This window comes from Petromyzon marinus, unplaced genomic scaffold (assembly GCF_048934315.1).
Source record: "Petromyzon marinus isolate PM22_M1 ecotype Great Lakes invasive population unplaced genomic scaffold, UKy_Petmar_22M1.pri1.0 PM_G_Scaffold_8, whole genome shotgun sequence".
Taxonomy (NCBI): domain Eukaryota; kingdom Metazoa; phylum Chordata; class Hyperoartia; order Petromyzontiformes; family Petromyzontidae; genus Petromyzon; species Petromyzon marinus.
Genome location: NW_027423035.1, coordinates 2,516,804 through 2,660,982, shown reverse-complemented (window position 1 = coordinate 2,660,982; position 144,179 = coordinate 2,516,804).

The window sequence follows — 144,179 nt, the reverse complement described above, 5'->3', positions numbered from 1 at the left end:
GGTTTATTTCAGCAACTTAGGCTTATTAAATAGCATTTTTAAATAGGCTTAGTTCAGAAACTTAGGCTTATTAAATAGGCTTATTTCAGCAACTTAGGCTCATTAAATAGCCTTATTATATAGGCTTTTTTCAGGAACTTAGGCTCATTAAATAGTATTATTAAATAGGCTTATTTCAGCAACTTAGGCTTATTAAATAGCCTTATTAAATAGGCTTATTTTAGCAACTTAGGCTTATTAAATATGCTTATTTAAGCAAATTAGGCGTATTAAATAGCATTATTAAATAGGTTTATTTCTGCAACTTAGACTTATTAAATAGCCTTATTAAATAGGCTTATTTCAGCAACTTAGGCTTATTAAATAGGCTTATTTCAGCAACTTATGCTTATTATTTGCCTTATTAATCAGGTTTATTTCTAGAAATTTAGGCTTATTAAATAGCATTTTTAAATACGTTTTTTTCAGCAACTTAGACTTATTAAATAGACCTTTTTATATAGGTTTAGTTCACCAACGTAGGCTTATTAAATAGGCTTATTTCAGCAACTTAGGCTTATTAAATAGCCTTTTTCAGCAACTTAGACTTATTAAATAGGCTTATTCAGCAACTTTGGCTTATTAAATAGCCTTATTAAATAGGCTTATTTCAGCAAGTTAGGCTTATTAAATAGGCTTATTTCAGCAACTTAGACATATTAAAAATGCTTATTTCAGCAACTTAGGCTTATGAAATAGGCTTATTCAGCAACTTAGGCTTATTAAATAGGCTTATTTCAGCAACTTATGCTTATTAAATAGCCTTATAAAACAGGTTTATTTCAGCAACTTAGGCTTATTAAATAGCATTTTTAAATAGGTTTATTTCAGCAACTTAGACTTATTAAATATACCTTTTTACATAGGCTTAGTTCAGCAACTTAGGCTTATTAAATAGGCTTATTAAATAGGCTTTTTTCAGGAACTTAGGCTTATTAAATAGGCTTATTCAGCAACTTAGGCTTATTAAATAGGCTCATTAAATACTTATTAAATAGGCTTATTAAACAGGCTTATTAAATAGGCGTATTAAATAGACTTATTAAATAGGCTTATTAAATAGGCTCATTAAATAGTCTTATTAAATAGGCTCAATAAATAGGCTCATTAAATAGGCTCAATAAATAGGCTTACTAAATAGGCTCAATAATTAGGCTTATTAAATAGGCTCAATAAATAGGCTTATTAAATAGGCTCATTATATACTTATTAAATAGGCTAATTAAATAGACTTATTAAATAGACGTATTAAATATGCTTATTAAATAGGCTTATTAAATAGGCTTATTAAATAGGCTTATTAAATAGACTTATTAAATAGCCTCATTAAATAGGCTTATTTTAGCAACTTAGGCTTATTAATTAGGCTTTTTTCAGCAACTTAGACTTATTAAATAGCCTTATTACAGCAACTTAGGCTTATTAAATAGGCTTATTTCAGCAACTTAGGCTTATTAAATAGGCTTATTTCAGCAACTTAGGCTTATTAAATAGGCTTATTCAGCAACTTAGGCTTATTTAATAGCCTTATTAAATAGCCTTATTTCAGCAACTTAGACTTATTAAATAGCCTTATTACAGCAACTTAAGCTTATTAAATAGGCTTATTTCAGCAACTTATGCTTATTAAATAGCCTTATTAAATAGGCTTATTTCAGCAACTTAAGATTATCAAATAGGCTTATTTCAGCAACTTAGACTTATTAAATAGGCCTATTAAATAGGCTTATTAAATAGACTTATTAAATAGGCTCATTAAATACTTACTAAATATGCTTATTAAATAGGCTCATTAAATAGACTTATTAAATAGGCTCAATAAATAGGCTTATTAAATAGGCCTATAAAATAGGCTTATTAAATAGACTTATTAAATAGACGTATTCAATATGCTTATTAAATAGGCTTATTAAATAGGCTTATTAAATAGGCTTATTAAATAGACTTATTAAATAGCCTCATTAAATAGGCTTATTTTAGCAACTTAGGCTTATTAATTAGGCTTTTTTCAGCAACTTAGACTTATTAAATAGCCTTATTACAGCAACTTAAGCTTATTAAATAGGCGTATTTCAGCAACTTATGCTTATTAAATAGGTTTATTCAGCAACTTAGGCTTATTAAATAGCCTTATTAAATAGGCTTATTTCAGCAACCAAGGCTTATTAAATAGGCTTATTTTAGCAACTTAGACTTATTAAAAAGACTTATTTCTGCAACTTAGGCTTATGAAATAGGCTTATTCAGCAATTTAGTCTTATTAAATAGGCTTATTTCAGCAAATTAGACTTATTAAATAGGCCTATTAAATAGGCATATTAAATAGACTTATTAAATAGGCTTATTAAATAGGCTCAATAAATAGGCTTATTAAATAGGCTCAATAAATAGGCTTATTAAATAGGCTTATTAAATAGACTTATTAAATAGGCTCAATAAAGAGGCTTATTAAATAGGCTTATTAAATAGGCTTATTAAATAGGCTCAATAAATAGGCTTATTAAATAGGCTCATGAAATAGGCTCAATAAATAGGCTTATTAAATAAGCTCAATAAATAGGCTTATTAAATAGGCTCATTAAATACTTATTAAATAGGCTTATTAAATAGACTTATTAAATAGAGTTATTAAATAGGCTTATTAAATAGACTTATTAAATAGGCTTATTAAATAGGCTTATTAAATAGGCGTATTAAATAGGCTTATTAATAGGCTTATTAAATAGGCTTATTAAATAGGCTTATTAAATAGACTTATTAAATAGCCTTATTAAACAGGTTTATTTCAGCAACTTAGGCTTATTAAATAGCATTTTTAAATAGGCTTAGTTCAGAAACTTAGGCTTATTAAATAGGCTTATTTCAGCACCTTAGGCTCATTAAATAGCCTTATTAAATAGGCTTTTTTCAGGAACTTAGGCTCATTAAATAGTCTTATTAAATAGGCTTATTTCAACAACTTAGGCTTATTAAATAGCCTTATTAAATAGGCTTATTTTAGCAACTTAGGCTTATTAAATATGCTTATTTAAACAAATTAGGCGTATTAAATAGCATTATTAAATAGGTTTATTTCTGCAACTTAGACTTATTAAATAGCCTTATTAAATAGGCTTATTTCAGCAACTTAGGCTTATTAAATAGGCTTATTTCAGCAACTTATGCTTATTAAATAGCCTTATTAATCAGGTTTATTTCTAGAAATTTAGGCTTATTAAATAGCATTTTTAAATACGTTTTTTCAGCAACTTAGACTTATTAAATAGACCTTTTTATATAGGTTTAGTTCACCAACGTAGGCTTATTAAATAGGCTTATTTCAGCAACTTAGGCTTATTAAATAGCCTTATTTCAGCAACTTAGACTTATGAAATAGGCTTATTCAGCAACTTAGGCTTATTAAATAGGCTTATTTCAGCAACTTATGCTTATTAAATAGCCTTATAAAACAGGTTTATTTCAGCAACTTAGGCTTATTAAATAGCATTTTTAAATAGGTTTATTTCAGCAACTTAGACTTATTAAATATACCTTTTTAAATAGGCTTAGTTCAGCAACTTAGGCTTATTAAATAGGCTTATTAAATAGGCTTTTTTCAGGAACTTAGGCTTATTAAATAGGCTCATTAAATACTTATTAAATAGGCTTATTAAACAGGCTTATTAAATAGACTTATTAAACAGGCTCTATAAATAGGCCTATTAAATAGGCTCATTAAATAGGCTTCATAAATAGGCTTATTAAATCGGCTTATTAAATAGGCTTATTAAATAGGCGTATTAAATAGACTTATTAAATAGGCTTATTAAATAGGCTAATTAAATAGTCTTATTAAATAGGCTCAATAAATAGGCTCATTAAATAGGCTCAATAAATAGGCTTATTAAATAGGCTCAATAATTAGGCTTATTAAATAGGCACAATAAATAGGCTTATTAAATAGGCTCATTATATACTTATTAAATAGGCTAATTAAATAGACTTATTAAATAGACGTATTAAATATGCTTATTAAATAGGCTTATTAAATAGGCTTATTAAATCGGCTTATTAAATAGACTTATTAAATAGCCTCATTAAATAGGCTTATTTTAGCAACTTAGGCTTATTAATTAGGCTTTTTTTAGCAACTTAGACTTGTTAAATAGCCTTATTACAGCAACTTAGGCTTATTAAATAGGCTTATTTCAGCAACTTAGGCTTATTAAATAGGCTTATTTCAGCAACTTAGGCTTATTAAATAGGTTTATTTCAGCAACTTATGCTTATTAAATAGCCTTATTAAATAGGCTTATTTCAGCAACTTAGGATTATCAAATAGGCTTATTTCAGCAACTTAGACTTATTAAATAGGCCTATTAAATAGGCTTATTAAATAGACTTATTAAATAGGCTCATTAAATACTTATTAAATATGCTTATTAAATAGGCTCATTAAATAGACTTATTAAATAGGCTCAATAAATAGGCTTATTAAATAGGCCTATAAAATAGGCTTATTAAATAGACTTATTAAATAGACGTATTAAATATGCTTATTAAATAGGCTTATTAAATAGGCTTATTAAATAGGCTTATTAAATAGACTTATTAAATAGCCTCATTAAATAGGCTTATTTTAGCAACTTAGGCTTATTAATTAGGCTTTTTTCAGCAACTTAGACTTATTAAATAGCCTTATTACAGCAACTTAGGCTTATTAAATAGGCTTATTTCAGCAACTTAGGCTTATTAAATAGGCTTATTTCAGCAACTTAGGCTTATTAAATAGGCTTATTCAGCAACTTAGGCTTATTTAATAGCCTTATTAAATAGCCTTATTTCAGCAACTTAGACTTATTAAATAGCCTTATTACAGCAACTTAAGCTTATTAAATAGGCTTATTTCAGCAACTTATGCTTATTAAATAGCCTTATTAAATAGGCTTATTTCAGCAACTTAGGATTATCAAATAGGCTTATTTCAGCAACTTAGACTTATTAAATAGGCTTATTCAGCAACTTAGGCTTATTAAATAGGCTTATTAAATAGGCTCATTAAATACTTACTAAATATGCTTATTAAATAGGCTCATTAAATAGACTTATTAAATAGGCTCAATAAATAGGCTTATTAAATAGGCCTATAAAATAGGCTTATTAAATAGACTTATTAAATAGACGTATTCAATATGCTTATTAAATAGGCTTATTAAATAGGCTTATTAAATAGGCTTATTAAATAGACTTATTAAATAGCCTCATTAAATAGGCTTATTTTAGCAACTTAGGCTTATTAATTAGGCTTTTTTCAGCAACTTAGACTTATTAAATAGCCTTATTACAGCAACTTAAGCTTATTAAATAGGCGTATTTCAGCAACTTATGCTTATTAAATAGGTTTATTCAGCAACTTAGGCTTATTAAATAGCCTTATTAAATAGGCTTATTTCAGCAACCAAGGCTTATTAAATAGGCTTATTTCAGCAACTTAGACTTATTAAAAAGACTTATTTCTGCAACTTAGGCTTATGAAATAGGCTTATTCAGCAATTTAGTCTTATTAAATAGGCTTATTTCAGCAAATTAGACTTATTAAATAGGCCTATTAAATAGGCATATTAAATAGACTTATTAAATAGGCTTATTAAATAGGCTCAATAAATAGGCTTATTAAATAGGCTCAATAAATAGGCTTATTAAATAGGCTTATTAAATAGACTTATTAAATAGGCTCAATAAAGAGGCTTATTAAATAGGCTTATTAAATAGGCTTATTAAATAGGCTCAATAAATAGGCTTATTAAATAGGCTCATGAAATAGGCTCAATAAATAGGCTTATTAAATAAGCTCAATAAATAGGCTTATTAAATAGGCTCATTAAATACTTATTAAATAGGCTTATTAAATAGACTTATTAAATAGACTTATTAAATAGGCTTATTAAATAGACTTATTAAATAGGCTTATTAAATAGGCTTATTAAATAGGCGTATTAAATAGGCTTATTAATAGGCTTATTAAATAGGCTTATTAAATAGGCTTATTAAATAGACTTATTAAATAGCCTTATTAAACAGGTTTATTTCAGCAACTTAGGCTTATTAAATAGCATTTTTAAATAGGCTTAGTTCAGAAACTTAGGCTTATTAAATAGGCTTATTTCAGCACCTTAGGCTCATTAAATAGCCTTATTAAATAGGCTTTTTTCAGGAACTTAGGCTCATTAAATAGTCTTATTAAATAGGCTTATTTCAACAACTTAGGCTTATTAAATAGCCTTATTAAATAGGCTTATTTTAGCAACTTAGGCTTATTAAATATGCTTATTTAAGCAAATTAGGCGTATTAAATAGCATTATTAAATAGGTTTATTTCTGCAACTTAGACTTATTAAATAGCCTTATTAAATAGGCTTATTTCAGCAACTTAGGCTTATTAAATAGGCTTATTTCAGCAACTTATGCTTATTAAATAGCCTTATTAATCAGGTTTATTTCTAGAAATTTAGGCTTATTAAATAGCATTTTTAAATACGTTTTTTCAGCAACTTAGACTTATTAAATAGACCTTTTTATATAGGTTTAGTTCACCAACGTAGGCTTATTAAATAGGCTTATTTCAGCAACTTAGGCTTATTAAATAGCCTTATTTCAGCAACTTAGACTTATGAAATAGGCTTATTCAGCAACTTAGGCTTATTAAATAGGCTTATTTCAGCAACTTATGCTTATTAAATAGCCTTATAAAACAGGTTTATTTCAGCAACTTAGGCTTATTAAATAGCATTTTTAAATAGGTTTATTTCAGCAACTTAGAATTATTAAATATACCTTTTTAAATAGGCTTAGTTCAGCAACTTAGGCTTATTAAATAGGCTTATTAAATAGGCTTTTTTCAGGAACTTAGGCTTATTAAATAGGCTCATTAAATACTTATTAAATAGGCTTATTAAACAGGCTTATTAAATAGACTTATTAAACAGGCTCAATAAATAGGCCTATTAAATAGGCTCATTAAATAGGCTTCATAAATAGGCTTATTAAATCGGCTTATTAAATAGGCTTATTAAATAGGCGTATTAAATAGACTTATTAAATAGGCTTATTAAATAGGCTAATTAAATAGTCTTATTAAATAGGCTCAATAAATAGGCTCATTAAATAGGTTCAATAAATAGGCTTATTAAATAGGCTCAATAATTAGGCTTATTAAATAGGCACAATAAATAGGCTTATTAAATAGGCTCATTATATACTTATTAAATAGGCTAATTAAATAGACTTATTAAATAGACGTATTAAATATGCTTATTAAATCGGCTTATTAAATAGACTTATTAAATAGCCTCATTAAATAGGCTTATTTTAGCAACTTAGGCTTATTAATTAGGCTTTTTTCAGCAACTTAGACTTATTAAATAGCCTTATTACAGCAACTTAGGCTTATTAAATAGGCTTATTTCAGCAGCTTAGGCTTATTAAATAGGCTTATTTCAGCAACTTAGGCTTATTAAATAGGTTTATTTCAGCAACTTATGCTTATTAAATAGCCTTATTAAATAGGCTTATTTCAGCAACTTAGGATTATCAAATAGGCTTATTTCAGCAACTTAGACTTATTAAATAGGCCTATTAAATAGGCTTATTAAATAGACTTATTAAATAGGCTCATTAAATACTTATTAAATATGCTTATTAAATAGGCTCATTAAATAGACTTATTAAATAGGCTCAATAAATAGGCTTATTAAATAGGCCTATAAAATAGGCTTATTAAATAGACGTATTCAATATGCTTATTAAATAGGCTTATTAAATAGGCTTATTAAATAGGCTTATTAAATAGACTTATTAAATAGGCTCATTAAATAGGCTTATTTTAGCAACTTAGGCTTATTAATTAGGCTTTTTTCAGCAACTTAGGCTTATTAAATAGGCTTATTCAGCAATTTAGTCTTATTAAATAGGCTTATTTCAGCAAATTAGACTTTTTAAATAGGCCTATTAAATAGGCTTATTAAATAGACTTATTAAATAGGCTTATTAAATAGGCTCAATAAATAGGCTTATTAAATAGGCTCAATAAATAGGCTTATTAAATAGGCTTATTAAATAGACTTATTAAATAGGCTCAATAAAGAGGCTTATTAAATAGGCTTATTAAATAGGCTTATTAAATAGGCTCAATAAATAGGCTTATTAAATAGGCTCATGAAATAGGCTCAATAAATAGGCTTATTAAATAAGCTCAATAAATAGGCTTATTAAATAGGCTCATTAAATACTTATTAAATAGGCTTATTAAATAGACTTATTAAATAGACTTATTAAATAGGCTTATTAAATAGACTTATTAAATAGGCTTATTAAATAGGCTTATTAAATAGGCTCAATAAATAGGCTTAATAAATAGGCGTATTAAATAGGCTTATTAAATAGGCGTATTAAATAGGCTTATTAATAGGCTTATTAAATAGGCTTATTAAATAGGCTTATTAAATAGACTTATTAAATAGGCTTATTTTAGCAACTTAGGCTTATTAAATAGGTTTATTTCAGCAACTTAGACTTATTAAATAGCCTTATTAAATAGGCTTATTTCAGCAACTTAGGCTTATTAAATAGGCTTATTTCAGCAACTTATGCTTATTAAATAGCCTTATTAAACAGGTTTATTTCAGCAACTTAGGCTTACTAAATAGCATTTTTAAATAGGCTTAGTTCAGAAAGTTAGGCTTATTAAATAGGCTTATTTCAGCAACTTAGGCTCATTAAATAGCCTTATTAAATAGGCTTTTTTCAGGAACTTAGGCTCATTAAATAGTCTTATTAAATAGGCTTATTTCAGCAACTTAGGCTTATTAAATAGCCTTATTAAATAGGCTTATTTTAGCAACTTAGGCTTATTAAATATGCTTATTTAAGCAAATTAGGCGTATTAAATAGCATTATTAAATAGGTTTATTTCTGCAACTCAGACTTATTAAATAGCCTTATTAAATAGGCTTATTTCAGCAACTTAGGCTTATTAAATAGGCTTATTTCAGCAACTTATGCTTATTAAATAGCCTTATTAATCAGGTTTATTTCTAGAAATTTAGGCTTATTAAATAGCATTTTTAAATACGTTTTTTTCAGCAACCTAGACTTATTAAATATACCTTTTTATATAGGTTTAGTTCACCAACGTAGGCTTATTAAATAGGCTTATTTCAGCAACTTAGGCTTATTAAATAGCCTTATTTCAGCAACTTAGACTTATTAAATAGGCTTATTCAGCAACTTAGGCTTATTAAATAGCCTTATTAAATAGGCTTATTTCAGCAACTTAGGCTTATTAAATAGGCTTATTTCAGCAAATTAGACATATTAAAAATGCTTATTTCAGCAACTTAGGCTTATGAAATAGGCTTATTCAGCAACTTAGGCTTATTAAATAGGCTTATTTCAGCAACTTAGACTTATTAAATAGGCCTATTAAATAGGCTTATTAAATAGACTGATTAAATAGGCTCATTAAATACATATTAAATAGGCTTATTAAATAGGCTTATTAAATAGGCTTATTAAATAGACTTATTAAATAGCCTAATTAAATAGGCTTATTTTAGCAACTTAGGCTTATTAAATAGGCTTATTTCAGCAACTTAGACTTATTAAATAGCCTTATTTCAGCAACTTAGGCTTATTAAATAGGCTTATTTCAGCAACTTAGGCTTATTAAATAGCCTTATTTCAGCAACTTAGACTTATTAAATAGGCTTATTCAGCAACTTAGGCTTAAATAGGCTTATTAAATAGGCTTATTAAATAGGCTTATTAAATAGGCTTATTAAATAAACTTATTAAATAGCCTCATTAAATAGGCTTATTTTAGCAACTTATGCTTATTAAATAGCCATATTAAATATGCTTATTTCAGCAACTTAGGCTTATTAAATAGGCTTATTTCAGCAGCTTATGCTTATTAAATAGCCTTATTAAATAGGCTTATTTCAGCAACATTAGGATTATTAAAAAGGATTATTTCAGCAAACTTAGACTTATTAAATAGGCCTATTAAATAGACTTATTAAATAGACTTATTAAATAGGCTTATTAAATAGACTTATTAAATAGGCTTATTAAATAGGCTTATTAAATAGGCTCAATAAATAGGCTTAATAAATAGGCGTATTAAATAGGCTTATTAAATAGGTGTATTAAATAGGCTTATTAATAGGCTTATTAAATAGGCTTATTAAATAGGCTTATTAAATAGACTTATTAAATAGCCTCATTAAATAGGCTTATTTTAGCAACTTAGGCTTATTAAAAAGGTTTATTTCAGCAACTTAGACTTATTAAATAGCCTTATTAAATAGGCTTATTTCAGCAACTTAGGCTTATTAAATAGGCTTATTTCAGCAACTTATGCTTATTAAATAGCCTTATTAAACAGGTTTATTTCAGCAACTTAGGCTTATTAAATAGCATTTTTAAATAGGCTTAGTTCAGAAACTTAGGCTTATTAAATAGGCTTATTTCAGCAACTTAGGCTCATTAAATAGCCTTATTAAATAGGCTTTTTTCAGGAACTTAGGCTCATTAAATAGTCTTATTAAATAGGCTTATTTCAGCAACTTAGGCTTATTAAATAGCCTTATTAAATAGGCTTATTTTAGCAACTTAGGCTTATTAAATATGCTTATTTAAGCAAATTAGGCGTATTAAATAGCATTATTAAATAGGTTTATTTCTGCAACTTAGACTTATTAAATAGCCTTATTAAATAGGCTTATTTCAGCAACTTAGGCTTATTAAATAGGCTTATTTCAGCAACTTATGCTTATTAAATAGCCTTATTAATCAGGTTTATTTCTAGAAATTTAGGCTTATTAAATAGCATTTTTAAATACGTTTTTTCAGCAACTTAGACTTATTAAATAGACCTTTTTATATAGGTTTAGTTCACCAACGTAGGCTTATTAAATAGGCTTATTTCAGCAACTTAGGCTTATTAAATAGCCTTATTTCAGCAACTTAGACTTATTAAATAGGCTTATTCAGCAACTTAGGCTTATTAAATAGCCTTATTAAATAGGCTTATTTCAGCAACTTAGGCTTATTAAATAGGCTTATTTCAGCAACTTAGACATATTAAAAATGCTTATTTCAGCAACTTAGGCTTATGAAATAGGCTTATTCAGCAACTTAGGCTTATTAAATAGGCTTATTTCAGCAACTTATGCTTATTAAATAGCCTTATAAAACAGGTTTATTTCAGCAACTTAGGCTTATTAAATAGCATTTTTAAATAGGTTTATTTCAGCAACTTAGACTTATTAAATATACCTTTTTAAATAGGCTTAGTTCAGCAACTTAGGCTTATTAAATAGGCTTATTAAATAGGCTTTTTTCAGGAACTTAGGCTTATTAAATAGGCTCATTAAATACTTATTAAATAGGCTTATTAAACAGGCTTATTAAATAGACTTATTAAACAGGCTCAATAAATAGGCCTATTAAATAGGCTCATTAAATAGGCTTCATAAATAGGCTTATTAAATCGGCTTATTAAATAGGCTTATTAAATAGGCGTATTAAATAGACTAATTAAATAGGCTTATTAAATAGGCTCATTAAATAGTCTTATTAAATAGGCTCAATAAATAGGCTCATTAAATAGGCTCAATAAATAGGCTTATTAAATAGGCTCATTATATACTTATTAAATAGGCTAATTAAATAGACTTATTAAATAGACGTATTAAATATGCTTATTAAATAGGCTTATTAAATAGGCTTATTAAATAGGCTTATTAAATAGACTTATTAAATAGCCTCATTAAATAGGCTTATTTTAGCAACTTAGGCTTATTAAATAGGCTTATTTCAGCAACTTAGGCTTATTAAATAGGCTTATTTCAGCAACTTAGGCTTATTAAATAGGTTTATTTCAGAAACTTATGCTTATTAAATAGCCTTTTTAAATAGGCTTATTTCAGCAACTTAGGATTATCAAATAGGCTTATTTCAGCAACTTAGACTTATTAAATAGGCCTATTAAATAGGCTTATTAAATAGACTTATTAAATAGGCTCATTAAATACTTATTAAATATGCTTATTAAATAGGCTCATTAAATAGACTTATTAAATAGGCTCAATAAATAGGCTTATTAAATAGGCCTATAAAATAGGCTTATTAAATAGACTTATTAAATAGACGTATTCAATATGCTTATTAAATAGGCTTATTAAATAGGCTTATTAAATAGGCTTATTAAATAGACTTATTAAATAGGCTCATTAAATAGGCTTATTTTAGCAACTTAGGCTTATTAATTAGGCTTTTTTCAGCAACTTAGACTTATTAAATAGCCTTATTACAGCAACTTAAGCTTATTAAATAGGCTTATTTCAGCAACTTAGGCTTATTAAATAGGCTTATTCAGCAACTTAGGCTTATTAAATAGCCTTATTAAATAGGCTTATTTCAGCAACCAAGGCTTATTAAATAGGCTTATTTCAGCAACTTAGACTTATTAAAAATACTTATTTCTGCAACTTAGGCTTATGAAATAGGCTTATTCAGCAATTTAGTCTTATTAAATAGGCTTATTTCAGCAAATTAGACTTATTAAATAGGCCTATTAAATAGGCTTATTAAATAGACTTATTAAATAGGCTTATTAAATAGGCTCAATAAATAGGCTTATTAAATAGGCTCAATAAATAGGCTTATTAAATAGGCTTATTAAATAGACTTATTAAATAGGCTCAATAAAGAGGCGTATTAAATAGGCTTATTAAATAGGCTTATTAAATAGGCTCAATAAATAGGCTTATTAAATAGGCTCATGAAATAGGCTCAATAAATAGGCTTATTAAATAAGCTCAATAAATAGGCTTATTAAATAGGCTCATTAAATACTTATTAAATAGGCTTATTAAATAGACTTATTAAATAGACTTATTAAATAGGCTTATTAAATAGACTTATTAAATAGGCTTATTAAATAGGCTTATTAAATAGGCTCAATAAATAGGCTTAATAAATAGGCGTATTAAATAGGCTTATTAAATAGGCGTATTAAATAGGCTTATTAATAGGCTTATTAAATAGGCTTATTAAATAGGCTTATTAAATAGACTTATTAAATAGGCTTATTTTAGCAACTTAGGCTTATTAAATAGGTTTATTTCAGCAACTTAGACTTATTAAATAGCCTTATTAAATAGGCTTATTTCAGCAACTTAGGCTTATTAAATAGGCTTATTTCAGCAACTTATGCTTATTAAATAGCCTTATTAAACAGGTTTATTTCAGCAACTTAGGCTTATTAAATAGCATTTTTAAATAGGCTTAGTTCAGAAACTTAGGCTTATTAAATAGGCTTATTAAATAGGCTTATTTCAGCAACTTAGGCTCATTAAATAGCCTTATTAAATAGGCTTTTTTCAGGAACTTAGGCTCATTAAATAGTCTTATTAAATAGGCTTATTTCAGCAACTTAGGCTTATTAAATAGCCTTATTAAATAGGCTTATTTTAGCAACTTAGGCTTATTAAATATGCTTATTTAAGCAAATTAGGCGTATTAAATAGCATTATTAAATAGGTTTATTTCTGCAACTTAGACTTATTAAATAGCCTTATTAAATAGGCTTATTTCAGCAACTTAGGCTTATTAAATAGGCTTATTTCAGCAACTTATGCTTATTAAATAGCCTTATTAATCAGGTTTATTTCTAGAAATTTAGGCTTATTAAATAGCATTTTTAAATACGTTTTTTTCAGCAAATTATACTTATTAAATAGACCTTTTTATATAGGTTTAGTTCACCAACGTAGGCTTATTAAATAGGCTTATTTCAGCAACTTAGGCTTATTAAATAGCCTTATTTCAGCAACTTAGACTTATTAAATAGGCTTATTCAGCAACTTAGGCTTATTAAATAGCCTTATTAAATAGGCTTATTTCAGCAACTTAGGCTTATTAAATAGGCTTATTTCAGCAACTTAGACATATTAAAAAAGCTTATTTCAGCAACTTAGGCTTATGAAATAGGCTTATTCAGCAACTTAGGCTTATTAAATAGGCTTATTTCAGCAACTTAGACTTATTAAATAGGCCTATTAAATAGGCTTATTAAATAGACTGATTAAATAGGCTCATTAAATACATATTAAATAGGCTTATTAAATAGGCTTATTAAATAGGCTTATTAAATAGACTTATTAAATAGCCTTATTAAATAGGCTTATTTTAGCAACTTAGGCTTATTAAATAGGCTTATTTCAGCAACTTAGACTTATTAAATAGCCTTATTTCAGCAACTTAGGCTTATTAAATAGGCTTATTTCAGCAACTTAGGCTTATTAAATAGCCTTATTTCAGCAACTTAGACTTATTAAATAGGCTTATTCAGCAACTTAGGCTTAAATAGGCTTATTAAATAGGCTTATTAAATAGGCTTATTAAATAGGCTTATTAAATAAACTTATTAAATAGCCTCATTAAATAGGCTTATTTTAGCAACTTATGCTTATTAAATAGCCATATTAAATATGCTTATTTCAGCAACTTAGGATTATTAAAAATGCTTATTTCAGCAGCTTATGCTTATTAAATAGCCTTATTAAATAGGCTTATTTCAGCAACATTAGGATTATTAAAAAGGCTTATTTCAGCAACTTAGACTTATTAAATAGGCCTATTAAATAGACTTATTAAATAGACTTATTAAAAAGGCTCATTAAATACTTATTAAATAGGCTTATTAAATAGGCTTATTAAATAGACTTATTAAATAGGCTCAATAAATAGGCGTATTAAATAGGCTTATTAAATAGGCTTATTAAATAGGCTTATTAAATAGGCTTATTAAATATGCGTATTAAATAGACTTATTAAATAGGCTTATTAAATAGGCTCAATAAATAGGCTTATTAAATAGGCTCAATAAATAGGCTTATTAAATAGGCTCAATAAATAGGCTTATTAAATACGCTCAATAAATAGGCTTATTGAATAGGCTCATTAAATACTTATTAAATAGGCTTATTAAAGAGACTTATTAAATAGACTTATTAAAAAGGCTTATTAAATAGACTTATTAAACAGGCTCATTAAATACTTATTAAATAGGTTTATTAAATAGGCGTATTAAATAGGCTTATTAAATAGGCTCAATAAATAGGCTTATTAAATGGGCTTATTAAATAGGCTCTTTTAATAGGCTTAATAAATAGGCTTATTAAATAGGTGTATTAAATAGGCTTATTAAATAGGCTTATTAAATAGACTCATTAAATAGTCTTATTAAATAGGCTCAATACATAGGCTCATTAAATAGGCTCAATAAATAGGCTTATTAAATAGACTTATTAAATAGATGTATTAAATATGCTTATTAAATAGGATTTTTAAATAGGCTTATTAAATAGGCTTATTAAATAGACTTATTAAATACTTATTAAATAGGCTTATTAAATAGGCTTATTAAATAGGCTTATTAAATAGGCTTATTAAATAGACTTATTAAATAGGCTTATTAAATAGGCTCAATAAATAGGCTTATTAAATAGGCTTATTAAATAGACTTATTAAATAGGCTCAATAAATAGGCTTATTAAATAGGCTTATTAAATAGGCTCAATAAATAGGCTTATTAAATAGGCTCAATAAATAGGCTTTTTAAATACGCTCAATAAATAGGCTTATTAAATAGGCTCATTAAATACTTATTAAATAGGCTTATTAAATAGACTTATTAAATAGACTTATTAAATAGGCTTATTAAATAGACTTATTAAATAGGCTTATTAAAAAGGTTTATTAAATAGACTTATTAAACAGGCTCATTAAATACTTATTAAATAGGTTTATTAAATAGGCGTATTAAATAGGCTTATTAAATAGGCTCAATAAATAGGCTTATTAAATGGGCTTATTAAAAAGGCTCATTAAATAGGCTTAATAAATAGGCTTATTAAATAGGCATATTAAATAGACTTATTAAATAGACGTATTAAATATGCTTATTAAATAGGCTTATTAAATAGGCTTATTAAATAGGCTTATTAAATAGACTTATTAAATACGTATTAAATAGGCTTATTAAATAGGCTTATTAAATAGACTTATTAAATAGGCTCAAAAAATAGGCTTATTAAATAGGCTTATTAAATAGGCTTATTAAATAGGCTTATTAAATAGACTTATTAAATAGGCTTATTAAATAGGCTCAATAAATAGGCTTATTAAATAGGCTTATTAAATAGGCTCAATAAATAGGCTTATTAAATAGGCTCAATAAATAGGCTTTTTAAATAGGCTCAATAAATAGGCTTATTAAATAGGCTCATTAAATACTTATTAAATAGGCTTATTAAATAGACTTATTAAATAGACTTATTAAATAGGCTTATTAAATAGACTTATTAAATAGGCTTATTAAAAGGCTTATTAAATAGACTTATTAAACAGGCTCATTAAATACTTATTAAATAGGTTTATTAAATAGGTGTATTAAATAGGCTTATTAAATAGGCTCAATAAATAGGCTTATTAAATGGGCTTATTAAATACGCTCATTAAATAGGCTCAATAAATAGGCTTATTAAATAGGCTCAATAAATAGGCTTATTAAATAGGCTCAATAAATAGGCTTATTAAATAGGCTCATTAAATACTTATTAAATAGGCTTATTAAATAGACTTATTAAATAGACTTATTAAATAGGCTTATTAAATAGACTTATTAAATAAGCTTATTAAAAAGGCTTATTAAATAGACTTATTAAACAGGCTCATTAAATACTTATTAAATAGGTTTATTAAATAGGCGTATTTAATAGGCTTATTAAATAGGCTCAATAAAAAGGCTTATCAAATGGGCTTATTAAATAGGCTATTTTAATAGGCTTAATAAATAGGCTTATTAAATAGGTGTATTAAATAGGCTTATTAAATAGGCTTATTAAATAGACTCATTAAATAGTCTTATTAAATAGGCTCAATACATAGGCTCACTAAATAGGCTCAATAAATAGGCTTATTAAATAGGCTCAATAAATAGGCTTTTTAAATAGGCTCAATAAATAGGCTTATTAAATAGGCTCATTAAATTCTTATTAAATAGGCTTATTAAATAGACTTATTAAATAGACTTATTAAATAGGCTTATTAAATAGACTTATTAAATAGGCTTATTAAAAAGGTTTATTAAATAGACTTATTAAACAGGCTCATTAAATACTTATTAAATAGGTTTATTAAATAGGCGTATTAAATAGGCTTATTAAATATAGGCTCAATAAATAGGCTTATTAAATGGGCTTATTAAAAAGGCTCATTAAATAGGCTTAATAAATAGGCTTATTAAATAGGCATATTAAATAGACTTATTAAATAGACGTATTAAATATGCTTATTAAATAGGCTTATTAAATAGGCTTATTAAATAGGCTTATTAAATAGACTTATTAAATAGACTTATTAAATAGGCTCAAAAAATAGGCTTATTAAATAGGCTCAATAAATAGGCTTTTTAAATAGGCTCAATAAATAGGCTTATTAAATAGGCTCATTAAATACTTATTAAATAGGCTTATTAAATAGACTTATTAAATAGACTTATTAAATAGGCTTATTAAATAGACTTATTAAATAGGCTTATTAAAAGGCTTATTAAATAGACTTATTAAACAGGCTCATTAAATACTTATTAAATAGGTTTATTAAATAGGCGTATTAAATAGGCTTATTAAATAGGCTCAATAAATAGGCTTATTAAATGGGCTTATTAAATAGGCTCATTAAATAGGCTCAATAAATAGGCTTATTAAATAGGCTCAATAAATAGGCTTATTAAATAGGCTCAATAAATAGGCTTATTAAATAGGCTCATTAAATACTTATTAAAGTAGCCTTATTAAATAGACTTATTAAATAGACTTATTAAATAGGCTTATTAAATAGACTTATTAAATAAGCTTATTAAAAAGGCTTATTAAATAGACTTATTAAACAGGCTCATTAAATACTTATTAAATAGGTTTATTAAATAGGCGTATTAAATAGGCTTATTAAATAGGCTCAATAAAAAGGCTTATCAAATGGGCTTATTAAATAGGCTATTTTAATAGGCTTAATAAATAGGCTTATTAAATAGGTGTATTAAATAGGCTTATTAAATAGGCTTATTAAATAGACTCATTAAATAGTCTTATTAAATAGGCTCAATACATAGGCTCATTAAATAGGCTCAATAAATAGGCTTATTAAATAGACTTATTAAATAGACGTATTAAATATGCTTATTAAATAGGCTTTTTAAATAGGCTTATTAAATAGGCTTATTAAATAGACTTATTAAATAGGCTCAATAAATAGCCTTATTAAATAGGCTTATCAAATAGGCTTATTAAATAGGCTTATTAAATAGACTTATTAAATAGGCTTATTAAATAGGCTCAATAAATAGGCTTATTAAATAGGCTTATTAAATAGACTTATTAAATAGTCTCAATAAATAGGCTTATTAAATAGGCTTATTAAATAGGCTCAATAAATAGGCTTATTAAATAGGCTCAATAAATAGGCTTTTTAAATAGGCTCAATAAATAGGCTTATTAAATAGGCTCATTAAATACTTATTAAATAGGCTTATTAAATAGACTTATTAAATAGACTTATTAAATAGGCTTATTAAATAGACTTATTAAATAGGCTTATTAAAAGGCTTATTAAATAGACTTATTAAACAGGCTCATTAAATACTTATTAAATAGGTTTATTAAATAGGCGTATTAAATAGGCTTATTAAATAGGCTCAATAAATAGGCTTATTAAATGGGCTTATTAAATAGGCTCATTAAATAGGCTCAATAAATAGGCTTATTAAATAGGCTCAATAAATAGGCTTATTAAATAGGCTCAATAAATAGGCTTATTAAATAGGCTCATTAAATACTTATTAAATAGGCTTATTAAATAGACTTATTAAATAGACTTATTAAATAGGCTTATTAAATAGACTTATTAAGTAAGCTTATTAAAAAGGCTTATTAAATAGACTTATTAAACAGGCTCATTAAATAGACTTATTAAATAGGCTCATTAAATACTTATTAAATAGGCTTATTAAATAGACTTATTAAAAAGACTTATTAAATAGGCGTATTAAATAGGCTTATTAAATAGGCTCAATAAAAAGGCTTATCAAATGGGCTTATTAAATAGGCTATTTTAATAGGCTTAATAAATAGGCTTATTAAATAGGTGTATTAAATAGGCTTATTAAATAGGCTTATTAAATAGACTCATTAAATAGTCTTATTAAATAGGCTCAATACATAGGCTCATTAAATAGGCTCAATAAATAGCCTTATTAAATAGACGTATTAAATATGCTTATTAAATAGGCTTTTTAAATAGGCTTATTAAATAGGCTTATTAAATAGACTTATTAAATAGGCTCAATAAATAGGCTTATTAAATAGGCTTATTAAATAGGCTTATTAAATAGGCTTATTAAATAGACTTATTAAATAGGCTTATTAAATAGGCTCAATAAATAGGCTTATTAAATAGGCTTATTAAATAGACTTATTAAATAGGCTCAATAAATAGGCTTATTAAATAGGCTTATTAAATAGGCTCAATAAATAGGCTTATTAAATAGGCTTATTAAATAGACTTATTAAATAGGCTCAATAAATAGGCTTATTAAATAGGCTTATTAAATAGGCTCAATAAATAGGCTTATTAAATAGGCTCAATAAATAGGCTTTTTAAATAGGCTCAATAAATAGGCTTATTAAATAGGCTCATTAAATACTTATTAAATAGGCTTATTAATTAGACTTATTAAATAGACTTTTTAAATAGGCTTATTAAATAGACTTATTAAATAGGCTTATTAAAAAGGTTTATTAAATAGACTTATTAAACAGGCTCATTAAATACTTATTAAATAGGTTTATTAAATAGGCGTATTAAATAGGCTTATTAAATAGGCTCAATAAATAGGCTTATTAAATGGGCTTATTAAAATGGCTCATTAAATAGGCTTAATAAATAGGCTTATTAAATAGGCATATTAAATAGACTTATTAAATAGACATATTAAATATGCTTATTAAATAGGCTTATTAAATAGGCTTATTTAATAGGCTTATTAAATAGACTTATTAAATACTTATTAAATAGGCTTATTAAATAGGCTTATTAAATAGACTTATTAAATAGGCTCAAAAAATAGGCTTATTAAATAGGCTTATTAAATAGGCTTATTAAATAGACTTATTAAATAGGCTTATTAAATAGGCTCAATAAATAGGCTTATTAAATAGGCTTATTAAATAGACTTATTAAATAGGCTCAATAAATAGGCTTATTAAATAGGCTTATTAAATAGGCTCAATAAATAGGCTTATTAAATAGGCTCAATAAATAGGCTTTTTAAATAGGCTCAATAAATAGGCTTATTAAATAGGCTCATTAAATACTTATTAAATAGGCTTATTAAATAGACTTATTAAATAGACTTATTAAATAGGCTTATTAAATATACTTATTAAATAGGCTTATTAAAAGGCTTATTAAATAGACTTATTAAACAGGCTCATTAAATACTTATTAAATAGGTTTATTAAATAGGCGTATTAAATAGGCCTATTAAATAGGCTCAATAAATAGGCTTATTAAATGGGCTTATTAAATAGGCTCATTAAATAGGCTCAATAAATAGGCTTATTAAATAGGCTCAATAAATAGGCTTATTAAATAGGCTCAATAAATAGGCTTATTAAATAGGCTCATTAAATATTTATTAAATAGGCTTATTAAATAGACTTTTTAAATAGACGTATTAAATAGGCTTATTAAATAGGCTCAATAAATAGGCTTATTAAATAGGCTCATTAAATACTTATTAAATAGGCTTATTAAATAGACTTATTAAATAGACGTATTAAATAGGCTTATTAAATAGACTTATTAAATAAGCTTATTAAAAAGGCTTATTAAATAGACTTATTAAACAGGCTCATTAAATACTTATTAAATAGGTTTATTAAATAGGCGTATTAAATAGGCTTATTAAATAGGCTCAATAAAAAGGCTTATCAAATGGGCTTATTAAATAGGCTATTTTAATAGGCTTAATAAATAGGCTTATAAAATAGGTGTATTAAATAGGCTTATTAAATAGGCTTATTAAATAGACTCATTAAATAGTCTTATTAAATAGGCTCAATACATAGGCTCATTAAATAGGCTCAATAAATAGCCTTATTAAATAGACGTATTAAATATGCTTATTAAATAGGCTTTTTAAATAGGCTTATTAAATAGGCTTATTAAATAGACTTATTAAATAGGCTCAATAAATAGGCTTATTAAATAGGCTTATTAAATAGGCTTATTAAATAGGCTTATTAAATAGACTTATTAAATAGGCTTATTAAATAGGCTCAATAAATAGGCTTATTAAATAGGCTTATTAAATAGACTTATTAAATAGGCTCAATAAATAGGCTTATTAAATAGGCTTATTAAATAGGCTCAATAAATAGGCTTATTAAATAGGCTTATTAAATAGACTTATTAAATAGGCTCAATAAATAGGCTTATTAAATAGGCTTATTAAATAGGCTCAATAAATAGGCTTATTAAATAGGCTCAATAAATAGGCTTTTTAAATAGGCTCAATAAATAGGCTTATTAAATAGGCTCATTAAATAGGCTTATTAAATAGGCTTATTAAATATGCTTATTAAATAGGCTTTTTAAATAGGCTTATTAAATAGGCTTATTAAATAGACTTATTAAATAGGCTTATTAAAAAGGTTTATTAAATAGACTTATTAAACAGGCTCATTAAATACTTATTAAATAGGTTTATTAAATAGGCGTATTAAATAGGCTTATTAAATAGGCTCAATAAATAGGCTTATTAAATGGGCTTATTAAAATGGCTCATTAAATAGGCTTATTAAATAGGCTCAATAAATAGGCTTATTAAATGGGCTTATTAAAATGGCTCATTAAATAGGCTTAATAAATAGGCTTATTAAATAGGCATATTAAATAGACTTATTAAATAGACATATTAAATATGCTTATTAAATAGGCTTATTAAATAGGCTTATTAAATAGACTCATTAAATAGTCTTATTAAATAGGCTCAATACATAGGCTCATTAAATAGGCTCAATAAATAGCCTTATTAAATATACGTATTAAATATGCTTATTAAATAGGCTTTTTAAATAGGCTTATTAAATAGGCTTATTAAATAGACTTATTAAATAGGCTCAATAAATAGGCTTATTAAATAGGCTTATTAAATAGGCTTATTAAATAGGCTTATTAAATATGCTTATTAAATAGGCTTTTTAAATAGGCTTATTAAATAGGCTTATTAAATAGACTTATTAAATAGGCTCAATAAATAGGCTTATTAAATAGGCTTATTAAATAGGCTTATTAAATAGGCTTATTAAATAGACTTATTAAATAGGCTTATTAAATAGGCTCAATAAATAGGCTTATTAAATAGGCTTATTAAATAGACTTATTAAATAGGCTCAATAAATAGGCTTATTAAATAGGCTTATTAAATAGGCTCAATAAATAGGCTTATTAAATAGGCTTATTAAATAGACTTATTAAATAGGCTCAATAAATAAGCTTATTAAATAGGCTTATTAAATAGGCTCAATAAATAGGCTAATTAAATAGGCTCAATAAATAGGCTTTTTAAATAGGCTCAATAAATAGGCTTATTAAATAGGCTCATTAAATACTTATTAAATAGGCTTATTAAATAGACTTATTAAATAGGCTTATTAAAAAGGTTTATTAAATAGACTTATTAAACAGGCTCATTAAATACTTATTAAATAGGTTTATTAAATAGGCGTATTAAATAGGCTTATTAAATAGGCTCAATAAATAGGCTTATTAAATGGGCTTATTAAAATGGCTCATTAAATAGGCTTATTAAATAGGCTTATTAAATAGACTTATTAAATAGGCTCAATAAATAGGCTTATTAAATAGGCTTATTAAATAGGCTCAATAAATAGGCTTATTAAATAGGCTTATTAAATAGACTTATTAAATAGGCTCAATAAATAGGCTTATTAAATAGGCTTATTAAATAGGCTCAATAAATAGGCTAATTAAATAGGCTCAATAAATAGGCTTTTTAAATAGGCTCAATAAATAGGCTTATTAAATAGGCTCATTAAATACTTATTAAATAGGCTTATTAAATAGACTTATTAAATAGGCTTATTAAAAAGGTTTATTAAATATACTTATTAAACAGGCTCATTAAATACTTATTAAATAGGTTTATTAAATAGGCGTATTAAATAGGCTTATTAAATAGGCTCAATAAATAGGCTTATTAAATGGGCTTATTAAAATGGCTCATTAAATAGGCTTATTAAATAGGCTCAATAAATAGGCTTATTAAATGGGCTTATTAAAATGGCTCATTAAATAGGCTTAATAAATAGGCTTATTAAATAGGCATATTAAATAGACTTATTAAATAGACATATTAAATATGCTTATTAAATAGGCTTATTAAATAGGCTTATTTAATAGGCTTATTAAATAGACTTATTAAATACTTATTAAATAGGCTTATTAAATAGGCTTATTAAATAGACTTATTAAATAGGCTCAAAAATAGGCTTATTAAATAGGCTTATTAAATAGGCTTATTAAATAGACTTATTAAATAGGCTTATTAAATAGGCTCAATAAATAGGCTTATTAAATAGGCTTATTAAATAGACTTATTAAATAGGCTCAATAAATAGGCTTATTAAATAGGCTTATTAAATAGGCTCAATAAATAGGCTTATTAAATAGGCTCAATAAATAGGCTTTTTAAATAGGCTCAATAAATAGGCTTATTAAATAGGCTCATTAAATACTTATTAAATAGGCTTATTAAATAGACTTATTAAATAGACTTATTAAATAGGCTTATTAAATAGACTTATTAAATAGGCTTATTAAAAGGCTTATTAAATAGACTTATTAAACAGGCTCATTAAATACTTATTAAATAGGTTTATTAAATAGGCGTATTAAATAGGCCTATTAAATAGGCTCAATAAATAGGCTTATTAAATGGGCTTATTAAATAGGCTCATTAAATAGGCTCAATAAATAGGCTTATTAAATAGGCTCAATAAATAGGCTTATTAAATAGGCTCAATAAATAGGCTTATTAAATAGGCTCATTAAATACTTATTAAATAGGCTTATTAAATAGACTTATTAAATAGACTTATTAAATAGGCTTATTAAATAGACTTATTAAATAAGCTTATTAAAAAGGCTTATTAAATAGACTTATTAAACAGGCTCATTAAATACTTATTAAATAGGTTTATTAAATAGGCGTATTAAATAGGCTCAATAAATAGGCTAATTAAATAGGCTCAATAAATAGGCTTTTTAAATAGGCTCAATAAATAGGCTTATTAAATAGGCTCATTAAATACTTATTAAATAGGCTTATTAAATAGACTTATTAAATAGGCTTATTAAAAAGGTTTATTAAATAGACTTATTAAACAGGCTCATTAAATACTTATTAAATAGGTTTATTAAATAGGCGTATTAAATAGGCTTATTAAATAGGCTCAATAAATAGGCTTATTAAATGGGCTTATTAAAATGGCTCATTAAATAGGCTTATTAAATAGGCTTATTAAATAGACTTATTAAATAGGCTCAATAAATAGGCTTATTAAATAGGCTTATTAAATAGGCTCAATAAATAGGCTTATTAAATAGGCTTATTAAATAGACTTATTAAATAGGCTCAATAAATAGGCTTATTAAATAGGCTTATTAAATAGGCTCAATAAATAGGCTAATTAAATAGGCTCAATAAATAGGCTTTTTAAATAGGCTCAATAAATAGGCTTATTAAATAGGCTCATTAAATACTTATTAAATAGGCTTATTAAATAGACTTATTAAATAGGCTTATTAAAAAGGTTTATTAAATAGACTTATTAAACAGGCTCATTAAATACTTATTAAATAGGTTTATTAAATAGGCGTATTAAATAGGCTTATTAAATAGGCTCAATAAATAGGCTTATTAAATGGGCTTATTAAAATGGCTCATTAAATAGGCTTATTAAATAGGCTCAATAAATAGGCTTATTAAATGGGCTTATTAAAATGGCTCATTAAATAGGCTTAATAAATAGGCTTATTAAATAGGCATATTAAATAGACTTATTAAATAGACATATTAAATATGCTTATTAAATAGGCTTATTAAATAGGCTTATTTAATAGGCTTATTAAATAGACTTATTAAATACTTATTAAATAGGCTTATTAAATAGGCTTATTAAATAGACTTATTAAATAGGCTCAAAAATAGGCTTATTAAATAGGCTTATTAAATAGGCTTATTAAATAGACTTATTAAATAGGCTTATTAAATAGGCTCAATAAATAGGCTTATTAAATAGGCTTATTAAATAGACTTATTAAATAGGCTCAATAAATAGGCTCATTAAATAGGCTTATTAAATAGGCTCAATAAATAGGCTTATTAAATAGGCTCAATAAATAGGCTTTTTAAATAGGCTCAATAAATAGGCTTATTAAATAGGCTCATTAAATACTTATTAAATAGGCTTATTAAATAGACTTATTAAATAGACTTATTAAATAGGCTTATTAAATAGACTTATTAAATAGGCTTATTAAAAGGCTTATTAAATAGACTTATTAAACAGGCTCATTAAATACTTATTAAATAGGTTTATTAAATAGGCGTATTAAATAGGCCTATTAAATAGGCTCAATAAATAGGCTTATTAAATGGGCTTATTAAATAGGCTCATTAAATAGGCTCAATAAATAGGCTTATTAAATAGGCTCAATAAATAGGCTTATTAAATAGGCTCAATAAATAGGCTTATTAAATAGGCTCAATAAATAGGCTTATTAAATAGGCTTATTAAATAGACTTATTAAATAGGCTCAATAAATAGGCTTATTAAATAGGCTTATTAAATAGGCTCAATAAATAGGCTTATTAAATAGGCTCAATAAATAGGCTTTTTAAATAGGCTCAATAAATAGGCTTATTAAATAGGCTCATTAAATACTTATTAAATAGGCTTATTAAATAGACTTATTAAATAGACTTATTAAATAGGCTTATTAAATAGACTTATTAAATAGGCTTATTAAAAGGCTTATTAAATAGACTTATTAAACAGGCTCATTAAATACTTATTAAATAGGTTTATTAAATAGGCGTATTAAATAGGCCTATTAAATAGGCTCAATAAATAGGCTTATTAAATGGGCTTATTAAATAGGCTCATTAAATAGGCTCAATAAATAGGCTTATTAAATAGGCTCAATAAATAGGCTTATTAAATAGGCTCAATAAATAGGCTTATTAAATAGGCTCATTAAATACTTATTAAATAGGCTTATTAAATAGACTTATTAAATAGACTTATTAAATAGGCTTATTAAATAGACTTATTAAATAAGCTTATTAAAAAGGCTTATTAAATAGACTTATTAAACAGGCTCATTAAATACTTATTAAATAGGTTTATTAAATAGGCGTATTAAATAGGCTCAATAAATAGGCTAATTAAATAGGCTCAATAAATAGGCTTTTTAAATAGGCTCAATAAATAGGCTTATTAAATAGGCTCATTAAATACTTATTAAATAGGCTTATTAAATAGACTTATTAAATAGGCTTATTAAAAAGGTTTATTAAATAGACTTATTAAACAGGCTCATTAAATACTTATTAAATAGGTTTATTAAATAGGCGTATTAAATAGGCTTATTAAATAGGCTCAATAAATAGGCTTATTAAATGGGCTTATTAAAATGGCTCATTAAATAGGCTTATTAAATAGGCTTATTAAATAGACTTATTAAATAGGCTCAATAAATAGGCTTATTAAATAGGCTTATTAAATAGGCTCAATAAATAGGCTTATTAAATAGGCTTATTAAATAGACTTATTAAATAGGCTCAATAAATAGGCTTATTAAATAGGCTTATTAAATAGGCTCAATAAATAGGCTAATTAAATAGGCTCAATAAATAGGCTTTTTAAATAGGCTCAATAAATAGGCTTATTAAATAGGCTCATTAAATACTTATTAAATAGGCTTATTAAATAGACTTATTAAATAGGCTTATTAAAAAGGTTTATTAAATAGACTTATTAAACAGGCTCATTAAATACTTATTAAATAGGTTTATTAAATAGGCGTATTAAATAGGCTTATTAAATAGGCTCAATAAATAGGCTTATTAAATGGGCTTATTAAAATGGCTCATTAAATAGGCTTATTAAATAGGCTCAATAAATAGGCTTATTAAATGGGCTTATTAAAATGGCTCATTAAATAGGCTTAATAAATAGGCTTATTAAATAGGCATATTAAATAGACTTATTAAATAGACATATTAAATATGCTTATTAAATAGGCTTATTAAATAGGCTTATTTAATAGGCTTATTAAATAGACTTATTAAATACTTATTAAATAGGCTTATTAAATAGGCTTATTAAATAGACTTATTAAATAGGCTCAAAAATAGGCTTATTAAATAGGCTTATTAAATAGGCTTATTAAATAGACTTATTAAATAGGCTTATTAAATAGGCTCAATAAATAGGCTTATTAAATAGGCTTATTAAATAGACTTATTAAATAGGCTCAATAAATAGGCTTATTAAATAGGCTTATTAAATAGGCTCAATAAATAGGCTTATTAAATAGGCTCAATAAATAGGCTTTTTAAATAGGCTCAATAAATAGGCTTATTAAATAGGCTCATTAAATACTTATTAAATAGGCTTATTAAATAGACTTATTAAATAGACTTATTAAATAGGCTTATTAAATAGACTTATTAAATAGGCTTATTAAAAGGCTTATTAAATAGACTTATTAAACAGGCTCATTAAATACTTATTAAATAGGTTTATTAAATAGGCGTATTAAATAGGCCTATTAAATAGGCTCAATAAATAGGCTTATTAAATGGGCTTATTAAATAGGCTCATTAAATAGGCTCAATAAATAGGCTTATTAAATAGGCTCAATAAATAGGCTTATTAAATAGGCTCAATAAATAGGCTTATTAAATAGGCTCATTAAATACTTATTAAATAGGCTTATTAAATAGACTTATTAAATAGACTTATTAAATAGGCTTATTAAATAGACTTATTAAATAAGCTTATTAAAAAGGCTTATTAAATAGACTTATTAAACAGGCTCATTAAATACTTATTAAATAGGTTTATTAAATAGGCGTATTAAATAGGCTCAATAAATAGGCTAATTAAATAGGCTCAATAAATAGGCTTTTTAAATAGGCTCAATAAATAGGCTTATTAAATAGGCTCATTAAATACTTATTAAATAGGCTTATTAAATAGACTTATTAAATAGGCTTATTAAAAAGGTTTATTAAATAGACTTATTAAACAGGCTCATTAAATACTTATTAAATAGGTTTATTAAATAGGCGTATTAAATAGGCTTATTAAATAGGCTCAATAAATAGGCTTATTAAATGGGCTTATTAAAATGGCTCATTAAATAGGCTTATTAAATAGGCTTATTAAATAGACTTATTAAATAGGCTCAATAAATAGGCTTATTAAATAGGCTTATTAAATAGGCTCAATAAATAGGCTTATTAAATAGGCTTATTAAATAGACTTATTAAATAGGCTCAATAAATAGGCTTATTAAATAGGCTTATTAAATAGGCTCAATAAATAGGCTAATTAAATAGGCTCAATAAATAGGCTTTTTAAATAGGCTCAATAAATAGGCTTATTAAATAGGCTCATTAAATACTTATTAAATAGGCTTATTAAATAGACTTATTAAATAGGCTTATTAAAAAGGTTTATTAAATAGACTTATTAAACAGGCTCATTAAATACTTATTAAATAGGTTTATTAAATAGGCGTATTAAATAGGCTTATTAAATAGGCTCAATAAATAGGCTTATTAAATGGGCTTATTAAAATGGCTCATTAAATAGGCTTATTAAATAGGCTCAATAAATAGGCTTATTAAATGGGCTTATTAAAATGGCTCATTAAATAGGCTTAATAAATAGGCTTATTAAATAGGCATATTAAATAGACTTATTAAATAGACATATTAAATATGCTTATTAAATAGGCTTATTAAATAGGCTTATTTAATAGGCTTATTAAATAGACTTATTAAATACTTATTAAATAGGCTTATTAAATAGGCTTATTAAATAGACTTATTAAATAGGCTCAAAAATAGGCTTATTAAATAGGCTTATTAAATAGGCTTATTAAATAGACTTATTAAATAGGCTTATTAAATAGGCTCAATAAATAGGCTTATTAAATAGGCTTATTAAATAGACTTATTAAATAGGCTCAATAAATAGGCTTATTAAATAGGCTTATTAAATAGGCTCAATAAATAGGCTTATTAAATAGGCTCAATAAATAGGCTTTTTAAATAGGCTCAATAAATAGGCTTATTAAATAGGCTCATTAAATACTTATTAAATAGGCTTATTAAATAGACTTATTAAATAGACTTATTAAATAGGCTTATTAAATAGACTTATTAAATAGGCTTATTAAAAGGCTTATTAAATAGACTTATTAAACAGGCTCATTAAATACTTATTAAATAGGTTTATTAAATAGGCGTATTAAATAGGCCTATTAAATAGGCTCAATAAATAGGCTTATTAAATGGGCTTATTAAATAGGCTCATTAAATAGGCTCAATAAATAGGCTTATTAAATAGGCTCAATAAATAGGCTTATTAAATAGGCTCAATAAATAGGCTTATTAAATAGGCTCATTAAATACTTATTAAATAGGCTTATTAAATAGACTTATTAAATAGACTTATTAAATAGGCTTATTAAATAGACTTATTAAATAAGCTTATTAAAAAGGCTTATTAAATAGACTTATTAAACAGGCTCATTAAATACTTATTAAATAGGTTTATTAAATAGGCGTATTAAATAGGCTTATTAAATAGGCTCAATAAAAAGGCTTATCAAATGGGCTTATTAAATAGGCTATTTTAATAGGCTTAATAAATAGGCTTATTAAATAGGTGTATTAAATAGGCTTATTAAATAGGCTTATTAAATAGACTCATTAAATAGTCTTATTAAATAGGCTCAATACATAGGCTCATTAAATAGGCTCAATAAATAGGCTTATTAAATAGACTTATTAAATAGATGTATTAAATATGCTTATTAAATAGGCTTTTTAAATAGGCTTATTAAATAGGCTTATTAAATAGACTTATTAAATAGGCTCAATAAATAGGCTTATTAAATAGGCTTATTAAATAGGCTTATTAAATAGGCTTATTAAATAGACTTATTAAATAGGCTTATTAAATAGGCTCAATAAATAGGCTTATTAAATAGGCTTATTAAATAGACTTATTAAATAGGCTCAATAAATAGGCTTATTAAATAGGCTTATTAAATAGGCTCAATAAATAGGCTTATTAAATAGGCTCAATAAATAGGCTTTTTAAATAGGCTCAATAAATAGGCTTATTAAATAGGCTCATTAAATACTTATTAAATAGGCTTATTAAATAGACTTATTAAATAGACTTATTAAATAGGCTTATTAAATAGACTTATTAAATAGGCTTATTAAAAGGCTTATTAAATAGACTTATTAAACAGGCTCATTAAATACTTATTAAATAGGTTTATTAAATAGGCGTATTAAATAGGCTTATTAAATAGGCTCAATAAATAGGCTTATTAAATGGGCTTATTAAATAGGCTCATTAAATAGGCTCAATAAATAGGCTTATTAAATAGGCTCAATAAATAGGCTTATTAAATAGGCTCAATAAATAGGCTTATTAAATAGGCTCATTAAATACTTATTAAATAGGCTTATTAAATAGACTTATTAAATAGACTTATTAAATAGGCTTATTAAATAGACTTATTAAATAAGCTTATTAAAAAGGCTTATTAAATAGACTTATTAAACAGGCTCATTAAATACTTATTAAATAGGTTTATTAAATAGGCGTATTAAATAGGCTTATTAAATAGGCTCAATAAAAAGGCTTATCAAATGGGCTTATTAAATAGGCTATTTTAATAGGCTTAATAAATAGGCTTATTAAATAGGTGTATTAAATAGGCTTATTAAATAGGCTTATTAAATAGACTCATTAAATAGTCTTATTAAATAGGCTCAATACATAGGCTCATTAAATAGGCTCAATAAATAGGCTTATTAAATAGACTTATTAAATAGACGTATTAAATATGCTTATTAAATAGGCTTTTTAAATAGGCTTATTAAATAGGCTTATTAAATAGACTTATTAAATAGGCTCAATAAATAGGCTTATTAAATAGGCTTATTAAATAGGCTTATTAAATAGGCTTATTAAATAGACTTATTAAATAGGCTTATTAAATAGGCTCAATAAATAGGCTTATTAAATAGGCTTATTAAATAGACTTATTAAATAGGCTCAATAAATAGGCTTATTAAATAGGCTTATTAAATAGGCTCAATAAATAGGCTTATTAAATAGGCTCAATAAATAGGCTTTTTAAATAGGCTCAATAAATAGGCTTATTAAATAGGCTCATTAAATACTTATTAAATAGGCTTATTAAATAGACTTATTAAATAGACTTATTAAATAGGCTTATTAAATAGACTTATTAAATAGGCTTATTAAATAGGCTCAATAAATAGGCTTATTAAATGGGCTTATTAAATAGGCTCATTAAATAGGCTCAATAAATAGGCTTATTAAATAGGCTCAATAAATAGGCTTATTAAATAGGCTCATTAAATACTTATTAAATAGGCTTATTAAATAGACTTATTAAATAGACTTATTAAATAGGCTTATTAAATAGACTTATTAAATAAGCTTATTAAAAAGGCTTATTAAATAGACTTATTAAACAGGCTCATTAAATACTTATTAAATAGGTTTATTAAATAGGCGTATTAAATAGGCTTATTAAATAGGCTCAATAAAAAGGCTTATCAAATGGGCTTATTAAATAGGCTATTTTAATAGGCTTAATAAATAGGCTTATTAAATAGGTGTATTAAATAGGCTTATTAAATAGGCTTATTAAATAGACTCATTAAATAGTCTTATTAAATAGGCTCAATACATAGGCTCATTAAATAGGCTCAATAAATAGGCTTATTAAATAGACTTATTAAATAGACGTATTAAATATGCTTATTAAATAGGCTTTTTAAATAGGCTTATTAAATAGGCTTATTAAATAGACTTATTAAATAGGCTCAATAAATAGGCTTATTAAATAGGCTTATTAAATAGGCTTATTAAATAGGCTTATTAAATAGACTTATTAAATAGGCTTATTAAACAGGCTCAATAAATAGGCTTATTAAATAGGCTTATTAAATAGACTTATTAAATAGGCTCAATAAATAGGCTTATTAAATAGGCTTATTAAATAGGCTCAATAAATAGGCTTATTAAATAGGCTCAATAAATAGGCTTTTTAAATAGGCTCAATAAATAGGCTTATTAAATAGGCTCAATAAATAGGCTTATTAAATAGGCTCATTAAATACTTATTAAATAGGCTTATTAAATAGACTTATTAAATAGACTTATTAAATAGGCTTATTAAATAGACTTATTAAATAAGCTTATTAAAAAGGCTTATTAAATAGACTTATTAAACAGGCTCATTAAATACTTATTAAATAGGTTTATTAAATAGGCGTATTAAATAGGCTTATTAAATAGGCTCAATAAAAAGGCTTATCAAATGGGCTTATTAAATAGGCTATTTTAATAGGCTTAATAAATAGGCTTATTAAATAGGTGTATTAAATAGGCTTATTAAATAGGCTTATTAAATAGACTCATTAAATAGTCTTATTAAATAGGCTCAATACATAGGCTCATTAAATAGGCTCAATAAATAGGCTTATTAAATAGACTTATTAAATAGACGTATTAAATATGCTTATTAAATAGGCTTTTTAAATAGGCTTATTAAATAGGCTTATTAAATAGACTTATTAAATAGGCTTATTAAAAGGCTTATTAAATAGACTTATTAAACAGGCTCATTAAATACTTATTAAATAGGTTTATTAAATAGGCGTATTAAATAGGCCTATTAAATAGGCTCAATAAATAGGCTTATTAAATGGGCTTATTAAATAGGCTCATTAAATAGGCTCAATAAATAGGCTTATTAAATAGGCTCAATAAATAGGCTTATTAAATAGGCTCAATAAATAGGCTTATTAAATAGGCTCATTAAATACTTATTAAATAGGCTTATTAAATAGACTTATTAAATAGACTTATTAAATAGGCTTATTAAATAGACTTATTAAATAAGTTTATTAAAAAGGCTTATTAAATAGACTTATTAAACAGGCTCATTAAATACTTATTAAATAGGTTTATTAAATAGGCGTATTAAATAGGCTTATTAAATAGGCTCAATAAAAAGGCTTATCAAATGGGCTTATTAAATAGGCTATTTTAATAGGCTTAATAAATAGGCTTATTAAATAGGTGTATTAAATAGGCTTATTAAATAGGCTTATTAAATAGACTCATTAAATAGTCTTATTAAATAGGCTCAATACATAGGCTCATTAAATAGGCTCAATAAATAGGCTTATTAAATAGACTTATTAAATAGACGTATTAAATATGCTTATTAAATAGGCTCAATAAATAGGCTTATTAAATAGGCTCATTAAATAGACTTATTAAATAGGCTCAATAAATAGGCTTATTAAATAGGCTTATTAAATAGGCTTATTAAATAGGCTTATTAAATAGACTTATTAAATAGGCTTATTAAATAGGCTCAATAAATAGGCTTATTAAATAGGCTTATTAAATAGACTTATTAAATAGGCTCAATAAATAGGCTTATTAAATAGGCTTATTAAATAGGCTCAATAAATAGGCTTATTAAATAGGCTCAATAAATAGGCTTTTTAAATAGGCTCAATAAATAGGCTTATTAAATAGGCTCATTAAATACTTATTAAATAGGCTTATTAAATAGACTTATTAAATAGACTTATTAAATAGGCTTATTAAATAGACTTATTAAATAGGCTTATTAAAAGGCTTATTAAATAGACTTATTAAACAGGTCATTAAATACTTATTAAATAGGTTTATTAAATAGGCGTATTAAATAGGCTTATTAAATAGGCTCAATAAATAGGCTTATTAAATGGGCTTATTAAATAGGCTCATTAAATAGGCTCAATAAATAGGCTTATTAAATAGGCTCAATAAATAGGCTTATTAAATAGGCTCAATAAATAGGCTTATTAAATATGCTCATTAAATACTTATTAAATAGGCTTATTAAATAGACTTATTAAATAGACTTATTAAATAGACTTATTAAATAAGCTTATTAAAAAGGCTTATTAAATAGACTTATTAAACAGGCTCATTAAATACTTATTAAATAGGCTTATTAAATAGGCTCAATAAAAAGGCTTATCAAATGGGCTTATTAAATAGGCTATTTTAATAGGCTTAATAAATAGGCTTATTAAATAGGTGTATTAAATAGGCTTATTAAATAGGCTTATTAAATAGACTCATTAAATAGTCTTATTAAATAGGCTCAATACATAGGCTCATTAAATAGGCTCAATAAATAGGCTTATTAAATAGACTTATTAAATAGACGTATTAAATATGCTTATTAAATAGGCTTTTTAAATAGGCTTATTAAATAGGCTTATTAAATAGACTTATTAAATAGGCTCAATAAATAGGCTTATTAAATAGGCTTATTAAATAGGCTTATTAAATAGGCTTATTAAATAGACTTATTAAATAGGCTTATTAAATAGGCTCAATAAATAGGCTTATTAAATAGGCTTATTAAATAGACTTATTAAATAGGCTCAATAAATAGGCTTATTAAATAGGCTTATTAAATAGGCTCAATAAATAGGCTTATTAAATAGGCTCAATAAATAGGCTTATTAAATAGGCTCATTAAATACTTATTAAATAGGCTTATTAAATAGACTTATTAAATAGACTTATTAAATAGGCTTATTAAATAGACTTATTAAATAAGCTTATTAAAAAGGCTTATTAAATAGACTTATTAAACAGGCTCATTAAATACTTATTAAATAGGTTTATTAAATAGGCGTATTAAATAGGCTTATTAAATAGGCTCAATAAAAAGGCTTATCAAATGGGCTTATTAAATAGGCTATTTTAATAGGCTTAATAAATAGGCTTATTAAATAGGTGTATTAAATAATCTTATTAAATAGGCTTATTAAATAGACTCATTAAATAGTCTCATTAAATAGGCTCAATAAATAGGCTTATTAATTAGACTTATTAAATAGACGTATTAAATATGCTTATTAAATAGGCTTTTTAAATAGGCTTATTAAATAGGCTTATTAAATAGACTTATTAAATAGGCTTATTAAAAGGCTTATTAAATAGACTTATTAAACAGGCTCATTAAATACTTATTAAATAGGTTTATTAAATAGGCGTATTAAATAGGCCTATTAAATAGGCTCAATAAATAGGCTTATTAAATGGGCTTATTAAATAGGCTCATTAAATAGGCTCAATAAATAGGCTTATTAAATAGGCTCAATAAATAGGCTTATTAAATAGGCTCAATAAATAGGCTTATTAAATAGGCTCATTAAATACTTATTAAATAGGCTTATTAAATAGACTTATTAAATAGACTTATTAAATAGGCTTATTAAATAGACATATTAAATAAGCTTATTAAAAAGGCGTATTAAATAGACTTATTAAACAGGCTCATTAAAAACTTATTAAATAGGTTTATTAAATAGGCGTATTAAATAGGCTTATTAAATAGGCTCAATAAAAAGGCTTATCAAATGGGCTTATTAAATAGGCTATTTTAATAGGCTTAATAAATAGGCTTATTAAATAGGTGTATTAAATAGGCTTATTAAATAGGCTTATTAAATAGACTCATTAAATAGTCTTATTAAATAGGCTCAATACATAGGCTCATTAAATAGGCTCAATAAATAGGCTTATTAAATAGACTTATTAAATAGACGTATTAAATATGCTTATTAAATAGGCTTTTTAAATAGGCTTATTAAATAGGCTTATTAAATAGACTTATTAAATAGGCTCAATAAATAGGCTTATTAAATAGGCTTATTAAATAGGCTTATTAAATAGGCTTATTAAATAGACTTATTAAATAGGCTTATTAAATAGGCTCAATAAATAGGCTTATTAAATAGGCTTATTAAATAGACTTATTAAATAGGCTCAATAAATAGGCTTATTAAATAGGCTTATTAAATAGGCTCAATAAATAGGCTTATTAAATAGGCTCAATAAATAGGCTTTTTAAATAGGCTCAATAAATAGGCTTATTAAATAGGCTCATTAAATACTTATTAAATAGGCTTATTAAATAGACTTATTAAATAGACTTATTAAATAGGCTTATTAAATAGACTTATTAAATAAGCTTATTAAAAACGCTTATTAAATAGACTTATTAAACAGGCTCATTAAATACTTATTAAATAGGTTTATTAAATAGGCGCATTAAATAGGCTTATTAAATAGGCTCAATAAAAAGGCTTATCAAATGGGCTGATTAAATAGGCTATTTTAATAGGCTTAATAAATAGGCTTATTAAATAGGTGTATTAAATAGGCTTATTAAATAGGCTTATTAAATAGACTCATTAAATAGTCTTATTAAATAGGCTCAATACATAGGCTCATTAAATAGGCTCAATAAATAGGCTTATTAAATAGACTTATTAAATAGACATATTAAATATGCTTATTAAATAGGCTTTTTAAATAGGCTTATTAAATAGGCTTATTAAATAGACTTATTAAATAGGCTCAATAAATAGGCTTATTAAATAGGCTTATTAAATAGGCTTATTAAATAGGCTTATTAAATAGACTTATTAAATAGGCTTATTAAATAGGCTCAATAAATAGGCTTATTAAATAGGCTTATTAAATAGACTTATTAAATAGGCTCAATAAATAGGCTTATTAAATAGGCTTATTAAATAGGCTCAATAAATAGGCTTATTAAATAGGCTCAATAAATAGGCTTTTTAAATAGGCTCAATAAATAGGCTTATTAAATAGGCTCAATAAATAGGCTTATTAAATAGGCTCATTAAATACTTATTAAATAGGCTTATTAAATAGACTTATTAAATAGACTTATTAAATAGGCTTATTAAATAGACTTATTAAATAAGCTTATTAAAAAGGCTTATTAAATAGACTTATTAAACAGGCTCATTAAATACTTATTAAATAGGTTTATTAAATAGGCGTATTAAATAGGCTTATTAAATAGGCTCAATAAAAAGGCTTATCAAATGGGCTTATTAAATAGGCTATTTTAATAGGCTTAATAAATAGGCTTATTAAATAGGTGTATTAAATAGGCTTATTAAATAGGCTTATTAAATAGACTCATTAAATAGTCTTATTAAATAGGCTCAATACATAGGCTCATTAAATAGGCTCAATAAATAGGCTTATTAAATAGACTTATTAAATAGACGTATTAAATATGCTTATTAAATAGGCTTATTAAATAGGCTTATTAAATAGGCTTATTAAATAGACTTATTAAATAGGCTCAATAAATAGGCTTATTAAATAGGCTTATTAAATAGGCTTATTAAATAGGCTTATTAAATAGACTTATTAAATAGGCTTATTAAATAGGCTCAATAAATAGGCTTATTAAATAGGCTTATTAAATAGACTTATTAAATAGGCTCAATAAATAGGCTTATTAAATAGGCTTATTAAATAGGCTCAATAAATAGGCTTATTAAATAGGCTCAATAAATAGGCTTTTTAAATAGGCTCAATAAATAGGCTTATTAAATAGGCTAATTAAATACTTATTAAATAGGCTTATTAAATAGACTTATTAAATAGGCTTATTAAAAAGGCTCAATAAATAGGCTTATTAAATAGGCTTATTAAATAGACTTATTAAATAGGCTCAATAAATAGGCTTATTAAATAGGCTTATTAAATAGGCTCAATAAATAGGCTTATTAAATAGGCTCAATAAATAGGCTTTTTAAATAGGCTCAATAAATAGGCTTATTAAATAGGCTCAATAAATAGGCTTATTAAATAGGCTCAATAAATAGGCTTTTTAAATAGGCTCAATAAATAGGCTTATTAAATAGGCTCAATAAATAGGCTTATTAAATAGGCTCATTAAATACTTATTAAATAGGCTTATTAAATAGGCTTATTAAATAGGTGTATTAAATAGGCTTATTAAATAGGCTTATTAAATAGGCTCAATAAATAGGCTTTTTAAATAGGCTCAATAAATAGGCTTATTAAATAGGCTCAATAAATAGGCTTATTAAATAGGCTCATTAAATACTTATTAAATAGGCTTATTAAATAGGCTTATTAAATAGGTGTATTAAATAGGCTTATTAAATAGACTTATTAAATAAGCTTATTAAAAAGGCTTATTAAATAGACTTATTAAACAGGCTCATTAAATACTTATTAAATAGGTTTATTAAATAGGCGTATTAAATAGGCTTATTAAATAGGCTCAATAAAAAGGCTTATCAAATGGGCTTATTAAATAGGCTATTTTAATAGGCTTAATAAATAGGCTTATTAAATAGGTGTATTAAATAGGCTTATTAAATAGGCTTATTAAATAGACTCATTAAATAGTCTTATTAAATAGGCTCAATACATAGGCTCATTAAATAGGCTCAATAAATAGGCTTATTAAATAGACTTATTAAATAGACGTATTAAATATGCTTATTAAATAGGCTTATTAAATAGGCTTATTAAATAGGCTTATTAAATAGACTTATTAAATAGGCTCAATAAATAGGCTTATTAAATAGGCTTATTAAATAGGCTTATTAAATAGGCTTATTAAATAGACTTATTAAATAGGCTTATTAAATAGGCTCAATAAATAGGCTTATTAAATAGGCTTATTAAATAGACTTATTAAATAGGCTCAATAAATAGGCTTATCAAATAGGCTTATTAAATAGGCTCAATAAATAGGCTTATTAAATAGGCTCAATAAATAGGCTTTTTAAATAGGCTCAATAAATAGGCTTATTAAATAGGCTAATTAAATACTTATTAAATAGGCTTATTAAATAGACTTATTAAATAGGCTTATTAAAAAGGCTCAATAAATAGGCTTATTAAATAGGCTTATTAAATAGACTTATTAAATAGGCTCAATAAATAGGCTTATTAAATAGGCTTATTAAATAGGCTCAATAAATAGGCTTATTAAATAGGCTCAATAAATAGGCTTTTTAAATAGACTCAATAAATAGGCTTATTAAATAGGCTCAATAAATAGGCTTATTAAATAGGCTCATTAAATACTTATTAAATAGGTTTATTAAATAGACTTATTAAATAAGCTTATTAAAAAGGCTTATTAAATAGACGTATTAAACAGGCTCATTAAATACTTATTAAATAGGTTTATTAAATAGGCGTATTAAATAGGCTTATTAAATAGGCTCAATAAAAAGGCTTATCAAATGGGCTTATTAAATAGGCTATTTTAATAGGCTTAATAAATAGGCTTATTAAATAGGTGTATTAAATAGGCTTATTAAATAGGCTTATTAAATAGACTCATTAAATAGTCTTATTAAATAGGCTCAATACATAGGCTCATTAAATAGGCTCAATAAATAGGCTTATTAAATAGGCTCAATAAATAGGCTTATTAAATTGGCTTATTAAATAGGCTTATTAAATAGACTTATTAAATAGGCTCAATAAATAGGCTTATTAAATAGACTTATTAAATAGGCTTATTAAATAGGCTCAATAAATAGGCTTATTAAATAGGCTTATTAAATAGACTTATTAAATAGGCTCAATAAATAGGCTTATTAAATAGGCTTATTAAATAGGCTCAATAAATAGGCTTATGAAATAGGCTCAATAAATAGGCTTTTTTAAATAGGCTCAATAAATAGGCTTATTAAATAGGCTCATTAAATACTTATTAAATAGGCTTATTAAATAGACTTATTAAATAGACTTATTAAATAGGCTTATTAAATAGACTTATTAAATAGGCTTATTAAAAAGGTTTATTAAATAGACTTATTAAACAGGCTCATTAAATACTTATTAAATAGGTTTATTAAATAGGCGTATTAAATAGGCTTATTAAATAGGCTCAATAAATAGGCTTATTAAATGGGCTTATTAAAAAGGCTCATTAAATAGGCTTAATAAATAGGCTTATTAAATAGGCGTATTAAATAGACTTATTAAATAGACGTATTAAATATGCTTATTAAATAGGCTTATTAAATAGGCTTATTAAATAGGCTTATTAAATAGACTTATTAAATACTTATTAAATAGGCTCATTAAATAGGCTTATTAAATAGACTTATTAAATAGGCTCAATAAATAGGCTTATTAAATAGGCTTATTAAATAGGCTTATTGAATAGGCTTATTAAATAGACTTATTAAATAGGCTTAATAAATAGGCTTATTAAATAGGCTTATTAAATAGGCTCAATAAATAGGCTTATTAAATAGGCTCAATAAATAGGCTTATTAAATAGGCTCAATAAATAGGCTTATTAAAGAGGCTCATTAAATACTTATTAAATAGGCTTATTAAATAGACTTATTAAATAGACTTATTAAATAGGCTTATTAAAGACTTATTAAATAGGCTTATTAAAAGGCTTATTAAATAGACTTATTAAATAGGCTTATTAAAGACTTATTAAATAGGCTTATTAAAAGGCTTATTAAATAGACTTATTAAACAGGCTCATTAAATACTTATTAAATAGGTTTATTAAATAGGCGTATTAAATAGGCTTATTAAATAGGCTCAATAAATAGGCTTATTAAATGGGCTTATTAAATAGGCTCATTAAATAGGCTTAATAAATAGGCTTATTAAATAGGCATATTAAATAGGCTTATTAAATAGGCTTATTAAATAGACTCATTAAATAGGCTTATTAAATAGGCTCAATAAATAGGCTCATTAAATAGGCTCAATAAATAGGCTTATTAAATAGGCTCAATAATTAGGCTTATTAAATAGGCTTATTAAATAGGCTTATTAAATAGACTTATTAAATAGGCTCAATAAATAGGCCTATTAAATAGGCTTATTAAATAGGCTTATTAAATAGGCTTATTAAATAGACTTATTAAATAGGCTTATTAAATAGGCTCAATAAATAGGCTTATTAAATAGGCTTATTAAATAGACTTATTAAATAGGCTCAATAAATAGGCTTATCAAATAGGCTTATTAAATAGGCTCAATAAATAGGCTTATTAAATAGGCTCAATAAATAGGCTTTTTAAATAGGCTCAATAAATAGGCTTATTAAATAGGCTAATTAAATACTTATTAAATAGGCTTATTAAATAGACTTATTAAATAGGCTTATTAAAAAGGCTCAATAAATAGGCTTATTAAATAGGCTTATTAAATAGACTTATTAAATAGGCTCAATAAATAGGCTTATTAAATAGGCTTATTAAATAGGCTCAATAAATAGGCTTATTAAATAGGCTCAATAAATAGGCTTTTTAAATAGACTCAATAAATAGGCTTATTAAATAGGCTCAATAAATAGGCTTATTAAATAGGCTCATTAAATACTTATTAAATAGGCTTATTAAATAGACTTATTAAATAGACTTATTAAATAGGCTTATTAAATAGACTTATTAAATAAGCTTATTAAAAAGGCTTATTAAATAGACGTATTAAACAGGCTCATTAAATACTTATTAAATAGGTTTATTAAATAGGCGTATTAAATAGGCTTATTAAATAGGCTCAATAAAAAGGCTTATCAAATGGGCTTATTAAATAGGCTATTTTAATAGGCTTAATAAATAGGCTTATTAAATAGGTGTATTAAATAGGCTTATTAAATAGGCTTATTAAATAGACTCATTAAATAGTCTTATTAAATAGGCTCAATACATAGGCTCATTAAATAGGCTCAATAAATAGGCTTATTAAATAGACTTATTAAATAGACGTATTAAATATGCTTATTAAATAGTCTTTTTAAATAGGCTTATTAAATAGGCTTATTAAATAGACTTATTAAATAGGCTCAATAAATAGGCTTATTAAATAGACTTATTAAATAGGCTTATTAAATAGGCTCAATAAATAGGCTTATTAAATAGGCTTATTAAATAGACTTATTAAATAGGCTCAATAAATAGGCTTATTAAATAGGCTTATTAAATAGGCTCAATAAATAGGCTTATGAAATAGGCTCAATAAATAGGCTTTTTTAAATAGGCTCAATAAATAGGCTTATTAAATAGGCTCATTAAATACTTATTAAATAGGCTTATTAAATAGACTTATTAAATAGACTTATTAAATAGGCTTATTAAATAGACTTATTAAATAGGCTTATTAAAAAGGTTTATTAAATAGACTTATTAAACAGGCTCATTAAATACTTATTAAATAGGTTTATTAAATAGGCGTATTAAATAGGCTTATTAAATAGGCTCAATAAATAGGCTTATTAAATGGGCTTATTAAAAAGGCTCATTAAATAGGCTTAATAAATAGGCTTATTAAATAGGCGTATTAAATAGACTTATTAAATAGACGTATTAAATATGCTTATTAAATAGGCTTATTAAATAGGCTTATTAAATAGGCTTATTAAATAGACTTATTAAATACTTATTAAATAGGCTCATTAAATAGGCTTATTAAATAGACTTATTAAATAGGTTCAATAAATAGGCTTATTAAATAGGCTTATTAAATAGGCTTATTGAATAGGCTTATTAAATAGACTTATTAAATAGGCTTAATAAATAGGCTTATTAAATAGGCTTATTAAATAGGCTCAATAAATAGGCTTATTAAATAGGCTCAATAAATAGGCTTATTAAATAGGCTCAATAAATAGGCTTATTAAATAGGCTCATTAAATACTTATTAAATAGGCTTATTAAATAGACTTATTAAATAGACTTATTAAATAGGCTTATTAAAGACTTATTAAATAGGCTTATTAAAAGGCTTATTAAATAGACTTATTAAATAGGCTTATTAAAGACTTATTAAATAGGCTTATTAAAAGGCTTATTAAATAGACTTATTAAACAGGCTCATTAAATACTTATTAAATAGGTTTATTAAATAGGCGTATTAAATAGGCTTATTAAATAGGCTCAATAAATAGGCTTATTAAATGGGCTTATTAAATAGGCTCATTAAATAGGCTTAATAAATAGGCTTATTAAATAGGCATATTAAATAGGCTTATTAAATAGGCTTATTAAATAGACTCATTAAATAGGCTTATTAAATAGGCTCAATAAATAGGCTCATTAAATAGGCTCAATAAATAGGCTTGATAAATAGGCTCAATAATTAGGCTTATTAAATAGGCTCAATAAATATGCTTATTAAATAGGCTCATTATATACTTATTAAATAGGCTTATTAAATAGACTTATTAAATAGACGTATTTAATATGCTTATGAAATAGGCTTATTAAATAGGCTTATTAAATAGACTTATTAAATAGCCTCATTAAATAGGCTTATTTTAGCAACTTAGGCTTATTAATTAGGCTTTTTTCAGCAACTTAAACTTATTAAACAGCCTTATTACAGCAACTTATGCTTATTAAATAGGCTTATTTTAGCAACTTAGGCTTATTAAATAGGCTTATTTCAGCAACTTAGGCTTATTAAATAGGCTTATTTCAGCAACTTAGGCTTATTAAATAGCCTTATTTCAGCAACTTAGACTTATTAAATAGGATTATTCAGCAACTTAGGCTTAAATAGGCTTATTAAATAGGCTTATTAAAAAGGCTTAATAAATAGGCTTATTAAATAGACTTATTAAATAGTCTCATTAAATAGGCTTATTTTAGCAACTTAGGCTTATTAAATAGGTTTATTTCAGCAACTTAGACTTATTAAATCGCCATATTAAATATGCTTATTTCAGCAACTTAGGCTTATTAAATAGGCTTATTTCAGCAGCTTATGCTTATTAAATAGCCTTATTAAATAGGCTTATTTCAGCAACTTAGGATTATTAAATAGGCTTATTTCAGCAACTTAGACTTATTAAATAGGCCTATTAAATAGGCTTATTAAATAGACTTATTAAATAGGCTCATTAAATAGACTGATTAAATAGGCTCAATAAATAGGCGTATTAAATAGGCTTATTAAATAGGCTCATTAAATACTTATTAAATAGACTTATTAAATAGGCTTATTAAATAGACTGATTAAATAGGCTCAATAAATAGGCGTATTAAATAGGCTTATTAAATAGGCTTATTAAATAGGCTTATTAAATAGGCTTATTAAATATGCGTATTAAATAGACTTATTAAATAGGCTTATTAAATAGGCTCAATAAATAGGCTTATTAAATAGGCTCAATAAATAGGCTTATTAAATAGGCTCAATAAATAGGCTTATTAAATAGGCTTATTAAATAGACTTATTAAATAGACTTATTAAATAGGCTTATTAAATAGACTTATTAAATAGGCTTATTAAAAAGGCTTATTAAATAGACTTATTAAACAGGCTCATTAAATACTTATTAAATAGGTTTATTAAATAGGCGTATTAAATAGGCTTATTAAATAGGCTCAATAAATAGGCTTATCAAATGGGCTTATTAAATAGGCTCTTTTAATAGGCTTAATAAATAGGCTTATTAAATAGGCGTATTAAATAGGCTTATTAAATAGGCTTATTAAATAGACTCATTAAATAGGCTTATTAAATAGGCTCAATAAATAGGCTCATTAAATAGGCTCAATAAATAGGCTTATTAAATAGGCTCAATAATTAGGCTTATTAAATAGGCTCAATAAATATGCTTATTAAATAGGCTCATTAAATACTTATTAAATAGGTTTATTAAATAGGCGTATTAAATAGGCTTATTAAATAGGCTCAATAAATAGGCTTATTAAATGGGCTTATTAAATAGGCTCATTAAATAGGCTTATTAAATAGTCTTATTAAATAGACTTATTAAATACTTATTAAATAGGCTCATTAAATAGGCTTATTAAATAGACTTATTAAATAGGCTCAATAAATAGGCTTATTAAATAGGCTTATTAAATAGGCTTATTGAATAGGCTTATTAAATAGACTTATTAAATAGGCTTAATAAATAGGCTTATTAAATAGGCTTATTAAATAGGCTCAATAAATAGGCTTATTAAATTGGCTCAATAAATAGGCTTTTTAAATAGGCTCAATAAATAGGCTTATTAAATAGGCTCAATAAATAGGCTTATTAAATAGGCTCATTAAATACTTATTAAATAGGCTTATTAAATAGACTTATTAAATAGACTTATTAAATAGGCTTATTAAATAGACTTATTAAATAAGCTTATTAAAAAGGCTTATTAAATAGACTTATTAAACAGGCTCATTAAATACTTATTAAATAGGTTTATTAAATAGGCGTATTAAATAGGCTTATTAAATAGGCTCAATAAAAAGGCTTATCAAATGGGCTTATTAAATAGGCTATTTTAATAGGCTTAATAAATAGGCTTATTAAATAGGTGTATTAAATAGGCTTATTAAATAGACTTATTAAATAGACTCATTAAATAGTCTCATTAAATAGGCTCAATAAATAGGCTTATTAATTAGACTTATTAAATAGACGTATTAAATATGCTTATTAAATAGGCTTTTTAAATAGGCTTATTAAATAGGCTTATTAAATAGACTTATTAAATAGGCTTATTAAAAGGCTTATTAAATAGACTTATTAAACAGGCTCATTAAATACTTATTAAATAGGTTTATTAAATAGGCGTATTAAATAGGCCTATTAAATAGGCTCAATAAATAGGCTTATTAAATGGGCTTATTAAATAGGCTCATTAAATAGGCTCAATAAATAGGCTTATTAAATAGGCTCAATAAATAGGCTTATTAAATAGGCTCAATAAATAGGCTTATTAAATAGGCTCATTAAATACTTATTAAATAGGCTTATTAAATAGACTTATTAAATAGACTTATTAAATAGGCTTATTAAATAGACGTATTAAATAAGCTTATTAAAAAGGCGTATTAAATAGACTTATTAAACAGGCTCATTAAATACTTATTAAATAGGTTTATTAAATAGGCGTATTAAATAGGCTTATTAAATAGGCTCAATAAATAAGCTTATTAAAAAGGCGTATTAAATAGACTTATTAAACAGGCTCATTAAATACTTAATAAATAGGCTTATTAAATAGGTGTATTAAATAGGCTTATTAAATAGGCTTATTAAATAGACTCATTAAATAGTCTTATTAAATAGGCTCAATACATAGGCTCATTAAATAGGCTCAATAAATAGGCTTATTAAATAGACTTATTAAATAGACGTATTAAATATGCTTATTAAATAGGCTTTTTAAATAGGCTTATTAAATAGGCTTATTAAATAGACTTATTAAATAGGCTCAATAAATAGGCTTATTAAATAGGCTTATTAAATAGGCTTATTAAATAGGCTTATTAAATAGACTTATTAAATAGGCTTATTAAATAGGCTCAATAAATAGGCTTATTAAATAGGCTTATTAAATAGACTTATTAAATAGGCTCAATAAATAGGCTTATTAAATAGGCTTATTAAATAGGCTCAATAAATAGGCTTATTAAATAGGCTTATTAAATAGACTTATTAAATAGGCTCAATAAATAGGCTTATTAAATAGGCTTATTAAATAGGCTCAATAAATAGGCTTATTAAATAGGCTCAATAAATAGGCTTTTTAAATAGGCTCAATAAATAGGCTTATTAAATAGGCTCAATAAATAGGCTTATTAAATAGGCTCATTAAATACTTATTAAATAGGCTTATTAAATAGACTTATTAAATAGACTTATTAAATAGGCTTATTAAATAGACTTATTAAATAAGCTTATTAAAAAGGCTTATTAAATAGACTTATTAAACAGGCTCATTAAATACTTATTAAATAGGTTTATTAAATAGGCGTATTAAATAGGCTTATTAAATAGGCTCAATAAAAAGGCTTATCAAATGGGCTTATTAAATAGGCTATTTTAATAGGCTTAATAAATAGGCTTATTAAATAGGTGTATTAAATAGGCTTATTAAATAGGCTTATTAAATAGACTCATTAAATAGTCTTATTAAATAGGCTCAATACATAGGCTCATTAAATAGGCTCAATAAATAGGCTTATTAAATAGACTTATTAAATAGACGTATTAAATATGCTTATTAAATAGGCTTTTTAAATAGGCTCATTAAATAGGCTTATTAAATAGACTTATTAAATAGGCTCAATAAATAGGCTTATTAAATAGGCTTATTAAATAGGCTTATTAAATAGGCTTATTAAATAGACTTATTAAATAGGCTTATTAAATAGGCTCAATAAATAGGCTTATTAAATAGGCTTATTAAATAGACTTATTAAATAGGCTCAATAAATAGGCTTATTAAATAGGCTTATTAAATAGGCTCAATAAATAGGCTTATTAAATAGGCTTATTAAATAGACTTATTAAATAGGCTCAATAAATAGGCTTATTAAATAGGCTTATTAAATAGGCTCAATAAATAGGCTTATTAAATAGGCTCAATAAATAGGCTTATTAAATAGGCTTATTAAATAGGCATATTAAATAGGCTTATTAAATAGACTTATTAAATAGGCTTATTAAATAGGCTCAATAAATAGGCTTATTAAATAGGCTTATTAAATAGACTTATTAAATAGGCTCAATAAATAGGCTTATCAAATAGGCTTATTAAATAGGCTCAATAAATAGGCTTATTAAATAGGCTCAATAAATAGGCTTTTTAAATAGGCTCAATAAATAGGCTTATTAAATAGGCTAATTAAATACTTATTAAATAGGCTTATTAAATAGACTTATTAAATAGGCTTATTAAAAAGGCTCAATAAATAGGCTTATTAAATAGGCTTATTAAATAGACTTATTAAATAGGCTCAATAAATAGGCTTATTAAATAGGCTTATTAAATAGGCTCAATAAATATGCTTATTAAATAGGCTCAATAAATAGGCTTTTTAAATAGACTCAATAAATAGGCTTATTAAATAGGCTCAATAAATAGGCTTATTAAATAGGCTCATTAAATACTTATTAAATAGGCTTATTAAATAGACTTATTAAATAAGCTTATTAAAAAGGCTTATTAAATAGACGTATTAAACAGGCTCATTAAATACTTATTAAATAGGTTTATTAAATAGGCGTATTAAATAGGCTTATTAAATAGGCTCAATAAAAAGGCTTATCAAATGGGCTTATTAAATAGGCTATTTTAATAGGCTTAATAAATAGGCTTATTAAATAGGTGTATTAAATAGGCTTATTAAATAGGCTTATTAAATAGACTCATTAAATAGTCTTATTAAATAGGCTCAATACATAGGCTCATTAAATAGGCTCAATAAATAGGCTTATTAAATAGGCTCAATAAATAGGCTTATTAAATTGGCTTATTAAATAGGCTTATTAAATAGACTTATTAAATAGGCTCAATAAATAGGCTTATTAAATAGACTTATTAAATAGGCTTATTAAATAGGCTCAATAAATAGGCTTATTAAATAGGCTTATTAAATAGACTTATTAAATAGGCTCAATAAATAGGCTTATTAAATAGGCTTATTAAATAGGCTCAATAAATAGGCTTATGAAATAGGCTCAATAAATAGGCTTTTTTAAATAGGCTCAATAAATAGGCTTATTAAATAGGCTCATTAAATACTTATTAAATAGGCTTATTAAATAGACTTATTAAATAGACTTATTAAATAGGCTTATTAAATAGACTTATTAAATAGGCTTATTAAAAAGGTTTATTAAATAGACTTATTAAACAGGCTCATTAAATACTTATTAAATAGGTTTATTAAATAGGCGTATTAAATAGGCTTATTAAATAGGCTCAATAAATAGGCTTATTAAATGGGCTTATTAAAAAGGCTCATTAAATAGGCTTAATAAATAGGCTTATTAAATAGGCGTATTAAATAGACTTATTAAATAGACGTATTAAATATGCTTATTAAATAGGCTTATTAAATAGGCTTATTAAATAGGCTTATTAAATAGACTTATTAAATACTTATTAAATAGGCTCATTAAATAGGCTTATTAAATAGACTTATTAAATAGGCTCAATAAATAGGCTTATTAAATAGGCTTATTAAATAGGCTTATTGAATAGGCTTATTAAATAGACTTATTAAATAGGCTTAATAAATAGGCTTATTAAATAGGCTTATTAAATAGGCTCAATAAATAGGCTTATTAAATAGGCTCAATAAATAGGCTTATTAAATAGGCTCAATAAATAGGCTTATTAAATAGGCTCATTAAATACTTATTAAATAGGCTTATTAAATAGACTTATTAAATAGACTTATTAAATAGGCTTATTAAAGACTTATTAAATAGGCTTATTAAAAGGCTTATTAAATAGACTTATTAAATAGGCTTATTAAAGACTTATTAAATAGGCTTATTAAAAGGCTTATTAAATAGACTTATTAAACAGGCTCATTAAATACTTATTAAATAGGTTTATTAAATAGGCGTATTAAATAGGCTTATTAAATAGGCTCAATAAATAGGCTTATTAAATGGGCTTATTAAATAGGCTCATTAAATAGGCTTAATAAATAGGCTTATTAAATAGGCATATTAAATAGGCTTATTAAATAGGCTTATTAAATAGACTCATTAAATAGGCTTATTAAATAGGCTCAATAAATAGGCTCATTAAATAGGCTCAATAAATAGGCTTATTAAATAGGCTCAATAATTAGGCTTATTAAATAGGCTTATTAAATAGGCTTATTAAATAGACTTATTAAATAGGCTCAATAAATAGGCTTATTAAATAGGCTTATTAAATAGGCTTATTAAATAGGCTTATTAAATAGACTTATTAAATAGGCTTATTAAATAGGCTCAATAAATAGGCTTATTAAATAGGCTTATTAAATAGACTTATTAAATAGGCTCAATAAATAGGCTTATCAAATAGGCTTATTAAATAGGCTCAATAAATAGGCTTATTAAATAGGCTCAATAAATAGGCTTTTTAAATAGGCTCAATAAATAGGCTTATTAAATAGGCTAATTAAATACTTATTAAATAGGCTTATTAAATAGACTTATTAAATAGGCTTATTAAAAAGGCTCAATAAATAGGCTTATTAAATAGGCTTATTAAATAGACTTATTAAATAGGCTCAATAAATAGGCTTATTAAATAGGCTTATTAAATAGGCTCAATAAATAGGCTTATTAAATAGGCTCAATAAATAGGCTTTTTAAATAGACTCAATAAATAGGCTTATTAAATAGGCTCAATAAATAGGCTTATTAAATAGGCTCATTAAATACTTATTAAATAGGCTTATTAAATAGACTTATTAAATAGACTTATTAAATAGGCTTATTAAATAGACTTATTAAATAAGCTTATTAAAAAGGCTTATTAAATAGACGTATTAAACAGGCTCATTAAATACTTATTAAATAGGTTTATTAAATAGGCGTATTAAATAGGCTTATTAAATAGGCTCAATAAAAAGGCTTATCAAATGGGCTTATTAAATAGGCTATTTTAATAGGCTTAATAAATAGGCTTATTAAATAGGTGTATTAAATAGGCTTATTAAATAGGCTTATTAAATAGACTCATTAAATAGTCTTATTAAATAGGCTCAATACATAGGCTCATTAAATAGGCTCAATAAATAGGCTTATTAAATAGACTTATTAAATAGACGTATTAAATATGCTTATTAAATAGTCTTTTTAAATAGGCTTATTAAATAGGCTTATTAAATAGACTTATTAAATAGGCTCAATAAATAGGCTTATTAAATAGACTTATTAAATAGGCTTATTAAATAGGCTCAATAAATAGGCTTATTAAATAGGCTTATTAAATAGACTTATTAAATAGGCTCAATAAATAGGCTTATTAAATAGGCTTATTAAATAGGCTCAATAAATAGGCTTATGAAATAGGCTCAATAAATAGGCTTTTTTAAATAGGCTCAATAAATAGGCTTATTAAATAGGCTCATTAAATACTTATTAAATAGGCTTATTAAATAGACTTATTAAATAGACTTATTAAATAGGCTTATTAAATAGACTTATTAAATAGGCTTATTAAAAAGGTTTATTAAATAGACTTATTAAACAGGCTCATTAAATACTTATTAAATAGGTTTATTAAATAGGCGTATTAAATAGGCTTATTAAATAGGCTCAATAAATAGGCTTATTAAATGGGCTTATTAAAAAGGCTCATTAAATAGGCTTAATAAATAGGCTTATTAAATAGGCGTATTAAATAGACTTATTAAATAGACGTATTAAATATGCTTATTAAATAGGCTTATTAAATAGGCTTATTAAATAGGCTTATTAAATAGACTTATTAAATACTTATTAAATAGGCTCATTAAATAGGCTTATTAAATAGACTTATTAAATAGGTTCAATAAATAGGCTTATTAAATAGGCTTATTAAATAGGCTTATTGAATAGGCTTATTAAATAGACTTATTAAATAGGCTTAATAAATAGGCTTATTAAATAGGCTTATTAAATAGGCTCAATAAATAGGCTTATTAAATAGGCTCAATAAATAGGCTTATTAAATAGGCTCAATAAATAGGCTTATTAAATAGGCTCATTAAATACTTATTAAATAGGCTTATTAAATAGACTTATTAAATAGACTTATTAAATAGGCTTATTAAAGACTTATTAAATAGGCTTATTAAAAGGCTTATTAAATAGACTTATTAAATAGGCTTATTAAAGACTTATTAAATAGGCTTATTAAAAGGCTTATTAAATAGACTTATTAAACAGGCTCATTAAATACTTATTAAATAGGTTTATTAAATAGGCGTATTAAATAGGCTTATTAAATAGGCTCAATAAATAGGCTTATTAAATGGGCTTATTAAATAGGCTCATTAAATAGGCTTAATAAATAGGCTTATTAAATAGGCATATTAAATAGGCTTATTAAATAGGCTTATTAAATAGACTCATTAAATAGGCTTATTAAATAGGCTCAATAAATAGGCTCATTAAATAGGCTCAATAAATAGGCTTGATAAATAGGCTCAATAATTAGGCTTATTAAATAGGCTCAATAAATATGCTTATTAAATAGGCTCATTATATACTTATTAAATAGGCTTATTAAATAGACTTATTAAATAGACGTATTTAATATGCTTATGAAATAGGCTTATTAAATAGGCTTATTAAATAGACTTATTAAATAGCCTCATTAAATAGGCTTATTTTAGCAACTTAGGCTTATTAATTAGGCTTTTTTCAGCAACTTAAACTTATTAAACAGCCTTATTACAGCAACTTATGCTTATTAAATAGGCTTATTTTAGCAACTTAGGCTTATTAAATAGGCTTATTTCAGCAACTTAGGCTTATTAAATAGGCTTATTTCAGCAACTTAGGCTTATTAAATAGCCTTATTTCAGCAACTTAGACTTATTAAATAGGATTATTCAGCAACTTAGGCTTAAATAGGCTTATTAAATAGGCTTATTAAAAAGGCTTAATAAATAGGCTTATTAAATAGACTTATTAAATAGTCTCATTAAATAGGCTTATTTTAGCAACTTAGGCTTATTAAATAGGTTTATTTCAGCAACTTAGACTTATTAAATCGCCATATTAAATATGCTTATTTCAGCAACTTAGGCTTATTAAATAGGCTTATTTCAGCAGCTTATGCTTATTAAATAGCCTTATTAAATAGGCTTATTTCAGCAACTTAGGATTATTAAATAGGCTTATTTCAGCAACTTAGACTTATTAAATAGGCCTATTAAATAGGCTTATTAAATAGACTTATTAAATAGGCTCATTAAATAGACTGATTAAATAGGCTCAATAAATAGGCGTATTAAATAGGCTTATTAAATAGGCTCATTAAATACTTATTAAATAGACTTATTAAATAGGCTTATTAAATAGACTGATTAAATAGGCTCAATAAATAGGCGTATTAAATAGGCTTATTAAATAGGCTTATTAAATAGGCTTATTAAATAGGCTTATTAAATATGCGTATTAAATAGACTTATTAAATAGGCTTATTAAATAGGCTCAATAAATAGGCTTATTAAATAGGCTCAATAAATAGGCTTATTAAATAGGCTCAATAAATAGGCTTATTAAATAGGCTTATTAAATAGACTTATTAAATAGACTTATTAAATAGGCTTATTAAATAGACTTATTAAATAGGCTTATTAAAAAGGCTTATTAAATAGACTTATTAAACAGGCTCATTAAATACTTATTAAATAGGTTTATTAAATAGGCGTATTAAATAGGCTTATTAAATAGGCTCAATAAATAGGCTTATCAAATGGGCTTATTAAATAGGCTCTTTTAATAGGCTTAATAAATAGGCTTATTAAATAGGCGTATTAAATAGGCTTATTAAATAGGCTTATTAAATAGACTCATTAAATAGGCTTATTAAATAGGCTCAATAAATAGGCTCATTAAATAGGCTCAATAAATAGGCTTATTAAATAGGCTCAATAATTAGGCTTATTAAATAGGCTCAATAAATATGCTTATTAAATAGGCTCATTAAATACTTATTAAATAGGTTTATTAAATAGGCGTATTAAATAGGCTTATTAAATAGGCTCAATAAATAGGCTTATTAAATGGGCTTATTAAATAGGCTCATTAAATAGGCTTATTAAATAGGCTTATTAAATAGACTTATTAAATACTTATTAAATAGGCTCATTAAATAGGCTTATTAAATAGACTTATTAAATAGGCTCAATAAATAGGCTTATTAAATAGGCTTATTAAATAGGCTTATTGAATAGGCTTATTAAATAGACTTATTAAATAGGCTTAATAAATAGGCTTATTAAATAGGCTTATTAAATAGGCTCAATAAATAGGCTTATTAAATTGGCTCAATAAATAGGCTTTTTAAATAGGCTCAATAAATAGGCTTATTAAATAGGCTCAATAAATAGGCTTATTAAATAGGCTCATTAAATACTTATTAAATAGGCTTATTAAATAGACTTATTAAATAGACTTATTAAATAGGCTTATTAAATAGACTTATTAAATAAGCTTATTAAAAAGGCTTATTAAATAGACTTATTAAACAGGCTCATTAAATACTTATTAAATAGGTTTATTAAATAGGCGTATTAAATAGGCTTATTAAATAGGCTCAATAAAAAGGCTTATCAAATGGGCTTATTAAATAGGCTATTTTAATAGGCTTAATAAATAGGCTTATTAAATAGGTGTATTAAATAGGCTTATTAAATAGACTTATTAAATAGACTCATTAAATAGTCTCATTAAATAGGCTCAATAAATAGGCTTATTAATTAGACTTATTAAATAGACGTATTAAATATGCTTATTAAATAGGCTTTTTAAATAGGCTTATTAAATAGGCTTATTAAATAGACTTATTAAATAGGCTTATTAAAAGGCTTATTAAATAGACTTATTAAACAGGCTCATTAAATACTTATTAAATAGGTTTATTAAATAGGCGTATTAAATAGGCCTATTAAATAGGCTCAATAAATAGGCTTATTAAATGGGCTTATTAAATAGGCTCATTAAATAGGCTCAATAAATAGGCTTATTAAATAGGCTCAATAAATAGGCTTATTAAATAGGCTCAATAAATAGGCTTATTAAATAGGCTCATTAAATACTTATTAAATAGGCTTATTAAATAGACTTATTAAATAGACTTATTAAATAGGCTTATTAAATAGACGTATTAAATAAGCTTATTAAAAAGGCGTATTAAATAGACTTATTAAACAGGCTCATTAAATACTTATTAAATAGGTTTATTAAATAGGCGTATTAAATAGGCTTATTAAATAGGCTCAATAAAAAGGCTTATCAAATGGGCTTATTAAATAGGCTATTTTAATAGGCTTAATAAATAGGCTTATTAAATAGGTGTATTAAATAGGCTTATTAAATAGGCTTATTAAATAGACTCATTAAATAGTCTTATTAAATAGGCTCAATACATAGGCTCATTAAATAGGCTCAATAAATAGGCTTATTAAATAGACTTATTAAATAGACGTATTAAATATGCTTATTAAATAGGCTTTTTAAATAGGCTTATTAAATAGGCTTATTAAATAGACTTATTAAATAGGCTCAATAAATAGGCTTATTAAATAGGCTTATTAAATAGGCTTATTAAATAGGCTTATTAAATAGACTTATTAAATAGGCTTATTAAATAGGCTCAATAAATAGGCTTATTAAATAGGCTTATTAAATAGACTTATTAAATAGGCTCAATAAATAGGCTTATTAAATAGGCTTATTAAATAGGCTCAATAAATAGGCTTATTAAATAGGCTTATTAAATAGACTTATTAAATAGGCTCAATAAATAGGCTTATTAAATAGGCTTATTAAATAGGCTCAATAAATAGGCTTATTAAATAGGCTCAATAAATAGGCTTTTTAAATAGGCTCAATAAATAGGCTTATTAAATAGGCTCAATAAATAGGCTTATTAAATAGGCTCATTAAATACTTATTAAATAGGCTTATTAAATAGACTTATTAAATAGACTTATTAAATAGGCTTATTAAATAGACTTATTAAATAAGCTTATTAAAAAGGCTTATTAAATAGACTTATTAAACAGGCTCATTAAATACTTATTAAATAGGTTTATTAAATAGGCGTATTAAATAGGCTTATTAAATAGGCTCAATAAAAAGGCTTATCAAATGGGCTTATTAAATAGGCTATTTTAATAGGCTTAATAAATAGGCTTATTAAATAGGTGTATTAAATAGGCTTATTAAATAGGCTTATTAAATAGACTCATTAAATAGTCTTATTAAATAGGCTCAATACATAGGCTCATTAAATAGGCTCAATAAATAGGCTTATTAAATAGACTTATTAAATAGACGTATTAAATATGCTTATTAAATAGGCTTATTAAATAGGCTTATTAAATAGGCTTATTAAATAGGCTTATTAAATAGGCTTATTAAATAGGCTTATTAAATAGACTTATTAAATAGGCTCAATAAATAGGCTTATTAAATAGGCTTATTAAATAGGCTTATTAAATAGGCTTATTAAATAGACTTATTAAATAGGCTTATTAAATAGGCTCAATAAATAGGCTTATTAAATAGGCTTATTAAATAGACTTATTAAATAGGCTCAATAAATAGGCTTATTAAATAGGCTTATTAAATAGACTCAATAAATAGGCTTATTAAATAGGCTCAATAAATAGGCTTTTTAAATAGGCTCAATAAATAGGCTTATTAAATAGGCTAATTAAATACTTATTAAATAGGCTTATTAAATAGACTTATTAAATAGGCTTATTAAAAAGGCTCAATAAATAGGCTTATTAAATAGGCTTATTAAATAGACTTATTAAATAGGCTCAATAAATAGGCTTATTAAATAGGCTTATTAAATAGGCTCAATAAATAGGCTTATTAAATAGGCTCAATAAATAGGCTTTTTAAATAGACTCAATAAATAGGCTTATTAAATAGGCTCAATAAATAGGCTTATTAAATAGGCTCATTAAATACTTATTAAATAGGCTTATTAAATAGACTTATTAAATAGACTTATTAAATAGGCTTATTAAATAGACTTATTAAATAAGCTTATTAAAAAGGCTTATTAAATAGACTTATTAAACAGGCTCATTAAATACTTATTAAATAGGTTTATTAAATAGGCGTATTAAATAGGCTTATTAAATAGGCTCAATAAAAAGGCTTATCAAATGGGCTTATTAAATAGGCTATTTTAATAGGCTTAATAAATAGGCTTATTAAATAGGTGTATTAAATAGGCTTATTAAATAGGCTTATTAAATAGACTCATTAAATAGTCTTATTAAATAGGCTCAATACATAGGCTCATTAAATAGGCTCAATAAATAGGCTTATTAAATAGACTTATTAAATAACGTATTAAATATGCTTATTAAATAGGCTTTTTAAATAGGCTTATTAAATAGGCTTATTAAATAGACTTATTAAATAGGCTCAATAAATAGGCTTATTAAATAGACTTATTAAATAGGCTTATTAAATAGGCTCAATAAATAGGCTTATTAAATAGGCTTATTAAATAGACTTATTAAATAGGCTCAATAAATAGGCTTATTAAATAGGCTTATTAAATAGGCTCAATAAATAGGCTTATGAAATAGGCTCAATAAATAGGCTTTTTTAAATAGGCTCAATAAATAGGCTTATTAAATAGGCTCATTAAATACTTATTAAATAGGCTTATTAAATAGACTTATTAAATAGACTTATTAAATAGGCTTATTAAATAGACTTATTAAATAGGCTTATTAAAAAGGTTTATTAAATAGACTTATTAAACAGGCTCATTAAATACTTATTAAATAGGTTTATTAAATAGGCGTATTAAATAGGCTTATTAAATAGGCTCAATAAATAGGCTTATTAAATGGGCTTATTAAAAAGGCTCATTAAATAGGCTTAATAAATAGGCTTATTAAATAGGCGTATTAAATAGACTTATTAAATAGACGTATTAAATATGCTTATTAAATAGGCTTATTAAATAGGCTTATTAAATAGGCTTATTAAATAGACTTATTAAATACTTATTAAATAGGCTCATTAAATAGGCTTATTAAATAGACTTATTAAATAGGCTCAATAAATAGGCTTATTAAATAGGCTTATTAAATAGGCTTATTGAATAGGCTTATTAAATCGACTTATTAAATAGGCTTAATAAATAGGCTTATTAAATAGGCTTATTAAATAGGCTCAATAAATAGGCTTATTAAATAGGCTCAATAAATAGGCTTTTTAAATAGGCTCAATAAATAGGCTTATTAAATAGGCTCATTAAATACTTATTAAATAGGCTTATTAAATAGACTTATTAAATAGACTTATTAAATAGGCTTATTAAAGACTTATTAAATAGGCTTATTAAAAGGCTTATTAAATAGACTTATTAAAAGGCTTATTAAATAGACTTATTAAACAGGCTCATTAAATACTTATTAAATAGGTTTATTAAATAGGCGTATTAAATAGGCTTATTAAATAGGCTCAATAAATAGGCTTATTAAATGGGCTTATTAAATAGGCTCATTAAATAGGCTTAATAAATAGGCTTATTAAATAGGCATATTAAATAGGGTTATTAAATAGGCTTATTAAATAGACTCATTAAATAGGCTTATTAAATAGGCTCAATAAATAGGCTCATTAAATAGGCTCAATAAATAGGCTTATTTAATAGGCTCAATAATTAGGCTTATTAAATAGGCTCAATAAATATGCTTATTAAATAGGCTCATTATATACTTATTAAATAGGCTTATTAAATAGACTTATTAAATAGACGTATTTAATATGCTTATGAAATAGGCTTATTAAATAGGCTTATTAAATAGACTTATTAAATAGCCTCATTAAATAGGCTTATTTTAGCAACTTAGGCTTATTAATTAGGCTTTTTTCAGCAACTTAAACTTATTAAACAGCCTTATTACAGCAACTTATGCTTATTAAATAGGCTTATTTTAGCAACTTAGGCTTATTAAATAGGCTTATTTCAGCAACTTAGGCTTATTAAATAGGCTTATTTCAGCAACTTAGGCTTATTAAATAGCCTTATTTCAGCAACTTAGACTTATTAAATAGGATTATTCAGCAACTTAGGCTTAAATAGGCTTATTAAATAGGCTTATTAAAAAGGCTTAATAAATAGGCTTATTAAATAGACTTATTAAATAGCCTCATTAAATAGGCTTATTTTAGCAACTTAGGCTTATTAAATAGGTTTATTTCAGCAACTTAGACTTATTAAATCGCCATATTAAATATGCTTATTTCAGCAACTTAGGCTTATTAAATAGGCTTATTTCAGCAGCTTATGCTTATTAAATAGCCTTATTAAATAGGCTTATTTCAGCAACTTAGGATTATTAAATAGGCTTATTTCAGCAACTTAGACTTATTAAATAGGCCTATTAAATAGGCTTATTAAATAGACTTATTAAATAGGCTCATTAAATAGACTGATTAAATAGGCTCAATAAATAGGCATATTAAATAGGCTTATTAAATAGGCTCATTAAATACTTATTAAATAGACTTATTAAATAGGCTTATTAAATAGACTGATTAAATAGGCTCAATAAATAGGCGTATTAAATAGGCTTATTAAATAGGCTTATTAAATAGGCTTATTAAATAGGCTTATTAAATATGCGTATTAAATAGACTTATTAAATAGGCTTATTAAATAGGCTCAATAAATAGGCTTATTAAATAGGCTCAATAAATAGGCTTATTAAATAGGCTCAATAAATAGGCTTATTAAATAGGCTTATTAAATAGACTTATTAAATAGACTTATTAAATAGGCTTATTAAATAGACTTATTAAATAGGCTTATTAAAAAGGCTTATTAAATAGACTTATTAAACAGGCTCATTAAATACTTATTAAATAGGTTTATTAAATAGGCGTATTAAATAGGCTTATTAAATAGGCTCAATAAATAGGCTTATCAAATGGGCTTATTAAATAGGCTCTTTTAATAGGCTTAATAAATAGGCTTATTAAATAGGCGTATTAAATAGGCTTATTAAATAGGCTTATTAAATAGACTCATTAAATAGGCTTATTAAATAGGCTCAATAAATAGGCTCATTAAATAGGCTCAATAAATAGGCTTATTAAATAGGCTCAATAATTAGGCTTATTAAATAGGCTCAATAAATATGCTTATTAAATAGGCTCATTATATACTTATTAAATAGGCTTATTAAATAGACTTATTAAATAGGCTTATTAAATAGGCTCAATAAATAGGCTTATTAAATAGGCTTATTAAATAGACTTATTAAATAGGCTCAATAAATAGGCTTATTAAATAGGCTTATTAAATAGGCTCAATAAATAGGCTTATGAAATAGGCTCAATAAATAGGCTTTTTTAAATAGGCTCAATAAATAGGCTTATTAAATAGGCTCATTAAATACTTATTAAATAGGCTTATTAAATAGACTTATTAAATAGACTTATTAAATAGGCTCAATAAATAGGCTTATTAAATAGACTTATTAAATAGGCTTATTAAATAGGCTCAATAAATAGGCTTATTAAATAGGCTTATTAAATAGACTTATTAAATAGGCTCAATAAATAGGCTTATTAAATAGGCTTATTAAATAGGCTCAATAAATAGGCTTATGAAATAGGCTCAATAAATAGGCTTTTTTAAATAGGCTCAATAAATAGGCTTATTAAATAGGCTCATTAAATACTTATTAAATAGGCTTATTAAATAGACTTATTAAATAGACTTATTAAATAGGCTTATTAAATAGACTTATTAAATAGGCTTATTAAAAAGGTTTATTAAATAGACTTATTAAACAGGCTCATTAAATACTTATTAAATAGGTTTATTAAATAGGCGTATTAAATAGGCTTATTAAATAGGCTCAATAAATAGGCTTATTAAATGGGCTTATTAAAAAGGCTCATTAAATAGGCTTAATAAATAGGCTTATTAAATAGGCGTATTAAATAGACTTATTAAATAGACGTATTAAATATGCTTATTAAATAGGCTTATTAAATAGGCTTATTAAATAGGCTTATTAAATAGACTTATTAAATACTTATTAAATAGGCTCATTAAATAGGCTTATTAAATAGACTTATTAAATAGGCTCAATAAATAGGCTTATTAAATAGGCTTATTAAATAGGCTTATTGAATAGGCTTATTAAATCGACTTATTAAATAGGCTTAATAAATAGGCTTATTAAATAGGCTTATTAAATAGGCTCAATAAATAGGCTTATTAAATAGGCTCAATAAATAGGCTTTTTAAATAGGCTCAATAAATAGGCTTATTAAATAGGCTCATTAAATACTTATTAAATAGGCTTATTAAATAGACTTATTAAATAGACTTATTAAATAGGCTTATTAAAGACTTATTAAATAGGCTTATTAAAAGGCTTATTAAATAGACTTATTAAAAGGCTTATTAAATAGACTTATTAAACAGGCTCATTAAATACTTATTAAATAGGTTTATTAAATAGGCGTATTAAATAGGCTTATTAAATAGGCTCAATAAATAGGCTTATTAAATGGGCTTATTAAATAGGCTCATTAAATAGGCTTAATAAATAGGCTTATTAAATAGGCATATTAAATAGGGTTATTAAATAGGCTTATTAAATAGACTCATTAAATAGGCTTATTAAATAGGCTCAATAAATAGGCTCATTAAATAGGCTCAATAAATAGGCTTATTTAATAGGCTCAATAATTAGGCTTATTAAATAGGCTCAATAAATATGCTTATTAAATAGGCTCATTATATACTTATTAAATAGGCTTATTAAATAGACTTATTAAATAGACGTATTTAATATGCTTATGAAATAGGCTTATTAAATAGGCTTATTAAATAGACTTATTAAATAGCCTCATTAAATAGGCTTATTTTAGCAACTTAGGCTTATTAATTAGGCTTTTTTCAGCAACTTAAACTTATTAAACAGCCTTATTACAGCAACTTATGCTTATTAAATAGGCTTATTTTAGCAACTTAGGCTTATTAAATAGGCTTATTTCAGCAACTTAGGCTTATTAAATAGGCTTATTTCAGCAACTTAGGCTTATTAAATAGCCTTATTTCAGCAACTTAGACTTATTAAATAGGATTATTCAGCAACTTAGGCTTAAATAGGCTTATTAAATAGGCTTATTAAAAAGGCTTAATAAATAGGCTTATTAAATAGACTTATTAAATAGCCTCATTAAATAGGCTTATTTTAGCAACTTAGGCTTATTAAATAGGTTTATTTCAGCAACTTAGACTTATTAAATCGCCATATTAAATATGCTTATTTCAGCAACTTAGGCTTATTAAATAGGCTTATTTCAGCAGCTTATGCTTATTAAATAGCCTTATTAAATAGGCTTATTTCAGCAACTTAGGATTATTAAATAGGCTTATTTCAGCAACTTAGACTTATTAAATAGGCCTATTAAATAGGCTTATTAAATAGACTTATTAAATAGGCTCATTAAATAGACTGATTAAATAGGCTCAATAAATAGGCATATTAAATAGGCTTATTAAATAGGCTCATTAAATACTTATTAAATAGACTTATTAAATAGGCTTATTAAATAGACTGATTAAATAGGCTCAATAAATAGGCGTATTAAATAGGCTTATTAAATAGGCTTATTAAATAGGCTTATTAAATAGGCTTATTAAATATGCGTATTAAATAGACTTATTAAATAGGCTTATTAAATAGGCTCAATAAATAGGCTTATTAAATAGGCTCAATAAATAGGCTTATTAAATAGGCTCAATAAATAGGCTTATTAAATAGGCTTATTAAATAGACTTATTAAATAGACTTATTAAATAGGCTTATTAAATAGACTTATTAAATAGGCTTATTAAAAAGGCTTATTAAATAGACTTATTAAACAGGCTCATTAAATACTTATTAAATAGGTTTATTAAATAGGCGTATTAAATAGGCTTATTAAATAGGCTCAATAAATAGGCTTATCAAATGGGCTTATTAAATAGGCTCTTTTAATAGGCTTAATAAATAGGCTTATTAAATAGGCGTATTAAATAGGCTTATTAAATAGGCTTATTAAATAGACTCATTAAATAGGCTTATTAAATAGGCTCAATAAATAGGCTCATTAAATAGGCTCAATAAATAGGCTTATTAAATAGGCTCAATAATTAGGCTTATTAAATAGGCTCAATAAATATGCTTATTAAATAGGCTCATTATATACTTATTAAATAGGCTTATTAAATAGACTTATTAAATAGACGTATTTAATATGCTTATGAAATAGGCTTATTAAATAGGCTTATTAAATAGACTTATTAAATAGCCTCATTAAATAGGCTTATTTTAGCAACTTAGGCTTATTAATTAGGCTTTTTTCAGCAACTTAAACTTATTAAACAGCCTTATTACAGCAACTTATGCTTATTAAATAGGCTTATTTTAGCAACTTAGTCTTATTAAATAGGCTTATTTCAGCAACTTAGGCTTATTAAATAGGCTTATTTCAGCAACTTAGGCTTATTAAATAGCCTTATTTCAGCAACTTAGACTTATTAAATAGGATTATTGAGCAACTTAGGCTTAAATAGGCTTATTAAATAGGCTCATTAAAAAGGCTTAATAAATAGGCTTATTAAATAGACTTATTAAATAGCCTCATTAAATAGGCTTATTTTAGCAACTTAGGCTTATTAAATAGGTTTATTTCAGCAACTTAGACTTATTAAATCGCCATATTAAATATGCTTATTTCAGCAACTTAGGCTTATTAAATAGGCTTATTTCAGCAGCTTATGCTTATTAAATAGCCTTATTAAATAGGCTTATTTCAGCAACTTAGGATTATTAAATAGGCTTATTTCAGCAACTTAGACTTATTAAATAGGCCTATTAAATAGGCTTATTAAATAGACTTATTAAATAGGCTCATTAAATAGACTGATTAAATAGGCTCAATAAATAGGCGTATTAAATAGGCTTATTAAATAGGCTCATTAAATACTTATTAAATAGACTTATTAAATAGACTTATTAAATAGACTGATTAAATAGGCTCAATAAATAGGCGTATTAAATAGGCTTATTAAATAGGCTTATTAAATAGGCTTATTAAATAGGCTTATTAAATATGCGTATTAAATAGACTTATTAAATAGGCTTATTAAATAGGCTCAATAAATAGGCTTATTAAATAGGCTCAATAAATAGGCTTATTAAATAGGCTCAATAAATAGGCTTATTAAATAGGCTTATTAAATAGACTTATTAAATAGACTTATTAAATAGGCTTATTAAATAGACTTATTAAATAGGCTTATTAAAAAGGCTTATTAAATAGACTTATTAAACAGGCTCATTAAATACTTATTAAATAGGTTTATTAAATAGGCGTATTAAATAGGCTTATTAAATAGGCTCAATAAATAGGCTTATCAAATGGGCTTATTAAATAGGCTCTTTTAATAGGCTTAATAAATAGGCTTATTAAATAGGCGTATTAAATAGGCTTATTAAATAGGCTTATTAAATAGACTCATTAAATAGTCTTATTAAATAGGCTCAATACATAGGCTCATTAAATAGGCTCAATAAATAGGCTTATTAAATAGACTTATTAAATAGAGTAATTGAATAGGCTTATTAAATAGGCTTATTAAATAGGCTCAATAAATAGGCTTATTAAATAGGCTCAATAAATAGGCTTTTTAAATAGGCTCATTAAATACTTATTAAATAGGCTTATTAAATAGACTTATTAAATAGAGTAATTGAATAGGCTTATTAAATAGGCTTATTAAATAGGCTTATTAAATAGGCTCAATAAATAGGCTCATTAAATAGGCTCAATAAATAGGATTATTAAATAGGCTCAATAATTAGGCTTATTAAATAGGCTCACTAAATAGGCTTATTAAATAGGCTCATTATATACTTATTAAATAGGCTTATTAAATAGACTTATTAAATAGCCTCATTAAATAGGCTTATTTTAGCAACTTAGGCTTATTAATTAGGCTTTTTTCAGCAACTTAGACTTATTAAACAGCCTTATTACAGCAACTTAGGCTTATTAAATAGGCTTATTTTAGCAACTTAGGCTTATTAAATAGGCTTATTTCAGCAACTTAGGCTTATTAAATAGGCTTATTTCAGCAACTTAGGCTTATTAAATAGCCTTATTTCAGCAACTTAGACTTAATAAAATAGGCCTATTAAATAGGCTTATTAAATAGACTTATTAAATAGGCTCATTAAATACTTATTAAATAGTCTTATTAAATAGGCTTATTAAATAGACTGATTAAATAGGCTCAATAAATAGGCGTATTAAATAGGCTTATTAAATAGGCTTATTAAATAGGCTTATTAAATAGTCTTATTAAATATGTGTATTAAATAGACTTATTAAATAGGCTTATTAAATAGGCTCAATAAATAGGCTTATTAAATAGGCTCAATAAATAGGCTTATTAAATAGGCTCAATAAATAGGCTTATTAAATAGGCTCAATAAATAGGCTTATTAAATAGGCTCAATAAATAGGCTTATTAAATAGGCTTATTAAATAGACTTATTAAATAGACTTATTAAATAGGCTTATTAAATAGACTTATTAAATAGGCTTATTAAAAAGGCTTATTAAATAGACTTATTAAACAGGCTCATTAAATACTTATTAAATAGGTTTATTAAATAGGCGTATTAAATAGGTTTATTAAATAGGCTCAATAAATAGGCTTATCAAATGGGCTTATTAAATAGGCTCTTTTAATAGGCTTAATAAATAGGCTTATTAAATAGGCGTATTAAATAGGCTTATTAAATAGGCTTATTAAATAGACTCATTAAATAGTCTTATTAAATAGGCTCAATACATAGGCTCATTAAATAGGCTCAATAAATAGGCTTATTAAATAGACTTATTAAATAGGCTCAATAATAGGCTTATTAAATAGGCTTATTAAATAGGCTCAATAAATAGGCTTAATAAATAGGCTCAATAAATAGGCTTTTTAAATAGGCTCATTAAATACTTATTAAATAGGCTTATTAAATAGACTTATTAAATAGAGTAATTGAATAGGCTTATTAAATAGGCTTATTAAATAGGCTTATTAAATAGGCTCAATAAATAGGCTCATTAAATAGGCTCATTAAATAGGCTTATTAAATAGGCTCAATAATTAGGCTTATTAAATAGGCTCAATAAATAGGCTTATTAAATAGGCTCATTATATACTTATTACATAGGCTTATTAAATAGACTTATTAAATAGACGTATTTAATATGCTTATGAAATAGGCTTATTAAATAGGCTTATTAAATAGACTTATTAAATAGCCTCATTAAATAGGCTTATTTTAGCAAATTAGGCTTATTAATTAGGCTTTTTTCAGCAACTTAGACTTATTAAACAGCCTTATTACAGCAACTTAGGCTTATTAAATAGGCTTATTTTAGCAACTTAGGCTTATTAAATAGGCTTATTTCAGCAACTTAGGCTTATTAAATAGGCTTATTTCAGCAACTTAGGCTTATTAAATAGCCTTATTTCAGCAACTTAGACTTATTAAATAGGATTATTCAGCAACTTAGGCTTAAATAGGCTTATTAAATAGGCTTATTAAATAGGCTTAATAAATAGGCTTATTAAATAGACTTATTAAATAGCCTCATTAAATAGGCTTATTTTAGCAACTTAGGCTTATTAAATAGGTTTATTTCAGCAACTTAGACTTATTAAATCGCCATATTAAATATGCTTATTTCAGCAACTTAGGCTTATTAAATAGGCTTATTTCAGCAGCTTATGCTTATTAAATAGCCTTATTAAATAGGCTTATTTCAGCAACTTAGGATTATTAAATAGACTTATTTCAGCAACTTAGACTTATTAAATAGGCCTATTAAATAGGCTATTTAAATAGACTTATTAAATAGGCTCATTAAATACTTATTAAATAGGCTTATTAAATAGGCTTATTAAATAGACTGATTAAATAGGCTCAATAAATAGGCGTATTAAATAGGCTTATTAAATAGGCTTATTAAATAGGCTTATTAAATAGGCTTATTAAATATGCATATTAAATAGACTTATTAAATAGGCTTATTAAATAGGCTCAATAAATAGGCTTATTAAATAGGCTCAATAAATAGGCTTATTAAATAGGCTCAATAAATAGGCTTATTAAAATAGGCTCAATAAATAGGCTTATTAAATAGGCTCATTAAATACTTATTAAATAGGCTTATTAAATAGACTTATTAAATAGACTTATTAAATAGGCTTATTAAATAGACTTATTAAATAGGCTTATTAAAAAGGGTTATTAAATAGACTTATTAAACAGGCTCATTAAATACTTATTAAATAGGTTTATTAAATAGGCGTATTAAATAGGCTTATTAAATAGGCTCAATAAATAGGCTTATCAAATGGGCTTATTGAATAGGCTCTTTTAATAGGCTTAATAAATAGGCTTATTAAATAGGCTTAATAAATAGGCTTATTAAATAGGCGTATTAAATAGGCTTATTAAATAGGCTTATTAAATAGTCTTATTAAATATGCTCAATACATAGGCTCATTAAATAGGCTCAATAAATAGGTTTATTAAATAGACTTATTAAATAGGCTCAATAAATAGGCTTATTAAATAGGCTTATTAAATAGGCTCAATAAATAGGCTTATTAAATAGGCTCAATAAATAGGCTTTTTAAATAGGCTCATTAAATACTTATTAAATAGGCTTATTAAATAGACTTATTAAATAGAGTAATTGAATAGGCTTATTAAATAGGCTTATTAATTAGGCTTATTAAATAGACTTATTAAATAGGCTTATGAAATAGGCTCAATAATTAGGCTTATTAAATAGGCTCAATAAATAGGCTTATTAAATAGGCTCAAAAAATAGGCTTATTAAATAGTCTTATTAAATAGACTTATTAAATAAGCTCATTAAATAGACTTATTAAATAGGCTTATTAAAAAGGCTTATTAAATAGACTTATTAAATAGGCTCATTATATACTTATTAAATAGGTTTATTAAATAGGCGTATTAAATAGGCTCATTAAATAGGCTTATTAAATAGACTTATTAAATAGACTTATTAAATAGGCTCATTATATACTTATTAAATAGGTTTATTAAATAGGCGTATTAAATAGACTTATTAAATAGCCTCATTAAATAGGCTTATTTTAGCAACTTAGGCTTATTAATTAGGCTTTTTTCAGCAACTTAGACTTATTAAATAGCCTTATTACAGCAACTTAGGCTTATTAAATAGGCTTATTTCAGCAACTTAGGCTTATTAAATAGGCTTATTTCAGCAACTTAGGCTTATTAAATAGGCTTATTCAGCAACTTATGCTTATTAAATAGCCTTATTAAATAGGCTTATTTCAGCAACTTAGACTTATTAAATAGCCTTATTACAGCAACTTAAGGTTATTAAATAGGCTTATTTCAGCAACTCAGGCTTATTAAATAGGCTTATTTTAGCAACTTAGGCTTATTAAATAGGTTTATTTCAGCAACTTATGCTTATTAAATAGCCTTATTAAATAGGCTTATTTCAGCAACTTAGGATTATTAAATAGGCTTATTTCAGCAACTTAGACTTATTAAATAGGCCTATTAAATAGGCTTATTAAATAGACTTATTAAATAGGCTCATTAAATACTTATTAAATATGCTTATTAAATAGGCTTATTAAATAGACTTATTAAATAGGCTCAATAAATAGGCTTATTAAATAGGCCTATAAAATAGGCTTATTAAATAGACTGATTAAATAGACGTTTTCAATATGCTTATTAAATAGGCTTATTAAATAGGCACATTAAATAGGCTTATTAAATAGACTTATTAAATAGCCTCATTAAATAGGCTTATTTTAGCAACTTAGGCTTATTAATTAGGCTTTTTTCAGCAACTTAGACTTATTAAATAGCCTTATTACAGCAACTTAAGCTTATTAAATAGGCTTATTTCAGCAACTTAGGCTTATTAAATAGGCTTATTTCAGCAACTTAGGCTTATTAAATAGGCTTATTCAGCAACTTAGGCTTATTAAATAGCCTTATTTCTGCAACTTAGGCTCATGAAATAGGCTTATTCAGCAATTTAGTCTTATTAAATAGGCTTATTTCAGCAACTTAGACTTATTAAATAGGCCTATTAAATAGGCTTATTAAATAGGCTTATTAAATAGGCTTATTAAATAGGCTCAATAAATAGGCTTATTAAATAGGCTTATTAAATAGGCTTATTAAATAGGCTTATTACATAGACTTATTAAATAGGCTCAATAAATAGGCTTATTAAATAGGCTTATTAAATAGGCTTATTAAATAGGCTCAATAAATAGGCTTATTAAATAGGCTCAATAAATAGGCTTATTAAATAGGCTCATTAAATACTTATTAAATAGGCTTATTAAATAGACTTATTAAATAGACTTATTAAATAGGCTTATTAAATAGACTTATTAAATAGGCTTATTAAATAGGCTTATTAAATAGGCTCAAAAAATATGCTTATTAAATAGGCTTATTAAATAGGCTTATTAAATAGGTGTATTAAATAGGCTTATTAATAGGCTTATTAAATAGGCTTATTAAATAGGCTTATTAAATAGACTTATTAAATAGCCTTATTAAATAGGCTTATTTCAGCAACTTAGGCTTATTAAATAGGCTTATTTCAGCAACTTATGATTATTAAATAGCCTTATTAAACAGGTTTATTTCAGCAACTTAGGCTTATTAAATAGCATTTTTAAATAGGCTTAGTTCAGAAACGTAGGCTTATTAAATAGGCTTATTTCAGCAACTTAGGCTCATTTAATAGCCTTATTAAATAGGCTTTTTTCAGGAACTTAGGCTCATTAAATAGCCTTATTAAATAGGCTTGTTTCAGCAACTTAGGCTTATTAAATAGCCTTATTAAATAGGCTTATTTTAGCAACTTAGACTTATTAAATCGACTTATTAAATAGACATTTCAGCAACTTAGGCTCATTAAATATGCTTATGAAACATGCTTATTTGTGCAACTTAGACTTATTAGATAGGCCTATTAAATAGGCTTATTTTAGCAACTTAGGCTTATTAAATATGCTTATTTAAGCAAATTAGGCGTATTAAATAGCATTATTAAATAGGTTTATTTCTGCAACTTAGACTTATTAAATAGCCTTATTAAATAGGCTTATTTCAGCAACTTAGGCTTATTAAATAGGCTTATTTCAGCAACTTATGCTTATTAAATAGCCTTATTAAACAGGTTTATTTCTAGCAATTTAGGCTTATTAAATAGCATTTTTAAATAGGTTTTTTTCAGCAACTTAGACTCATTAAATAGACCTTTTTATATAGGTTTAGTTCACCAACGTAGGCTTATTAAATAGGCTTATTTCAGCAACTTAGGATTATTAAATAGCCTTATTTCAGCAACTTAGACTTATTAAATAGGCTTATTCAGCAACTTAGGCTTATTAAATAGCCTTATTAAATAGGCTTATTTCAGCAACTTAGGCTTATTAAATAGGCTTATTTCAGCAACTTAGACATATTAAAAAGGCTTATTTCAGCAACTTAGGCTTATGAAATAGGCTTATTCAGCAACTTAGGCTTATTAAATAGGCTTATTTCAGCAACTTATGCTTATTAAATAGCCTTATAAAACAGGTTTATTTCAGCAACTTAGGCTTATTAAATAGCATTTTTAAATAGGTTTATTTCAGCAACTTAGACTTATTAAATATACCTTTTTAAATAGGCTTAGTTCAGAAACTTAGGCTTATTAAATAGGCTTATTTCAGCAACTTAGGCTCATTAAATACCCTTATTAAATAGGCTTATTTCAGCAACTTAGGCTTATTAAATAGCCTTATTAAATAGGCTTATTTCAGCAACTTGGGCTAATTAAATAGGCTTATTTCAGCAACTTACGCTGATTAAATAGGATTATTTCAGCAACTTCAACTTATTAAATAGCCTTATTTCAGCAACTTAGACTTATTAAATAGGCTTATTTCAGCAACGTAGGCTTATTAAATAGGCTTATTTCAGCAACTTAGGATTATTAAATAGGCTTATTTCAGCAACTTAGGCTTATTAAATAGGCTTATTCAGCAATTTAGTCTTATTAAATAGGCTTATTTCAGCAACTTAGACTTATTAAATAGGCCTATTAAATAGGCTTATTAAATAGACTGATTAAATAGGCTCATTAAATACTTATTAAATAGGCTTATTAAATAGGCTTATTAAATAGACTTATTAAATAGGCTCAATAAAGAGGCTTATTAAATAGGCGTATTAAATAGGCTTATTAAATAGGCTCAATAAATAGGCTTATTAAATATGCTTATTAAATTGGCTCATTAAATAGGCTTATTACATAGACTTATTAAATAGGCTCAATAAATAGGCTGATTAAATAGGCTTATTAAATAGGCTTATTAAATAGGCTCAATAAATAGGCTTATTAAATAGGCTCAATAAATAGCCTTATTAAATAGGCACATTAAATACTTATTAAATAGGCTTATTAAATAGGCTTATTAAATAGACTTATTAAATAGGCTTATTAAATAGGCTTATTAAATAGGCTCAATAAATAGGCTTTTTAAATAGGCTTATTAAATAGGCATATTAAATAGGCGTATTAAATAGGCTTATTAATAGGCTTATTAAATAGCCTTATTAAATAGGCTTATTTCAGCAACTTAGGCTTATTAAATAGGCTTATTTCAGCAACTTATGATTATTAAATAGCCTTATTAAACAGGTTTATTTCAGCAACTTAGGCTTATTAAATAGCATTTTTAAATAGGCTTAGTTCAGAAACTTAGGCTTATTAAATAGGCTTATTTCAGCAACTTAGGCTCATTAAATAGCCTTATTAAATAGGCTTTTTTCAGGAACTTAGGCTCATTAAATAGCCTTATTAAATAGGCTTGTTTCAGCAACTTAGGCTTATTAAATAGCCTTATTAAATAGGCTTATTTTAGCAACTTAGACTTATTAAATCGACTTATTAAATAGACATTTCAGCAACTTAGGCTCATTAAATATGCTTATGAAATATGCTTATTTGTGCAACTTAGACTTATTAGATAGGCCTATTAAATAGGCTTATTTTAGCAACTTAGGCTTATTAAATATGCTTATTTAAGCAAATTAGGCGTATTAAATAGCATTATTAAATAGGTTTATTTCTGCAACTTAGACTTATTAAATAGCCTTATTAAATAGGCTTATTTCAGCAACTTAGGCTTATTAAATAGGCTTATTTCAGCAACTTATGCTTATTAAATAGCCTTATTAAACAGGTTTATTTCTAGCAATTTAGGCTTATTAAATAGCATTTTTAAATAGGTTTTTTTCAGCAACTTAGACTTATTAAATAGACCTTTTATATAGGTTTAGTTCACCAACGTAGGCTTATTAAATAGGCTTATTTCAGAAACTTAGGCTTATTAAATAGCCTTATTTCAGCAACTTAGACTTATTAAATAGGCTTATTCAGCAACTTAGGCTTATTAAATAGCCTTATTAAATAGGCTTATTTCAGCAACTTAGGCTTATTAAATAGGCTTATTTCAGCAACTTAGGCTTATGAAATAGGCTTATTCAGCAACTTAGGCTTATTAAATAGGCTTATTTCAGCAACTTATGCTTATTAAATAGCCTTATAAAACAGGTTTATTTCAGCAACTTAGGCTTATTAAATAGCATTTTTTAATAGGTTTATTTCAGCAACTTAGACTTATTAAATATACCTTTTTAAATAGGCTTAGTTCAGAAACTTAGGCTTATTAAATAGGCTTATTTCAGCAACTTAGGCTCATTAAATAGCCTTATTAAATAGGCTTATTTCAGCAACTTAGGCTTATTAAATAGCCTTATTAAATAGGCTTATTTCAGCAACTTGGGCTAATTAAATAGGCTTATTTCAGCAACTTACGCTGATTAAATAGGATTATTTCAGCAACTTCAACTTATTAAATAGCCTTATTTCAGCAACTTAGACTTATTAAATAGGCTTATTTCAGCAACGTAGGATTATTAAATAGGCTTATTTCAGCAACTTAGGCTTATTAAATAGGCTCATTAAATAGGCTTATTACATAGACTTATTAAATAGGCTCAATAAATAGGCTGATTAAATAGGCTTATTAAATAGGCATATTAAATAGGCGTATTAAATAGGCTTATTAATAGGCTTATTAAATAGGCTTATTAAATAGGCTTATTAAATAGACTTATTAAATAGACTTATTAAATAGGCTTATTTCAGCAACTTAGGCTTATTAAATAGGCTTATTTCAGCAACTTATGATTATTAAATAGCCTTATTAAACAGGTTTATTTCAGCAACTTAGGCTTATTAAATAGCATTTTTAAATAGGCTTAGTTCAGAAACTTAGGCTTATTAAATAGGCTTATTTCAGCAACTTAGGCTCATTAAATAGCCTTATTAAATAGGCTTTTTTCAGGAACTTAGGCTCATTAAATAGCCTTATTAAATAGGCTTGTTTCAGCAACTTAGGCTTATTAAACAGCCTTATTAAATAGGCTTATTTTAGCAACTTAGACTTATTAAATCGACTTATTAAATAGACATTTCAGCAACTTAGGCTCATTAAATATGCTTATGAAATATGCTTATTTGTGCAACTTAGACTTATTAGATAGGCCTATTAAATAGGCTTATTTTAGCAACTTAGGCTTATTAAATATGCTTATTTAAGCAAATTAGGCGTATTAAATAGCATTATTAAATAGGTTTATTTCTGCAACTTAGACTTATTAAATAGCCTTATTAAATAGGCTTATTTCAGCAACTTATGCTTATTAAATAGGCTTATTTCAGCAACTTATGCTTATTAAATAGCCTTATTAAACAGGTTTATTTCTAGCAATTTAGGCTTATTAAGCCTATTTAATAAGTATTTAATGAGCCTATTTAATAAGCCTATTTATTGTGCCTATTTAATAAGCCTATTTATTGAGCCTATTTAATAAGCCTATTTAATACGCCTATTTAATAAGCCTATTTATTGAGCCTATTTAATAAGTCTATGTAATAAGCCTATTTAATGAGCCTATTTAATAAGCCTATTTAATAAGCCTATTTATTGAGCCTATTTAATAAGCCTATTTAATAAGCCTATTTAATAAGCCTCTTTATTGAGCCTATTTAATAAGTCTATTTAATAAGCCTATTTAATAAGCCTATTTAATAAGTATTTAATGAGCCTATTTAATCAGTCTATTTAATAAGCCTATTTAATAGGCCTATTTAATAAGTCTAAGTTGCTGAAATAAGCCTGTTTAATAAGTTGAAGTTGCTGAAATAATCCTATTTAATCAGCGTAAGTTGCTGAAATAAGCCTATTTAATTAGCCCAAGTTGCTGAAATAAGCCTATTTAATAAGGCTATTTAATGAGCCTAAGTTGCTGAAATAAGCCTATTTAATAAGCCTAAGTTTCTGAACTAAGCCTATTTAAAAAGGTATATTTAATAAGTCTAAGTTGCTGAAATAAACCTATTTAAAAATGCTATTTAATAAGCCTAAGTTGCTGAAATAAACCTGTTTTATAAGGCTATTTAATAAGCATAAGTTGCTGAAATAAGCCTATTTAATAAGCCTAAGTTGCTGAATAAGCCTATTTCATAAGCCTAAGTTGCTGAAATAAGCCTTTTTAATATGTCTAAGTTGCTGAAATAAGCCTATTTAATAAGCCTAAGTTGCTGAAATAAGCCTATTTAATAAGGCTATTTAATAAGCCTAAGTTGCTGAATAAGCCTATTTAATAAGTCTAAGTTGCTGAAATAAGGCTATTTAATAAGCCTAAGTTGCTGAAATAAGCCTATTTAATAAGCCTACGTTGGTGAACTAAACCTATATAAAAAGGTCTATTTAATAAGTCTAAGTTGCTGAAAAAAAACTATTTAAAAATGCTATTTAATAAGCCTAAATTGCTAGAAATAAACCTGTTTAATAAGGCTATTTAATAAGCATAAGTTGCTGAAATAAGCCTATTTAATAAGCCTAAGTTGCTGAAATAAGCCTATTTAATAAGGCTATTTAATAAGTCTAAGTTGCAGAAATAAACCTATTTAATAATGCTATTTAATACGCCTAATTTGCTTAAATAAGCATATTTAATAAGCCTAAGTTGCTAAAATAAGCCTATTTAATAGGCCTATCTAATAAGTCTAAGTTGCACAAATTAGCATATTTCATAAGCATATTTAATGAGCCTAAGTTGCTGAAATGTCTATTTAATAAGTCGATTTAATAAGTCTAAGTTGCTAAACTAAGCCTATTTAATAAGGCTATTTAATAAGCCTAAGTTGCTGAAACAAGCCTATTTAATAAGGCTATTTAATGAGCCTAAGTTCCTGAAAAAAGCCTATTTAATAAGGCTATTTAATGAGCCTAAGTTGCTGAAATAAGCCTATTTAATAAGCCTAAGTTTCTGAACTAAGCCTATTTAAAAATGCTATTTAATAAGCCTAAGTTGCTGAAATAAACCTGTTTAATAAGGCTATTTAATAATCATAAGTTGCTGAAATAAGCCTATTTAATAAGCCTAAGTTGCTGAAATAAGCCTATTTAATAAGGCTATTTAATAAGTCTATTTAATAAGCCTATTTAATAAGCCTATTTAATAAGCATATTAATAAGCCTATTTAATACGCCTATTTAATATGCCTATTTAATAAGCCTATTTAATAAGCCTATTTATTGAGCCTATTTAATAAGCCTATTTAATAAGCCTATTTATTGAGCCTATTTAATAAGCCTATTTAATACGCCTATTTAATAAGCCTCTTTATTGAGCCTATTTAATAAGTCTATTTAATAAGCCTATTTAATAAGCCTATTTAATGAGTATTTAATGAGCCTATTTAATCAGTCTATTTAATAAGCCTATTTAATAGGCCTATTTAATAAGTCTAAGTTGCTGAAATAAGCCTATTTAATAAGACTAAATTGCTGAATAAGCCTATTTAATAAGCCTAAGTTGCTGAAATAAGCCTATTTAATAAGCCTAAGTTGCTGAAATAAGCCTATTTAATAAGCCTAAGTTGCTGAAATAAGCCTATTTAATAAGTCTAAGTTGCTGAAATAAGGCTATTTAATAAGTTGAAGTTACTGAAATAATCTTATTTAATCAGCGTAAGTTGCTGAAATAAGCCTATTTAATTAGCCCAAGTTGCTGAAATAAGCCTATTTAATAAGGCTATTTAATAAGCCTAAGTTGCTGAAATAAGCCTATTTAATAAGGCTATTTAATGAGCCTAAGTTGCTGAAATAAGCCTATTTAATAAGCCTAAGTTTCTGAACTAAGCCTATTTAAAAAGGTATATTTAATAAGTCTAAGTTGCTGAAATAAACCTATTTAAAAATGCTATTTAATAAGCCTAAGTTGCTGAAATAAACCTGTTTTATAAGGCTATTTAATAAGCATAAGTTGCTGAAATAAGCCTATTTAATAAGCCTAAGTTGCTGAATAAGCCTATTTCATAAGCCTAAGTTGCTGAAATAAGCCTTTTTAATATGTCTAAGTTGCTGAAATAAGCCTATTTAATAAGCCTAAGTTGCTGAAATAAGCCTATTTAATAAGGCTATTTAATAAGCCTAAGTTGCTGAATAAGCCTATTTAATAAGTCTAAGTTGCTGAAATAAGGCTATTTAATAAGCCTAAGTTGCTGAAATAAGCCTATTTAATAAGCCTACGTTGGTGAACTAAACCTATATAAAAGGTCTATTTAATAAGTCTAAGTTGCTGAAAAAAACCTATTTAAAAATGCTATTTAATAAGCCTAAATTGCTAGAAATAAACCTGTTTAATAAGGCTATTTAATAAGCATAAGTTGCTGAAATAAGCCTATTTAATAAGCCTAAGTTGCTGAAATAAGCCTATTTAATAAGGCTATTTAATAAGTCTAAGTTGCAGAAATAAACCTATTTAATAATGCTATTTAATACGCCTAATTTGCTTAAATAAGCATATTTAATAAGCCTAAGTTGCTAAAATAAGCCTATTTAATAGGCCTATCTAATAAGTCTAAGTTGCACAAATAAGCATATTTCATAAGCATATTTAATGAGCCTAAGTTGCTGAAATGTCTATTTAATAAGTCGATTTAATAAGTCTAAGTTGCTAAAATAAGCCTATTTAATAAGGCTATTTAATAAGCCTAAGTTGCTGAAACAAGCCTATTTAATAAGGCTATTTAATGAGCCTAAGTTCCTGAAAAAAGCCTATTTAATAAGGCTATTAAATGAGCCTAAGTTGCTGAAATAAGCCTATTTAATAAGCCTAAGTTTCTGAACTAAGCCTATTTAAAAATGCTATTTAATAAGCCTAAGTTGCTGAAATAAACCTGTTTAATAAGGCTATTTAATAATCATAAGTTGCTGAAATAAGCCTATTTAATAAGCCTAAGTTGCTGAAATAAGCCTATTTAATAAGGCTATTTAATAAGTCTATTTAATAAGCCTATTTAATAAGCCTATTTAATAAGCCTATTAATAAGCCTATTTAATACGCCTATTTAATATGCCTATTTAATAAGCCTATTTAATAAGCCTATTTATTGAGCCTATTTAATAAGCCTATTTAATAAGCCTATTTATTGAGCCTATTTAATAAGCCTATTTAATACGCCTATTTAATAAGCCTCTTTATTGAGCCTATTTAATAAGTCTATTTAATAAGCCTATTTAATAAGCCTATTTAATGAGTATTTAATGAGCCTATTTAATCAGTCTATTTAATAAGCCTATTTAATAGGCCTATTTAATAAGTCTAAGTTGCTGAAATAAGCCTATTTAATAAGACTAAATTGCTGAATAAGCCTATTTAATAAGCCTAAGTTGCTGAAATAAGCCTATTTAATAAGCCTAAGTTGCTGAAATAAGCCTATTTAATAAGCCTAAGTTGCTGAAAAAAGCCTATTTAATAAGTCTAAGTTGCTGAAATAAGGCTATTTAATAAGTTGAAGTTACTGAAATAATCTTATTTAATCAGCGTAAGTTGCTGAAATAAGCCTATTTAATTAGCCCAAGTTGCTGAAATAAGCCTATTTAATAAGGCTATTTAATAAGCCTAAGTTGCTGAAATAAGCCTATTTAATAAGGCTATTTAATGAGCCTAAGTTGCTGAAATAAGCCTATTTAATAAGCCTAAGTTTCTGAACTAAGCCTATTTAAAAAGGTATATTTAATAAGTCTAAGTTGCTGAAATAAACCTATTTAAAAATGCTATTTAATAAGCCTAAGTTGCTGAAATAAACCTGTTTTATAAGGCTATTTAATAAGCATAAGTTGCTGAAATAAGCCTATTTAATAAGCCTAAGTTGCTGAATAAGCCTATTTCATAAGCCTAAGTTGCTGAAATAAGCCTTTTTAATATGTCTAAGTTGCTGAAATAAGCCTATTTAATAAGCCTAAGTTGCTGAAATAAGCCTATTTAATAAGGCTATTTAATAAGCCTAAGTTGCTGAATAAGCCTATTTAATAAGTCTAAGTTGCTGAAATAAGGCTATTTAATAAGCCTAAGTTGCTGAAATAAGCCTATTTAATAAGCCTACGTTGGTGAACTAAACCTATATAAAAGGTCTATTTAATAAGTCTAAGTTGCTGAAAAAAACCTATTTAAAAATGCTATTTAATAAGCCTAAATTGCTAGAAATAAACCTGTTTAATAAGGCTATTTAATAAGCATAAGTTGCTGAAATAAGCCTATTTAATAAGCCTAAGTTGCTGAAATAAGCCTATTTAATAAGGCTATTTAATAAGTCTAAGTTGCAGAAATAAACCTATTTAATAATGCTATTTAATACGCCTAATTTGCTTAAATAAGCATATTTAATAAGCCTAAGTTGCTAAAATAAGCCTATTTAATAGGCCTATCTAATAAGTCTAAGTTGCACAAATAAGCATATTTCATAAGCATATTTAATGAGCCTAAGTTGCTGAAATGTCTATTTAATAAGTCGATTTAATAAGTCTAAGTTGCTAAAATAAGCCTATTTAATAAGGCTATTTAATAAGCCTAAGTTGCTGAAACAAGCCTATTTAATAAGGCTATTTAATGAGCCTAAGTTCCTGAAAAAAGCCTATTTAATAAGGCTATTAAATGAGCCTAAGTTGCTGAAATAAGCCTATTTAATAAGCCTAAGTTTCTGAACTAAGCCTATTTAAAAATGCTATTTAATAAGCCTAAGTTGCTGAAATAAACCTGTTTAATAAGGCTATTTAATAATCATAAGTTGCTGAAATAAGCCTATTTAATAAGCCTAAGTTGCGGAAATAAGCCTATTTAATAAGGCTATTTAATAAGTCTATTTAATAAGCCTATTTAATAAGCCTATTTAATAAGCCTATTAATAAGCCTATTTAATACACCTATTTAATAAGCCTATTTAATAAGCCTATTTAATAAGCCTATTTTTTGAGCCTATTTAATAAGCCTATTTAATAAGCCTATTTAATAAGTCTATTTAATAAGCCTATTTAATAAGTCTATTTAATAAGTCTATTTAATAAGCCTATTTAATAAGTATTTAATGAGCCTATTTAATAAGCCTATTTATTGAGCCTATTTAATAAGCCTATTTATTGAGCCTATTTAATAAGCCTATTTAATAAGCCTACTTAATAAGCCTATTTATTGAGCCTATTTAATAAGTCTATGTAATAAGCCTATTTAATAAGCCTATTTAATAAGCCTATTTAATAAGCCTATTTATTGAGCCTATTTAATAAGCCTATTTAATAAGCCTATTTAATAAGCCTCTTTATTGAGCCTATTTAATAAGTCTATTTAATAAGCCTATTTAATAAGCCTATTTAATAAGTATTTCATGAGCCTATTTAATCAGTCTATTTAATAAGCCTATTTAATAGGCCTATTTAATAAGTCTAAGTTGCTGAAATAAGCCTATTTAATAAGACTAAATTGCTGAATAAGCCTATTTCATGAGCCTAAGTTGCAGAAATAAGGCTATTTAATAAGCCTAAGTTGCTGAATAAGCCTATTTAATAAGCCTAAGTTGCTGAAATAAGCCTATTTAATAAGCCTAAGTTGCTGAAATAAGCCTATTTAATAAGCTTAAGTTGCTGTAATAAGGCTATTTAATAAGTCTAAGTTGCTGAAAAAAGCCTAATTAATAAGCCTAAGTTGCTAAAATAAGCCTATTTAATGAGGCTATTTAATAAGTCTATTTAATAAGCCTATTTAATAAGCCTATTTAATAAGCCTATTTAATAAGCATATTGAAAACGTCTATTTAATAAGTCTATTTAATAAGCCTATTTTATAGGCCTATTTAATAAGCCTATTTATTGAGCCTATTTAATAAGTCTATTTAATAAGCCTATTTAATAGGCCTATTTAATAAGTCTAAGTTGCTGAAATAAGCCTATTTAATAATCCTAAGTTGCTGAAATAAGCCTATTTAATAAGGCTATTTAATAAGCATAAGTTGCTGAAATAAACCTATTTAATAAGCCTAAGTTGCTAAAATAAGCCTATTTAATAAGCCTAAGTTGCTGAAATAAGCCTATTTAATAACCTTAAGTTGCTGTAATAAGGCTATTTAATAAGTCTAAGTTGCTGAAATAAGCCTATTTAATAAGGCTGTTTAATAAGCATAAGTTGCTGAATAAGCCTATTTAATAAGCCTAAGTTGCTGAAATAAGCCTATTTAATAAGCCTAAGTTGCTGAAAAAAGCCTATTTAATAAGTCTAAGTTGCTGAAATAAGGCTATTTAATAAGTTGAAGTTACTGAAATAATCTTATTTAATCAGCGTAAGTTGCTGAAATAAGCCTATTTAATTAGCCCAAGTTGCTGAAATAAGCCTATTTAATAAGGCTATTTAATAAGCCTAAGTTGCTGAAATAAGCCTATTTAATAAGGCTATTTAATGAGCCTAAGTTGCTGAAATAAGCCTATTTAATAAGCCTAAGTTTCTGAACTAAGCCTATTTAAAAAGGTATATTTAATAAGTCTAAGTTGCTGAAATAAACCTATTTAAAAATGCTATTTAATAAGCCTAAGTTGCTGAAATAAACCTGTTTTATAAGGCTATTTAATAAGCATAAGTTGCTGAAATAAGCCTATTTAATAAGCCTAAGTTGCTGAATAAGCCTATTTCATAAGCCTAAGTTGCTGAAATAAGCCTTTTTAATATGTCTAAGTTGCTGAAATAAGCCTATTTAATAAGCCTAAGTTGCTGAAATAAGCCTATTTAATAAGGCTATTTAATAAGCCTAAGTTGCTGAATAAGCCTATTTAATAAGTCTAAGTTGCTGAAATAAGGCTATTTAATAAGCCTAAGTTGCTGAAATAAGCCTATTTAATAAGCCTACGTTGGTGAACTAAACCTATATAAAAGGTCTATTTAATAAGTCTAAGTTGCTGAAAAAAACCTATTTAAAAATGCTATTTAATAAGCCTAAATTGCTAGAAATAAACCTGTTTAATAAGGCTATTTAATAAGCATAAGTTGCTGAAATAAGCCTATTTAATAAGCCTAAGTTGCTGAAATAAGCCTATTTAATAAGGCTATTTAATAAGTCTAAGTTGCAGAAATAAACCTATTTAATAATGCTATTTAATACGCCTAATTTGCTTAAATAAGCATATTTAATAAGCCTAAGTTGCTAAAATAAGCCTATTTAATAGGCCTATCTAATAAGTCTAAGTTGCACAAATAAGCATATTTCATAAGCATATTTAATGAGCCTAAGTTGCTGAAATGTCTATTTAATAAGTCGATTTAATAAGTCTAAGTTGCTAAAATAAGCCTATTTAATAAGGCTATTTAATAAGCCTAAGTTGCTGAAACAAGCCTATTTAATAAGGCTATTTAATGAGCCTAAGTTCCTGAAAAAAGCCTATTTAATAAGGCTATTAAATGAGCCTAAGTTGCTGAAATAAGCCTATTTAATAAGCCTAAGTTTCTGAACTAAGCCTATTTAAAAATGCTATTTAATAAGCCTAAGTTGCTGAAATAAACCTGTTTAATAAGGCTATTTAATAATCATAAGTTGCTGAAATAAGCCTATTTAATAAGCCTAAGTTGCGGAAATAAGCCTATTTAATAAGGCTATTTAATAAGTCTATTTAATAAGCCTATTTAATAAGCCTATTTAATAAGCCTATTAATAAGCCTATTTAATACACCTATTTAATAAGCCTATTTAATAAGCCTATTTAATAAGCCTATTTTTTGAGCCTATTTAATAAGCCTATTTAATAAGCCTATTTAATAAGTCTATTTAATAAGCCTATTTAATAAGTCTATTTAATAAGTCTATTTAATAAGCCTATTTAATAAGTATTTAATGAGCCTATTTAATAAGCCTATTTATTGAGCCTATTTAATAAGCCTATTTATTGAGCCTATTTAATAAGCCTATTTAATAAGCCTACTTAATAAGCCTATTTATTGAGCCTATTTAATAAGTCTATGTAATAAGCCTATTTAATAAGCCTATTTAATAAGCCTATTTAATAAGCCTATTTATTGAGCCTATTTAATAAGCCTATTTAATAAGCCTATTTAATAAGCCTCTTTATTGAGCCTATTTAATAAGTCTATTTAATAAGCCTATTTAATAAGCCTATTTAATAAGTATTTCATGAGCCTATTTAATCAGTCTATTTAATAAGCCTATTTAATAGGCCTATTTAATAAGTCTAAGTTGCTGAAATAAGCCTATTTAATAAGACTAAATTGCTGAATAAGCCTATTTCATGAGCCTAAGTTGCAGAAATAAGGCTATTTAATAAGCCTAAGTTGCTGAATAAGCCTATTTAATAAGCCTAAGTTGCTGAAATAAGCCTATTTAATAAGCCTAAGTTGCTGAAATAAGCCTATTTAATAAGCTTAAGTTGCTGTAATAAGGCTATTTAATAAGTCTAAGTTGCTGAAAAAAGCCTAATTAATAAGCCTAAGTTGCTAAAATAAGCCTATTTAATGAGGCTATTTAATAAGTCTATTTAATAAGCCTATTTAATAAGCCTATTTAATAAGCCTATTTAATAAGCATATTGAAAACGTCTATTTAATAAGTCTATTTAATAAGCCTATTTTATAGGCCTATTTAATAAGCCTATTTATTGAGCCTATTTAATAAGTCTATTTAATAAGCCTATTTAATAGGCCTATTTAATAAGTCTAAGTTGCTGAAATAAGCCTATTTAATAATCCTAAGTTGCTGAAATAAGCCTATTTAATAAGGCTATTTAATAAGCATAAGTTGCTGAAATAAACCTATTTAATAAGCCTAAGTTGCTAAAATAAGCCTATTTAATAAGCCTAAGTTGCTGAAATAAGCCTATTTAATAACCTTAAGTTGCTGTAATAAGGCTATTTAATAAGTCTAAGTTGCTGAAATAAGCCTATTTAATAAGGCTGTTTAATAAGCATAAGTTGCTGAATAAGCCTATTTAATAAGCCTAAGTTGCTGAAATAAGCCTATTTAATAAGCCTAAGTTGCTGAAATAAGCCTATTTAATAAGCCTAAGTTGCTGTAATAAGGCTATTTAATAAGTCTAAGTTGCTGAAAAAAGCCTAATTAATAAGCCTAAGTTGCTAAAATAAGCCTATTTAATGAGGCTATTTAATAAGTCTATTTAATACGCCTATTTAATAAACCTATTTAATAAGTATATAATGAGCCTATTTAATAAGTCTATTTAATAAGTATATTTAATAAGCCTATTTAATGAGCCTATTTAATACGCCTATTTAATAAACCTATTTAATAAGTATATAATGAGCCTATTTAATAAGTCTATTTAATAAGCCTTTTTAATAAGCCTATTTAATAAGTCTATTTAATGAGCCTATTTAATAAGTCTATTTAATAAGACTATTTAATAAGCCTATTTTTTGAGCCTATTTAATAAGCCTATTTATTGAGCCTATTTAATAAGCCTAATTATTGAGCCTATTTCATAAGCCTATTTAATAAGTCTATTTAATAAGCCTAATTAATAAGCCTATTTAATAAGCCTATTCAATTACTCTATTTAATAAGTCTATTTAATAAGCCTATTTAATAAGTATTTAATGAGCCTATTTAAAAAGCCTATTTATTGAGCCTATTTAATAAGCCTATTTATTGAGCCTATTTAATAAGCCTATTTAATAAGCCTATTTAATGAGTCTATTTAATAAGCCTATTTAATAAGCCTATTTAATACGCCTATTTAATAAGCCTATTTATTAAGCCTATTAAAATAGCCTATTCAATAAGCCCATTTGATAAGCCTATTTATTGAGCCTATTTAATAAGCCTATTTAATACGCCTATTTAATAAACCTATTTAATAAGTATTTAATGAGCCTGTTTAATAAGTCTATTTAATAAGCCTTTTTAATAAGCCTATTTAATAAGTCTATTTAATAAACCTATTTAATAAGTCTATTTAATAAGTCTATTTAATAAGCCTATTTAATAAGTATTTAATGAGCCTATTTAATAAGCCTATTTAATACGCCTATTTAATAAGCCTATTTATTAAGCCTATTAAAATAGCCTATTCAATAAGCCCATTTGATAAGCCTATTTATTGAGCCTATTTAATAAGCCTATTTAATACGCCTATTTAATAAACCTATTTAATAAGTATTTAATGAGCCTGTTTAATAAGTCTATTTAATAAGCCTTTTTAATAAGCCTATTTAATAAGTCTATTTAATAAACCTATTTAATAAGTCTATTTAATAAGTCTATTTAATAAGCCTATTTAATAAGTATTTAATGAGCCTATTTAATAAGCCTATTTATTGAGCCTATTTAATACGCGTATTTATTGAGCCTATTTAATAAGCCTATTTATTGAGCCTATTTAATAAGCCTATTTATTGAGCCTATTTAATAAGCCTATTTAATAAGTCTATTTAATATGCATATTTAATAAGCCTTTTTAATAAGCCTATTTAATAAGCCTATTTAATAAGCCTATTTAATACGCCTATTTATTGAGCCTATTTAATCAGTCTATTTAATAAGCCTATTTAATAAGCCTATTTAATAAGTATTTAATGAGCCTATTTAATAAGTCTATTTAATAAGCCTATTTAATAGGCCTATTTAATAAGTCTAAGTTGCTGAAATAAGCCTATTTAATAATCCTAAGTTGCTGAAATAAGCCTATTTAATAAGGCTATTTAATAAGCATAAGCTGCTGAAATAAGCCTATTTAATAAGCCTAAGTTGCTGAAATAAGCATATTTAATATGGCGATTTAATAAGTCTAAGTTGCTGAAATAAACCTATTTAATAAGCCTAAGTTGCTAAAATAAGCCTATTTAATGAGGCTATTTAATAAGTCTATTTAATAAGCCTATTTATTAAGCCTATTTAATAAGCCTATTTAATAAGCCTATTTAAGCCTAAGTTGCTGAATAATCCTATTTAATAAATCTAAGTTGCTAAAATAAGGCTATTTAATAAGCCTAAGTTGCTGAAATAAGCCTATTTAATAAGCCTAAGTTGCTGAAATAAGCCTATTTAATAAGCCTAAGTTGCTAAAATAAGCCTATTTAATAAGCCTAAGTTGCTGTAATAAGGCTGTTTAATAAGTCTAAGTTGCTGAAAAAAGCCTAATTAATAAGCCTAATTTGCTAAAATAAGCCTATTTAATGAGGCTATTTAATAAGTCTATTTAATAAGCCTATTTAATAAGCCTATTTCATAAGCATATTAAATACGTCTATTTACTAAGTCTATTTAATAAGCCTATTTAATAAGTATATAATGAGCCTATTTAATAAGCCTATTTATTGAGCCTATTTAATAAGCCTAATTATTGAGCCTATTTAATAAGCCTATTTAATAAGCCTATTTAATAAGCCTATTCAATTACTCTATTTAATAAGTCTATTTAATAAGCCTATTTAATAAGTATTTAATGAGCCTATTTAAAAAGCCTATTTATTGAGCCTATTTAATAAGCCTATTTATTGAGCCTATTTAATAAGCCTATTTAATAAGCCTATTTATTGAGCCTATTTAATAAGTCTATTTAATACGCCTATTTATTGAGCCTATTTAATGAGCCTATGTATTGAGCCTATTTAATAAGACTATTTAATGAGTCTATTTAATAAGCCTATTTAATAAGCCTATTTAATACGCCTATTTAATAAGCCTATTTATTAAGCCTATTAAAAGAGCCTATTTAATAAGCCCATTTGATAAGCCTATTTATTGAGCCTATTTAATAAGCCTATTTAATACGCCAATTTAATAAACCTATTTAATAAGTATTTAATGAGCCTGTTTAATAAGTCTATTTAATAAGCCTTTTTAATAAGCCTATTTAATAAGTCTATTTAATAAGCCTATTTAATAAGTCTATTTAATAAGTCTATTTAATAAGCCTATTTAATAAGTATTTAATGAGCCTATTTAATAAGCCTATTTATTGAGCCTATTTAATACGCGTATTTATTGAGCCTATTTAATAAGCCTATTTATTGAGCCTATTTAATAAGCCTATTTATTGAGCCTATTTAATAAGCCTATTTAATAAGTCTATTTAATATGCATATTTAATAAGCCTTTTTAATAAGCCTATTTAATAAGCCTATTTAATAAGCCTATTTAATACGCCTATTTATTGAGCCTATTTAATCAGTCTATTTAATAAGCCTATTTAATAAGCCTATTTAATAAGTATTTAATGAGCCTATTTAATAAGTCTATTTAATAAGCCTATTTAATAGGCCTATTTAATAAGTCTAAGTTGCTGAAATAAGCCTATTTAATAATCCTAAGTTGCTGAAATAAGCCTATTTAATAAGGCTATTTAATAAGCATAAGCTGCTGAAATAAGCCTATTTAATAAGCCTAAGTTGCTGAAATAAGCATATTTAATATGGCGATTTAATAAGTCTAAGTTGCTGAAATAAACCTATTTAATAAGCCTAAGTTGCTAAAATAAGCCTATTTAATGAGGCTATTTAATAAGTCTATTTAATAAGCCTATTTATTAAGCCTATTTAATAAGCCTATTTAATAAGCCTATTTAAGCCTAAGTTGCTGAATAATCCTATTTAATAAATCTAAGTTGCTAAAATAAGGCTATTTAATAAGCCTAAGTTGCTGAAATAAGCCTATTTAATAAGCCTAAGTTGCTGAAATAAGCCTATTTAATAAGCCTAAGTTGCTAAAATAAGCCTATTTAATAAGCCTAAGTTGCTGTAATAAGGCTGTTTAATAAGTCTAAGTTGCTGAAAAAAGCCTAATTAATAAGCCTAATTTGCTAAAATAAGCCTATTTAATGAGGCTATTTAATAAGTCTATTTAATAAGCCTATTTAATAAGCCTATTTCATAAGCATATTAAATACGTCTATTTACTAAGTCTATTTAATAAGCCTATTTAATAAGTATATAATGAGCCTATTTAATAAGCCTATTTATTGAGCCTATTTAATAAGCCTAATTATTGAGCCTATTTAATAAGCCTATTTAATAAGCCTATTTAATAAGCCTATTCAATTACTCTATTTAATAAGTCTATTTAATAAGCCTATTTAATAAGTATTTAATGAGCCTATTTAAAAAGCCTATTTATTGAGCCTATTTAATAAGCCTATTTATTGAGCCTATTTAATAAGCCTATTTAATAAGCCTATTTATTGAGCCTATTTAATAAGTCTATTTAATACGCCTATTTATTGAGCCTATTTAATGAGCCTATGTATTGAGCCTATTTAATAAGACTATTTAATGAGTCTATTTAATAAGCCTATTTAATAAGCCTATTTAATACGCCTATTTAATAAGCCTATTTATTAAGCCTATTAAAAGAGCCTATTTAATAAGCCCATTTGATAAGCCTATTTATTGAGCCTATTTAATAAGCCTATTTAATACGCCAATTTAATAAACCTATTTAATAAGTATTTAATGAGCCTGTTTAATAAGTCTATTTAATAAGCCTTTTTAATAAGCCTATTTAATAAGTCTATTTAATAAGCCTATTTAATAAGTCTATTTAATAAGTCTATTTAATAAGCCTATTTAATAAGTATTTAATGAGCCTATTTAATAAGCCTATTTATTGAGCCTATTTAATACGCCTATTTATTGAGCCTATTTAATAAGCCTATTTATTGAGCCTATTTAATAAGCCTATTTATTGAGCCTATTTAATAAGCCTATTTAATAAGTCTATTTAATATGCATATTTAATAAGCCTTTTTAATAAGCCTATTTAATAAGCCTATTTAATAAGCCTATTTAATACGCCTATTTATTGAGCCTATTTAATCAGTCTATTTAATAAGCCTATTTAATAAGCCTATTTAATAAGTATTTAATGAGCCTATTTAATAAGTCTATTTAATAAGCCTATTTAATAGGCCTATTTAATAAGTCTAAGTTGCTGAAATAAGCCTATTTAATAATCCTAAGTTGCTGAAATAAGCCTATTTAATAAGGCTATTTAATAAGCATAAGCTGCTGAAATAAGCCTATTTAATAAGCCTAAGTTGCTGAAATAAGCATATTTAATATGGCGATTTAATAAGTCTAAGTTGCTGAAATAAACCTATTTAATAAGCCTAAGTTGCTAAAATAAGCCTATTTAATGAGGCTATTTAATAAGTCTATTTAATAAGCCTATTTATTAAGCCTATTTAATAAGCCTATTTAATAAGCCTATTTAAGCCTAAGTTGCTGAATAATCCTATTTAATAAATCTAAGTTGCTGAAATAAGGCTATTTAATAAGCCTAAGTTGCTGAAATAAGCCTATTTAATAAGCCTAAGTTGCTGAAATAAGCCTATTTAATAAGCCTAAGTTGCTAAAATAAGCCTATTTAATAAGCCTAAGTTGCTGTAATAAGGCTGTTTAATAAGTCTAAGTTGCTGAAAAAAGCCTAATTAATAAGCCTAATTTGCTAAAATAAGCCTATTTAATGAGGCTATTTAATAAGTCTATTTAATAAGCCTATTTAATAAGCCTATTTCATAAGCATATTAAATACGTCTATTTAATAAGTCTATTTAATAAGCCTATTTAATAAGTATATAATGAGCCTATTTAATAAGCCTATTTATTGAGCCTATTTAATAAGCCTAATTATTGAGCCTATTTAATAAGCCTATTTAATAAGCCTATTTAATAAGCCTATTCAATTACTCTATTTAATAAGTCTATTTAATAAGCCTATTTAATAAGTATTTAATGAGCCTATTTAAAAAGCCTATTTATTGAGCCTATTTAATAAGCCTATTTATTGAGCCTATTTAATAAGCCTATTTAATAATCCTATTTATTGAGCCTATTTAATAAGTCTATTTAATACGCCTATTTATTGAGCCTATTTAATGAGCCTATGTATTGAGCCTATTTAATAAGACTATTTAATGAGTCTATTTAATAAGCCTATTTAATAAGCCTATTTAATACGCCTATTTAATAAGCCTATTTATTAAGCCTATTAAAAGAGCCTATTTAATAAGCCCATTTGATAAGCCTATTTATTGAGCCTATTTAATAAGCCTATTTAATACGCCTATTTAATAAACCTATTTAATAAGTATTTAATGAGCCTGTTTAATAAGTCTATTTAATAAGCCTTTTTAATAAGCCTATTTAATAAGTCTATTTAATAAGCCTATTTAATAAGTCTATTTAATAAGTCTATTTAATAAGCCTATTTAATAAGCCTATTTATTGAGCCTATTTAATAAGCCTATTTATTAAGCCTATTTAATAAGCCTATTTATTGAGCCTATTTAATAAGCCTATTTATTGAGCCTATTTAATAAGCCTATTTATTGAGCCTATTTAATAAGCCTATTTAATAAGCCTATTTAATAAGCCTATTTAATACGCCTATTTATTGAGCCTATTTAATCAGTCTATTTAATAAGCCTATTTAATAAGTATTTAATGAGCCTATTTAATAAGTCTATTTAATAAGCCTATTTAATAGGCCTATTTAAAAAGTCTAAGTTGCTGAAATAAGCCTATTTAATAATCCTAAGTTGCTGAAATAAGCCTATTTAATAAGGCTATTTAATAAGCATAAGCTGCTGAAATAAGCCTATTTAATAAGCCTAAGTTGCTGAAATAAGCATATTTAATATGGCGATTTAATAAGTCTAAGTTGCTGAAATAAACCTATTTAATAAGCCTAAGTTGCTAAAATAAGCCTATTTAATGAGGCTATTTAATAAGTCTATTTAATAAGCCTATTTATTAAGCCTTTTTAATAAGCCTATTTAATAAGCCTATTTAAGCCTAAGTTGCTGAATAATCCTATTTAATAAGTCTAAGTTGCTGAAATAAGGCTATTTAATAAGCCTAAGTTGCTGAAATAAGCCTATTTAATAAGCCTAAGTTGCTGAATAAGCCTATTTAATAAGTCTAAGTTGCTGAAATAAGGCTATTTAATAAGCCTAAGTTGCTGAAATAAGCCTATTTAATAAGGCTATTTAATAAGTCTAAGTTGCAGAAATAAACCTATTTAATAATGCAATTAATACGCCTAATTTGCTTAAATAAGCATATTTAATAAGCCTAAGTTGCTAAAATAAGCCTATTTAATAGGCCTATCTAATAAGTCTAAGTTGCACAAATAAGCATATTTCATAAGCATATTTAATGAGCCTAAGTTGCTGAAATGTCTATTTAATAAGTCGATTTAATAAGTCTAAGTTGCTAAAATAAGCCTATTTAATAAGGCTATTTAATAAGCCTAAGTTGCTGAAACAAGCCTATTTAATAAGGCTATTTAATGAGCCTAAGTTCCTGAAAAAAGCCTATTTAATAAGGCTATTAAATGAGCCTAAGTTGCTGAAATAAGCCTATTTAATAAGCCTAAGTTTCTGAACTAAGCCTATTTAAAAATGCTATTTAATAAGCCTAAGTTGCTGAAATAAACCTGTTTAATAAGGCTATTTAATAATCATAAGTTGCTGAAATAAGCCTATTTAATAAGCCTAAGTTGCTGAAATAAGCCTATTTAATAAGGCTATTTAATAAGTCTATTTAATAAGCCTATTTAATAAGCCTATTTAATAAGCCTATTAATAAGCCTATTTAATACACCTATTTAATAAGCCTATTTAATAAGCCTATTTAATAAGATTATTTTTTGAGCCTATTTAATAAGCCTATTTAATAAGCCTATTTAATAAGTCTATTTAATAAGCCTATTTAATAAGTCTATTTAATAAGTCTATTTAATAAGCCTATTTAATAAGTATTTAATGAGTCTATTTAATAAGCCTATTTAATAGGTCTATTTAATAAGTCTATTTAATAAGCCTATTTAATAAGTATTTAATGAGCCTATTTAATAAGCCTATTTATTGAGCCTATTTAATAAGCCTATTTATTGAGCCTATTTAATAAGCCTATTTATTGAGCCTATTTAATAAGCCTATTTATTGAGCCTATTTAATAAGCCTATTTAATAAGTCTATTTAATATGCATATTTAATAAGCCTATTTAATAAGCCTATTTAATAAGCCTATTTAATAAGCCTATTTAATATGCCTATTTATTGAGCCTATTTAATCAGTCTATTTAATAAGCCTATTTAATAAGCCTATTTAATAAGTATTTAATGAGCCTATTTAATAAGTCTATTTAATAAGCCTATTTAATAGGCCTATTTAATAAGTCTAAGTTGCTGAAATAAGTCTATTTAATAATCCTAAGTTGCTGAAATAAGCCTATTTAATAAGGCTATTTAATAAGCATAAGCTGCTGAAATAAGCCTATTTAATAAGCCTAAGTTGCTGAAATAAGCATATTTAATATGGCGATTTAATAAGTCTAAGTTGCTGAAATAAACCTATTTAATAAGCCAAAGTTGCTAAAATAAGCCTATTTAATGAGGCTATTTAATAAGTCTATTTAATAAGCCTATTTATTAAGCCTATTTAATAAGCCTATTTAATAAGCCTATTTAAGCCTAAGTTGCTGAATAATCCTATTTAATAAGTCTAAGTTGCTGAAATAAGGCTATTTAATAAGCCTAAGTTGCTGAAATAAGCCTATTTAATAAGCCTAAGTTGCTGAAATAAGCCTATTTAATAAGCCTAAGTTGCTAAAATAAGCCTATTTAATAAGCCTAAGTTGCTGTAATAAGGCTGTTTAATAAGTCTAAGTTGCTGAAAAAAGCCTAATTAATAAGCCTAATTTGCTAAAATAAGCCTATTTAATGAGGCTATTTAATAAGTCTATTTAATAAGCCTATTTAATAAGCCTATTTCATAAGCATATTAAATACGTCTATTTAATAAGTCTATTTAATAAGCCTATTTAATAAGTATATAATGAGCCTATTTAATAAGCCTATTTATTGAGCCTATTTAATAAGCCTAATTATTGAGCCTATTTAATAAGCCTATTTAATAAGCCTATTTAATAAGCCTATTCAATTACTCTATTTAATAAGTCTATTTAATAAGCCTATTTAATAAGTATTTAATGAGCCTATTTAAAAAGCCTATTTATTGAGCCTATTTAATAAGCCTATTTATTGAGCCTATTTAATAAGCCTATTTAATAAGCCTATTTATTGAGCCTATTTAATGTCTATTTAATAAGCCTATTTATTGAGCCTATTTAATGAGCCTATGTATTGAGCCTATTTAATAAGACTATTTAATGAGTCTATTTAATAAGCCTATTTAATAAGCCTATTTAATACGCCTATTTAATAAGCCTATTTATTAAGCCTATTAAAAGAGCCTATTTAATAAGCCCATTTGATAAGCCTATTTATTGAGCCTATTTAATAAGCCTATTTAATACGCCTATTTAATAAACCTATTTAATAAGTATTTAATGAGCCTGTTTAATAAGTCTATTTAATAAGCCTTTTTAATAAGCCTATTTAATAAGTCTATTTAATAAGCCTATTTAATAAGTCTATTTAATAAGTCTATTTAATAAGCCTATTTAATAAGCCTATTTATTGCGCCTATTTAATAAGCCTATTTATTGAGCCTATTTAATAAGCCTATTTATTAAGCCTATTTAATAAGCCTATTTATTGAGCCTATTTAATAAGCCTATTTATTGAGCCTATTTAATAAGCCTATTTAATAAGTCTATTTAATACACATATTTAATAAGCCTATTTAATAAGCCTATTTAATAAGCCTATTTAATAAGCCTATTTAATACGCCTATTTATTGAGCCTATTTAATCAGTCTATTTAATAAGCCTATTTAATAAGCCTATTTAATAAGTATTTAATGAGCCTATTTAATAAGTCTATTTAATAAGCCTATTAAATAGGCCTATTTAATAAGTCTAAGTTGCTGAAATAAGCCTATTTAATAATCCTAAGTTGCTGAAATAAGCCTATTTAATAAGGCTATTTAATAAGCATAAGCTGCTGAAATAAGCCTATTTAATAAGCCTAAGTTGCTGAAATAAGCATATTTAATATGGCGATTTAATAAGTCTAAGTTGCTGAAATAAATCTATTTAATAAGCCTAAGTTGCTAAAATAAGCCTATTTAATGAGGCTATTTAATAAGTCTATTTAATAAGCCTATTTATTAAGCCTTTTTAATAAGCCTATTTAATAAGCCTATTTAAGCCTAAGTTGCTGAATAATCCTATTTAATAAGTCTAAGTTGCTGAAATAAGCATATTTAATATGGCGATTTAATAAGTCTAAGTTGCTGAAATAAACCTATTTAATAAGCCTAAGTTGCTAAAATAAGCCTATTTAATGAGGCTATTTAATAAGCCTATTTATTAAGCCTATTTAATAAGCCTATTTAATAAGCCTATTTAAGCCTAAGTTGCTGAATAATCCTATTTAATAAGTCTAAGTTGCTTAAATAAGCATATTTAATAAGCCTAAGTTGCTAAAATAAGCCTATTTAATAGGCCTATCTAATAAGTCTAAGTTGCACAAATAAGCATATTTCATAAGCATATTTAATGAGCCTAAGTTGCTGAAATGTCTATTTAATAAGTCGATTTAATAAGTCTAAGTTGCTAAAATAAGCCTATTTAAGAAGGCTATTTAATAAGCCTAAGTTGCTGAAACAAGCCTATTTAATAAGGCTATTTAATGAGCTTAAGTTCCTGAAAAAAGCCTATTTAATAAGGCTATTAAATGAGGCTAAGTTGCTGAAATAAGCCTATTTAATAAGCCTAAGTTTCTGAACTAAGCCTATTTAAAAATGCTATATAATAAGCCTAAGTTGCTGAAATAAACCTGTTTAATAAGGCTATTTAATAATCATAAGTTGCTGAAATAAGCCTATTTAATAAGCCTAAGTTGCTGAAATAAGCCTATTTAATAAGGCTATTTAATAAGTCTATTTAATAAGTATTTAATGAGCCTATTTAATAAGCCTATTTATTGAGCCTATTTAATAAGTCTATGTAATAAGCCTATTTAATAAGCCTATTTAATAAGCCTATTTAATAAGCCTATTTATTGAGCCTATTTAATAAGCCTATTTAATAAGCCTATTTAATAAGCCTCTTTATTGAGCCTATTTAATAAGTCTATTTAATAAGCCTATTTATTAAGCCTATTTAATAAGTATTTAATGAGCCTATTTAATCAGTCTATTTAATAAGCCTATTTAATAGGCCTATTTAATAAGTCTAAGTTGCTGAAATAAGCCTATTTAATAAGACTAAATTGCTGAATAAGCCTATTTCATGAGCCTAAGTTGCAGAAATAAGGCTATTTAATAAGCCTAAGTTGCTGAATAAGCCTATTTAATAAGCCTAAGTTGCTGAAATAAGCCTATTTAATAAGCCTAAGTTGCTGAAATAAGCCTATTTAATAAGCTTAAGTTGCTGTAATAAGGCTATTTAATAAGTCTAAGTTGCTGAAAAAAGCCTAATTAATAAGCCTAAGTTGCTAAAATAAGCCTATTTAATGAGGCTATTTAATAAGTCTATTTAATAAGCCTATTTAATAAGCCTATTTAATAAGCCTATTTAATAAGCATATTGAAAACGTCTATTTAATAAGTCTATTTAATAAGCCTATTTTATAGGCCTATTTAATAAGCCTATTTATTGAGCCTATTTAATAAGTCTATTTAATAAGCCTATTTAATAGGCCTATTTAATAAGTCTAAGTTGCTGAAATAAGCCTATTTAATAATCCTAAGTTGCTGAAATAAGCCTATTTAATAAGGCTATTTAATAAGCATAAGTTGCTGAAATAAACCTATTTAATAAGCCTAAGTTGCTAAAATAAGCCTATTTTATAAGCCTAAGTTGCTGAAATAAGCCTATTTAATAACCTTAAGTTGCTGTAATAAGGCTATTTAATAAGTCTAAGTTGCTGAAATAAGCCTATTGAATAAGGCTATTTAATAAGCATAAGTTGCTGAATGAGCCTATTTAATAAGCCTAAGTTGCTGAAATAAGCCTATTTAATAAGCCTAAGTTGCTGAAATAAGCCTATTTAATAAGCCTAAGTTGCTGTAATAAGGCTATTTAATAAGTCTAAGTTGCTGAAAAAAGCCTAATTAATAAGCCTAAGTTGCTAAAATAAGCCTATTTAATGAGGCTATTTAATAAGTCTATTTAATACGCCTATTTAATAAACCTATTTAATAAGTATATAATGAGCCTATTTAATAAGTCTATTTAATAAGTCTATTTAATAAGCCTATTTAATGAGCCTATTTAATACGCCTATTTAATAAACCTATTTAATAAGTATATAATGAGCCTATTTAATAAGCCTATTTAATAAGTCTATTTAATAAGCCTAATTAATAAGTCTATTTAATAAGCCTATTCAATTACTCTATTTAATAAGTCTATTTAATAAGCCTATTTAATAAGTATTTAATGAGCCTATTTTAAAAGCCTATTTCTTGAGCCTATTTAATAAGCCTATTTATTGAGCCTATTTAATAAGCCTATTTAATAAGCCTATTTATTGAGCCTATTTAATAAGTCTATTTAATAAGCCTATTTATTCAGCCTATTTAATGAGCCTATGTATTGAGCCTATTTAATAAGACTATTTAATGAGTCTATTTAATAAGCCTATTTAATAAGCCTATTTAATACGCCTATTTAATAAGCCTATTTATTAAGCCTATTAAAAGAGCCTATTCAATAAGCCCATTTGATAAGCCTATTTATTGAGCCTATTTAATAAGCCTATTTTATACGCCTATTTAATAAACCTATTTAATAAGTATTTAATGAGCCTGTTTAATAAGTCTATTTAATAAGCCTTTTTAATAAGCCTATTTAATAAGTCGATTTAATAAGCCTATTTAATAGGTCTATTTAATAAGTCTATTTAATAAGCCTATTTAATAAGTATTTAATGAGCCTATTTAATAAGCCTATTTATTGAGCCTATTTAATAAGCCTATTTATTGAGCCTATTTAATAAGCCTATTTATTGAGCCTATTTAATAAGCCTATTTATTGAGCCTATTTAATAAGCCTATTTAATAAGTCTATTTAATATGCATATTTAATAAGCCTATTTAATAAGCCTATTTAATAAGCCTATTTAATAAGCCTATTTAATATGCCTATTTATTGAGCCTATTTAATCAGTCTATTTAATAAGCCTATTTAATAAGCCTATTTAATAAGTATTTAATGAGCCTATTTAATAAGTCTATTTAATAAGCCTATTTAATAGGCCTATTTAATAAGTCTAAGTTGCTGAAATAAGTCTATTTAATAATCCTAAGTTGCTGAAATAAGCCTATTTAATAAGGCTATTTAATAAGCATAAGCTGCTGAAATAAGCCTATTTAATAAGCCTAAGTTGCTGAAATAAGCATATTTAATATGGCGATTTAATAAGTCTAAGTTGCTGAAATAAACCTATTTAATAAGCCTAAGTTGCTAAAATAAGCCTATTTAATGAGGCTATTTAATAAGTCTATTTAATAAGCCTATTTATTAAGCCTATTTAATAAGCCTATTTAATAAGCCTATTTAAGCCTAAGTTGCTGAATAATCCTATTTAATAAGTCTAAGTTGCTGAAATAAGGCTATTTAATAAGCCTAAGTTGCTGAAATAAGCCTATTTAATAAGCCTAAGTTGCTGAAATAAGCCTATTTAATAAGCCTAAGTTGCTAAAATAAGCCTATTTAATAAGCCTAAGTTGCTGTAATAAGGCTGTTTAATAAGTCTAAGTTGCTGAAAAAAGCCTAATTAATAAGCCTAATTTGCTAAAATAAGCCTATTTAATGAGGCTATTTAATAAGTCTATTTAATAAGCCTATTTAATAAGCCTATTTCATAAGCATATTAAATACGTCTATTTAATAAGTCTATTTAATAAGCCTATTTAATAAGTATATAATGAGCCTATTTAATAAGCCTATTTATTGAGCCTATTTAAAAAGCCTAATTATTGAGCCTATTTAATAAGCCTATTTAATAAGCCTATTTAATAAGCCTATTCAATTACTCTATTTAATAAGTCTATTTAATAAGCCTATTTAATAAGTATTTAATGAGCCTATTTAAAAAGCCTATTTATTGAGCCTATTTAATAAGCCTATTTATTGAGCCTATTTAATAAGCCTATTTAATAAGCCTATTTATTGAGCCTATTTAATGTCTATTTAATAAGCCTATTTATTGAGCCTATTTAATGAGCCTATGTATTGAGCCTATTTAATAAGACTATTTAATGAGTCTATTTAATAAGCCTATTTATTAAGCCTATTTAATACGCCTATTTAATAAGCCTATTTATTAAGCCTATTAAAAGAGCCTATTTAATAAGCCCATTTGATAAGCCTATTTATTGAGCCTATTTAATAAGCCTATTTAATACGCCTATTTAATAAACCTATTTAATAAATATTTAATGAGCCTGTTTAATAAGTCTATTTAATAAGCCTTTTTAATAAGCCTATTTAATAAGTCTATTTAATAAGCCTATTTAATAAGTCTATTTAATAAGTCTATTTAATAAGCCTATTTAATAAGCCTATTTATTGCGCCTATTTAATAAGCCTATTTATTGAGCCTATTTAATAAGCCTATTTATTAAGCCTATTTAATAAGCCTATTTATTGAGCCTATTTAATAAGCCTATTTATTGAGCCTATTTAATAAGCCTATTTAATAAGTCTATTTAATACACATATTTAATAAGCCTATTTAATAAGCCTATTTAATAAGCCTATTTAATAAGCCTATTTAATACGCCTATTTATTGAGCCTATTTAATCAGTCTATTTAATAAGCCTATTTAATAAGCCTATTTAATAAGTATTTAATGAGCCTATTTAATAAGTCTATTTAATAAGCCTATTAAATAGGCCTATTTAATAAGTCTAAGTTGCTGAAATAAGCCTATTTAATAATCCTAAGTTGCTGAAATAAGCCTATTTAATAAGGCTATTTAATAAGCATAAGCTGCTGAAATAAGCCTATTTAATAAGCCTAAGTTGCTGAAATAAGCATATTTAATATGGCGATTTAATAAGTCTAAGTTGCTGAAATAAACCTATTTAATAAGCCTAAGTTGCTAAAATAAGCCTATTTAATGAGGCTATTTAATAAGTCTATTTAATAAGCCTATTTATTAAGCCTTTTTAATAAGCCTATTTAATAAGCCTATTTAAGCCTAAGTTGCTGAATAATCCTATTTAATAAGTCTAAGTTGCTGAAATAAGCATATTTAATATGGCGATTTAATAAGTCTAAGTTGCTGAAATAAACCTATTTAATAAGCCTAAGTTGCTAAAATAAGCCTATTTAATGAGGCTATTTAATAAGTCTATTTAATAAGCCTATTTATTAAGCCTATTTAATAAGCCTATTTAATAAGCCTATTTAAGCCTAAGTTGCTGAATAATCCTATTTAATAAGTCTAAGTTGCTTAAATAAGCATATTTAATAAGCCTAAGTTGCTAAAATAAGCCTATTTAATAGGCCTATCTAATAAGTCTAAGTTGCACAAATAAGCATATTTCATAAGCATATTTAATGAGCCTAAGTTGCTGAAATGTCTATTTAATAAGTCGATTTAATAAGTCTAAGTTGCTAAAATAAGCCTATTTAAGAAGGCTATTTAATAAGCCTAAGTTGCTGAAACAAGCCTATTTAATAAGGCTATTTAATGAGCTTAAGTTCCTGAAAAAAGCCTATTTAATAAGGCTATTAAATGAGGCTAAGTTGCTGAAATAAGCCTATTTAATAAGCCTAAGTTTCTGAACTAAGCCTATTTAAAAATGCTATATAATAAGCCTAAGTTGCTGAAATAAACCTGTTTAATAAGGCTATTTAATAATCATAAGTTGCTGAAATAAGCCTATTTAATAAGCCTAAGTTGCTGAAATAAGCCTATTTAATAAGGCTATTTAATAAGTCTATTTAATAAGCCTATTTAATAAGTCTATTTAATAAGTCTATTTAATAAGCCTATTTAATAAGTATTTAATGAGCCTATTTAATAAGCCTATTTATTGAGCCTATTTAATAAGCCTATTTATTGAGCCTATTTAATAAGCCTATTTAATAAGCCTATTTAATAAGCCTATTTATTGAGCCTATTTAATAAGTCTATTTAATACGCCTATATATTAAGCCTATTTAATAAGTATTTAATGAGCCTATTTAATCAGTCTATTTAATAAGCCTATTTAATAGGCCTATTTAATAAGTCTAAGTTGCTGAAATAAGCCTATTTAATAAGACTAAATTGCTGAATAAGCCTATTTCATGAGCCTAAGTTGCAGAAATAAGGCTATTTAATAAGTCTATTTAATAAGCCTATTTAATAAGCCTATTTAATAAGCCTATTAATAAGCCTATTTAATACACCTATTTAATAAGCCTATTTAATAAGCCTATTTAATAAGCCTATTTTTTTAGCCTATTTAATAAGCCTATTTAATAAGCCTATTTAATAAGTCTATTTAATAAGCCTATTTAATAAGTCTATTTAATAAGTCTATTTAATAAGCCTATTTAATAAGTATTTAATGAGCCTATTTAATAAGCCTATTTATTGAGCCTATTTAATAAGCCTATTTATTGAGCCTATTTAATAAGCCTATTTAATAAGCCTATTTAATAAGCCTATTTATTGAGCCTATTTAATAAGTCTATTTAATACGCCTATATATTAAGCCTATTTAATAAGTATTTAATGAGCCTATTTAATCAGTCTATTTAATAAGCCTATTTAATAGGCCTATTTAATAAGTCTAAGTTGCTGAAATAAGCCTATTTAATAAGACTAAATTGCTGAAGAAGCCTATTTCATGAGCCTAAGTTGCAGAAATAAGGCTATTTAATAAGCCTAAGTTGCTGAATAAGCCTATTTAATAAGCCTAAGTTGCTGAAATAAGCCTATTTAATAAGCCTAAGTTGCTGAAATAAGCCTATTTAATAAGCTTAAGTTGCTGTAATAAGGCTATTTAATAAGTCTAAGTTGCTGAAAAAAGCCTAATTAATAAGCCTAAGTTGCTAAAATAAGCCTATTTAATGAGGCTATTTAATAAGTCTATTTAATAAGCCTATTTAATAAGCCTATTTAATAAGCCTATTTAATAAGCATATTGAAAACGTCTATTTAATAAGTCTATTTAATAAGCCTATTTTATAGGCCTATTTAATAAGCCTATTTATTGAGCCTATTTAATAAGTCTATTTAATAAGCCTATTTAATAGGCCTATTTAATAAGTCTAAGTTGCTGAAATAAGCCTATTTAATAATCCTAAGTTGCTGAAATAAGCCTATTTAATAAGGCTATTTAATAAGCATAAGTTGCTGAAATAAACCTATTTAATAAGCCTAAGTTGCTAAAATAAGCCTATTTAATAAGCCTAAGTTGCTGAAATAAGCCTATTTAATAACCTTAAGTTGCTGTAATAAGGCTATTTAATAAGTCTAAGTTGCTGAAATAAGCCTATTTAATAAGGCTATTTAATAAGCATAAGTTGCTGAATAAGCCTATTTAATAAGCCTAAGTTGCTGAAATAAGCCTATTTAATAAGCCTAAGTTGCTGAAATAAGCCTATTTAATAAGCCTAAGTTGCTGTAATAAGGCTATTTAATAAGTCTAAGTTGCTGAAAAAAGCCTAATTAATAAGCCTAAGTTGCTAAAATAAGCCTATTTAATGAGGCTATTTAATAAGTCTATTTAATACGCCTATTTAATAAACCTATTTAATAAGTATATAATGAGCCTATTTAATAAGTCTATTTAATAAGTCTATTTAATAAGCCTATTTAATGAGCCTATTTAATACGCCTATTTAATAAACCTATTTAATAAGTATATAATGAGCCTATTTAATAAGTCTATTTAATAAGCCTTTTTAATAAGCATATTTATTGAGCCTATTTAATAAGCCTAATTATTGAGCCTATTTCATAAGCCTATTTAATAAGTCTATTTAATAAGCCTAATTAATAAGCCTATTTAATAAGCCTATTCAATTACTCTATTTAATAAGTCTATTTAATAAGCCTATTTAATAAGTATTTAATGAGCCTATTTAAAAAGCCTATTTCTTGAGCCTATTTAATAAGCCTATTTATTGAGCCTATTTAATAAGCCTATTTAATAAGCCTATTTATTGAGCCTATTTAATAAGTCTATTTAATAAGCCTATTTATTCAGCCTATTTAATACGCCTATTTAATAAGCCTATTTATTAAGCCTATTAAAATAGCCTATTCAATAAGCCCATTTGATAAGCCTATTTATTGAGCCTATTTAATAAGCCTATTTAATACGCCTATTTAATAAACCTATTTAATACGTATTTAATGAGCCTGTTTAATAAGTCTATTTAATAAGCCTTTTTAATAAGCCTATTTAATAAGTCTTTTAATAAGCCTATTTAATAAGTATTTAATGAGCCTATTTAATAAGCCTATTTATTGAGCCTATTTAATAAGCCTATTTATTGAGCCTATTTAATAAGCCTATTTATTGAGCCTATTTAATAAGCCTATTTATTGAGCCTATTTAATAAGCCTATTTAATAAGTCTATTTAATATGCATATTTAATAAGCCTATTTAATAAGCCTATTTAATAAGCCTATTTAATAAGCCTATTTAATACGCCTATTTATTGAGCCTATTTAATCAGTCTATTTAATAAGCCTATTTAATAAGCCTATTTAATAAGTATTTAATGAGCCTATTTAATAAGTCTATTTAATAAGCCTATTTAATAGGCCTATTTAATAAGTCTAAGTTGCTGAAATAAGCCTATTTAATAATCCTAAGTTGCTGAAATAAGCCTATTTAATAAGGTTATTTAATAAGCATAAGCTGCTGAAATTAGCCTATTTAATAAGCCTAAGTTGCTGAAATAAGCATATTTAATATGGCGATTTAATAAGTCTAAGTTGCTGAAATAAACCTATTTAATAAGCCTAAGTTGCTAAAATAAGCCTATTTAATGAGGCTATTTAATAAGTCTATTTAATAAGCCTATTTATTAAGCCTATTTAATAAGCCTATTTAATAAGCCTATTTAAGCCTAAGTTGCTGAATAATCCTATTTAATAAGTCTAAGTTGCTGAAATAAGGCTATTTAATAAGCCTAAGTTGCTGAAATAAGCCTATTTAATAAGCTTAAGTTGCTGTAATAAGGCTATTTAATAAGTCTAAGTTGCTGAAAAAAGCCTAATTAATAAGCCTAAGTTGCTAAAATAAGCCTATTTAATTAGGCTATTTAATAAGTCTATTTAATAAGCCTATTTAATAAGCCTATTTAATAAGCCTATTTAATAAGCATATTGAAAACGTCTATTTAATACGTCTATTTAATAAGCCTATTTTATAGGCCTATTTAATAAGCCTATTTATTGAGCCTATTTAATAAGTCTATTTAATAAGCCTATTTAATAGGCCTATTTAATAAGTCTAAGTTGCTGAAATAAGCCTATTTAATAATCCTAAGTTGCTGAAATAAGCCTATTTAATAAGGCTATTTAATAAGCATAAGTTGCTGAAATAAACCTATTTAATAAGCCTAAGTTGCTAAAATAAGCCTATTTAATAAGCCTAAGTTGCTGAAATAAGCCTATTTAATAACCTTAAGTTGCTGTAATAAGGCTATTTCATAAGTCTAAGTTGCTGAAATAAGCCTATTTAATAAGGCTATTTAATAAGCATAAGTTGCTGAATAAGCCTATTTAATAAGCCTATGTTGCTGAAATAAGCCTATTTAATAAGCCTAAGTTGCTGAAATAAGCCTATTTAATAAGCCTAAGTTGCTGTAATAAGGCTATTTAATAAGTCTAAGTTGCTGAAAAAAGCCTAATTAATAAGCCTAAGTTGCTAAAATAAGCCTATTTAATGAGGCTATTTAATAAGTCTATTTAATACGCCTATTTAATAAACCTATTTAATAAGTATATAATGAGCCTATTTAATAAGTCTATTTAATAAGTCTATTTAATAAGCCTATTTAATGAGCCTATTTAATACGCCTATTTAATAAACCTATTTAATAAGTATATAATGAGCCTATTTAATAAGTCTATTTAATAAGCCTTTTTAATAAGCCTATTTAATAAGTCTATTTAATGAGCCTATTTAATAAGTCTATTTAATAAGACTATTTAATAAGCCTATTTTTTGAGCCTATTTAATAAGCCTATTTATTGAGCCTATTTAATAAGCCTAATTATTGAGCCTATTTCATAAGCCTATTTAATAAGTCTATTTAATAAGCCTAATTAATAAGCCTATTTAATAAGCCTATTCAATTACTCTATTTAATAAGTCTATTTAATAAGCCTATTTAATAAGTATTTAATGAGCCTATTTAAAAAGCCTATTTCTTGAGCCTATTTAATAAGCCTATTTATTGAGCCTATTTAATAAGCCTATTTAATAAGCCTATTTATTGAGCCTATTTAATAAGTCTATTTAATAAGCCTATTTATTCAGCCTATTTAATGAGCCTATGTATTGAGCCTATTTAATAAGACTATTTAATGAGTCTATTTAATAAGCCTATTTAATAAGCCTATTTAATACGCCTATTTAATAAGCCTATTTATTAAGCCTATTAAAATAGCCTATTCAATAAGCCCATTTGATAAGCCTATTTATTGAGCCTATTTAATAAGCCTATTTAATACGCCTATTTAATAAACCTATTTAATACGTATTTAATGAGCCTGTTTAATAAGTCTATTTAATAAGCCTTTTTAATAAGCCTATTTAATAAGTCTATTTAATAAGCCTATTTAATAAGTATTTAATGAGCCTATTTAATAAGCCTATTTATTGAGCCTATTTAATAAGCCTATTTATTGAGCCTATTTAATAAGCCTATTTATTGAGCCTATTTAATAAGCCTATTTATTGAGCCTATTTAATAAGCCTATTTAATAAGTCTATTTAATATGCATATTTAATAAGCCTATTTAATAAGCCTATTTAATAAGCCTATTTAATAAGCCTATTTAATACGCCTATTTATTGAGCCTATTTAATCAGTCTATTTAATAAGCCTATTTAATAAGCCTATTTAATAAGTATTTAATGAGCCTATTTAATAAGTCTATTTAATAAGCCTATTTAATAGGCCTATTTAATAAGTCTAAGTTGCTGAAATAAGCCTATTTAATAATCCTAAGTTGCTGAAATAAGCCTATTTAATAAGGCTATTTAATAAGCATAAGCTGCTGAAATTAGCCTATTTAATAAGCCTAAGTTGCTGAAATAAGCATATTTAATATGGCGATTTAATAAGTCTAAGTTGCTGAAATAAACCTATTTAATAACCTTAAGTTGCTAAAATAAGCCTATTTAATGAGGCTATTTAATAAGTCTATTTAATAAGCCTATTTATTAAGCCTATTTAATAAGCCTATTTAATAAGCCTATTTAAGCCTAAGTTGCTGAATAATCCTATTTAATAAGTCTAAGTTGCTGAAATAAGGCTATTTAATAAGCCTAAGTTGCTGAAATAAGCCTATTTAATAAGCCTAAGTTGCTGAAATAAGCCTATTTAATAAGCCTAAGTTGCTAAAATAAGCCTATTTAATAAGCCTAAGTTGCTGTAATAAGGCTGTTTAATAAGTCTAAGTTGCTGAAAAAAGCCTAATTAATAAGCCTAATTTGCTAAAATAAGCCTATTTAATGAGGCTATTTAATAAGTCTATTTAATAAGCCTATTTAATAAGCCTATTTCATAAGCATATTAAATACGTCTATTTAATAAGTCTATTTAATAAGCCTATTTAATAAGTATATAATGAGCCTATTTAATAAGCCTATTTATTGAGCCTATTTAATAAGCCTAATTATTGAGCCTATTTAATAAGCCTATTTAATAAGCCTATTTAATAAGCCTATTCAATTACTCTATTTAATAAGTCTATTTAATAAGCCTATTTAATAAATATTTAATGAGCCTATTTAAAAAGCCTATTTATTGAGCCTATTTAATAAGCCTATTTATTGAGCCTATTTAATAAGCCTATTTAATAAGCCTATTTATTGAGCCTATTTAATAAGTCTATTTAATAAGCCTATTTATTGAGCCTATTTAATGAGCCTATGTATTGAGCCTATTTAATAAGACTATTTAATAAGCATATTTAATACGCCTATTTAATAAGCCTATTTATTAAGCCTATTAAAAGAGCCTATTTAATAAGCCCATTTGATAAGCCTATTTATTGAGCCTATTTAATAAGCCTATTTAATACGCCTATTTAATAAACCTATTTAATAAGTATTTAATGAGCCTGTTTAATAAGTCTATTTAATAAGCCTTTTTAATAAGCCTATTTAATAAGTCTATTTAATAAGCCTATTTAATAAGTCTATTTAATAAGTATTTAATGAGCCTATTTAATAAGCCTATTTATTGAGCCTATTTAATAAGCCTATTTATTGAGCCTATTTAATAAGCCTATTTATTGAGCCTATTTAATAAGCCTATTTATTGAGCCTATTTAATAAGCCTATTTAATAAGCCTATTTAATACGCCTATTTATTGAGCCTATTTAATCAGTCTATTTAATAAGCCTATTTAATAAGCCTATTTAATAAGTATTTAATGAGCCTATTTAATAAGTCTATTTAATAAGCCTATTTAATAGGCCTATTTAATAAGTCTAAGTTGCTGAAATACGCCTATTTAATAATCCTAAGTTGCTGAAATAAGCCTATTTAATAAGGCTATTTAATAAGCATAAGCTGCTGAAATAAGCCTATTTAATAAGCCTAAGTTGCTGAAATAAGCATATTTAATATGGCGATTTAATAAGTCTAAGTTGCTGAAATAAACCTATTTAATAAGCCTAAGTTGCTAAAATAAGCCTATTTAATGAGGCTATTTAATAAGTCTATTTAATAAGCCTATTTATTAAGCCTATTTAATAAGCCTATTTAATAAGCCTATTTAAGCCTAAGTTGCTGAATAATCCTATTTAATAAGTCTAAGTTGCTGAAATAAGGCTATTTAATAAGCCTAAGTTGCTGAAATAAGCCTATTTAATAAGCCTAAGTTGCTGAAATAAGCCTATTTAATAAGCCTAAGTTGCTGTAATAAGGCTGTTTAATAAGTCTAAGTTGCTGAAAAAAGCCTAATTAATAAGCCTAATTTGCTAAAATAAGCCTATTTAATGAGGCTATTTAATAAGTCTATTTAATAAGCCTATTTAATAAGCCTATTTCATAAGCATATTAAATACGTCTATTTAATAAGTCTATTTAATAAGCCTATTTAATAAGTATATAATGAGCCTATTTAATAAGCCTATTTATTGAGCCTATTTAATAAGCCTAATTATTGAGCCTATTTAATAAGCCTATTTAATATGCCTATTTAATAAGCCTATTCAATTACTCTATTTAATAAGTCTATTTAATAAGCCTATTTAATAAGTATTTAATGAGCCTATTTAAAACGCCTATTTATTGAGCCTATTTAATAAGCCTATTTATTGAGCCTATTTAATAAGCCTATTTAATAAGCCTATTTATTGAGCCTATTTAATAAGTCTATTTATTAAGCCTATTTATTGAGCCTATTTAATGAGCCTATGTATTGAGCCTATTTAATTAGACTTTTTAATGAGTCTATTTAATAAGCCTATTTAATAAGCCTATTTAATACGCCTATTTAATAAGCCTATTTATTAAGCCTATTAAAAGAGCCTATTTAATAAGCCCATTTGATAAGCCTATTTATTGAGCCTATTTAATAAGCCTATTTAATACGCCTATTTAATAAACCTATTTAATAAGTATTTAATGAGCCTGTTTAATAAGTCTATTTAATAAGCCTTTTTAATAAGCCTATTTAATAAGTCTATTTAATAAGCCTATTTAATAAGTCTATTTAATAAGTCTATTTAATAAGCCTATTTAATAAGCCTATTTATTGAGCCTATTTAATAAGCCTATTTATTGAGCCTATTTAATAAGCCTATTTATTGTGCCTATTTAATAAGCCTATTTATTGAGCCTATTTAATAAGCCTATTTATTGAGCCTATTTAATAAGCCTATTTAATAAGTCTATTTAATACACATATTTAATAAGCCTATTTAATAAGCCTATTTAATAAGCCTATTTAATACGCCTATTTATTGAGCCTATTTAATGAGTCTATTTAATAAGCCTATTTAATAAGTTAATTTAATAAGTATTTAATGAGCCTATTTAATAAGTCTATTTAATAAGCCTATTTAATAGGCCTATTTAATAAGTCTAAGTTGCTGAAATAAGCCTATTTAATAATCCTAAGTTGCTGAAATAAGCCTATTTAATAAGGCTATTTAATAAGCATAAGCTGCTGAAATAAGCCTATTTAATAAGCCTAAGTTGCTGAAATAAGCATATTTAATATGGCGATTTAATAAGTCTAAGTTGCTGAAATAAACCTATTTAATAAGCCTAAGTTGCTAAAATAAGCCTATTTAATGAGGCTATTTAATAAGTCTATTTAATAAGCCTATTTATTAAGCCTTTTTAATAAGCCTATTTAATAAGCCTATTTAAGCCTAAGTTGCTGAATAATCCTATTTAATAAGTCTAAGTTGCTGAAATAAGGCTATTTAATAAGCCTAAGTTGCTGAAATAAGCCTATTTAATAAGCCTAAGTTGCTGAAATAAGCCTATTTAATAAGCCTAAGTTGCTAAAATAAGCCTATTTAATAAGCCTAAGTTGCTGTAATAAGGCTGTTTAATAAGTCTAAGTTGCTGAAAAAAGCCTAATTAATAAGCCTAATTTGCTAAAATAAGCCTATTTAATGAGGCTATTTAATAAGTCTATTTAATAAGCCTATTTAATAAGCCTATTTCATAAGCAAATTAAATACGTCTATTTAATAAGTCTATTTAATAAGCCTATTTAATAAGTATATAATGAGCCTATTTAATAAGCCTATTTATTGAGCCTATTTAATAAGCCTATTTATTGAGCCTATTTAATAAGCCTATTTATTGAGCCTATTTAATAAGCCTATTTAATAAGTCTATTTAATATGCATATTTAATAAGCCTATTTAATAAGCCTATTTAATAAGCCTATTTAATAAGCCTATTTAATACGCCTATTTATTGAGCCTATTTAATCAGTCTATTTAATAAGCCTATTTAATAAGCCTATTTAATAAGTATTTAATGAGCCTATTTAATAAGTCTATTTAATAAGCCTATTTAATAGGCCTATTTAATAAGTCTAAGTTGCTGAAATATGCCTATTTAATAATCCTAAGTTGCTGAAATAAGCCTATTTAATAAGGCTATTTAATAAGCATAAGCTGCTGAAATAAGCCTATTTAATAAGCCTAAGTTGCTGAAATAAGCATATTTAATATGGCGATTTAATAAGTCTAAGTTGCTGAAATAAACCTATTTAATAAGCCTAAGTTGCTAAAATAAGCCTATTTAATGAGGCTATTTAATAAGTCTATTTAATAAGCCTATTTATTAAGCCTATTTAATAAGCCTATTTAATAAGCCTATTTAAGCCTAAGTTGCTGAATAATCCTATTTAATAAGTCTAAGTTGCTGAAATAAGGCTATTTAATAAGCCTAAGTTGCTGAAATAAGCCTATTTAATAAGCCTAAGTTGCTGAAATAAGCCTATTTAATAAGCCTAAGTTGCTAAAATAAGCCTATTTAATAAGCCTAAGTTGCTGTAATAAGGCTGTTTAATAAGTCTAAGTTGCTGAAAAAAGCCTAATTAATAAGCCTAATTTGCTAAAATAAGCCTATTTAATGAGGCTATTTAATAAGTCTATTTAATAAGCCTATTTAATAAGCCTATTTCATAAGCATATTAAATACGTCTATTTAATAAGTCTATTTAATAAGCCTATTTAATAAGTATATAATGAGCCTATTTAATAAGCCTATTTATTGAGCCTATTTAATAAGCCTAATTATTGAGCCTATTCAATAAGCCTATTTAATAAGCCTATTTAATAAGCCTATTCAATTACTCTATTTAATAAGTCTATTTAATAAGCCTATTTAATAAGTATTTAATGAGCCTATTTAAAAAGCCTATTTATTGAGCCTATTTAATAAGCCTATTTATTGAGCCTATTTAATAAGCCTATTTAATAAGCCTATTTATTGAGCCTATTTAATAAGTCTATTTATTAAGCCCATTTATTGAGCCTATTTAATGAGCCTATGTATTGAGCCTATTTAATTAGACTTTTTAATGAGTCTATTTAATAAGCCTATTTAATAAGCCTATTTATTAAGCCTATTAAAAGAGCCTATTTAATAAGCCCATTTGATAAGCCTATTTATTGAGCCTATTTAATAAGCCTATTTAATACGCCTATTTAATAAACCTATTTAATAAGTATTTAATGAGCCTGTTTAATAAGTCTATTTAATAAGCCTTTTTAATAAGCCTATTTAATAAGTCTATTTAATAAGCCTATTTAATAAGTCTATTTAATAAGTCTATTTAATAAGCCTATTTAATAAGCCTATTTATTGAGCCTATTTAATAAGCCTATTTATTGAGCCTATTTAATAAGCCTATTTATTGTGCCTATTTAATAAGCCTATTTATTGAGCCTATTTAATAAGCCTATTTATTGAGCCTATTTAATAAGCCTATTTAATAAGTCTATTTAATACACATATTTAATAAGCCTATTTAATAAGCCTATTTAATAAGCCTATTTAATAAGCCTATTTAATACGCCTATTTATTGAGCCTATTTAATCAGTCTATTTAATAAGCCTATTTAATAAGCCTATTTAATAAGTATTTAATGAGCCTATTTAATAAGTCTATTTAATAAGCCTATTTAATAGGCCTATTTAATAAGTCTAAGTTGCTGAAATAAGCCTATTTAATAATCCTAAGTTGCTGAAATAAGCCTATTTAATAAGGCTATTTAATAAGCATAAGCTGCTGAAATAAGCCTATTTAATAAGCCTAAGTTGCTGAAATAAGCATATTTAATATGGCGATTTAATAAGTCTAAGTTGCTGAAATAAACCTATTTAATAAGCCTAAGTTGCTAAAATAAGCCTATTTAATGAGGCTATTTAATAAGTCTATTTAATAAGCCTATTTATTAAGCCTTTTTAATAAGCCTATTTAATAAGCCTATTTAAGCCTAAGTTGCTGAATAATCCTATTTAATAAGTCTAAGTTGCTGAAATAAGGCTATTTAATACGCCTAAGTTGCTGAAATAAGCCTATTTAATAAGCCTAAGTTGCTGAAATAAGCCTATTTAATAAGCCTAAGTTGCTGTAATAAGGCTGTTTAATAAGTCTAAGTTGCTGAAAAAAGCCTAATTAATAAGCCTAAGTTGCTAAAATAAGCCTATTTAATGAGGCTATTTAATAAGTCTATTTAATAAGCCTATTTAATAAGTATATAATGAGCCTATTTAATAAGCCTATTTATTGAGCCTATTTAATAAGCCTAATTATTGAGCCTATTTAATAAGCCTATTTATTGAGCCTATTTAATGAGCCTATTTATTGAGCCTATTTAATAAGCCTATTTAATAAGCCTATTTAATAAGCCTATTCAATTACTCTATTTAATAAGTCTATTTAATAAGCCTATTTAATAAGTATTTAATGAGCCTATTTAAAAAGCCTATTTATTGAGCCTATTTAATAAGCCTATTTATTGAGCCTATTTAATAAGCCTATTTAATAAGCCTATTTATTGAGCCTATTTAATAAGTCTATTTAATAAGCCTATTTATTGAGCCTATTTAATGAGCCTATGTATTGAGCCTATTTAATAAGACTATTTAATGAGTCTATTTAATAAGCCTATTTAATAAGCCTATTTAATACGCCTATTTAATAAGCCTATTTATTAAGCCTATTAAAAGAGCCTATTTAATAAGCCCATTTTATAAGCCTATTTATTGAGCCTATTTAATAAGCCTATTTAATACGCCTATTTAATAAACCTATTTAATAAGTATTTAATGAGCCTGTTTAATAAGTCTATTTAATAAGCCTTTTTAATAAGCCTATTTAATAAGTCTATTTAATAAGCCTATTTAATAAGTCTATTTAATAAGTCTATTTAATAAGCCTATTTAATAAGCCTATTTATTGAGCCTATTTAATAAGCCTATTTATTGAGCCTATTTAATAAGCCTATTTATTGAGCCTATTTAATAAGCCTATTTAATAAGTCTATTTAATACGCATATTTAATAAGCCTATTTAATAAGCATATTTAATAAGCCTATTTAATAAGCCTATTTAATACGCCTATTTATTGAGCCTATTTAATCAGTCTATTTAATAAGCCTATTTAATAAGCCTATTTAATAAGTATTTAATGAGCCTATTTAATAAGTCTATTTAATAAGCCTATTTAATAGGCCTATTTAATAAGTCTAAGTTGCTGAAATAAGCCTATTTAATAATCCTAAGTTGCTGAAATAAGCCTATTTAATAAGGCTATTTAATAAGCATAAGCTGCTGAAATAAGCCTATTTAATAAGCCTAAGTTGCTGAAATAAGCATATTTAATATGGCGATTTAATAAGTCTAAGTTGCTGAAATAAACCTATTTAATAAGCCTAAGTTGCTAAAATAAGCCTATTTAATGAGGCTATTTAATAAGTCTATTTAATAAGCCTATTTATTAAGCCTTTTTAATAAGCCTATTTAATAAGCCTATTTAAGCCTAAGTTGCTGAATAATCCTATTTAATAAGTCTAAGTTGCTGAAATAAGGCTATTTAGTAAGCCTAAGTTGCTGAAATAAGCCTATTTAATAAGCCTAAGTTGCTGAAATAAGCGTATTTAATAAGCCTAAGTTGCTAAAATAAGCCTATTTAATAAGCCTAAGTTGCTGTAATAAGGCTGTTTAATGAGGCTATTTAATAAGTCTATTTAATACGCCTATTTATTAAGCCTTTTTCATAAGCATATTAAATACGTCTATTTAATAAGTCTATTTGTTAAGCCTATTTAATAAGTATATAATGAGCCTATTTAATAAGCATATTTATTGAGCCTATTTAATAAGCCTAATTATTGAGCCTATTTAATAAGCCTATTTATTGAGCCTATTTAATGAGCCTATTTATTGAGCCTATTTAATAAGCCTATTTAATGAGTCTATTTAATAAGCCTATTTAATAAGCCTATTTAATACGCCTATTTAATAAGCCTATTTATTAAGCCTATTTAATGAGCCTATTTAATAAGCCCATTTAATAAGCCTATTTATTGAGCCTATTTAATAAGCCTATTTAATACGCCTATTTAATAAACCTATTTAATAAGTATTTAATGAGCCTGTTTAATAAGTCTATTTAATAAGCCTTTTAATAAGCCTATTTAATAAGTCTTTAATAAGCCTATTTAATAAGTCTATTTAATAAGCCTTTTAATAAGCCTATTTAATAAGTCTTTAATAAGCCTATTTAATAAGTCTATTTAATAAGTCTATTTAATAAGCCTATTTAATAAGTATTTAATGAGCCTATTTAATAAGCCTATTTATTGAGCCTATTTAAAAAGCCTATTTATTGAGCCTATTTAATAAGCCTATTTATTGAGCCTATTTAATAAGCCTATTTAATAAGCCTATTTATTGAGCCTATTTAATAAGTCTATTTAATAAGCCTATTTAATAAGCCTATTTATTGAGCCTATTTAATAAGCCTATTTAATAAGTCTATTTAATAAGCCTATTTAATAAGCCTATTTAATAAGCCTATTTAATAAGAATATTTATTGAGCCTATTTAATAAGTCTATTTAATAAGCCTATTTAATAAGCCTATTTAATAAGTATTTAATAAGTCTATTTAATAAACCTATTTAATAAGCCTATTTAATAAGCCTATTTAATAAGCATATTTAATACGTCTATTTAATAAGTCTATTTAATACGCCTATTTAATAAGCCTATTTATTAAGCCTATTTAATGAGCCTTTTTAATAAGCCCATTTAATAAGCCTATTTATTGAGCCTATTTAATAAGCCTATTTAATACGCCTATTTAATAAACCTATTTAATAAGTATTTAATGAGCCTGTTTAATAAGTTTATTTAATAAACCTTTTATTAAGCCTATTTAATAAGTCTATTTAATAAGCCTATTTAATAAGTCTATTTAATAAGTCTATTTAATAAGCCTATTTAATAAGTATTTAATGAGCCTATTTAATAAGCCTATTTATTGAGCCTATTTAAAAAGCCTATTTATTGAGCCTATTTAATAAGCCTATTTATTGAGCCTATTTAATAAGCCTATTTAATAAGCCTATTTATTGAGCCTATTTAATAAGTCTATTTAATAAGCCTATTTAATAAGCCTATTTATTGAGCCTATTTAATAAGCCTATTTAATAAGTCTATTTAATAAGCCTATTTAATAAGCCTATTTAATAAGCCTATTTAATAAGCCTATTTATTGAGCCTATTTAATAAGTCTATTTAATAAGCCTATTTAATAAGCCTATTTAAAAAGCCTATTTAATAAGCATATTTAATACGTCTATTTAATAAGTCTATTTAATAAGCCTATTTATTGAGCCTATTTAATGAGCCTATGTATTGAGCCTATTTAATAAGACTATTTAATGAGTCTATTTAATAAGCCTATTTAATAAGCCTATTTAATACACCTATTTAATAAGCCTATTTATTAAGCCTATTAAAATAGCCTATTTAATAAGCCTATTTGATAAGCCTTTTTATTGAGCCTATTTAATAAGCCTATTTAATACGCCTATTTAATAAACCTATTTAATAAGTATTTAATGAGCCTGTTTAATAAGTCTATTTAATAAGCCTTTTTAATAAGCTAATTTAATAAGTCTATTTAATAAGCCTATTTAATAAGTCTATTTAATAAGTCTATTTAATAAGCCTATTTAATAAGTATTTAATGAGCCTATTTAATAAGCCTATTTATTGAGCCTATTTAATAAGCCTATTTATTGAGCCTATTTAATAAGCCTATTTATTGAGCCTATTTAATGAGCCTATTTAATAAGCCCATTTAATAAGCCTATTTATTGAGCCTATTTAATAAGCCTATTTAATACGCCTATTTAATAAACCTATTTAATAAGAATTTAATGAGCCTGTTTAATAAGTCTATTTAATAAGCCTTTTAATAAGCCTATTTAATAAGTCTATTTAATAAGCCTATTTAATAAGTCTATTTAATAAGTCTATTTAATAAGCCTATTTAATAAGTATTTAATGAGCCTATTTAATAAGCCTATTTATTGAGCCTATTTAATAAGCCTAATTATTGAGCCTATTTAATAAGCCTATTTATTGAGCCTATTTAATGAGCCTATTTATTGAGCCTATTTAATAAGCCTATTTAATAAGCCTATTTAATAAGCCTATTCAATTACTCTATTTAATAAGTCTATTTAATAAGCCTATTTAATAAGTATTTAATGAGCCTATTTAAAAAGCCTATTTATTGAGCCTATTTAATAAGCCTATTTATTGAGCCTATTTAATAAGCCTATTTAATAAGCCTATTTATTGAGCCTATTTAATAAGTCTAATTAATAAGCCTATTTATTGAGCCTATTTAATGAGCCTATGTATTGAGCCTATTTAATAAGACTATTTAATGAGTCTATTTAATAAGCCTATTTAATAAGCCTATTTAATACGCCTATTTAATAAGCCTATTTATTAAGCCTATTAAAAGAGCCTATTTAATAAGCCCATTTTATAAGCCTATTTATTGAGCCTATTTAATAAGCCGATTTAATACGCCTATTTAATAAACCTATTTAATAAGTATTTAATGAGCCTGTTTAATAAGTCTATTTAATAAGCCTTTTTAATAAGCCTATTTAATAAGTCTATTTAATAAGCCTATTTAATAAGTCTATTTAATAAGTCTATTTAATAAGCCTATTTATTGAGCCTATTTAATAAGCCTATTTATTGAGCCTATTTAATAAGCCTATTTATTGAGCCTATTTAATAAGCCTATTTAATAAGTCTATTTAATACGCATATTTAATAAGCCTATTTAATAAGCCTATTTAATAAGCCTATTTAATAAGCCTATTTAATACGCCTATTTATTGAGCCTATTTAATCAGTCTATTTAATAAGCCTATTTAATAAGCCTATTTAATAAGTATTTAATGAGCCTATTTAATAAGTCTATTTAATAAGCCTATTTAATATGCCTCTTTAATAAGTCTAAGTTGCTGAAATAAGCCTATTTAATAATCCTAAGTTGCTGAAATAAGCCTATTTAATAAGGCTATTTAATAAGCATAAGCTGCTGAAATAAGCCTATTTAATAAGCCTAAGTTGCTGAAATAAGCATATTTAATATGGCGATTTAATAAGTCTAAGTTGCTGAAATAAACCTATTTAATAAGCCTAAGTTGCTAAAATAAGCCTATTTAATAAGTCTATTTAATAAACCTATTTAATAAGCCTATTTAATAAGCCTATTTAATAAGCATATTTAATACGTCTATTTAATAAGTCTATTTAATACGCCTATTTAATAAGCCTATTTATTAAGCCTATTTAATGAGCCTTTTTAATAAGCCCATTTAATAAGCCTATTTATTGAGCCTATTTAATAAGCCTATTTAATACGCCTATTTAATAAACCTATTTAATAAGTATTTAATGAGCCTGTTTAATAAGTCTATTTAATAAACCTTTTATTAAGCCTATTTAATAAGTCTATTTAATAAGCCTATTTAATAAGTCTATTTAATAAGTCTATTTAATAAGCCTATTTAATAAGTATTTAATGAGCCTATTTAATAAGCCTATTTATTGAGCCTATTTAAAAAGCCTATTTATTGAGCCTATTTAATAAGCCTATTTATTGAGCCTATTTAATAAGCCTATTTAATAAGCCTATTTATTGAGCCTATTTAATAAGTCTATTTAATAAGCCTATTTAATAAGCCTATTTATTGAGCCTATTTAATAAGCCTATTTAATAAGTCTATTTAATAAGCTTATTTAATAAGCCTATTTAATAAGCCTATTTAATAAGCCTATTTATTGAGCCTATTTAATAAGTCTATTTAATAAGCCTATTTAATAACCTATTTAAAAAGCCTATTTAATAAGCATATTTAATACGTCTATTTAATAAGTCTATTTAATAAGCCTATTTATTGAGCCTATTTAATGAGCCTATGTATTGAGCCTATTTAATAAGACTATTTAATGAGTCTATTTAATAAGCCTATTTAATAAGCCTATTTAATACACCTATTTAATAAGCCTATTTATTAAGCCTATTAAAATAGCCTATTTAATAAGCCTATTTGATAAGCCTTTTTATTGAGCCTATTTAATAAGCCTATTTAATACGCCTATTTAATAAACCTATTTAATAAGTATTTAATGAGCCTGTTTAATAAGTCTATTTAATAAGCCTTTTTAATAAGCTTATTTAATAAGTCTATTTAATAAGCCTATTTAATAAGTCTATTTAATAAGTCTATTTAATAAGCCTATTTAATAAGTATTTAATGAGCCTATTTAATAAGCCTATTTATTGAGCCTATTTAATAAGCCTATTTATTGAGCCTATTTAATAAGCCTATTTATTGAGCCTATTTAATGAGCCTATTTAATAAGCCCATTTAATAAGCCTATTTATTGAGCCTATTTAATAAGCCTATTTAATACGCCTATTTAATAAACCTATTTAATAAGTATTTAATGAGCCTGTTTAATAAGTCTATTTAATAAGCCTTTTAATAAGCCTATTTAATAAGTCTATTTAATAAGCCTATTTAATAAGTCTATTTAATAAGTCTATTTAATAAGCCTATTTAATAAGTATTTAATGAGCCTATTTAATAAGCCTATTTATTGAGCCTATTTAATAAGCCTAATTATTGAGCCTATTTAATAAGCCTATTTATTGAGCCTATTTAATGAGCCTATTTATTGAGCCTATTTAATAAGCCTATTTAATAAGCCTATTTAATAAGCCTATTCAATTACTCTATTTAATAAGTCTATTTAATAAGCCTATTTAATAAGTATTTAATGAGCCTATTTAAAAAGCCTATTTATTGAGCCTATTTAATAAGCCTATTTATTGAGCCTATTTAATAAGCCTATTTAATAAGCCTATTTATTGAGCCTATTTAATAAGTCTATTTAATAAGCCTATTTATTGAGCCTATTTAATGAGCCTATGTATTGAGCCTATTTAATAAGACTATTTAATGAGTCTATTTAATAAGCCTATTTAATAAGCCTATTTAATACGCCTATTTAATAAGCCTATTTATTAAGCCTATTAAAAGAGCCTATTTAATAAGCCCATTTTATAAGCCTATTTATTGAGCCTATTTAATAAGCCTATTTAATACGCCTATTTAATAAACCTATTTAATAAGTATTTAATGAGCCTGTTTAATAAGTCTATTTAATAAGCCTTTTTAATAAGCCTATTTAATAAGTCTATTTAATAAGCCTATTTAATAAGTCTATTTAATAAGTCTATTTAATAAGCCTATTTAATAAGCCTATTTATTGAGCCTATTTAATAAGCCTATTTATTGAGCCTATTTAATAAGCCTATTTATTGAGCCTATTTAATAAGCCTATTTAATAAGTCTATTTAATACGCATATTTAATAAGCCTATTTAATAAGCCTATTTAATAAGCCTACTTAATAAGCCTATTTAATACGCCTATTTATTGAGCCTATTTAATCAGTCTATTTAATAAGCCTATTTAATAAGTATTTAATGAGCCTATTTAATAAGTCTATTTAATAAGCCTATTTAATAGGCCTCTTTAATAAGTCTAAGTTGCTGAAATAAGCCTATTTAATAATCCTAAGTTGCTGAAATAAGCCTATTTAATAAGGCTATTTAATAAGCATAAGCTGCTGAAATAAGCCTATTTAATAAGCCTAAGTTGCTGAAATAAGCAAATTTAATATGGCGATTTAATAAGTCTAAGTTGCTGAAATAAACCTATTTAATAAGCCTAAGTTGCTAAAATAAGCCTATTTAATGAGGCTATTTAATAAGTCTATTTAATAAGCCTATTTATTAAGCCTTTTTAATAAGCCTATTTAATAAGCCTATTTAAGCCTAAGTTGCTGAATAATCCTATTTAATAAGTCCAAGTTGCTGAAATAAGGCTATTTAATAAGCCTACGTTGCTGAAATAAGCCTATTTAATAAGCCTAAGTTGCTGAAATAAGCCTATTTAATAAGCCTAAGTTGCTAAAATAAGCCTATTTAATAAGCCTAAGTTGCTGTAATAAGGCTGTTTAATAAGTCTAAGTTGCTGAAAAAAGCCTAATTAATAAGCCTAAGTTGCTAAAATAAGCCTATTTAATGAGGCTATTTAATAAGTCTATTTAATACGCCTTTTTATTAAGCCTTTTTCATAAGCATATTAAATACGTCTATTTAATAAGTCTATTTAATAAGCCTATTTAATAAGTATATAATGAGCCTATTTAATAAGCATATTTATTGAGCCTATTTAATAAGCCTAATTATTGAGCCTATTTAATAAGCCTATTTATTGAGCCTATTTAATGAGCCTATTTAATGAGCCTATTTAATAAGCCTATTTAATGAGTCTATTTAATAAGCCTATTTAATAAGCCTATTTAATACGCCTATTTAATAAGCCTATTTATTAAGCCTATTTAATGAGCCTATTTAATAAGCCCATTTAATAAGCCTATTTATTGAGCCTATTTAATAAGCCTATTTAATACGCCTATTTAATAAACCTATTTAATAAGTATTTAATGAGCCTGTTTAATAAGTATATTTAATAAGCCTTTTAATAAGCCTATTTAATAAGTCTTTAATAAGCCTATTTAATAAGTCTATTTAATAAGCCTTTTAATAAGCCTATTTAATAAGTCTTTAATAAGCCTATTTAATAAGTCTATTTAATAAGTCTATTTAATAAGCCTATTTAATAAGTATTTAATGAGCCTATTTAATAAGCCTATTTATTGAGCCTATTTAAAAAGCCTATTTATTGAGCCTATTTAATAAGCCTATTTATTGAGCCTATTTAATAAGCCTATTTAATAAGCCTATTTATTGAGCCTATTTAATAAGTCTATTTAATAAGCCTATTTAATAAGCCTATTTATTGAGCCTATTTAATAAGCCTATTTAATAAGTCTATTTAATAAGCCTATTTAATAAGCCTATTTAATAAGCCTATTTAATAAGAATATTTATTGAGCCTATTTAATAGGTCTATTTAACAAGCCTATTTAATAAGCCTATTTAATAAGTATTTAATAAGTCTATTTAATAAACCTATTTAATAAGCCTATTTAATAAGCCTATTTAATAAGCATATTTAATACGTCTATTTAATAAGTCTATTTAATACGCCTATTTAATAAGCCTATTTATTAAGCCTATTTAATGAGCCTTTTTAATAAGCCCATTTAATAAGCCTATTTATTGAGCCTATTTAATAAGCCTATTTAATACGCCTATTTAATAAACCTATTTAATAAGTATTTTATGAGCCTGTTTAATAAGTCTATTTAATAAACCTTTTATTAAGCCTATTTAATAAGTCTATTTAATAAGCCTATTTAATAAGTCTATTTAATAAGTCTATTTAATAAGCCTATTTAATAAGTATTTAATGAGCCTATTTAATAAGCCTATTTAATACGCCTATTTATTGGGCCTATTTAATCAGTCTATTTAATAAGCCTATTTAATAAGCCTATTTAATAAGTATTTAATGAGCCTATTTAATAAGTCTATTTAATAAGCCTATTTAATATGCCTCTTTAATAAGTCTAAGTTGCTGAAATAAGCCTATTTAATAATCCTAAGTTGCTGAAATAAGCCTATTTAATAAGGATATTTAATAAGCATAAGCTGCTGAAATAAGCCTATTTAATAAGCCTAAGTTGCTGAAATAAGCATATTTAATATGGCGATTTAATAAGTCTAAGTTGCTGAAATAAACCTATTTAATAAGCCTAAGTTGCTAAAATAAGCCTATTTAATAAGTCTATTTAATAAACCTATTTAATAAGCCTATTTAATAAGCCTATTTAATAAGCATATTTAATACGTCTATTTAATAAGTCTATTTAATACGCCTATTTAATAAGCCTATTTATTAAGCCTATTTAATGAGCCTTTTTAATAAGCCCATTTAATAAGCCTATTTATTGAGCCTATTTAATAAGCCTATTTAATACGCCTATTTAATAAACCTATTTAATAAGTATTTAATGAGCCTGTTTAATAAGTCTATTTAATAAACCTTTTATTAAGCCTATTTAATAAGTCTATTTAATAAGCCTATTTAATAAGTCTATTTAATAAGTCTATTTAATAAGCCTATTTAATAAGTATTTAATGAGCCTATTTAATAAGCCTATTTATTGAGCCTATTTAAAAAGCCTATTTATTGAGCCTATTTAATAAGCCTATTTATTGAGCCTATTTAATAAGCCTATTTAATAAGCCTATTTATTGAGCCTATTTAATAAGTCTATTTAATAAGCCTATTTAATAAGCCTATTTATTGAGCCTATTTAATAAGCCTATTTAATAAGTCTATTTAATAAGCCTATTTAATAAGCCTATTTAATAAGCCTATTTAATAAGCCTATTTATTGAGCCTATTTAATAAGTCTATTTAATAAGCCTATTTAATAACCTATTTAAAAAGCCTATTTAATAAGCATATTTAATACGTCTATTTAATAAGTCTATTTAATAAGCCTATTTATTGAGCCTATTTAATGAGCCTATGTATTGAGCCTATTTAATAAGACTATTTAATGAGTCTATTTAATAAGCCTATTTAATAAGCCTATTTAATACACCTATTTAATAAGCCTATTTATTAAGCCTATTAAAATAGCCTATTTAATAAGCCTATTTGATAAGCCTTTTTATTGAGCCTATTTAATAAGCCTATTTAATACGCCTATTTAATAAACCTATTTAATAAGTATTTAATGAGCCTGTTTAATAAGTCTATTTAATAAGCCTTTTTAATAAGCTTATTTAATAAGTCTATTTAATAAGCCTATTTAATAAGTCTATTTAATAAGTCTATTTAATAAGCCTATTTAATAAGTATTTAATGAGCCTATTTAATAAGCCTATTTATTGAGCCTATTTAATAAGCCTATTTATTGAGCCTATTTAATAAGCCTATTTATTGAGCCTATTTAATGAGCCTATTTAATAAGCCCATTTAATAAGCCTATTTATTGAGCCTATTTAATAAGCCTATTTAATACGCCTATTTAATAAACCTATTTAATAAGTATTTAATGAGCCTGTTTAATAAGTCTATTTAATAAGCCTTTTAATAAGCCTATTTAATAAGTCTATTTAATAAGCCTATTTAATAAGTCTATTTAATAAGTCTATTTAATAAGCCTATTTAATAAGTATTTAATGAGCCTATTTAATAAGCCTATTTATTGAGCCTATTTAATAAGCCTAATTATTGAGCCTATTTAATAAGCCTATTTATTGAGCCTATTTAATGAGCCTATTTATTGAGCCTATTTAATAAGCCTATTTAATAAGCCTATTTAATAAGCCTATTCAATTACTCTATTTAATAAGTCTATTTAATAAGCCTATTTAATAAGTATTTAATGAGCCTATTTAAAAAGCCTATTTATTGAGCCTATTTAATAAGCCTATTTATTGAGCCTATTTAATAAGCCTATTTAATAAGCCTATTTATTGAGCCTATTTAATAAGTCTATTTAATAAGCCTATTTATTGAGCCTATTTAATGAGCCTATGTATTGAGCCTATTTAATAAGACTATTTAATGAGTCTATTTAATAAGCCTATTTAATAAGCCTATTTAATACGCCTATTTAATAAGCCTATTTATTAAGCCTATTAAAAGAGCCTATTTAATAAGCCCATTTTATAAGCCTATTTATTGAGCCTATTTAATAAGCCTATTTAATACGCCTATTTAATAAACCTATTTAATAAGTATTTAATGAGCCTGTTTAATAAGTCTATTTAATAAGCCTTTTTAATAAGCCTATTTAATAAGTCTATTTAATAAGCCTATTTAATAAGTCTATTTAATAAGTCTATTTAATAAGCCTATTTAATAAGCCTATTTATTGAGCCTATTTAATAAGCCTATTTATTGAGCCTATTTAATAAGCCTATTTATTCAGCCTATTTAATAAGCCTATTTAATAAGCCTATTTAATACGCCTATTTAATAAACCTATTTAATAAGTATTTAATGAGCCTGTTTAATAAGTCTATTTAATAAGCCTTTTTAATAAGCTTATTTAATAAGTCTATTTAATAAGCCTATTTAATAAGTCTATTTAATAAGTCTATTTAATAAGCCTATTTAATAAGTATTTAATGAGCCTATTTAATAAGCCTATTTATTGAGCCTATTTAATAAGCCTATTTATTGAGCCTATTTAATAAGCCTATTTATTGAGCCTATTTAATGAGCCTATTTAATAAGCCCATTTAATAAGCCTATTTATTGAGCCTATTTAATAAGCCTATTTAATACGCCTATTTAATAAACCTATTTAATAAGTATTTAATGAGCCTGTTTAATAAGTCTATTTAATAAGCCTTTTAATAAGCCTATTTAATAAGTCTATTTAATAAGCCTATTTAATAAGTCTATTTAATAAGTCTATTTAATAAGCCTATTTAATAAGTATTTAATGAGCCTATTTAATAAGCCTATTTATTGAGCCTATTTAATAAGCCTAATTATTGAGCCTATTTAATAAGCCTATTTATTGAGCCTATTTAATGAGCCTATTTATTGAGCCTATTTAATAAGCCTATTTAATAAGCCTATTTAATAAGCCTATTCAATTACTCTATTTAATAAGTCTATTTAATAAGCCTATTTAATAAGTATTTAATGAGCCTATTTAAAAAGCCTATTTATTGAGCCTATTTAATAAGCCTATTTATTGAGCCTATTTAATAAGCCTATTTAATAAGCCTATTTATTGAGCCTATTTAATAAGTCTATTTAATAAGCCTATTTATTGAGCCTATTTAATGAGCCTATGTATTGAGCCTATTTAATAAGACTATTTAATGAGTCTATTTAATAAGCCTATTTAATAAGCCTATTTAATACGCCTATTTAATAAGCCTATTTATTAAGCCTATTAAAAGAGCCTATTTAATAAGCCCATTTTATAAGCCTATTTATTGAGCCTATTTAATAAGCCTATTTAATACGCCTATTTAATAAACCTATTTAATAAGTATTTAATGAGCCTGTTTAATAAGTCTATTTAATAAGCCTTTTTAATAAGCCTATTTAATAAGTCTATTTAATAAGCCTATTTAATAAGTCTATTTAATAAGTCTATTTAATAAGCCTATTTAATAAGCCTATTTATTGAGCCTATTTAATAAGCCTATTTATTGAGCCTATTTAATAAGCCTATTTATTGAGCCTATTTAATAAGCCTATTTAATAAGTCTATTTAATACGCATATTTAATAAGCCTATTTAATAAGCCTATTTAATAAGCCTATTTAATAAGCCTATTTAATACGCCTATTTATTGAGCCTATTTAATCAGTCTATTTAATAAGTCTATTTAATAAGTATTTAATGAGCCTATTTAATAAGTCTATTTAATAAGCCTATTTAATAGGCCTCTTTAATAAGTCTAAGTTGCTGAAATAAGCCTATTTAATAATCCTAAGTTGCTGAAATAAGCCTATTTAATAAGGCTATTTAATAAGCATAAGCTGCTGAAATAAGCCTATTTAATAAGCCTAAGTTGCTGAAATAAGCATATTTAATATGGCGATTTAATAAGTCTAAGTTGCTGAAATAAACCTATTTAATAAGCCTAAGTTGCTAAAATAAGCCTATTTAATGAGGCTATTTAATAAGTCTATTTAATAAGCCTATTTATTAAGCCTTTTTAATAAGCCTATTTAATAAGCCTATTTAAGCCTAAGTTGCTGAATAATCCTATTTAATAAGTCCAAGTTGCTGAAATAAGGCTATTTAATAAGCCTACGTTGCTGAAATAAGCCTATTTAATAAGCCTAAGTTGCTGAAATAAGCCTATTTAATAAGCCTAAGTTGCTAAAATAAGCCTATTTAATAAGCCTAAGTTGCTGTAATAAGGCTGTTTAATAAGTCTAAGTTGCTGAAAAAAGCCTAATTAATAAGCCTAAGTTGCTAAAATAAGCCTATTTAATGAGGCTATTTAATAAGTCTATTTAATACGCCTTTTTATTAAGCCTTTTTCATAAGCATATTAAATACGTCTATTTAATAAGTCTATTTAATAAGCCTATTTAATAAGTATATAATGAGCCTATTTAATAAGCATATTTATTGAGCCTATTTAATAAGCCTAATTATTGAGCCTATTTAATAAGCCTATTTATTGAGCCTATTTAATGAGCCTATTTAATGAGCCTATTTAATAAGCCTATTTAATGAGTCTATTTAATAAGCCTATTTAATAAGCCTATTTAATACGCCTATTTAATAAGCCTATTTATTAAGCCTATTTAATGAGCCTATTTAATAAGCCCATTTAATAAGCCTATTTATTGAGCCTATTTAATAAGCCTATTTAATACGCCTATTTAATAAACCTATTTAATAAGTATTTAATGAGCCTGTTTAATAAGTATATTTAATAAGCCTTTTAATAAGCCTATTTAATAAGTCTTTAATAAGCCTATTTAATAAGTCTATTTAATAAGCCTTTTAATAAGCCTATTTAATAAGTCTTTAATAAGCCTATTTAATAAGTCTATTTAATAAGTCTATTTAATAAGCCTATTTAATAAGTATTTAATGAGCCTATTTAATAAGCCTATTTATTGAGCCTATTTAAAAAGCCTATTTATTGAGCCTATTTAATAAGCCTATTTATTGAGCCTATTTAATAAGCCTATTTAATAAGCCTATTTATTTAGCCTATTTAATAAGTCTATTTAATAAGCCTATTTAATAAGCCTATTTATTGAGCCTATTTAATAAGCCTATTTAATAAGTCTATTTAATAAGCCTATTTAATAAGCCTATTTAATAAGCCTATTTAATAAGAATATTTATTGAGCCTATTTAATAGGTCTATTTAATAAGCCTATTTAATAAGCCTATTTAATAAGTATTTAATAAGTCTATTTAATAAACCTATTTAATAAGCCTATTTAATAAGCCTATTTAATAAGCATATTTAATACGTCTATTTAATAAGTCTATTTAATACGCCTATTTAATAAGCCTATTTATTAAGCCTATTTAATGAGCCTTTTTAATAAGCCCATTTAATAAGCCTATTTATTGAGCCTATTTAATAAGCCTATTTAATACGCCTATTTAATAAACCTATTTAATAAGTATTTTATGAGCCTGTTTAATAAGTCTATTTAATAAACCTTTTATTAAGCCTATTTAATAAGTCTATTTAATAAGCCTATTTAATAAGTCTATTTAATAAGTCTATTTAATAAGCCTATTTAATAAGTATTTAATGAGCCTATTTAATAAGCCTATTTATTGAGCCTATTTAAAAAGCCTATTTATTGAGCCTATTTAATAAGCCTATTTATTGAGCCTATTTAATAAGCCTATTTAATAAGCCTATTTATTGAGCCTATTTAATAAGTCTATTTAATAAGCCTATTTAATAAGCCTATTTATTGAGCCTATTTAATAAGCCTATTTAATAAGTCTATTTAATAAGCCTATTTAATAAGCCTATTTAATAAGCCTATTTAATAAGCCTATTTATTGAGCCTATTTAATAAGTCTATTTAATAAGCCTATTTAATAAGCCTATTTAAAAAGCCTATTTAATAAGCATATTTAATACGTCTATTTAATAAGTCTATTTAATAAGCCTATTTATTGAGCCTATTTAATGAGCCTATGTATTGAGCCTATTTAATAAGACTATTTAATGAGTCTATTTAATAAGCCTATTTAATAAGCCTATTTAATACACCTATTTAATAAGCCTATTTATTAAGCCTATTAAAAGAGCCTATTTAATAAGCCCATTTGATAAGCCTTTTTATTGAGCCTATTTAATAAGCCTATTTAATACGCCTATTTAATAAACCTATTTAATAAGTATTTAATGAGCCTGTTTAATAAGTCTATTTAATAAGCCTTTTTAATAAGCCTATTTAATAAGTCTATTTAATAAGCCTAATTAATAAGTCTATTTAATAAGTCTATTTAATAAGCCTATTTAATAAGTATTTAATGAGCCTATTTAATAAGCCTATTTATTGAGCCTATTTAATAAGCCTATTTATTGAGCCTATTTAATAAGCCTATTTATTGAGCCTATTTAATAAGCCTATTTATTGAGCCTATTTAATAAGCCTATTTAATAAGTCTATTTAATACGCATATTTAATAAGCCTATTTAATAAGCCTATTTAATAAGCCTATTTAATAAGCCTATTTAATACGCCTATTTATTGAGCCTATTTAATCAGTCTATTTAATAAGCCTATTTAATAAGCCTATTTAATAAGTATTTAATGAGCCTATTTAATAAGTCTATTTAATAAGCCAATTTAATAGGCCTATTTAATAAGTCTAAGTTGCTGAAATAAGCCTATTTAATAATCCTAAGTTGCTGAAATAAGCATATTTAATAAGGCTATTTAATAAGCCTAAGTTGCTGAAATAAGCATATTTAATATGGCGATTTAATAAGTCTAAGTTGCTGAAATAAACCTATTTAATAAGCCTAAGTTGCTAAAATAAGCCTATTTAATGAGGCTATTTAATAAGTCTATTTAATAAGCCTATTTATTAAGCCTATTTAATAAGCCTATTTAATAAGCCTATTTAAGCCTAAGTTGCTGAATAATCCTATTTAATAAGTCTAAGTTGCTGAAATAAGGCTATTTAATAAGCCTAAGTTGCTGAAATAAGCCTGTTTAATAAGCCTAAGTTGCTGAAATAAGCCTATTTAATAAGCCTAAGTTGCTGAAATAAGCCTATTTAATAAGCCTAAGTTGCTGTAATAAGGCTGTTTAATAAGTCTAAGTTGCTGAAAAAAGCCTAATTAATAAGCCTAAGTTGCTAAAATAAGCCTATTTAATGAGGCTATTTAATAAGTCTATTTAATAAGCCTATTTAATAAGCCTATTTCATAAGCATATTTAATACGTCTATTTAATAAGTCTATTTAATAAGCCTATTTAATAAGTATATAATGAGCCTATTTCATAAGTCTATTTATTGAGCCTATTTAATAAGCCTAATTATTGAGCCTATTTAATAAGCCTATTTATTGAGCCTATTTAATGAGCCTATTTATTGAGCCTATTTAATAAGCCTATTTAATGAGTCTATTTAATAAGCCTATTTAATAAGCCTATTTAATACGCCTATTTAATAAGCCTATTTATTATGCCTATTTAATGAGCCTATTTAATAAGCCCATTTAATAAGCCTATTTATTGAGCCTATTTAATAAGCCTATTTAATACGCCTATTTAATAAACCTATTTAATAAGTATTTAATGAGCCTGTTTAATAAGTCTATTTAATAAGCCTTTTTAATAAGCCTATTTAATAAGTCTATTTAATAAGCCTATTTAATAAGTCTATTTAATAAGTCTCTTTAATAAGCCTATTTAATAGTATTTAATGAGCCTATTTAATAAGCCTATTTATTGAGCCTATTTAATAAGCCTATTTATTGAGCCTATTTAATAAGCCTATTTATTGAGCCTATTTAATAAGCCTATTTATTGAGCCTATTTAATAAGCCTATTTAATAAGTCTATTTAATACGCATATTTAATAAGCCTATTTAATAAGCCTATTTAATAAGCCTATTTAATAAGCCTATTTAATACGCCTATTTATTGAGCCTATTTAATAAGTCTATTTAATAAGCCTATTTAATAAGCCTATTTAATAAGTCTATTTAATAAGCCTATTTAATAAGCCTATTTAATAAGCCTATTTAATAAGCCTATTTATTGAGCCTATTTAATAAGTCTATTTAATAAGCCTATTTAATAAGCCTATTTAAAAAGCCTATTTAATAAGCATATTTAATACGTCTATTTAATAAGTCTATTTAATAAGCCTATTTATTGAGCCTATTTAATGAGCCTATGTATTGAGCCTATTTAATAAGACTATTTAATGAGTCTATTTAATAAGCCTATTTAATAAGCCTATTTAATACACCTATTTAATAAGCCTATTTATTAAGCCTATTAAAATAGCCTATTTAATAAGCCCATTTGATAAGCCTTTTTATTGAGCCTATTTAATAAGCCTATTTAATACGCCTATTTAATAAACCTATTTAATAAGTATTTAATGAGCCTGTTTAATAAGTCTATTTAATAAGCCTTTTTAATAAGCTTATTTAATAAGTCTATTTAATAAGCCTATTTAATAAGTCTATTTAATAAGTCTATTTAATAAGCCTATTTAATAAGTATTTAATGAGCCTATTTAATAAGCCTATTTATTGAGCCTATTTAATAAGCCTATTTATTGAGCCTATTTAATAAGCCTATTTATTGAGCCTATTTAATGAGCCTATTTAATAAGCCCATTTAATAAGCCTATTTATTGAGCCTATTTAATAAGCCTATTTAATACGCCTATTTAAAAAACCTATTTAATAAGTATTTAATGAGCCTGTTTAATAAGTCTATTTAATAAGCCTTTTAATAAGCCTATTTAATAAGTCTATTTAATAAGCCTATTTAATAAGTCTATTTAATAAGTCTATTTAATAAGCCTATTTAATAAGTATTTAATGAGCCTATTTAATAAGCCTATTTATTGAGCCTATTTAAAAAGCCTATTTATTGAGCCTATTTAATAAGCCTATTTATTGAGCCTATTTAATCAGCCTATTTAATAAGCCTATTTATTGAGCCTATTTAATAAGTCTATTTAATAAGCCTATTTAATAAGCCTATTTATTGAGCCTATTTAATAAGCCTATTTAATAAGTCTATTTAATAAGCCTATTTAATAAGCCTATTTAATAAGCCTATTTAATAAGCCTATTTATTGAGCCTATTTAATAAGTCTATTTAATAAGCCTATTTAATAAGCCTATTTAATAAGTATTTAATAAGTCTATTTAATAAGCCTATTTAATAAGCCTATTTAATAAGCCTATTTAATAAGCATATTTAATACGTCTATTTAATAAGTCTATTTAATATGCCTATTTAATAAGCCTATTTATTAAGCCTATTTAATGAGCCTTTTTAATAAGCCCATTTAATAAGCCTATTTATTGAGCCTATTTAATAAGCCTATTTAATACGCCTATTTAATCAACCTATTTAATAAGTATTTAATGAGCCTGTTTAATAAGTCTATTTAATAAACCTTTTTAATAAGCCTATTTAATAAGTCTATTTAATAAGCCTATTTAATAAGTCTATTTAATAAGTCTATTTAATAAGCCTATTTAATAAGTATTTAATGAGCCTATTTAATAAGCCTATTTATTGAGCCTATTTAAAAAACCTATTTATTGAGCCTATTTAATAAGCCTATTTATTGAGCCTATTTAATAAGCCTATTTAATAAGCCTATTTATTGAGCCTATTTAATACGTCTATTTAATAAGCCTATTTAATAAGCCTATTTATTGAGCCTATTTAATAAGCATATTTAATATGTTTATTTAATAAGCCTATTTAATAAGCCTATTTAATAAGCCTATTTAATAAGCCTATTTATTGAGCCTATTTAATAAGTCTATTTAATAAGCCTATTTAATAAGCCTATTTAATAAGTATTTAATAAGTCTATTTAATAAGCCTATTTAATAAGCCTATTTAAAAAGCTTATTTAATAAGCATATTTAATACGTCTATTTAATAAGTCTATTTAATAAGCCTATTTATTGAGCCTATTTAATGAGCCTATGTATTGAGCCTATTTAATAAGACTATTTAATGAGTCTATTTAATAAGCCTATTTAATAAGCCTATTTAATACACCTATTTAATAAGCCTATTTATTAAGCCTATTAAAAGAGCCTATTTAATAAGCCCATTTGATAAGCCTTTTTATTGAGCCTATTTAATAAGCCTATTTAATACGCCTATTTAATAAACCTATTTAATAAGTATTTAATGAGCCTGTTTAATAAGTCTATTTAATAAGCCTTTTTAATAAGCCTATTTAATAAGTCTATTTAATAAGCCTAATTAATAAGTCTATTTAATAAGTCTATTTAATAAGCCTATTTAATAAGTATTTAATGAGCCTATTTAATAAGCCTATTTATTGAGCCTATTTAATAAGCCTATTTATTGAGCCTATTTAATAAGCCTATTTATTGAGCCTATTTAATAAGCCTATTTATTGAGCCTATTTAATAAGCCTATTTAATAAGTCTATTTAATACGCATATTTAATAAGCCTATTTAATAAGCCTATTTAATAAGCCTATTTAATAAGCCGATTTAATACGCCTATTTATTGATCCTATTTAATCAGTCTATTTAATAAGCCTATTTAATAAGCCTATTTAATAAGTATTTAATGAGCCTATTTAATAAGTCTATTTAATAAGCCAATTTAATAGGCCTATTTAATAAGTCTAAGTTGCTGAAATAAGCCTATTTAATAATCCTAAGTTGCTGAAATAAGCATATTTAATAAGGCTATTTAATAAGCCTAAGTTGCTGAAATAAGCATATTTAATATGGCGATTTAATAAGTCTAAGTTGCTGAAATAAACCTATTTAATAAGCCTAAGTTGCTAAAATAAGCCTATTTAATGAGGCTATTTAATAAGTCTATTTAATAAGCCTATTTATTAAGCCTATTTAATAAGCCTATTTAATAAGCCTATTTAAGCCTAAGTTGCTGAATAATCCTATTTAATAAGTCTAAGTTGCTGAAATAAGGCTATTTAATAAGCCTAAGTTGCTGAAATAAGCCTGTTTAATAAGCCTAAGTTGCTGAAATAAGCCTATTTAATAAGCCTAAGTTGCTGAAATAAGCCTATTTAATAAGCCTAAGTTGCTGTAATAAGGCTGTTTAATAAGTCTAAGTTGCTGAAAAAAGCCTAATTAATAAGCCTAAGTTGCTAAAATAAGCCTATTTAATGAGGCTATTTAATAAGTCTATTTAATAAGCCTATTTAATAAGCCTATTTCATAAGCATATTTAATACGTCTATTTAATAAGTCTATTTAATAAGCCTATTTAATAAGTATATAATGAGCCTATTTCATAAGTCTATTTATTGAGCCTATTTAATAAGCCTAATTATTGAGCCTATTTAATAAGCCTATTTATTGAGCCTATTTAATGAGCCTATTTATTGAGCCTATTTAATAAGCCTATTTAATGAGTCTATTTAATAAGCCTATTTAATAAGCCTATTTAATACGCCTATTTAATAAGCCTATTTATTATGCCTATTTAATGAGCCTATTTAATAAGCCCATTTAATAAGCCTATTTATTGAGCCTATTTAATAAGCCTATTTAATACGCCTATTTAATAAACCTATTTAATAAGTATTTAATGAGCCTGTTTAATAAGTCTATTTAATAAGCCTTTTTAATAAGCCTATTTAATAAGTCTATTTAATAAGCCTATTTAATAAGTCTATTTAATAAGTCTCTTTAATAAGCCTATTTAATAGTATTTAATGAGCCTATTTAATAAGCCTATTTATTGAGCCTATTTAATAAGCCTATTTATTGAGCCTATTTAATAAGCCTATTTATTGAGCCTATTTAATAAGCCTATTTATTGAGCCTATTTAATAAGCCTATTTAATAAGTCTATTTAATACGCATATTTAATAAGCCTATTTAATAAGCCTATTTAATAAGCCTATTTAATAAGCCTATTTAATACGCCTATTTATTGAGCCTATTTAATAAGTCTATTTAATAAGCCTATTTAATAAGCCTATTTAATAAGTATTTAATGAGCCTTTTTAATAAGTCTATTTAATAGGCCTATTTAATAAGTCTAAGTTGCTGAAATAAGCCTTTTTAATAATCCTAATGTTGCTGAAATAAGCCTATTTAATAAGGCTATTTAATAAGCATAAGCTGCTGAAATAAGCCTATTTAATAAGCCTAAGTTGCTGAAATAAGCATATTTAATATGGCTATTTAATAAGCATAAGTTTGCTAAAATAAGCCTATTTAATGAGGCTATTTAATAAGTTTATTTAATAAGCCTATTTAATAAGCCTATTTAATAAGCCTATTTAATAAGCCTATTTAAGCCTAAGTTGCTGAATAAGCCTATTTAATAAGTCTAAGTTGCTGAAATAAGGCTATTTAGTAAGCCTAAGTTGCTGAAATAAGCCTATTTAATAAGCCTAAGTTGCTGAAATAAGGCTATTTAATAAGTCTAAGTTGCTGAAATAAGCCTATTTAATAAGCCTAAGTTGCTAAAATAAGCCTATTTAATTAGGCTATTTAATAAGTCTATTTAATAAGCCTATTTAATAAGCCTATTTAATAAGCCTATTTAATATGTATTTAATGAGCCTATTTAATCAGTCTATTTAATAAGCCTATTTAATAGGCCTATTTAATAAGTCTAAGTTGCTGAAATAAGCCTATTTAATAAGCCTAAGTTGCTGAATAAGCCTATTTCATAAGCTTAAGTTGCTGAAATAAGCATTTTTAATATGTCTAAGTTGCTGAAATAAGCCTATTTAATAAGCCTAAGTTGCTGAAATAAGCCTATTTAATAAGGCTATTTAATAAGCCTAAGTTGCTGAATAAGCCTATTTAATAAGTCTAAGTTGCTGAAATAAGGCTATTTAATAAGCCTAAGTTGCTGAAATAAGCCTATTTAATAAGCCTAAGTTGCTGAAATAAGCCTATTTAATAAGGCTATTTAATAAGTCTAAGTTGCAGAAATAAACCTATTTAATAATGCTATTTAATACGCCTAATTTGCTTAAATAAGCATATTTAATAAGCCTAAGTTGCTAAAATAAGCCTATTTAATAAGGCTATTTAATAAGCCTAAGTTGCTGAAATAAGCCTATTTAATAAGACTATTTAATGAGCCTAAGTTCCTGAAAAAAGCCTATTTAATAAGGCTATTTAATGAGCCTAAGTTGCAGAAATAAGCCTATTTAATAAGCCTAAGTTTCTGAACTAAGCCTATTTAAAAATGCTATTTAATAAGCCTAAGTTGCTGAAATAAACCTGTTTAATAAGGCTATTTAATAAGCATAAGTTGCTGAAATAAGCCTATTTAATAAGCCTAAGTTGCTGAAATAAGCCTATTTAATAAGGCTATTTAATAAGTCTAAGTTGCTGAAATAAACCTATTTAATAAGCCTAAGTTGCTAAAATAAGCCTATTTAATGAGGCTATTTAATAAGTCTATTTAATAAGCCTATTTAATAAGCCTATTTAATAAGCCTATTAATAAGCCTATTTAATACGCCTATTTAATAAGCCTATTTAATACGCCCTATTTATCAAGCCTATTTATTGAGCCTATTTAATATGCCTATTTAATAAGCCTATTTAATAAGTCTATTTAATAAGTCTATTTAATAAGTCTATTTAATAAGCCTATTTAATAAGTATTTAATGAGCCTATTTAATAAGCCTATTTATTGAGCTTATTTAATAAGCCTATTTATTGAGCCTATTTCATGAGCCTATTTAATAAGCCTATTTATTGAGCCTATTTAATAAGCCTATTTAATAAGCCTATTTAATAAGCCTCTTTATTGAGCCTATTTAATAAGTCTATTTAATAAGCCTATTTAATAAGCCTATTTATTGAGCCTATTTAATAAGCCTATTTATTGAGCCTATTTAATAAGCCTATTTAATAAGTCTATTTAATAAGCCTATTTAATAGGCCTATTTAATAAGTCTAATTTGCTGAAATAAGCCTATTTAATAAGACTAAATTGCTGAATAAGCCTATTTCATAAGCCTAAGTTGCAGAAATAAGTCTTTTTAATAAGTCTAAGTTGCTGAAATAAGCCTATTTAATAAGCCTTGGTTGCTGAAATAAGCCTATTTAATAAGGCTATTTAATAAGCCTAAGTTGCTGAATAAGCCTATTTAATAAGCCTAAGTTGCTGAAATACGCCTATTTAATAAGCTTAAGTTGCTGTAATAAGGCTATTTAATAAGTCTAAGTTGCTGAAAAAAGCCAAATTAATAAGCCTAAGTTGCTAAAATAAGCCTATTTAATGAGCCTATTTAATAAGTCTATTTAATAAGCCTATTTAATAAGCCTATTTAATAAGCCTATTTAATAAGCATATTGAATACGTCTATTTAATAAGTCTATTTAATAAGCCTATTTTATAGGCCTATTTAATAAGCCTATTTATTGAGCCTATTTAATAAGTCTATTTAATGAGCCTATTTAATAAGCATATTTAATAAGTATTTAATGAGCCTATTTAATAAGTCTATTTAATAAGCCTATTTAATAGGCCTATTTAATAAGTCTAAGTTGCTGAAATAAGCCTATTTGATAATCCTAAGTTGCTGAAATAAGCCTATTTAATAAGGCTATTTAATAAGCATAAGTTGCTGAAATAAACCTATTTAATAAGCCTAAGTTGCTGAAATAAGCCTATTTAATAAGCCTAAGTTGCTGAAATAAGCCTATTTAATAAGCCTAAGTTGCTGTAATAAGGCTATTTAATAAGTCTAAGTTGCTGAAAAAAGCCTAATTAATAAGCCTAAGTTGCTAAAATAAGCCTATTTAATGAGGCTATTTAATAAGTCTATTTAATAAGCCTATTTAATAAGCCTATTTAATAAGCCTATTTAATAAGCATATTTAATACGTCTATTTAATAAGTCTATTTAATTAGCCTATTTAATAAGTATATAATGAGCCTATTTAATAGGCCTATTTATTGTGCCTATTTAATAAGCCTAATTATTGAGCCTATTTAATAAGCCTATTTATTGAGCCTATTTAATGAGCCTATTTATTGAGCCTATTTAATAAGACTATTTAATGAGCCTATTTAATAAGCCTATTTAATAAGTCTATTTAATACACCTATTTAATAAGCCTATTTAATAAGCCGATTTAATAAGCCTATTTATGAAGCCTATTTAATGAGCCTATTTAATAGGCCTATTTATTGAGCCTGTTTAATAAGTCTATTTAATAAGCCTGTTTAATAAGCCTATTTAATAAGTATTTAATGAGCCTATTTAATAAGCCTAAGTTGCTGAATAAGCCTATTTAATAAGCCTAAGTTCCTGAAAAAAGCCTATTTAATAAGCCTATTTAATAAGCCTAAGTTGCTGAACTAAGCCTATTTAAAAAGGTATATTTAATAAGTCTAAGTTGCTGAAATAAACCTATTTAAAAATGCTATTTAATAAGCCTAAGTTGCTGAAATAAACCTGTTTTATAAGGCTATTTAATAAGCATAAGTTGCTGAAATAAGCCTATTTAATAAGCCTAAGTTGCTGAATAAGCCTATTTCATAAGCCTAAGTTGCTGAAATAAGCATTTTTAATATGTCTAAGTTGCTGAAATAAACCTATTTAATAAGCCTAAGTTGCTGAAATAAGCCTATTTAATAAGCCTACGTTGGTGAACTAAACCTATATAAAAAGGTCTATTTAATAAGTCTAAGTTGCTGAAAAAACGTATTTAAAAATGCTATTTAATAAGCCTAAATTTCTAGAAATAAACCTGATTAATAAGGCTATTTAATAAGCATAACTTGCTGAAATACGCCTATTTAATAAGCTTAAGTTGCTGTAATAAGGCTATTTAATAAGTCTAAGTTGCTGAAAAAAGCCTAATTAATAAGCCTAAGTTGCTAAAATAAGCCTATTTAATGAGCCTATTTAATAAGTCTATTTAATAAGCCTATTTAATAAGCCTATTTAATAAGCCTATTTAATAAGCATATTGAATACGTCTATTTAATAAGTCTATTTAATAAGCCTATTTTATAGGCCTATTTAATAAGCCTATTTATTGAGCCTATTTAATAAGTCTATTTAATGAGCCTATTTAATAAGCATATTTAATAAGTATTTAATGAGCCTATTTAATAAGTCTATTTAATAAGCCTATTTAATAGGCCTATTTAATAAGTCTAAGTTGCTGAAATAAGCCTATTTGATAATCCTAAGTTGCTGAAATAAGCCTATTTAATAAGGCTATTTAATAAGCATAAGTTGCTGAAATAAACCTATTTAATAAGCCTAAGTTGCTGAAATAAGCCTATTTAATAAGCCTAAGTTGCTGAAATAAGCCTATTTAATAAGCCTAAGTTGCTGTAATAAGGCTATTTAATAAGTCTAAGTTGCTGAAAAAAGCCTAATTAATAAGCCTAAGTTGCTAAAATAAGCCTATTTAATGAGGCTATTTAATAAGTCTATTTAATAAGCCTATTTAATAAGCCTATTTAATACGCCTATTTAATAAGCCTATTTAATACGCCTATTTAATAAGCCTATTTAATACGCCCTATTTATCAAGCCTATTTATTGAGCCTATTTAATAAGCCTATTTAATAAGCCTATTTAATAAGTCTATTTAATAAGTCTATTTAATAAGTCTATTTAATAAGCCTATTTAATAAGTATTTAATGAGCCTATTTAATAAGCCTATTTATTGAGCTTATTTAATAAGCCTATTTATTGAGCCTATTTCATGAGCCTATTTAATAAGCCTATTTATTGAGCCTATTTAATAAGCCTATTTAATAAGCCTATTTAATAAGCCTCTTTATTGAGCCTATTTAATAAGTCTATTTAATAAGCCTATTTAATAAGCCTATTTATTGAGCCTATTTAATAAGCCTATTTATTGAGCCTATTTAATAAGCCTATTTAATAAGTCTATTTAATAAGCCTATTTAATAGGCCTATTTAATAAGTCTAATTTGCTGAAATAAGCCTATTTAATAAGACTAAATTGCTGAATAAGCCTATTTCATAAGCCTAAGTTGCAGAAATAAGTCTTTTTAATAAGTCTAAGTTGCTGAAATAAGCCTATTTAATAAGCCTTGGTTGCTGAAATAAGCCTATTTAATAAGGCTATTTAATAAGCCTAAGTTGCTGAATAAGCCTATTTAATAAGCCTAAGTTGCTGAAATACGCCTATTTAATAAGCTTAAGTTGCTGTAATAAGGCTATTTAATAAGTCTAAGTTGCTGAAAAAAGCCTAATTAATAAGCCTAAGTTGCTAAAATAAGCCTATTTAATGAGCCTATTTAATAAGTCTATTTAATAAGCCTATTTAATAAGCCTATTTAATAAGCCTATTTAATAAGCATATTGAATACGTCTATTTAATAAGTCTATTTAATAAGCCTATTTTATAGGCCTATTTAATAAGCCTATTTATTGAGCCTATTTAATAAGTCTATTTAATGAGCCTATTTAATAAGCATATTTAATAAGTATTTAATGAGCCTATTTAATAAGTCTATTTAATAAGCCTATTTAATAGGCCTATTTAATAAGTCTAAGTTGCTGAAATAAGCCTATTTGATAATCCTAAGTTGCTGAAATAAGCCTATTTAATAAGGCTATTTAATAAGCATAAGTTGCTGAAATAAACCTATTTAATAAGCCTAAGTTGCTGAAATAAGCCTATTTAATAAGCCTAAGTTGCTGAAATAAGCCTATTTAATAAGCCTAAGTTGCTGTAATAAGGCTATTTAATAAGTCTAAGTTGCTGAAAAAAGCCTAATTAATAAGCCTAAGTTGCTAAAATAAGCCTATTTAATGAGGCTATTTAATAAGTCTATTTAATAAGCCTATTTAATAAGCCTATTTAATAAGCCTATTTAATAAGCATATTTAATACGTCTATTTAATAAGTCTATTTAATTAGCCTATTTAATAAGTATATAATGAGCCTATTTAATAGGCCTATTTATTGTGCCTATTTAATAAGCCTAATTATTGAGCCTATTTAATAAGCCTATTTATTGAGCCTATTTAATGAGCCTATTTATTGAGCCTATTTAATAAGACTATTTAATGAGCCTATTTAATAAGCCTATTTAATAAGTCTATTTAATACGCCTATTTAATAAGCCTATTTAATAAGCCGATTTAATAAGCCTATTTATGAAGCCTATTTAATGAGCCTATTTAATAGGCCTATTTATTGAGCCTGTTTAATAAGTCTATTTAATAAGCCTGTTTAATAAGCCTATTTAATAAGTATTTAATGAGCCTATTTAATAAGCCTAAGTTGCTGAATAAGCCTATTTAATAAGCCTAAGTTCCTGAAAAAAGCCTATTTAATAAGCCTATTTAATAAGCCTAAGTTGCTGAACTAAGCCTATTTAAAAAGGTATATTTAATAAGTCTAAGTTGCTGAAATAAACCTATTTAAAAATGCTATTTAATAAGCCTAAGTTGCTGAAATAAACCTGTTTTATAAGGCTATTTAATAAGCATAAGTTGCTGAAATAAGCCTATTTAATAAGCCTAAGTTGCTGAATAAGCCTATTTCATAAGCCTAAGTTGCTGAAATAAGCATTTTTAATATGTCTAAGTTGCTGAAATAAACCTATTTAATAAGCCTAAGTTGCTGAAATAAGCCTATTTAATAAGCCTACGTTGGTGAACTAAACCTATATAAAAAGGTCTATTTAATAAGTCTAAGTTGCTGAAAAAACGTATTTAAAAATGCTATTTAATAAGCCTAAATTTCTAGAAATAAACCTGATTAATAAGGCTATTTAATAAGCATAAGTTGCTGAAATACGCCTATTTAATAAGCTTAAGTTGCTGTAATAAGGCTATTTAATAAGTCTAAGTTGCTGAAAAAAGCCTAATTAATAAGCCTAAGTTGCTAAAATAAGCCTATTTAATGAGCCTATTTAATAAGTCTATTTAATAAGCTTATTTAATAAGCCTATTTAATAAGCCTATTTAATAAGCATATTGAATACGTCTATTTAATAAGTCTATTTAATAAGCCTATTTTATAGGCCTATTTAATAAGCCTATTTATTGAGCCTATTTAATAAGTCTATTTAATGAGCCTATTTAATAAGCATATTTAATAAGTATTTAATGAGCCTATTTAATAAGTCTATTTAATAAGCCTATTTAATAGGCCTATTTAATAAGTCTAAGTTGCTGAAATAAGCCTATTTGATAATCCTAAGTTGCTGAAATAAGCCTATTTAATAAGGCTATTTAATAAGCATAAGTTGCTGAAATAAACCTATTTAATAAGCCTAAGTTGCTGAAATAAGCCTATTTAATAAGCCTAAGTTGCTGAAATAAGCCTATTTAATAAGCCTAAGTTGCTGTAATAAGGCTATTTAATAAGTCTAAGTTGCTGAAAAAAGCCTAATTAATAAGCCTAAGTTGCTAAAATAAGCCTATTTAATGAGGCTATTTAATAAGTCTATTTAATAAGCCTATTTAATAAGCCTATTTAATAAGCCTATTTAATAAGCATATTTAATACGTCTATTTAATAAGTCTATTTAATTAGCCTATTTAATAAGTATATAATGAGCCTATTTAATAGGCCTATTTATTGTGCCTATTTAATAAGCCTAATTATTGAGCCTATTTAATAAGCCTATTTATTGAGCCTATTTAATGAGCCTATTTATTGAGCCTATTTAATAAGACTATTTAATGAGCCTATTTAATAAGCCTATTTAATAAGTCTATTTAATACGCCTATTTAATAAGCCTATTTAATAAGCCGATTTAATAAGCCTATTTATGAAGCCTATTTAATGAGCCTATTTAATAGGCCTATTTATTGAGCCTGTTTAATAAGTCTATTTAATAAGCCTGTTTAATAAGCCTATTTAATAAGTATTTAATGAGCCTATTTAATAAGCCTAAGTTGCTGAATAAGCCTATTTAATAAGCCTAAGTTCCTGAAAAAAGCCTATTTAATAAGCCTATTTAATAAGCCTAAGTTGCTGAACTAAGCCTATTTAAAAAGGTATATTTAATAAGTCTAAGTTGCTGAAATAAACCTATTTAAAAATGCTATTTAATAAGCCTAAGTTGCTGAAATAAACCTGTTTTATAAGGCTATTTAATAAGCATAAGTTGCTGAAATAAGCCTATTTAATAAGCCTAAGTTGCTGAATAAGCCTATTTCATAAGCCTAAGTTGCTGAAATAAGCATTTTTAATATGTCTAAGTTGCTGAAATAAACCTATTTAATAAGCCTAAGTTGCTGAAATAAGCCTATTTAATAAGCCTACGTTGGTGAACTAAACCTATATAAAAAGGTCTATTTAATAAGTCTAAGTTGCTGAAAAAACGTATTTAAAAATGCTATTTAATAAGCCTAAATTTCTAGAAATAAACCTGATTAATAAGGCTATTTAATAAGCATAAGTTGCTGAAATACGCCTATTTAATAAGCTTAAGTTGCTGTAATAAGGCTATTTAATAAGTCTAAGTTGCTGAAAAAAGCCTAATTAATAAGCCTAAGTTGCTAAAATAAGCCTATTTAATGAGCCTATTTAATAAGTCTATTTAATAAGCCTATTTAATAAGCCTATTTAATAAGCCTATTTAATAAGCATATTGAATACGTCTATTTAATAAGTCTATTTAATAAGCCTATTTTATAGGCCTATTTAATAAGCCTATTTATTGAGCCTATTTAATAAGTCTATTTAATGAGCCTATTTAATAAGCATATTTAATAAGTATTTAATGAGCCTATTTAATAAGTCTATTTAATAAGCCTATTTAATAGGCCTATTTAATAAGTCTAAGTTGCTGAAATAAGCCTATTTGATAATCCTAAGTTGCTGAAATAAGCCTATTTAATAAGGCTATTTAATAAGCATAAGTTGCTGAAATAAACCTATTTAATAAGCCTAAGTTGCTGAAATAAGCCTATTTAATAAGCCTAAGTTGCTGAAATAAGCCTATTTAATAAGCCTAAGTTGCTGTAATAAGGCTATTTAATAAGTCTAAGTTGCTGAAAAAAGCCTAATTAATAAGCCTAAGTTGCTAAAATAAGCCTATTTAATGAGGCTATTTAATAAGTCTATTTAATAAGCCTATTTAATAAGCCTATTTAATAAGCCTATTTAATAAGCATATTTAATACGTCTATTTAATAAGTCTATTTAATTAGCCTATTTAATAAGTATATAATGAGCCTATTTAATAGGCCTATTTATTGTGCCTATTTAATAAGCCTAATTATTGAGCCTATTTAATAAGCCTATTTATTGAGCCTATTTAATGAGCCTATTTATTGAGCCTATTTAATAAGACTATTTAATGAGCCTATTTAATAAGCCTATTTAATAAGTCTATTTAATACGCCTATTTAATAAGCCTATTTAATAAGCCGATTTAATAAGCCTTTTTATGAAGCCTATTTAATGAGCCTATTTAATAGGCCTATTTATTGAGCCTGTTTAATAAGTCTATTTAATAAGCCTGTTTAATAAGCCTATTTAATAAGTATTTAATGAGCCTATTTAATAAGCCTAAGTTGCTGAATAAGCCTATTTAATAAGCCTAAGTTCCTGAAAAAAGCCTATTTAATAAGCCTATTTAATAAGCCTAAGTTGCTGAACTAAGCCTATTTAAAAAGGTATATTTAATAAGTCTAAGTTGCTGAAATAAACCTATTTAAAAATGCTATTTAATAAGCCTAAGTTGCTGAAATAAACCTGTTTTATAAGGCTATTTAATAAGCATAAGTTGCTGAAATAAGCCTATTTAATAAGCCTAAGTTGCTGAATAAGCCTATTTCATAAGCCTAAGTTGCTGAAATAAGCATTTTTAATATGTCTAAGTTGCTGAAATAAACCTATTTAATAAGCCTAAGTTGCTGAAATAAGCCTATTTAATAAGCCTACGTTGGTGAACTAAACCTATATAAAAAGGTCTATTTAATAAGTCTAAGTTGCTGAAAAAACGTATTTAAAAATGCTATTTAATAAACCTAAATTTCTAGAAATAAACCTGATTAATAAGGCTATTTATTAAGCATAAGTTGCTGAAATAAGCCTATTTAATAAGCCTAAGTTGCTGAAATAAGCCTATTTAATAAGGCTATTTAATAAGTCTAAGTTGCAGAAATAAACCTATTTAATAATGCTATTTAATACGCCTAATTTGCTTAAATAAGCATATTTAATAAGCCTAAGTTGCTAAAATAAGCCTATTTAATAAGGCTATTTAATAAGCCTAAGTTGCTGAAATCAGCCTATTTAATAAGACTATTTAATGAGCCTAAGTTCCTGAAAAAAGCCTATTTAATAAGGCTATTTAATGAGCCTAAGTTGCTGAAATAAGCCTATTTAATAAGCCTAAGTTTCTGAACTAAGCCTATTTAAAAATGCTATTTAATAAGCCTAAGTTGCTGAAATAAACCTGTTTAATAAGGCTATTTAATAAGCATAAGTTGCTGAAATAAGCCTATTTAATAAGCCTAAATTGCTGAAATAAGCCTATTTAATAAGGCTATTTAATAAGTCTAAGTTGCTGAAATAAACCTATTTAATAAGCCTAAGTTGCTAAAATAAGCCTATTTAATGAGGCTATTTAATAAGTCTATTTAATAAGCCTATTTAATAAGCCTATTTAATAAGCATATTAATAAGCCTATTTAATACGCCTATTTAATAAGCTTATTTAATACGCCTATTTATTAAGCCTATTTATTGAGCCTATTTAATAAGCCTATTTAATAAGCCTATTTAATAAGTCTATTTAATAAGCCTATTTAATAAGTCTATTTAATAAGTCTATTTAATAAGCCTATTTAATAAGTATTTAATGAGCCTATTTAATAAGCCTATTTATTGAGCTTATTTAATAAGCCTATTTATTGAGCCTATTTCATGAGCCTATTTAATAAGCCTATTTATTGCGCCTATTTAATAAGCCTATTTAATAAGCCTATTTAATAAGCCTCTTTATTGAGCCTATTTAATAAGTCTATTTAATAAGCCTATTTAATAAGCCTATTTATTGAGCCTATTTAATAAGCCTATTTATTGAGCCTATTTCATAAGCCTATTTAATAAGTCTATTTAATAAGCCTATTTAATAGGCCTATTTAATAAGTATAATTTGCTGAAATAAGCCTATTTAATAAGACTAAATTGCTGAATAAGCCTATTTCATAAGCCTAAGTTGCAGAAATAAGTCTTTTTAATAAGTCTAAGTTGCTGAAATAAGCCTATTTAATAAGCCTTGGTTGCTGAAATAAGCCTATTTAATAAGGCTATTTAATAAGCCTAAGTTGCTGAATAAGCCTATTTAATAAGCATAAGTTGCTGAAATACGCCTATTTAATAAGCTTAAGTTGCTGTAATAAGGCTATTTAATAAGTCTAAGTTGCTGAAAAAAGCCTAATTAATAAGCCTAAGTTGCTAAAATAAGCCTATTTAATGAGGCTATTTAATAAGTCTATTTAATAAGCCTATTTAATAAGCCTATTTAATAAGCCTATTTAATAAGCATATTGAATACGTCTATTTAATAAGTCTATTTAATAAGCCTATTTTATAGGCCTATTTAATAAGCCTATTTATTGAGCCTATTTAATAAGCATATTTAATAAGTATTTAATGAGCCTATTTAATAAGTCTATTTAATAAGCCTATTTAATAGGCCTATTTAATAAGTCTAAGTTGCTGAAATAAGCCTATTTGATAATCCTAAGTTGCTGAAATAAGCCTATTTAATAAGGCTATTTAATAAGCATAAGTTGCTGAAATAAACCTATTTAATAAGCCTAAGTTGCTGAAAAAAGCCT